Here is a 140,273-nt window from a genome sequence, read left to right as displayed (position 1 = left end):
TTCACCTTGCTGTAGCTTAAGCCATCTCCTCATCCTTTGGAAAAAGATTATTCCCTTTCCTTTTGCAGCAATCTTTACAAGCCCTGCCATTTAAGCAGGAGCACAGAGAGGCAAAAACAGAGAGGGAATATTTGAGACCCTGGCTCTGTTTCTGCCCACTTTGGCATTTTTCCTCACTGAGATTAATTAAGTGTAAAGAGGCACTTCCCCCCGGTGCAACAGGCATGTTGCTGACATGTAAGTAGGCTTTGTGCCATTGGAACAGATGCATATGCATGTAGGCAAGCAAAGACTTTGTTTGAGCATCAGGCGTGAAAATGGACTTGAAACTGAGTCAGAACCAGTCAGGCTATTTCTAAAAAACCTTTACTAGAGAGAAACAGAAATTAAGTGTGGGTACAACACCTTTCCAAGCCATTATAGCTCTGTTTTTACTTTCCCCTCTTCTCCCTTCATCCCTCTCAAGCTAAATGGCTGTAAGCCATTGCCAGCCCTCAGAAACCAGAGCCAGAGCTGTGGGACGGGGGTGGCACAGGCATTCCTGCCCCAGCAGAAGGGCTGCAGCAAAACTCCCTAACGCCTGAATCACCAGGTGACAGGAACTTTATCCACAGCATCAAAGCACAAATGCCCAAAGCTCTTTACTCCATTCGCTAAGATCACAAAGCACAGCCAGCCCATAACCCACACAGGTGCAACATTGAGCTCTCCCATCAGTGCCAGCATGCCTCTGGCTGCTGTCCTGAGGAATATGGCAATGCTTTCACACTGCAGCCAGGTCTCTCTGTCCTCTCTTTTACCCAGGAAGGGTTGTCAAGTCTAATGCCAAGAGCAGCACAGGGCTAACAAGAACCAAAGAGGCAGCAGGTGGTTCCAGCTGAGCCCATCACATCTTCACCCACAATAACGTGCTGGCCAGCTGCAAGGAGAGGAATCTCATCTGGCTGTGAATCAGCGTAAGCAGGGGAGATGGGATGCAGAGTCAGGCAGAGAGGCTGTCAAGGATTATTTATGGTTCTTAGTGGATGGACAACTTTCATCACTGAATAACCCTGTAGTCAGTGCTTCTTTTGGTACTTCAAGACCAACAAAGCACATCTGGTATAGCTTCTCAGACTGGCAAGTATTGGATTGCTAGAGAGATGGTGTCCTTGATGCTAAGAGGACTTTCTGTCTTATTTTGCAGTATACACCGGTATAATCAAGAGGCAACATGGGAAGGGGAGGGAAGAATCATGAGTAATTTGTCCCTGCCAAAGACCCCTTTATTAAAAGCTTTGAGGATGCTCATCTCCACAAGGACTTTGCAAAAAGGAAATTGCAGGACTCCTACGCAGAGAGCTGCAGGTTTGGGTCAGTTCAGGACTGCAGAGGGTAGAGAGTGACTCTGAAGGAAAAGATTTTACACAGTGTCATGCACAGCATTTCTCTGCATCATCCCAGCTTTTTGAGATGGTCGCCCAGCCCTGGGGCTTTCCTCATCACTGACTCACAGGGTGGATCTTTAGCCTGAGTTACTCCTGAGAATAATTATTATTCCTGAACTGCAGGAGGAGATAAAGGAGTTTACAAGTTAAAATAAATACATAAATAACACTCCCAAGGGTCACAGCTGAAGTATTAAGGCCTCCCAGCATATGCTTGCATGGAGCACCCAGCAATTACCTCCAGTGCTGAATAAGCTGTTCATATCACGTATCATTTCCGTGCATTAAGCTGATCTATGTTGACAGAAGTGGTATATTGGGGAGAACACACTAGGACTCCTGATACCTTGAACAATGAAGATGTGGGTAATTGAAAAAGATGTTCCTTTCCACAAAGCACTGCGGGCCACCTCATCATCCTTCTCTTTCTGTTCCTCTTTTATGGGTAAATTGAAAGTGAGCGTACTGCCTGCCTCCCGCTGCTCTTCCCACTGTCTCCCTTTCATGCTCCTGGCAGCAGAGCTGAATGTTGATGGATAATCAAATGGGAGATGTGCATTGTGCTCCTGCTATCAGGCAGTGTCACAGCGGCTGGGAGGCAGGCAGGCAGATGGACCCTCAGATGGAACCCAGGCACTGGGACAAGATGCGAATCACTGTGTTCTAACGACAGCAGTCAGATCCAGCTTCAGAATCAAACCATTCTCAGCCACTTGAGGAAGCAATCCCCAAAAGCTCAGATTAGGAGTCAGAAATGCACGTTGAGAAGATGCTGCTTCCTCCCTGACCTCGGCAGGATCACCACCATGCAGTATTTTCTCCAGACCGCCCCTGAAGCGCTTAATAGACTCACATACATTTTATACTGAAAACACATGGGATTGGATGGACAAAAACCCTCCCAACAGTGCCTACTGGGAGAGGGCAGGTGGGAAAATGGTTGTTTTAAGGTTTATGGTCTACTTTAGCCCTGTGCAGAATCAGCTTGCACCCAGGGGAGCTGCACCCTTCCTCCAGGATGGCTTTGTGCCATGTGCTTTAACTGGGAGCTATGATTAAGCCTGAATGTGAAAATGTATGGAGAGGCTGAGGAACAAACTCAGGGGAGATGAATGCGATGAGACATTATTTAAAATACCCTGCTTGATTTATGCACCTCCAGTAGCATTTATGCAACCTTTCACTAATGCTCATGTATTTACGGACTTAAGTTTTCAGCTGACAGCAAGATGACTTGGCTTTGCAGAGGAGATGAAGAGTCTCCTCTGTGCTGAACTGAAGCTCGTAACCCACCATAAACTCAACACTGTGAGCTCCTGGCCTTTCCCTACGCTATAAGAACTAAGAGGGACCCAGTGAAGTGTTCAGATCACAGGTTTAAAGGATAACAAAATATATATAATAAACATTTGAGAGAGAGAGAGAGAGTGTGAGAGAAGACAAAACAACACCAAGAAATAAACCACCACACACCTACACGCAGGAGGAAATAACTTTCCTCCAGGCATAATCAAGCTGAGCAACTCTCTCCCACAGGGTTGTGGAGACTGGAGGGATAAGTACGTTCACAGATGGATCGGGCAAACTTATGGAAGACAATGCAGGGGTGAATGGGATGACTGAAGTGCAGCCTCTGCTTAGGAAGTCACCCAATTCTGATTGCTATGAACAAGGACAAGGGGCTGGATGCTAAAGGACAAAGTATGCATTACGATCCTGCTCATATTCTTGCTAGAAGATCTGCTGCATGCTGCTGTCGAAGGAAGGACTGGGGACAGAAGAATGACTGGCCTGACTCAGAAGAGCCGCACTTAAAAATCCTGCCCTAACCTGGTCATCTCCTCCCCATCACAATACAAGCCTGGCTCAGCCAGAATGGGTGACTGAACTGCAGGGAAATCACCCAGCATCGATCCCAGAGCGTTTCACTGGCAGAAAGAGGTGGTTCAGCAGCACTGAGCAACAACACGGGGAGGAAAATTAATTATAGAACTTGTTTTGGGGGGGGGGTATAAAACTGGTTTGTTCGGCAGATAAAAACATTATAGAATAAAACGTAAGAGAAGTCATTAAAAAAATGGAAACATGGCAGGAGAAGAAAGGAAGTAAGGGCAAAGGAACAGAGAGGTACAGAATCTGGAAGGACAGATAAGCAGCTGGAAGATGAAAGAGGAAAATAAAATTAGAAAACAGATCTGGCGTGGAAGGAGAGGCACAGAAATGCACATTTGAGGGGCAAGTCCTTTCGGGGGACTAAAGTCAGTAGATGTGACACTGCCTGCAGATTTTCAGCATAAACTTTGACAGAAGTAAACTTCCAAATGATTACAATGGCATCTAACCTACCAGAAATATCACCGAGGGCATATATACGGATATGTACGCTGTAATCGACGTGTGTATGCAATTTTACTTAAAGACCAGACAATTTTACTTCAAGGCCAGGCTGGATGTGGCTCTGGGCAGCCTGGTCTGGTGGTTGGCAACCCTGCACATAGCAGGGGGTTGAAACAGGATGATCATTGTGGTCCTTTTCAACCCAGGCCATTCTATGATTCTATGTCAAAATAAAAACACCCACCAACAGTACAACAGACCTGAAAATTCACTGCTCAAAACTGTCCTACATTAAGTGTACGTTTGAGTTCTCTCCTTGGTTCAGACCCTTCTCTGAGAGTTAAATATAGCTCAGTGAACACAAACGTGCCCCTCCTTCCTAATCCACTCCAAAGTGGAGCTGATTAAATCCGGCCATTTATCACAGTCCCACCGCATTGGGCTGAGCTGCGCGGAGCGGCTGCAGCACCGTGCAGCAAGGAAATCCCAACAAGGACGTGGCACACTTCTGTAGGACCAAATCCAATTAAAACATTTCCATTTTCGTCTCCTCACCACCCATAGTAAAGCAGAGTGTATCCGGCTCCAGAGCACTTCAAAGCACTGTTTAATTGTGTGAATATTCTGAACATAGCAAGAGAGATGGATCCTCTGCTGCTCTCTCAGCAAGTGCAGCTTCACAGAGTCACACCAGTGAGGAATCTGCCCACAAAATGAGGTAAAAAAGCAGACAGAAAAAAAGAGTGAAAAGAAAGAGAAAGAGAAAGAAAAGAAAAAAAGCAACATCAAATGATGCATCATAAATTTATGAGCAAAAGTCCAATTCTGGCTATTATCCCTGGCTCAGCAGAGCTTGCCTTGCAGCACTGATAGCTCCCACTGCTGAACATCCATCCAAGTCACTGCCTTATGGGAACTGGAGTTTCATAGAAGTAAATATTTCCCAAAGCAATGTAGGAATAACTGTTTCTTACAAATAAGAATAGCTATTTCTTAATTCTTCCAGCTTCAGTGGGAAAGATAATTTTCATAGTACTCTGAGCATGTTATTAGGCAGTGAGTGCTGGGATGTGGCACTGTTATGCAGCACTGATGCACTATGTCTGGTGTGGTGGCTCTTGGAGTTATCTCAGATAAGGAAATAAAGCAGAAGCTGAACTAAGCCTCCCACAGCAGAGTTCTGTACCTGGAGAACCTGGATCTGAAAAGCCTTTCAGATTTTTCAGGAAAAGGGTAGATATGGCACTGAGGGATGTGGTCAGATGATATGGTGGGGATGTGTTCAAGTTTGGACTAGATGATGTTACGGTGATGATGATGTTTGGGTTTGTTACTCAAACCTCAACAAAGAATTCTCCTCCCTGCCTCCAATGCTGCTGGGAAAGGTGACTTTCCTCTGCAAAGCAGTGACATAAAAAATGGCCCTCTCTCACTTGATATCTTCCTGGCAGGCACTCAGTCATGTTCTCCTTGTCTTCCTTCTCCTTTTTTCCTAACACTGGTGCCAGAGCTGAGTGAAGGAGGGCTGGGATGCAGCACAAAATGTGGGCTGTGCTATGAGTAGGTCCTACACGCACCTTTGTCCCAGCTCCACAGGGAACACAAGGATGGGACATAAAACAGAAGCACCCTAATCACAACATCATTTAATGTCAAATTAAGCTTCTGTGAAATTTCAGGATAAAGTTGACTTAAATAAATCCAGTGTCCAACTTTTTCCCCCAGTCTCTGCTATTAGGATCTAATTGTTTCCCTGCCCACTGAGTCCTAATTAGGGGGCAAGGTCCAGGACTTACTACTCAACAGAGAGATTTGTGCACCTATTTGCTGGAGAAACATTGTCTCTGAGTTTGAAAACAAGTGATTTACTCCCTAAATACTTGTGTAAAGTTTTGCCAGTGTGGAAATATTCTTCAGGCATCACTTTCATAATGCCGTTTCTGAGAGTTCAGCTTTTCTCTACAGTTATCCATCAAACCTGCCACTTTTTACTGTCTAGACTTCTACAGCACAAACGTCTCTCTAAGGAGGCAATTATATATGCTTTTTTAATATTCTTAAATGTTATCAGATGCCTGCAAAACAATTGTCAGGCTTCTAACAAAGATCTAAGAGGCTGCTGTTTTACTTGGAGAGCCTTTGCTCACGATAAATCACATTAACAAGATCAACTTAGTGCAGTTTAACTCTTCCCACAGCAACTTCACTCTTACCCGCATTACGTGCGTTGCACTTTACAAGCTGCGCCAGCTCTTTTTCCCTGATAGCCAAAATTAAGGGAGAAATTCACCAAACCATTCTTCATTTCCTGGTGTATCTAACAGTCCTTGACCACTATGTGGATTGATTCATTTGAAACACTGATTATAAATAAATAATTCAGTGTACATCTAGCTATTCTCACCTATGAAAATGAGAAGCAACCTCACAGCATTAAGGCCCTGGGATGGAAAAGCAGGAAAATAGATCTCAGACAAAGCACTGCAAAAGCATTACCATCATACTGGCCTGAAAAAAAGGAGTGTGAAAATAAAGCAGAAAATAAGTAGAAAAGGAGTGTTAACAGAGATGTTCTTTGACTTGTAAGATGTGGGAGTTTTACCCTGCTCGTTGCAGAGCATGGAGCTCAGAGGAGCAAGCTACCTGCAAAGTCTCCTCCCCAAGGAAGTATTGCCTTTCACATCCGTGGAAGCGTGCACCCAGTGGAGAGGGAGGTGTACAAAACTCAGAGCTGCTGCTTCCAAACAAGCCACTCTCATTACAATTTCAGATGGATTTGTGTTCCCAGGTATTCTCTCAAGAAGCATGTCACTGTCAGTGGGGGAGTGACTGGGAGGGGAGCACACAATCTGTATCCTAAATCACAGGGATCTCAGAAAATGAGCTGGCCAAAGGACAGTGGAAGAGAAATGGGGCATGCAATAAAAACACATAAATCTGCCCCCCTGCAACCTTGGATGCTACAATTTTCAGACACCCTCTCAGAGAGCTGGACCTCTGATTACCAGTTCTTTTGCTTGGGTAATTCAAACTCAAAACAGGATTTGGAAACTTCAGCCTGGCTCATACCACCACATACAGTCTCAAACACTCATTGGGCTTTTCATTACAAACAGCAGTGCCAAATGGTGCACTCCAAGGCAGCTCAGCCTCCTCTGTCTGCCATGGCTCAACTCTAGCTATTCAGGAGAAGCTGCTATGCAGAAAACCTCATTCAGTCCATGAACCGTTTTGCCTTTGCAGCCTGACCGGTGACACGTGAAACAGTAATTTCAAGATGGGGCCACCCTAACGGCAGGCAGTGCTATGGCAAACACAGCCAGCAAGCAGATCTCACCTTGACCATCCCAAGGTCACAGCCTGCAACATCTCCTGTGCTCACATGGGAGATGCTGCAGGCTCCTGGGTCACTGCTCTCATGGCTCTGAGCATGAAAAAGTGAGAACACAGCCAGAGCAGGACCAACCCATGTGTAGTTGGGTTGGGTTTTGGCTTGCTTGTTTTCTCTTTTTGTTTGTTAGTTTGTTTAAAAATAATACATATGCAATTGCAAATCTTATCTTCTCCACACATACAGCTCCTGCACGGAAAATGTTCTTTCCACTCAGAGAACATCCAGGAGCACAGCATTAGCTGCAAGCAAGCAATGCATATACAGAAATGCTTTATCACCATAACAGAGTCCAAGTGTGAAAGCAATATTTGACCCAGAGATATTTTTCAATTCTTTTTTTTTTTTTTTCCCCTAAAAAAATGAGGGAAAAAAAATAAAAAAAAGAGATGACTAAAAGCTTCTGTAGGAACATCTGAATAACAAACAGTGCAACATAAATAGCAGCTGCTTCCTGACAGACTGCAGGCAGGGCGGTGTGATTCTCAAAAACTCAATTACAAGTTTGAACGATTTACTGTATTTTCCTTGACCAGAGCTCCTCAGATGACCCACAGCTGTAAGGAAGCCATGCAGAAATTAAACTCAGGGCAGACCTGAGGCAAGTTTGCTTGAGACCACAGGAAGGATGCTATAGAAAACTGAAGGCTTTTTGGGGTACACATCCTGCTGTTCTTCTTACACTCGTTAAGCAGAACAATAAACAAGGAGAGGTAATTCAAGTATATGAATACAAGGTGTATTGGTTGTTAATATACAGATGGTAGCAAATGTACAGAAGGAATAAGCAAAGGAAAACTCACCAGTGGTGGTGCCTTGGCTGAAGAAGCTGGGGCAGTCCTCACTGGTGAGCGATCTCCAAGAGATGCTGCCTCAGTGGGGGGTCAGCCCTTAAATGAGGTCTCAGAGGAGATGGAGTCGAGCTCCACCCCTCCCGGGAGCACAGCTACATCACTCTCACCTGTGCTCCCACAGCTGACCCCACACTTGCCTCAGCTGATTAATCAGAGGTTCAGGCTGTGATTACCAATCTCCCATACACAAGGATACTCACATAGCTTTTCATGAGGAAAGCAAATTGCTGCTCTGCTTGAGGAAAGTGAACCAAACCCTCTGCACCCAGCTGATCCCATTTTGAGCAGGAGGTTGGGCTGGGGCTTCCTGAGGTCCTTTCCCAGCTGAGTCCTATAACTCAGTAACTCGCTTTTCCTGCAAATACATGCTTTTCCTGAGAGGCTCCTATCCAAGTCTGAGTTCTAGACAGAGGAACAAGGATGCAAGAGCTGCACTACATCAGAAGTAGTAGAAGAGATCTAAGAGATTCCTCCAGGCAGCTGTGCAAGGTGCCAATTCAACACTCCTCCTGAGAATGCTTTATTGCATTCAAGGCTGCAGTGTGAATTCCCAGTAGATGCTCCACATTAAGTTTCTGAGCTCATATCTGTGAAGATTTGATTGAACCCAGAAACTTGGCCAAAACTGCTAAGCTTTATCCAATTACAAGGTAAACTACTGTAAAATCCAAACAGCGGCTGGGCAGCTGAGTCAAAGGTTAGATTTTATATGAGGCAGAGAGCAAACCCAGGGGAGTTCCCTGCAGTTTCAGGTTTCCCAGTTTCTCTGACACTGCAGAGATAAATCTCAATCTATTCTTATGAAAGCACAACTGTAAAAAGTCTGTAAAATCCCCAGGAGCTTCGTCATCTCCTGGGCAGTTTGTGTCACCCATCAGGTTTTGCAGGAGGTTCTGAGTGCAGTTTAGTACATCATGGCCAGGCATAGGGTGGGGGCTGCTGGCTTAGTGGCTGATACAAGCTCTGCTGTCGCCATTGTCTGCTGTTTCAGACCCAGCTGGAACATTGGACTTCCACTGCGTGCAGTTATTGAGAATTAACCATGCACTGATCGTGCCATTCCAATGCCCCAAATGAATCAAAGTGCAGTGAGTTATCCATTCCCAGGATGTACTTTTCTGTATGCTTACACTTGTTTTTCTGAAAGACCAAGGGGAAACCAACAAGGTTTTAGACCAACAAGGTCTAAAAGCCTCACAAGTGATTTTCCTAGGCAAAATGAGTTAACGTGCTGTTAACATGGGTTTTAACAATCCCAGGTATAGGCTGAGCTTTTACTTTGTTTTTTTTCTTTCTGAAATCCATGGACAGCCTACCAGTGCATTTGACTTTGATAGGCAGCAAGCCTGGATTACCTTCCCCACACATCTTCACATCTACCCCTTCTCCAGGATGTACCACCACTATTCATCATCTGAGGAACGAAACTGCTTTGGTTATTTCTGTAGTTGCCTGGTGGAACAACCAGAAGAGTGACCAAGAATACAGTTCAGTGAGAACTCTGACCAGTTTCCTTAGGGAAAAATTGATATTCTGTTGAACATCTTGATGATGCCCTATGGATTTCAGTGAGCTTCCAACTGAAACAGTGACAGGCAAGACCACCATGTTATTCCCAGATGGGAGAGTAGAGCCCCAAGGGGGCTGTGTTGGGGATGATGGATCCTGTTTGTATCCCTCCAGGAGATGAGGTTCTTATGAACAAGCACATGGGAATGAAACGCTGGAGTGGGAGAAGGACAAGAGAGTGTGGACAAACAGATGCAGCATGGTGAAGAGGGCCGCAAACTCCCCATAGTGCCCTGCAGCCCAGCGTGGCAATGGGGCAGCTCAAGGTGCTGACACAGGGCAGTCCCACTGCCCATAACTGCACAGTTATCACCCCTGTCTGCCTGGGGTGGAATCAGCAGCCATGGACAACAATGAAGGTGTAAATCCATTTCCAGCCAGTAAGAGCACGGAGTGCTCATTAGAATTCTGCAGGCAGAAAGGGTCTGCTTACTCTTTGATGGAGGTGGCCATAAGCAGCAAGCAAAGCAAAGATAAAAATTATCATTGGAGGGAATTATTGGAAGTTTTCCCTTCTGGCGTGACAAAACCAAGCACCTTCTGTGTTTAAAAAAGACATTTCCTGATTGTAATCACAAGTCAGAAGTTCATAAGCTTTTATTAACAGCTCAGACAAGAAAATTGAAGTGTGTGATTAGCAAACGTTACAAAAGCAAATAAGAAACGTCGTATCTTTCCAACACTGTGTGAGCACATAAAGCTAAACCAACCGTTTTGTGATTTGGGGAATACAATGGGCCGAAACATATTTCAAAGGAATTAACATGGCCAAACTAATGCATCTTAATGTGTTGGGCTGAGTTGTGTGGTGTGAAAGCAAGGAGGGAGGGCTTAGCTCAAAGGCAACCGAGGCCTCACTTTTTCCTGCTGTGCTCCACAAATCCTCTTATTTAAACACAGGGGTACTTAGATTAGCATTTCCATTCTCTGTTCCTAGCTGTTTGCATTGGGGCATTTTTCCCTTAGAAGCGTGGTACGTGCATCGCGTTGCATACTAAAACAAGGCTGTAATGAGCAAAAAGTAGTTATTCAGCAAATTAGTCGTGACCACTCGGAAAAAGGTCAGTTTTCTTCTCCCTCCTCCTTTCTAGTTTCTGGCTATGGCAGAAGGAAGGCTTACTGGGAAGATGCAGAGACTCTTTGTGCTGTGTAACTCTTTGGAATAGATCTTACACTCCTTTACATATGTTTGCAGTATAAAATGTAATCTGCGCTTACTCTAAATGAAGTATTTACCAAAACGATTATGAACATTTTTCATTTGTGTTAAGTCAATTCATTAAATTCTTTACCGCCGTTTCAAGGGCTGGTGCATTTTTTTTTTTTTTTTTTTTTTTTTTTTTTTTTTTGCAACAAAAACAATGTTTTGGCCATGCTAATTTTTCACGTTGTTCAAAAATTGGCAGACCAATTAGTATCAGACAAATATTCAGAACGGTTCTGGCAGTTCCTCATTATCGATAAATGTGAGAGTCTCACATTTGCAGACCTTTGCCAATTATTAAGAAGCTCCACTGTTCAGCTCTGCATTGTTCAAGCTCAGCTCACTTCCCATTGCAGTGAAAATAAAACCCTGAGAAAAATGCATTGTTTTCAAGACGTAAGAAATGAGGGAAGGGGAGAGGAGGACAAACACACTTCAAAACTGGGATGGCAACAACAAAGCCAAGATTTCAGCTGGTGCTGTTTGCCACACATCTCTGGAATCCAGTGGAGTACCATCATGTCACAGCAGCCACAAGTCTGCCTTCACTGCTGTGCTTATAGGCACAGATTCCCCTCTCTACGCAAAGTATTTCTAAATGATTCTATGATTTTAAGAAAGTGATTGGAAAGAGCACGAAGATCACACAGTCCAACCATCAGCCCACCCCCACCACTGACACTGACCGCATCCCTCAGTGCCACATCCCCACAGTTCTTGAGCACCTCCAGGGATGGTGACAACATCACTTCCCTGCGCAGCTGTGCCACTGTAGCACCACTCTTTCTTACAAGAAAGGGTTCCTGATACCCAGTGCCTACTCCACTTCCTGTGGTCTCACTGAATCCAAATTTTCTGACATGTTGCCAGAAAGGAACTTTTCTGTTCTGTTCAAAAGAACTGTCATCTTCCATCCCATCCCTGATCTACTGAGGATTAGGATGCCACAGAGGTACCCTTCAAGGTATCCCGTGGTAAAGAATTTTGCCAGTCTTTGTCTGAAAAAGCCTTCCCAATGCTCCTATCCACCTTTGGGCAGCAGCTATTAGCCCCAACACTTCCAGTCTGTGTTTGGTTCAAAATGTGCCATCCCAGGGGAATTACCTATTTAAACCACCCAAGCATTGTCTCTTGCCATAGGAATTCACAGTGGTAATAGCATAATAAATCTTATTGGTTTTTGGTGTTTTTCTTTTTTCAGCACTGTTCACCACACATTCTTGTCAGGATTCCTACCTCAGCCTTATGAAGAGGACTTGCACAGTATAACAGCAGTGTGGCAGTACTGGGGAAGCTGGAATTATCTTCCTAATTGATCTTGGAAGGGGTGAGCAGTGATTCCTTTTGACTGACTTTCATTAACTGAGCTCTTTGTTATTGCTTGGGTGTGGGTTATGAATAAAACAGTTTTCACCACGAGTGTACTTTCAGTTCAAACACAGTTCAAACACAATATAATCCGCTTCAGTAAGGAGATGGAAGAATGCAGTTTTCAGGAGCATTTTTATAAAGTCCTGGAGATCCCCCCTGCATATTAATGCTTGATAAAAGAACTGACCCAGATGCAAAACACTTTGGTAGATTAAGGCATAGGACAACTGAAGCCAAATATGTATACACAGCAACCACCGTCCTTGCAAACAGATCACAAGCTCAGGGATGGAGGAAGAGGATTCTGTACTTCTCAATATACTACATTTTCACCGATGCCTTTGAAATTACGTCTATTTCACCTTACAGCTGCTAATTTAATAATGAGTTTTTAAAAAACACAACAACAGTGGATTAAATATTTGCAAATGAACTGCATAGCTTGTACTGCTAAGTAGTTTCTGTGGGAACGCATTGATAATGGACCATTTATTTCATATTAACTTACAACATCAGACAAGGGAATGGAGGTTTAGATGGTCTTATAGCCCATATACAGTAAAAACCACAAGCACCAGTTGGCAGTTGCCAGTTTGTTTCTGTTTGACATACAGTTTTCTTTATTCTCTTTCACTTATATGAGCAACCTCTATGAAAATGAGCTTAGGAAACCGCATGATTAAGTCACCAAATAGCTGTAGATCCATCCTTCAGTATAAGCACCATTATCAACTATTTGGTCTCACACCACAATTCGGCAATTGCTTTAAGCCACTGAAAGCAGTTTCTTCCAGCAAAAGACTTTAAACCAACCTGGTAACACTCGCAAACTATGTCTTACAGTGATGGTGGCCCTAAGGCATAAAAAAAGGCATTATTCCCTCTTGGGATAAAATATTTCAGGGTCTTCCAAATTTACTGTAGGTCAGCATTTTCCATGAAAGAGTTCTACTTAGTCACTAAACAGTATTCCTTCTGAGAATCCACTTTTAGTTCCCAGCTGACTAAGTTATTCCACTATTACGTGCTCAGTGGTAGATTAACATGAGATCCTCCCTACAACCATTTTCTCCCCCATTTGCTCTTTCTCTCTCCACATATGACCAATTGTGCTCCAATTTTGCTGGCCATGCTGTTGAGGGCTACTGTATGCAACACTGTGTGGACAGGTAGAATAAACAATGTCAGCAAAAACTCACTGAGATTTTATTGAGGGTGTTAGCCCTTACATACTCTAGTCTGCACAAGTCTGGTGTCAAAGGCAGCCACAGAAACCCACCAGAACTGCTGAGAAATGGTGGTTGGTAGAGCAGAACTAACTCAAGTCAGCTCCTCAGTTGAGGGCAATGCTGACCCATGCTCTGGTACAATCCAGGCTAATTTCCCTGCATAAGGTGCCCATAAGAAAGCCACTCCAGTTCAGCATCCATCCCAACACGACTACAACACCCTCTGCCCACAGTGGGGTGGTATAAGGGGAGAGCAGTGTCCCTTTGGGGGTAGTGAATCATATAGAATCACCTCAGTTGAAAAGGACCATAACAATCATCTAGGTTCAAGCCCCTTGCTGTGTGCAAGGCTGCCAACTACTAGACCAGGCTGCCCACAGCCACATCCAGCCTTTCCTTGAATGCCTCCAGGGATGGGGTGTCTGCAGCCTCCTTGGCCAAATAAGTGAATGGTTGAGCATATCATGTTTCTCGCTTCTGTGTCAGGTTTTCACCATGCTGCTTAACCAGTGCTGCTGCAAGCAGAGAATGTGGGTTGTGCTAATGTTTCTGCTGCATTTCTATTGCAGGGATATTGCACTTGTTAAACACAAAAAAACCTCTCTTCCCCACAATGACAGCAACAAACAGGGATTTAAATGCTTGGCTGTGTTTTCACAATGCCACTGAGAGATTGTGCAAGAGGAAAAGCAGCTCAGTTCAATTTGTGTTAGTTATTAAGTACTTGAAACCCTGCTGCAGGACCATGCGACATAATTAGGCATGAGGTCAGAGGAACTCCCAGCACAATAAACAACTTGGTTTGGAAAATATCTTTTCCTGTTCATTAGGAAAGCAAGTGTTAAGCAAGTAATCTGTCTCTCCAGTGAAATTTCAGTACAATATATGTCATGGCATGTCTTATGAAATGAATTACAGGGCTTTCTGATAAGGGTTCACTTTACTAATAGTAAAGTGGCTTCATACACCCAACAGGGCTTTGTTAAGATGGAAGCATATTGTAGCACTAATGAAGCATGAGTTCAGCCTAATTAATGGGATGGCAAGAGCAATCATACAGCCTTTTCATTCACTTTTATACATTCTGTCAGAGTAACAAAGTTGTGTTCGATACTGCCGGAACCCTCTGGCTTTGCTCTCTATTTGCACGCCTGCTAATCCTGCTTCTTTGTTCAAATGGGCCGGGATCCAGCCAAATGCTAAGTCCGTATAATCACAGTTAATAAGGCAGGGGCCCTGGGCAATCGTGTTCATCCACCCACCTGCCATCTCCCACCCCTCATGTTTAACCGCAAGCAGGAGAGCTGATCCCCTGAAATCAGCAGAGCCACTACAAATTTCCAGTTAAGCACCCACTAAAGTGCTTTTCTGGATTAAGGCCACAGTTTCTATTGTAAGAGGGAAAGTCACAGGTAGAAATTATCTGCCTCAACAACGTATTTTGGGTGTGTTGGAAAACAAGCACATTCACAGCCTGCTTCATAACTCACCTGAATGAATGGGAAAGGCTCCTTGCCCTCACTGGATGAGCCTTGGAAGAGCAGCATGTTTCAAGCCATGTTGACCAGCTGCCTGTGATGAAGGAAATGTCCGGATAGAAACAAACTTTGTTTCACTCAGTTTGACGCATCCCGTGCAGTCTCTCATTTGAAGTGCTGAATGTAAGGGTGCTTCAATAAACACCATGGATAATCAAAGAGTTATTAAGGCTGGAAAAGATCACTAAGATCACCCAGCCCAACGCACCATGCCCACTGACCACATCCCTCAGTGCCACATCCCCACTTCTTGAGCACCTCCAGGGACGGTGACCCCACCACCTCCCTGGGCAGCTGTGCCACTGCAGCACCACTCTTTCTGAGAAGTATTTTGCCCTAATGTCCAAAATAAACCTCTCCTGACACGATTTAAGGCTGCCACATCTCATCCTTTCACTGTGTCACCTGGGAAAAGATGCTGACCTCCAACTTGCTACAACCTCCTTTCAGGGCATCGCATGGAGAAACCTGTACCACTTCAGGATACGGCTTCATATGGAACTTCCAGGATGCCTCAAAAAGTAGGAGAGCATGTAGGGCTGGTGGGAGGGTTAATGCAGAGATGCATGGGATGGCAAGCAGTTTTGAGGGAAGTTCATCTCCAAGGCTGAAATAATGAAATCTGACAGCAGGTCACCTTTCCACCTCATTATGGTGGTGTTCTCTGGTGTGCCCCTGCTGTCAGTCACTTGGCATATCCCCTGCGTTAAATCTGCACAGAGATTATCCACAATCTGTGTTCAACTCGAGCCCAAAGATCAACCGTCTCCCACCTTCAGAACAAATTTACCTTTTCCTTCTTAAAGTAAATCAGTCACGACATTTTTGCATAGAGTAACTTTGTCAGCAACAGGAAGCAAGGGGAAGGAAGCTGTGATCAAGGTGCCCACTTAGGACTGCGGTCACTGAGGGCATGTAACGAGTTGCCAGATTTTACTCGTGTTTTAAAATGCTCCTCCAAAGTGGCATTACCTTTTGATCACATATTGAAGTAAAACAGAGCATTGCTGTAAAACTTACTCCTGATGGATTTTATTCTGTTCTGATCAGTTATTACCTATGGCAACCTGCTAAGAGAAGAGCAGATAATTCAATATTATTAGGGGAAATTGTCCTTTACCTGCCCTGAATGAAGCTCTTCACTTCCCAGGAGGTTTTTTCCCTTCCATGATTACAACTCACCTAAAAAAAGACACAGCTCATTTGCACATGATGAAAAAGAATCCTCGTGTACGACTATATTCATGAAATAAGATGAAAATCGAGTTCTCTTGTTATTTTTCCATTACATTTATGGTACAGTAGCTTGTAGTAGAAGTAAGATGAACAACTCTTACCATGCCGAGTCATCTAAAAAGTCAAACACCATGTGCAAAACAATGCTTTCCCCAAGTTCAGGTGCATGCTGAGATTCCAGGAAAGCAGTGCAATACACTCTTGCCAAATACAGTGTAAAAACAGAGCCCAGGAACACGAGGAGCATTTTCTGTAGCAGCGGCAGAAAATATAGCAACATACATCTCAATTTGCAGGTATTTTCCTCTCTGTCTGGCTGATAAAGAACTAGGGGAGGTTTGGGGAAGGGGATGAAGCGATGTGGGAACAGGACGTTCTAACACTTCAAACAGAAGCCTTTAGCAAAAAGGACGTCAAACCGTTTTTGTTGATCTAAGAAAAAAAATATTCAGGATTGAAAGCCTCATTAGAAATGAAAAACTGAGAGGCAGCGTGTGCAAGCTCAGGACACAGACAAATAGTTACAAAATGGCTTTATTATCTGAAAGAACATTGCACCACCGGCAACAAAGATGCTGTTTGTCTGTATTTATATTCCAAACAGTGTTGTTACCTATACATCATCAGTTCTACGTTTGCCTGGGTTCTCTTTGCCTCTTTTTCCTGTAATAAATCATATCTATTAACGCATAATGGCATCGGACGTGTTCCCATGCATGGGCTAAAGTGTTCCTTTCAAATCCATCAAGATATCCCACTCCCTGAACATTTTGACTTGCACTGCTGTGACATCGGTATTCACTTCGATGTAAAATGTGCCAACAAATGTTGTCTCTGCAGACAGAGCCAACAGGTCTGTGGTGAAGGGAAGAAGAGGAGCATGGGTGACCCTGGGCACTGTGAGAGCTTACAGCATCAGTACTGGAGCTGTAAGGAAATCAATAACGACCTGACAGAGCTTTTAAGGAATACATTTGATTACAAACAAACTTAAGACTAGAATCATTAAGACTGGAAAAGACCATCACTCAGTCCAACCATCAGTACACCCCCACCATGCCCACTGACCACATCCCTCAGTGCCACATTCTCACTGTTCTTGCACACCTCCAAGGATGGTGACTCCATCGCCTCCCTGGGCAGCTGTGCCACTGCAGCACCACTCTGAGATTAGATTTTTGCTAATATTTAACCTGAAGCTCCCCTGTCACAACTTAAAGGAGTTAATTCTCATCCTCACTAGCTACATAGGAGACATTTTCTCACTGTGAGCTCTGTGCCATGTGTCTGAGGGGAGAACTTGACCAGAAAGGTCCCCAAGATCAAATCTACATGGTCTGGTCCTATCGGAGCCCAGGGTTTGTGATGCCTTAAAGGCAGCTGGAACTGAGGACTATCTCTTCCTACTGAATGCTGGTCCCCATAGCACAGAGTGCAAGCACCCTGCAGGGTGTCTGGAGTGACATCCTGATTCTGCAGCAGTGCTGGGAACTTGGACTTCAATACCATGAGAATTTCACCCTTGTCCAGGAAAGTTTAGAAGGCATTGATTTTCCTGTTTTGCCTATTTCTTCCAGAAAGTAGAGCAATTGCTCTCATTTTCTCTCTACTTCTTTGAAAATATACAGAAAAATAATAATAAAAAAATAAAAAAAAAGGAAAAAAGAAAATCAATAACACTAAAAATACTCTTAGAAAAACATCAGTGGAAGAACAAGGGAAAGTTAATCAATTAATGTTTTTGGGGGGGAGGAAGCTCTTGCCCTAGGCATTTATGTACAGCTCAGCACATGTTAAATACTGAAATTCACCAATCCTTCCTCTGCCCAAAGCAAAAGCCAGCCTGGCCAGGTGGTTTCCCCCCCACTCACAATGCTATCCCCCATCCTCCCAGCAAGCCAGTCCTCTCCTGACGCACCAGACCACCAAGAGCTGAGGACAGACAGCCTCACTCACAGCTGGTTGTTATCTCAGCCCTTCTGCTCTGCAGATGGATTTCCAGCAGGAAGCAGACAGGGCAGGCAGAAATGGGGGATAGAGATGGCAAGGACGTACACTGATGCAGTGCTGGGGTGGAGTAATCTGACCCATCCATTTCTCATCAGCTGCATGAACATGGGCTCCTGCAAGGAAAATAACAGGGGAAAAGGCATTTCAAGCTCTTATTTTAAAAGATGCTCCTATTTTTAGGGATTTGCAGCCCCCTCTTGTTACTTTTTACTCTATTTCAGACAGCTGTTTGAGGGGTTTCTCTCTCACCCGTAACAGGAATATTCTTGTTGGCAGCAAATGGCTTGAAGGTTCAACCAGTAGGGAACACACATGGCCAAGGGTATTACACTGACCAGTATCCACAGAGTGGCACATTCACAACTGTAAATGAGGAATAAGCAATAAAGCCATTGTGCTCCTCATACAGCCTCCTTACTGAAACAGCCCCCAACGGGCAAGCACAATAGGAATCACCCAACTGGAGCAAAAAGCACTGAAGCTCACCATGAACCAGCTGGAACACCTCCATGCCACCCTAACATCACTAATGTTTGAGCTCACGTTGCTCTTTTGCTTGCCTGCAGATGAAGAAAGGCCATGCCAACAGAACAACATTCTCTCCTACGATACCATTCCTTTGTTACCTTTTTCTTAATCATCTTCACCCTCCTGATCAGCAGAAGTGAACGGCAGGAGGTAGGTTTAGTCCACCTGTGAATTTGTGCCTCAAGGTCAGCAGGGCTTCCTGAGCAATGAAGAGTTTGATCAGCTCATGTAACAGCAATCAGTAATTACAGAAATGTTTGTTTTGTAGAATACCAGACATACATCCCTGCTTTCAGAGGGATTCTGCTCCAGCCCGTCACACAGTATTTCCCACAATATACGGCCATCTCTGCTCTGGCTCCTCAGTTCACCTTGATTCATAAATAACCATCACTCCCTCCCTACTGTAAATACAATTCTAAACATATGGGAGAGAATTTATAGTGAATTAGGGCTGTACATTATCTCCATGATTAGCTGCATTTGTTACCCGGCAGATGTCTGGGTAGTAAAAATCCCCCACGAGTACAGTATCCCGGAGTTTCCCAGCTCCTTGATAACCAGTCCAAGGATTTCTTGCTCCCACTGTGCTCTGATCTGGTTGGTCCTGAGCAGATGCTTGCTGCCTGCCTGGCTCCTGCAGTGAAGTCCCAAGTGGTCATGGTTGTATCTGTAACAGACAGCAAGGATACTGCTCATTCCACAACCCCTGTGCCCATTGGTCCACAACAGTGAGCACAGTTCTAATGTTGGCTGTCAAACAAAGCCTTGAAGATGACAGCAAGTGGTGTTGGATCCCCTTTAAATTCTTATCCCGTCAGTCTGAGATTGTTCTACAACCCACTCTGTTAATCCAGTACACAAGCAATGCCTCAACATTGGCTGTTGCTTTTTATTGTAACTGTTTTCAAGCTGAAATAAGAGATTAGCACATCTTTCTCAATCAGTAGGGATACAAATACCAGTCCACCCTCCTCGCAAGAAAATATTTTTTCTACTTAGTAAGAAAACATAAGGATAAACATAAGAAATTTCAAGCAATCTGAGCTTTTATTGACCTATTTTATTGACCCTGAGTTGCTTTCAAACAGCGCAGGGTTTAGCCATGGTTATGAGGCATGTTTTTAACCCACTGCATCCTGAGATGTCTGCTTATGAATCTTTCAACAAACCCCATCCAAAGGAGCTCAAACCCAGCTGAACAAGCTCACAAGATTTTCAATGCTTCAATCACATTAACTAAATGTAGAAAAATACATATTTAGAATCACAGAATCATCAAGGTTGGAAAAGAGCACTAAGGTCTTCTAATCCAACCATTAACTCATGCCCATTGACCTCATTCCTCAGTGCCACATCTACATGTTTCTTGAACACCTCCAGGGACGGTGACTCCACCACCTCCCTGGGCAGCTGTGCCACTGCAGCACCACTATGTCTGAGACATTTCTCCTAGTAACCAATATATAAGTAATTGTGAATATACCCTTTGTTGACAGTTACCTGGGAAACTCCCCAAGGAAATGCTGTTTGAAGGAATTAAGTGCCATAAGGTGAGAAAGCCCAGAGTTCTGCTTTGCTGAATAGCAATTAGCTATACTAGAAATCACACCATAACATTAATTTTACAGCTACGAGACGCTGGCCTTGAAGAGAATTAATACACTTGCGCACATTCACTGCATCGTCATAAATTTTTGTAATGCAATTCTATGAGCCTCTTAAAAGGTAACCATTGCAAAATACATATATACATATATATAGGTAACAGGAAAGGCAGGGTAAAGTTCAGCAGCAATATTTCATTAGCAAGACAAGGTAAGAATACAAATGACTCGGCCTCCTTGGCCCTCCCCTTTCCTCTCACCTTTATGTGGGGAAAAACACTCAGTATGACAAAGATTTGTTTCATTGCAGGTAGCGCATCAGCCCGGCAGGATCAGGAATTTTCAGTGCAGATTCGTCTGTCACTAAAGCAGAACTCACAGCAAAGCGTTTCAGCAGTGAGCAGACAGCCCATCCTTTCCAGGGCTGGGCAGAATAATTCACATTTCTCTTGTCCTTTTCCCAGGGAGGGCTTTTCCAGGACAGGTAATTCCCTTCCTCTGGCACAGGGGGACACCTGCATGTGGCCAAGGTGAGCATGGGTTGGAGCCCCAGGTTGTGGTGGGAACAATGTGTAGATAGCACAGCTTGTACTGGAGAACAGAGCAGAGGATGTTCACTCCGTGAATAGCAGAGATGGGCATTTTTTTTTTAAGCACCAGAAATCAGAACTACACACTCTTACCTAACCTGTTCCACCCGCTTATTTTTGTTTTCAATCTTCTGTTTGTAGAGTCTGGTGTAGAAATGCAACCTCCACGAAGCCCAGTGTTATAGTTAATAGGGAACATCTTCATAACTCCGTGATTTCCGGGCTCCCATGACATTTTGAGGGTCAGCGAGAGGAGGATCCAGATCCCAATTCTGCATGTGCTTTTGGCTGCCAGCCCTGTCAATGGGACAAGGAGAGCTCCTAAAATCCACAGACCCAGGAGGGCAGGGAAAGCAGGATTAGAGATGGATAATTGGAAAGAAGCTGCCACAGAACATTTCATATCTAAAAAGCTTCCATTCTCAGCAGCAGCTGCATCTCCAGACATGTACTCTCCATCATTTCCTTGACCTTACGCATTAAGTTTCATGGACAACCCCTCTGGTCCAGCAAAGAACCATGCAAGCCTCCTCACCACATCCACTGCTGGCCCACCAAGACCTGCAGTACCAAATGATACTATGCATGGGCTAAGCACTGCTGCTTTCTTGAGCTGGACTCGTCCAGGACTATTCACGAGGCTTCCTTGAAAACCTCCATCTATCAGCCTTGGGAAGGATGAGTGCACTGTTGCTTTCAGAAGGACTTTGTGACTCTCTCAGTTTGACCGTATTGAAGGAAACAAACAAAATCAAAAGGAACTTACTCAAAGGAGGAGCTTGGCTGCTGACAGCTTGCTTCTTCCTTATGTTTTTTTGAGGAGTTGCTCCAGTTTCTAAGCAGTCTGTGAGGATTTGTGTAACAATAAGAGACTGAACAGCCCATGATCTCCACAGTCATCAGAAGTGAAGTTTCCTGGAGGGATTACTGGCAGAACTGCACTTTTTAAGACATAATGCTGTTTCCTGAAAACATAATAAAGAAAATATCAGATTAAAGGAAGTACCTCATCTTTATAATTACTCCCACAGACACCTGCCTTTTCCCAAGGTGCACACCAACACAACTGACCTTTCCTTTAAATAGGACCACATTGCAGACAATCTGGGCTGCGGGCTACTTTCTCTTCTTCGGTCTGTGGATTCAGTGTGATGGAGTCACAGGAGCACTGTGACTCAATACGGCCCAGAGATCCAACATTTCATTTATGACTCTTTTATCTGTCAGGCAGAACCATTCACCAAAGCTCTCTTTGAAATAAAGAATTTATTCAACCAGGACAATTGAATGCTGTGAGCAATACACTCACAGAAGCAGAGATTGCATGGGGCTGTGCCCTTGTGAAAGATACAGCATCGTACGTGAGAGCTTCCTTCTACCCCGAGACTCAGAGACTCTTTCCAGCAATGGCTGCAGAAACTTGGCAGCCTCCTGGCCTTCCAGCACAACGATGACACAGATAAGATCTATATATCCTATACATTCAGTTTCTTGGCTGAGGAACTAGAGCCAGAGACCTTTTTTGGCATGAGGCTGGCCACATTTAGCATCTTTATGACAGTTCCTATTCCTGGATTTGCACTATAAAATTTCAGAGAGCACCTACACCAGTAATCATCTGGACTTGATGGGTACAAGAGAGAAGTGTGAGTCCATGCTACAACCCCCCAAAATAAGGATAGCCCCTCTCAAAGGAACTTGTGCTGGTTTGCAACCCAACTCATGGCCAAGGAGAACCCCACACAGGGAACTCAACAGCCCCATCCTCAACAGGACTGCTAAAGCAACGCGTAAAAGGGGTTTATGCAGCAGAGATGAGGAAATCAGAATCTTATCCTACTGTGTTTCCTGTCAATGTTCACCATTTACATACATTGTCTATTCTGCAGCTCCTCTTTGCAGCCTTTGATGCTGGATTACTTGTAGTTGCAACACCTGGAATTTTAAACAATGTCGTTTTGCAATTAACAAGTGAAAAACAACAAATTAAATTCAGATGGGGATCCCAAGCAAACGAATCTCCCGCTGATAGGTAAGGACCTATTCATAGTTATCTATTGTACTGACTTAAAAGGAACAGCAGTTGCACAAACACGTAAAGGAAATAGATCCCGAAATATCAGTCATGACCTTGTTAGAACAGTTGATACGGCATAACTCAGTCATGAAATAACATATAAAATGAGATATCATGATTAGTGCCAAAAGTTAATCTCCCAAAAGCTCAGACAACGTAATGCAAAGGAGATTTTAAAAGAAGCCCAACAAACTCATTTTTCATTATCTTCTGCCATCTTATTATTTCACAAATGAGAAATTCATTAGCAATTCCACCAAGAACTAGATGGGGTGCTTAGTTATCTAACACTGCGATGCTCACATCCCATGGCTACCTTGATGTCCCTGGAAAAGAGAAAGAGGAAAAGCAATGGGGTAATAAATTACCATAACTGTTTCATTAAAACTTGGGACGCTGTAATTTTCAAGTTTATTTGGTATTATATTTAAATGAACCAAAAGGCAACGTTGTACAGTTACTTTATAAAATAAAGTTATTACGTAGTACATTAACCAAAGCCCCATTAAAAATAATAATAATAATAATAATCATCCTAAAAAGTCATTTGGGGACAGATTCTGTTCTTGCTCTTCTACACACACGATTTATGGAGCTGAATTCTGCAGCTCTCCTGCTTTTGGAAAGGTAGACAGGATTCTTCCCCAGAATACCATTCATTTCTTTATTTTTATAACTCTTGCAGTTGCATTTTATCATGTGTAATATATCAAGTGTATAAGGCATAAATACGAAAAACAGTCCAATATGCTCATCATCATTTTAATTAAATAATACAATCTAGGACACTTTTTTTTTTTTTTTTCAGTCACACCAAGGATTACAATGTACCTACAGCTTTAATTTATTTTTCTTTTTAAATACAAAAGTCTATCATGTAGTATACAGCATATACGAGTCGATAACTGGTTCACAAGGTCAACCACAATATTCTCACGGGTTTCTATTGTAGGACCTGTCTGATACATTCTGTGCAGGGCTGAAGGGTCCCTCCTTCCTGGGCTGCTCTCCTCAGGCAGCAGCAGCCACCACTGCACCACCCCCTCACCTATTATAAGCAAAGATGTGGAACTCAATGGGAAGACTTGGAATGCCCATTTTCCACAGGGGAACCCTAAGGATGACCATTTTCTATAAGGGAAGGCAAGGTGGTGGCTCCCGGAGGTATTTGTGGAGCATGGAGGTGGAGCCAGGCTCTGCCTTCCCACTGCCCATGGGCTCCCAGCACTGCTGAGATGCTCCCAGACACTGCAGGAGCCAAATGGAGCTCCAATTGGGTATTTGTTCCAAACCACATGCTGGCATGCAGGGAAACCACTACCTCAATGGGACGGGTTGCCTTTGTGCAATGGGAGGATGGGCAAAAGCGCCTCAGTAAATTAGGGGTACTTGAGATGCTGAGCTCTCAGGTTCATGACTCCATTTCCTCCCAAATCCTCAGGATATCTGATGTCCCTAATGCAAAAATTCCTTGATGCCAACAAATGACATTAGGGCTTCCTGTTGCTACCTGGAACCAGTGAGATTTCTACATCTACAATCAACATAAATTGTGCATAAGGTAAAATGCAGAGCAATGGCCCTGCGGAGAGTATTCACATGTCTAAAATTAGACATCTTGCTGGCAGTTCTGAAACATCCCTGGGGGTTACTCTACCTGTCTATATTTACTACATTTGGAAGCTGAGCTCCTAAACATAGGTGCTCTGAATCACATGGTGATAGAAGGCCTAAGGGGAGCCCAAAATAGACAGTGCGAATTATTCCCTGCCTACTGTGACTCCATCCTGCAGCACCTGGAAGGAAAGAGAGATCTTAATATAGGAATGGGAAAAAAAAACCCACAGGATTTGGGTCAGGATTGCACCAGGAGGTGGAGGTTTTGGTGTAGGCTGTGTATCCCATCAAACCAGAGAGGGATGGGCAGGGGAAGCTCTCACAGCTACTACCAAGCTGTGAAGGAGCCAAATTACCTTCCTTAAAGAACATTCACCAAAAGGATCTTGTTCCCCTTAGAGGACCAGCAAGATCACATTAATTCTTGGAAATACTTTTTTTTTTTTTAGATATATTTTCCCATCTATTTGTAACAGAAGAGAAATACTGTCCGGGTATTTACTAACACCATGGCAGGGAGTTTCTATCATAGCTTGAGAATTCCTTTTAACCTGCTATGTGCATTTGGGATAAAGCATTAAATGGATGTTTCTCGTGGGGTTACAGACTTCTTGCTGCCCAGTAGAGTCAACCATCATTCTTACATACATTAGCACTAGGGAAGCAGAAGGGCTCCCTGCGCTGAATGCATTGCATTAACAGCAAGTTTCCACCAGTGCTGAAAAACTGTGCCCTTAATATAAGTGCTCAGTAACCACCAGCCCTGCAATTTGAAGAGCAATCTGAACTGTATAGAAGGCTTGCGGGAAAAGAAGCTCCATTAGTACCCATTATGCTGTGATTTATGTTATGGGCTTAAAATAGCAAAATTAAACCATTCTATTTAATCTACAGTCTAAAAAAAGGCACAAAGACTTAGTGACAAAATTATAACTGTTCAGATTACATTTGCAAGAACTTTAGCAGAGTGTTGCTTAGATTTGCCAGCTTTGTTTGCTGGCAGGAGTGAAACTGAGACAATTCCACTGTCTGCGGAGGTAAAGAATACCCTTTTGGCAAGGCATGTTTGCCAGCTCTATGCAAATGTTATTCAACAGAAGCAACTGAAACCTCTTTTGATTGCTTTAGAACATAATCTTTTTGGTCTGCAGCACATTGCACTTATCTAAGTACTCAGTGATGATAGCGGGTCTTAGGGCAAGACCAAATACAAAGAGCCCTTTTTAATCTGAACATAGGAATGAACTCTGTTCATGGCTACACAGTCTGCTTTCAATCCAATGATCATGAAATACATAAATACTATAAAATAAATACAATACATTCAGAGTTTTCTACACTGTAGAGAGCTTTAAGACCTTTGTAGCTCCCCATTGTAATGCATATAGAACATTCCCTTCTATACAGTGCTACCTGCAGGTACTCACACCTCCACTGAATGCAACATAGTTCAGACAACCTTGCCCTTTTGCTGGATTCTCATCTGTCTCTGATCCTGGAAAACATTATATTGTCTCTGTAGGAAAAAAACCATATTGCACTTTTAAAAATGCATAAAAATCAAATCGAGTTTCCATCAGCTCTGCCACGCACACAGACCATTACTTAAAGTAATACTGCTCAGGAAACGTTTTCTCTCATCGCTTTACGTTCTGTCTGCATTGACAGCATTCTCCACCAGGACATCCTCAGAACATTCCTCCTTACCAAATTCCTTTACAGTTTTGCCACCAGGTGTTTGAAACACAGAACGAGCTATCTGAGATGCACACAGCTGCAGTCACGGCTCTGTCCGTGGGTTCAGGATTTCATTGTACAAATGGGAACTACAATGACCAGGATCACCGTACAGGCGGCCGCTGCTATCAGGGCAGCTATCTTGCACACCTTTGCTCTTCTGAACTCGGCTTCTTTGCGCTTTAATAAGGAATCGTAGCCAGGAGTATAAATGTCTTCCATCCAATATTCTAAGTTGTTCGGGTTTAAAGATTCTTGAGTCTAAAAATTAAAAGGAAACAGTTGTTAACTGCCTGGGATTTGTCATCAATAAAGTAAGCAAAGCAATTGTGCCTAAAGACCCCCCAGCTGCTGTCAGGATAAAGTGAGCTGTGGCTGCTCCGCACATCCCTCCGACTCCACTTCTCCCAATCCCACTTCCATAAGACTGATGGAAGTGGCAACAAAATAGTGCAAGAAATAAACTCCATCAACGGTGTAATTCTGCTGCAGGATCCCCCAACACACCTGATTTGCCAGAAACGTCGTCATCTTGGGTGGCATTTAAACAAGATCTCTTTAATCTCCTTGGCAGCAAAGAAGTCAGCAACTGGGCTGTTACTGCTTTCTAAATTATTAAAGCCCAGCTGGTAGGAAGGGTTCCTCACACACACTCCTTACAACTGACACTTTACAAAGCTAACCCTAACTTTGAACCTCAGAACCATGCGATATCCCAAGTTCTATGGGACCCATAAAGATCATCGAGTCCAACTTCTGGCTCCACACATGCCCCCTCAAGACATTGGGTCTTTTGAGAGTTTTGTTTCTTATGGTTTTTTCTTCCATTTTTTGTTTTAATTATGATTTTTGAGCTTTGCATTTCTACCTTGCTTGTTTGTTTTTATCTCTCATGCTTTCTCCAAGGGAAAACCGGGGGGGGAGGGAAGTGGAAAACCCAACCAGCCGGCGTTGTGTTGCATTCAGCAGAAGGAAAGAAAGCAAAAATGTTAAAAAGGAGAGGGGGGAAAAAAAAAAAACAAAACATTTGAAAAATGACTTTTCCTTCAAGCTGCCTCCTGAGTCTGAGATCCAAAAGGCCATTTCTTTAAAAAAAGAAAAAGAAAAAGATTCCCCATAGAAATCTCCCCATGAGAATACTCTAACATACACGTTGCTGTGCCATAACGGGCCCAATGCAAAGCTCGCTGGACCCAGTACAAAGAAACTCCAGCAGACTTGAGAGGGATTTGGGTAAGCCTTTAATTGGCTCATTGAGATTTGTGGCCATGAGCTACTGGCTGAAACCTCCCTCTGCCTGAAAGCACAATTTGCTTTATGTAAAGAAGCATTCCAAGGCGGGATTGTATAGCCACCTCAGAAATAAACAATTAAGCAGCAGTTTCATGATCGTTTAATAGAGATCTCAATGACAGCTGAAGCAGAGACCATCAGCTGAGCCTCCACGCTGCACCGCTCGTCCTGACAGTGCCTCGTTACACACAGGACAAAGCATTGGGGATCTCACCCAGACCCCACACCTTTGGTCCAAATGCCATTTTGCAATTTCTGCTTTGAAGAAAGATCAGGAGAAGTTTTAAATGAGCAAACAACAGTATAAACAAAAGCAAGGACAGCCATGCTGTGCTTCGAGGAAATTATACTTTCGGACCCCTCTACACTGATATCGACCTTTTAACTACTTCAGAAGGAAGATGCATTATTAAAAAGGCCCATTACTGTTAATCAGCTTCCTTTCCCATTTCATTGCCAGATGTAGGAATGTTCATTAAGGCATAATGTATTTACTTTCAGTTCTAATAAACTTAATCACTGGGAAAAACCCACTCATCAGTCTGTGTCTGTTCTTTAAGTTTGTCAGTAAGCTCTATTATGAAGTCTAGACATGAGGTTTGTGGAGTAGATGCAATTCCTACAGTCCTTTTAGGGGGGAGAGAATCAAACCCATAAAGTTTTATCACCTTTATCCTAAAGATAAACGATGGCACTAAGCTGCTTTCTCTGGTTTGCTCACAGTCATGCAGAGCTGCTTACATGGAGGAAAGCAGTCCTACAAGGACCAGATGGAGAATACTTCTCCCAGGGGAGTTGTGCTTCCAAATATCACCTCCCCGGTTGCCTCTGCTCAGCAGATAAGGGCTGCTTTGCTGCAGAGGAACTGCTTTCAGCCTATTCCTACTATAGTACATGGGCTGCAATGACAAAGAAGGTATTTGGTAAACCCCTTGATGCTTTTAAATCCCAGAAAGCAGCAGGCAGCTGAGGTCCCTGTGCTGCTCGCTTTCTCTCTGAGTGCATTTCAGCCACTGCAAGGAGCAGAGCTTGGTGAGGATAAGGGTATTTGCTGAGCCAGGAGGTAAACATTCTGTGCCCAAATTCCTGCACAAGCATTCATGCAAGATGCACTACAGCACAGGGGGGGCGATGGCATGGACTGCTGATCAGCCCTGGGCTATAGGTCAGTGTGCTCCAGACGCTGCCCTCCCAGCAGCTAGCCAAGGCAGCTTGCTCACCTCTGGGACACACATGCCTGCAAGCAGCCCAAAATGCCTGAGGTCAGCACCAGTCCCCTGCTGGCTCCACGTGCTGCTATATAGAATCAGAATTGTGTGAGCTGGAGGGGACCTTTAAAGGTCATCTGGTCCAACTCCCCTGCAATGAACAGGGACACCTACAGCTGATCAGGCGCTCAGAGCTCCATTCAACCTGACCCTTCTTACTGCAGTTTTAACTATACTGTGATTTGGGAAAATTTAAACTGTGAGTTTAATTAAATTTAAATTTTAAATGTGAGTTTGTCTTCCACTAACCAATTCTGCTGCTTTCTGTCCTTCTTTTTAGTCTATATAGCTATGCCTGCATGAACAAGCTGTACAACCTGGTAGAAGCGGATCAGCAGAAAAGCAATAAATCTCTCCTTTTGACTCTGAAGGGAGAGAAGTGGTTTGGGACTATATCTGGTTTGGCCCATCACATCATTTGCTCAGGGGACACAATACACGATATAGTTTAAAATGAACAAACCCAGTTGGCACTCTGCAGCATGAACCAAAATCAGGCAAGCGGGGACTATTGGGTGAACTACCACAAAGGTGCACACACTTGCAAGCTGAACTAAAATGTGAACAAGACATGTCATTAACCGGTCTGTTCTTCACATGACTGTAGTTCCAACAGCCACTTCAATGCCGTAACAGCGATGTGTTTCGAAAGGAGATACAGTATTGAACGTCTCCTACAAATATTTTGTTTCATGCTTCCAAAATGGAAAAAGCATTAACACAAATTCTCTGTGAACAATTCAGACAGAACGAGGATAAAAGAAAAAGCAAAAATGCCAGATTCTGCCCACTGCCCTGCTATGAGCAGGGAGCAATTCATCTCTGCACCTCGTTATCTCTGTCTTCTTCATTACAGCTACCAATGTTGTGATGGCTTAGCAGACATCTCTCCACTACAGAATAAGAGGGATCACCAACCCGGCAAGGATCATCATTCAGCAATCAAACATCCACATTTTTCTTTGTCCTTAGCAAGGATGGATAGGGATCAACCAGACTAGTGGCTCAACACAAAATAGCTCCCTTTCTGAGCTATCCAAATCCCTTCTTAAATGCACATTCTGGCAACATCTGCTCACAAACAAGCCAATCACATCAGACAAATGGGACTCACTTGTAGATCCAATGCTGCAATCTTGCCTTTATCCCCTGAATTCCTTGTGTATTCTTCTATGGTCCACGACGGCTGGGCGCGTTTCACTTCAGCCAGTTCTGTCAACCTCATGTCTGTGTAGAGCGGGTTGCTTTTCATGTGTGACTTGAGTGATGCAGGATAAGGATGAGGACTAAAGACTTGTTCAATCAAGAAAGCATCTTTTGGCTGTTTGGGGAGTCTATGTGGCTGTGGGATTTCGTATTGCCTGTCTGCCTGCAATAGGGTTCAAAAGAATTTGAGAAAAGAAACAGGACTATGAGGGAGTTAAACACAGAGGACAGAGATATCCCGTTCAAACTCACCATAAGATTTTGCTTAGGTCACAGTAAGAAAAGTACCAGCTAGAACAAAGGCTTTGGTTGGCCTTAATCTGTTTGCCCACCCTCTTCTCACAACCAGATCAAAGAGGTATTTTACAGACTCGGCTCTCCACAGCATAAACACAAAGATGCAAAGAGGAAATTTAGGTTTTGTACTGTTTGCAGGTTATAAAACTATTCTGAAAATAGCCCTGACATGCAGAAAATCCTAGCTGACCCGGTAAAGCTAAGAGCCCCATGCAAGCTTCCAGACTTGTGTTTCCAGATCAAATCTTGTCAGGAAGATGTCTTGGAGTTCTCCCCCCTTGACACCACACCACTTCTGTGGTAGTGTATGGATCATAAAAGGACTTTCAAAGTCAGCATTTCATTCTGAGCAGATGAATGTGCAGAAATGCCACGAATTGGGCTTACTAGGGTAACTCTTTTCCTCTTCTGCAGTCTGCTGACAACCCATGGTTTATAGCTTCTTGCTCACCCCTTTGGACTTGTCCCCATTAAACATCACCCTCTCCTTCCTCAATCATTCTTTGCCCTTAGTCCCAACCTTAAGGAGTCACAGCAAGGCCACCTTATGTTCTTAGTAGGCAATGGAGCTGTAGGACCCCCAGCACCCTCGACCAGGCTCCTCTTCCTTGAAACTAAAACAACTGCTCATGGAGTGCGCAGTTGCAGCTAAGCAGCAACCACAACCACGAGAGGTACATGATCTGCAAATACAGCAGTGGGTTGTGGTTGGGACAGATGGCCAGAGATCTTCTGACTGACCAAAGCAAGATAGCGGGGGGTTTCAGACACTTGTAAACAACTGAGAGTCAGATACGTAACTACAGTTTGTATCTCACAGTGCACATACAAGGACTCTTTTCCTCAGTGATTTGAAACCATGAATATATTTTGTTGCCTTTTAAATATGCTTCTCTGATAATAGCCACCACAATGCAATTTCAAACCATCCTTTTAAACCAACCTCTGGAGAATTTCAGACTGTAAGAATTTTCCTCATGCTCTTTTCAACAAGTTAATTACCTGGCCTCCTTACATGATGATGATGAAGAACATCATCTTCTCTGGAAGACTTCACCCAAATTACTCCTCTCTCTTTTCAAAAGAGTGAAGTGATTTTAGGGAACAACTTGACCACATTGCAGCTGCTCAGCACAAAATATGTAGGTACAAAATCACTCAATTACGATAACAATGAAGACAGGAATAACGTGGCAGGACAAAGTATTGTAATACCCTGCGGCTCCTGATGACTGTGGAAAGCATTCATAACTAGATTATTTTTAAGTGCTTATTATGGGAGTTAAGGTTTAAATTACCTCTTTAGATTTCCTGTGCCAGTCCTTGTTTTCTCCTCCATCTCTATCTTTTATCTCCTCCTCTGTGATGCCAACTTTGTTGGTATAAGTAATGGCTCTCCAGTCTCGAGGAGAGTTTGAAATGCTTGCTATTTTGGATTCAGTTGCACTATTTTCCTCTGTTAACGATCTTGATGACCTCCTAGTAAACAGACTTTTTTTTAAGGCTTTTACTCGAAGACTCTCACTGTTACTTCCACTGGCGTCTGAACAGCACCATTCAGGATTGTTCTCTAGCTTGCCTCCATGAGGAGTGCTGTGGCACTGAAATATCTGTGGGGAGTTGCTTTCATCTGACGCGGCATCACTTGTCAGGGAGTTGAGATCTATTTGTACACTGACCTTCTCTGGCTGCTGAATTTTTTGATCCAACTTGCTTAATTTCCCCAGGACTTGGGAGATTTCTTCTCGGACGCCTGAGAGAGATTCAAGTTTCTTCTCTATTTCGCCAATCCTCAAAACTAATTTGCAGACACTCGTTTTCAGTTCATCATCCACGTTACTGATATCTGCCCGGACTACTTTATCTAATTTGTTGCAGGTGCTCCCGTTGGAGATTTTAGTCAAATTGTGCTCAGGTGAGCTGTCACAGTCTGATTTATGCACCTGAGACAAAGAACCTGTGCTATTGTAGCACGAAGACTGCATCACTCCTGTGGACCCACTGATACTCATGTCATCCAAAAACCGGAAAATGTCACTGATATCATCACTCACAATTTCAGAGTCGTCGTCTGAGTGCTTAAGTGAGTGCCGCTCTGCATACTTGGCTTGGCCAGGTGCACATAAATCCTTGCATTTCTTATGGTCCAGGACTAGCTGCTCTGTTTGTGTTCCAACGCTCGTGGTTCTGTCGATGCTTAAGATTTGAACAGAAGTACAATTAATGCTTTTGTCCTTAAACTTTTTGACTGGCTCGTGCTTTTCCACATCTAGAATGGAAGGAATTTCCTTGGGTTTGTGTCCATTTTGTTTCACAGCATAGTTCGCCTGCATAATGGGTTGCTGATCCTTTGGATTTAGGTAGGACTTATGTCTGTCAGCTGAAGGGAAGTTTGGGGATGGGTTGTTTGAGCTCTGGTACCGCGGCTTCTCTTCTGATTGCTTTCTATTAAAAAATGATCGTTCAAAGTCAGGTACCTCCTCAGTGTTTAAACTCCAGCTTTTAGCTGGCCAGGCAGTTTGTTTGGTTGGTTTTCCAGTCCACTTTTTGGTGTCCTGGGGCCCAAGAATAGTCGTTGGGCCAAAATATGTTGAAGCTTGAAGATCATCTAAGCTTTCGTGCTTCACTCGTCTTTTATCTGGAATTGGAGAATAAACTGGATTCAAATACTGGCTGCTGTATGGCATTTCAAAGCTGTGGTTGAAAAAAGTCTGCTTAGAGCTTTCTTTTCTGTTCTGAGGCTCTCTGTGTCCATCTTCTGGCTTTTTGCTGGATGGTATTAAGTGGGGAGATATTGTAATCAGATTATGAAAATCTTCTTTGAATATATTTCTTTTCTGGACACACGACTGCATCACGAATGGCTCGTCATTTGAAATGAAAGTTTCTTTCAGGCCTGTGCTTATAGGCAAAGAATCCTGGTCTGAAATAGATTCATTTTCAATGTTCATGGGGAAATACGTGCTCTGCATCTCACACGGAGGAGACGTGGCGATGGAGTAGGAAGCCAGAGCCTGAAGCCTGTCCAGAGAGGCAGCCCGGCCCTTCATCTCCTTGTTAACTCCAAGCAAGAAGTTGGGCTCTGACGAGGGAACAAACTGCTGGCAGTCTTTGCAGTCCATCTTCCTGCATTTTGAAGACCTCCTGACTGCAAAGCCCTGGCTGAAGTCCTGCTCACTCAGCTCACAGTTGGGCACACACTCTGCCATGTTGCAGATCTCCGTGTCAGACCTACATGACTCAAAGGACTCCTTCTTCTTCACTTTCTGCCTTGCGACTGGAAGTTTCTCCTTGGCCACTCCTCCGTTCATTTGTATGAGATTGAATATCGTTACTATATCTGCTGCCACCATGATTTTCTTTGATTGCTGATTGTTTACAGTGCATCGCATTTTGTCTTTGAATAAAGTCGCTGGGAAATTAGGATCCAGGCAAGCGGTGTAAAACAACACGCTACGGAGTTTGGCCAGCTGGGACAGATCAAACCTTGCACAGAGTGACTTGCAGAGATCCTGGTAAGAAACAGTATTCTGCTTTGTGTCCAGCTCCTCCAAGATCTTCACCAGGAAGAGTGAGGTTTCCTGGTTGGACTCCATAGCTTAAGCGTATTTTGTCGTTTAGCTGGAAACTGTGTTCGACTTCTACAGCAACACACAACAGCAAACAGAAAAGATTGTAAGTCACCCATAGATAATATGTACAGGACCTTGTAATTCAGCCACAGATGGGATCTGACTCCCTAGTCATGCAATCAAGGGCTCGGCTGTATAACCCAGCCCCAAATATCCAACCTCCAAGGCTGTAATCCTAGCATCAATTAAGTCAACAGTGCTTAAATGGAAGCAGGATTTCATCCAAGGAGGCTCATTTGTGTCAGTATCTGCCAAAATGAGCGAGTGAATAAACAGTAGGAGCTTTGCAGGGGCTGAACTCGTGGCAGATGTACCGTGACAACCTGCTTGCTATTGGGCTTTCACAAACTGAGAACAGAAAGAGTTAAGAAAAAAAAAAAATCTCACAATCTTGAAAGCAATCCAACAGATGCCAGAGGGCTGCCTGCCAATCAAGGAGCATCTGAAGGCTGAGAAATATCAAGGACAGAGCACGTCCTCTTCAGTGATGTGCTCCCAGAGAAAGCTGGGCACTGCAGCTCCATTCACCAGCCTGAAGAGACAGGGCAGAGGTGGGAGCAAAGGCTGCATGTTACTATGAATAACAGGAATAACTCAAGCAAGGACAGCTAATGTGAGCAATGTATTGGGGAGGTTGTAAAACCGTGCTTTCAGAGCAGGAACCAACCTCTGGCTGTTATGGCTCTGGAAAGGATGCTAGCACTTCACAGGACTATGCAGGTCACAGTATGCTGCAAAATTCCTATGCTCGGTATCTCATTCATTCCCACCCTGAGAATGATTATATCCATCTGAATGGCACAGCACAGGTTAGACTTGCAAGATTCTTTACTAATCTTTTAAAAAGCCATCCCCCTCCCATCCAAAAACATCAGAATTCCTGAGCAGAAACACTGAACTCCTCCCTCTCCTGTGGCCTTTCATCTTGACCTGATGTTACACTGCTGATCCCTATCAGTGTCAGAAGCCAGCATACACCAGCTTTCACAGCCAACACCACAGCAGCACCTTCCACAGGGATAAAAATAAAAAGCCTGTAAGGAAACCTCCATGCAGATTTCCCTTTTTATTTCAGAAGCATCTTCCTGCTGCCTGCGATCAGGAGTTGAGTAGCAACAGCATGAATGTGTCCCTCTGATAGTAAACACCACCCTCAGAAACCAACGGCTACAGGGATTTTCAGGCACCCTCTGCTGCAAGCATGTTTGCTTTTAAAGCTCCCGTATTATGCACAGCAGCACAGCTCTTCTGCTAACTGACAGAAGAGCAAAAATGTTCTATTGCTCAGTGCTCAGCTGCAGAAAGTAATGCTGAAAGCTGCAGGAGGATGGCTGTGCCCCTTTCCTCTTTATCAACTGAGTGTGCTTGTGCACAGCCTCTTTATTACCCTGCCTTTGCATCTGTCTGACATGTCACCATTAGGAAATGAAGCATCCTAGCCAGGTCCAAGCTGCTCTAATCTGCCACCAAAGCCACCAAGCGCTCCCAGAATTAACTTGACATGTGGGGCCAGCAACCAAGGGACCGGCGCAGCAACTCAATTTTCAGTATGCTATAAATCTGCCATTTGAGGAAACGGTGGCAATTTGCTGTTTTACCACCTCAGAGCTGAATACAAGCAAAAGGAAACATCTCCTCCCTTCTGGAGCTTCACAGCTTCTCACCGAATCCACACCTGGACAGGCATTTTCACAGCCTGATCTACACTTTGCTCTGCCTGCACCAGTCTGCCAGAGCCCTGCTTTCTCCCCACTCACCCTCCTGCTAAAATACACAACTAGTCATTGTGCGACAAAATACTTCTTAAAGTCATTAACCCGTTTTTCCCCTATATTTCCCAGTGCACTGTCTTTACTCTCTCGTCCCAATAAAGAGAACCCAGGTATTGTTTCTCAAAGTGTTCTATTCTGCACAAAGCCATTCTTACATTTACCCTCCCCATCAGAGGCTTCAGCTTCCAGCCAGGTAACTGAACTTCATGAATCCAGTACTTAGAATCATTAAGGTAGGACAATACCATTAAGATCACCCAGTACAACCATCAGTCCACCCCTACCATGCCTACATCCCTCAGTGCCACATCCCCACAGTTCTTGAACACCTCCAGAGATGGTGACTCCACCACCTCCCTGGGCAGCTGTGCCACTGCAGCACCTCTCCTTCTGAGAAGAAATTTCTCCTAACACCCAACATGAACTTCCCCTGGTGCTGGTAAGTCAGCTAATAGGGAAGCATGGGAACAAGAAGGTGACAAAAGCTTTGAAACAGGGGTCATTTAGAGAACTGACCCTGTATAGGTGGGAATTTGGCCAGTTTGCACAACTGAGGCTGAGCTTTGGGAGCTGGGAATAGAAAAGGCAGGTTGGAAAATTAGATGCAGGCCTTGAGGAGAAACAAGCTAGCTGGGAGCTGGAATCATTCCCTCTTCACTCCTTGGCTGTTCACAAACACCTCTCCAGTGTGAACATGCTCAGGTTCAGACTGGGCATGGAAGCGGGAGCACTCCTGTGTCAGAGCATCAGAAACCCTGCCAGTGTTACACACAGCAGATTCACGCCGCGAGAATAAAATAAGGTGTAATACCCCAGAAGGACTATATGTGACAGCCCCCAAATCTTGTTTCCAGGCAAAGCTGGTGCCCAGGCTTTCAGTGGCAAGTTACAGTCTCCTGTCTCTTGTTATACCTGTGACAGAGGCAGCAGCCTCCTGGCAAGTCACTGTAGGAGCTGCCACATCCCCGGCATTGGGGCCACGTTCATTCGTCACGTCTCAAAGCAGGACCAGAATAGACCTGGACGTGGCACGCAAACACAAAGCTCCAAAATAAGAACAGGAAAAACTTTCAGAGAGGGCACAGAGTCATGAACCAGTCAAAGGCAGCAAAGAGAATGAAAGCACCCACAGCAAGCACATCAGCACGGAAGGGGGGAATGCTCACATGGCCTCAATTCCACCCGAGTCCTCCTGCCTTATCTTCATACTCAGCCCTCCCCAGGCCAACTGTATCCTCCAGAGACATGGAGCATACTGGGCACAGGGACAGTATCCAGCTTATTTATCCTCAGCAAGACAGCTTCTGATCAAACAAGCCACTTAACACTTCATCCTTAATGATTTTCTTCTATTAACTCCAGGAGAGTAACTTGGACTTAGCTTCCTCAGCCTCGACATCTGCAGCCCTAATAGCACAATTATATCACAGCGTGGACTGTGCAGCATCATATTGCACGGGCAGTCAATGGGCTCTGGCTCTGACTCTGTGCAGATGAGCTCCGGGCTCACCGCAAATCAATGCCTTTTGCCCTGCACCAAGAGCAGCGAGTGGAGCTCTCGTCTTACCACAAAGCTGCTCGCAGCCTCTGGGGGCACAGACCAAGAGTATGGCAGCCTCCATCACAAGGAGAATGTGCTGTTGTCTTTTCTGGTGGCTCAGCTCAGAGCTGGGGCATGACAGCTACAGCCCAAACCCTGCTTTGGGGCATGTCAATCCCAACATGGGACTCCAAGTCCCACCTCTGGCAATGGAAAGGTACCTTGCACAAGCCCAGATAGGAGCTGCTGGCAGTCAGCTCATGTTATCCCTCTCTGTGATGCCCTTCCTCGTTTCCTTCCCTGCTCTCAGTGTCTCTGATATTTGATCTCCCCATTTCCCAGCACTCACACATGGATGTGGTTACCAGAGTCATCACTTCCCTCTTCCTCCAGTTTGCTGTTGTTCTATCACTGCTGTTGACTACCGGGCCACCCTACAACACTATCACCTCAACCACAGATAGATGTGAGGATTGCATCAATTCCCCCAGGAACAGAGAGCTACTTGAGTGCAGGAGAACATTAATACAGAGGCTGTAATATGCTGTTTTACTATTAGCTTCAGCTCATAAATCTTGCAGCCTGTCTTCCCCGCGCCAGATACAATAAAACAAGGCAGGCAGGGTACACTGCATGAAACATGGAATGCATGGAGACGGGGCTCTGTTTTTGTTTTCTCTCATACTCACAAACACATCTCGCTGCCCACACGTTAACAAATGCTGATGGACGAGCACCCCAAGCTCTGTTTGCTTTCCACCCGGTGGAAGCAGAGTCCCTTCCCACATGCCTTATTCCTCTCTCTGCCTTCTGCTCATTAAAAAGAAAACTCTGAAGTGCACTTCAGAGCCCTGTCCATGCAATGGGAATGGAAAAGCCCACTCAAGCAGCTCTGCCTCATACAGCAGCATTGGAGAGACCATAACCTCAGGGTGGAGGGAGCTGTGCTGGCTCTGCGCCGTTCTGCCCTGCCGGGGTTTTAATTCACTCCCTTGGAGCCAGAGGGGAAGAATGGCTGCAGCCAGGCAGCCCGGAGGGGCTCATTCACTGGCACTGTTCTGCACAGGAACAATGCACGCTTAGCATCTTTACAGGCATCGCCACTGCCGACCCCATCCAGATTCACCTGGGGTGGGCTGACAATAGAGAAGTTGCTGTTTTCTGGCACTGTGTTTGAACAAGCCCTGTGAAGGCACACTGTGCTAACCCAGCTCCCAGCAGAGACCATACTGTAAAGAGACTCTGCACTTCAGCTCCCCAATAAAATCCAGCAGCCTCCAAAGCCTTCCAGAGCATCGGTTGATGGGGAACTTGTGGGTAAAGGCAGCGTGTCCCCACAGCAGTGTCAAATAGGGTTTGCCATTGGTTTTCTTCACACAATAACATCAGGCTTATTATTTGTATTGTTCAGTTATGTAACACAGGTTAAGGTTCCTGTATGGTCTGGCAAAGTGCAAACAATCAGTCTAAAACCATGCAATAAATTACTTGAATTATTACTGCATCATATGCTCCTAGTTGTTCTTTGCCAACTACTGGCCAACAAGCACACACAAACACTGTCCTGCCAATGCATTATATCAAAGCACACCCAAATTAAATGTTTTTCCCCCAAAATTTCTGCACAGTGAAACAAAAACCACTGCAAACACTGCCAGACAAATACAGATCAAGTCAAACACGAGCAATTCATTCCATCTATGCTCTGCCTGCGTTTCTGCATGGCAAACCTACAAACACACTAGACCTGACTTCACTCAGATGGGCTTCTTCAATCCAGGGGTTGCAGAATCTCCAGCAGGGATTTAGGGGGCAAGGTTGGGGCTCACAGTGTTGGTCACCTCCAAAGACAAAACAATCTGTGTAGGACTATGCCTCATACCAAAGTCATGGAGTTTTGAGATTATTAAGTCTCCCCTTTCTGGGGAAGCCCAACAAAGAGGTGACACCCCCAGGTGTCAGCAAAGCACTGGGGGCTTCCATCCTGCACCCCATATCTCCAACCTCGGGGGGTACCGATGCTGAGGTCACCTCCCCTCCTCCAATCCCTGCATCCACCTAGCAGATGGGGACCACTTGTCCCCTGCACCCCATCCCGCATGTTTCCCCCGATGCTCACCTCGGGCTCCGCCTGCCTCTTGCAAGGGGAGCGCGGCCGTCAGGGCTGCCCCTTCCTCTGCAGCAGTCGCTTCCCAACCGGGAGGAGGAGGAAGAGGAGGAGGAGGAAGAGCTCGAAACCCCAGCAGGATGCCATAGCGCCGGGCTGCGCTGACAAAGGCGGTAGCAGGTTGGCACGGGAGAAGGAGGAGGAGGGACAGGAGGAGGGAGGGGGCTGCACAAGCCGAGCCTCCCCGCGCCGCCTCCCGAGCCCGCAGCTGCAGGAGGGGGTTCGGCCCGGCACGGCGGGAGCCAGCGCTGCGGCACTGGGGCTCGGCGCCCGACCAGGGATGCTGCATCTTCCGAGCTGTATTAAATTCTTATCATACGGTGGATTTCGCAGCAGCCCAGCGTCCAGCTTTCAGACCTATTATTTCCTTCCCGCACCCCAAATCCACACATTGGGTGTCTTGGGGGTGCAAGTGTAGTGAGGCAATCTTCCTACTTGTGGTTCGATGCGGGGGTACCTCGCTCCCCCCAGCATCCACCCCACCGGGCTGAGGATATCATGGCTTCATGGTGCTGTCCGTGATACCAAACCACCTCACACAGGGGGATGGCAGCCCTCGTACCCAACCTCTTCTCATAGAGGGTCGGCGTCCCTGGTTGGGATGGGGTCACTGGTACTGAGAACGGCTGCACAGGGCAATCAGCACCTTGGCTGTTGCATGATACATGTGCAGCACCGAGGCACACTCACTTGCCAGAGCTTATCCAGCATCAGAGCATCTTTCCATTCCTGATGGACAACTTGCTGTTCCACCCAGGAAATACTGCAGAGAGTTTTTAATAGAGGTGTTGCTAGGTTGAAAAAGCAGGAAGGTATCAAAGCCTCGTATTTCATCTCTCAGTAATCTTCAGGAGGTGAAACATCGTGTTTTCTCTCCATAATGACTCCATCCAAAGGACTGCATGCCATGGACATCTCCATCTAACTTACTGTGACAAACTTGGGTACAGATAACTCTGCTTTTCTGGAAAAGACAGAGAAGGTTTTTGTCTGAATCCCACTGATACACAAAGTCCTTCCATTGACTTTGGAAGAAATTTGCACATGATTCAGTGTACACATATACACACACATATACATGCATTGAATATAATAGACTGAAGGAAAGGGTAGATGTCACAACACTGAGTGACATGGTTCAGCGGTACAGTGGTGATGGGATGATGACCTTCTTGGGTCTTTCCAGTATTATGAGTCTCTCTCTACATACATACATATTATATATATATATATATATATATATATATATATATATATATATAATATAAAGACACATGCATGCATCAACTAATAAAAGAAGAAAAGGTAAACATGGATATTTGCAAATGGAGTTTGTACTGAATTTATTCTTACCCACCACTTCACAGAAATAATGAACGAGGCAGTGTCCTTGAGCCCCCTTTTCCATTCTTCTCTCACAGAGTTTTGTACTTTAAGCAGCCACTTAGTTGTAAATTGCATGCTTGGATGACTTCAGCTCTATACCACATCTTATAGAGCATGTCTTCAGGTCACCAGGATTCACCACAAAGCTCTCCGTGTCCTTCAGAGCTGCAAATACTAAGAAGGCAGAAGTTAACTCAGGCTGCAGTCAGAGCATAGTTTGAGCTCTTCCTGTTGTTCCCTCACTTCCCCTTCAGAACAGGAGTTACGTATAATTGATGGCAAGGCTTTCACTAGCTGTTTATGAGCAGTTAGCATATAGTAGGAACTACCTGCAAAAACTGGTTTGAAATCATGAAATGCTGCAGCTGGTTTCACACGGACACAGTGGTGTGTCCTGAGCTGAAGGCAAATCTGAAGAGGGTCAAAACAGTGCTCACATGAAGCAAAGACAGCTCCAAACAGGGAACTCTTCCAAACAGCCCAGGATGCTGCAGGGAACCACGTCCCCCACTTTACCATCTGGACACCAAAGGCCATGGTCCTCACCCCTGTAACCCCAGCCTTGTTGGGCAGCAGCTGCAGTGGGAATCTCATCCCAGAGGTGAGTATCATAGCAGCTCTCCCTGTCCCCATTCCAATTTTAGAACCATCATCATTTCCCCTCCCCACCTTTCCTTGACGTCTACACTTTGTTTTCCACACTCCTTTTCCCTTTCATCTCTTTCCTTCAGTTGCTGGCACATTTTTCTTGTCTAAGTCTTTCATACCCTATACATTCCCCCTCCCCCCCCCCCCCACCAGCCTCTCCTCCCATGTTTAGGGATGGTGACGTCCCCTCAAGCCAAGGCTGCACACATCTGCCCTCCTCATGTTTCAGGTGATCTCAGGAACCCCCAGATCATTTCCTGATGAATCTCTTTTTCCGAGCATTGAAAGATAATAAATTTCATTTTGCCTTAGCCCTGACTGCTTTCCTCCCCGTCACAGTCTGGGCAAAACATTTGTTTCTCTCAGAGGTTAAGACAAACTCCCAAACTTCCTGCTTCGTTAAATAGCACTTAGCAATATGCAGCCTGCAGCTTGCTATTTTTATCGAGCACTCCACGTTTGTGCTCCCTCAGATATCTCAGTAGGGTACCAATATTGCTTAAGTGGGCTTCTGCGGCCAGTGCGCAGTGCATGATTGATAATGGGCAACTTCTTGTTCAGCTAAACAGGTTTCGGCACAGGATCCCCTGAAATACAGCAACCATAAAAAACAGTCTGTTGAGCAGCATCCACTCATACCAGATGTACCGACTGGAGGTTATGCCAAATGTTGAAAGCAGAACACTTGACACCAATCCTAGACAGAAGTGAGTTTTTCCCCTAAAATACATACAAAGAGAATGGGAAATCTGGAGCACGACGGATAATATAAAACAATTCTGTGAGCGCTGATTTAAACTTTAAAAATGAGTTCCAGGTTAGACCACGTACAAAAACATAGATGACTGAAGTGGTCGCATGCTGATACACCTGAGTGCAGAAACTTCACATTTAAGCTTGTGTGACCAAGTGAAGCATACCCACAACTCAAGTCTTTGTATTCATGACTGCTATGTTATAAATGAGCCTTCACCTGAACTCTTTAGTTCAGCTTCTTCTGAATGCATCATTAACCACAAGAAACAGATTCAGGCACTTCTTAGGAGCAGCACATTCAGACTCCCTCCCTTGAGTGAACACGCACAAAAGCACAGGTACAACTTGGTTTAGAGAGAAAAAGGAAGAGATAATTAAGGGCTACGTTTCAAACAGATCCCCTAGGAGGAAGGGAGCATCTTGCAGTGCTGGAAGACTGTGCAGATGGAGTCAGCGTGGCTCACACCCATCTGTGCTCAGGTTTCACTCTGTTTCAGCCCTGCTCCCTCTCAATGTGACAGGTGACCACCTGTCTGCTCTGCAAGATGGCCATGGCCACAGCTTAGCAGCAGGATGTGTAGTAGGGCCACGGGTTGGAGCTGAGGGCATGTTTGTACCACACAAGCTCTGGTGAAGCTGTTTCTTTCCATACCACACACTGAAGAGGTGAAGGTATTTCCAAGCCGTGCAAAGTACGTGCTGATTTCTTGCAAGTTCAGGTAAATCCTCTATACAATCTGTCTCTCCGTTGGTTACTGGCTTATCCTCAAGTCTTACTGGTCACGGTTTTATAGAGGAAAAATAAAAATTACCCTCCCATGAGTGCTAAATGCTGAAGGAATATCTTTCAGCTCTAGCAATGCTCAGGGATGGAGGAAGTCCTGCCTTGAGCCCTGGCACTGCTTTTCTAACTCATTAGCACAGTCTGCCCAGGGAGGTGATGGGTTCACTGCCCCCAGAGGAGTTCAAGAAATGGGGAGATGCAGCACTGAGGGACATGGCTAGCAAGCATGGGCTGACGATTGAACTAGAATCTTAGAATCAGTAAGGATGGAAAAGAGCACTAAGCACCCAATGAAACCAGAAAGTCTTCTATGTGTATCATCAGGGGTCAGCTTGCCCCCACTGGCAGCAAGGTAACGTGCAACAGTCCTTAAACTCCTTGGTGTCCATGAGAAATTCACAAGTGCTTTGCTTTTACCAACCACCCTGAGTAATTCCTTATGAGGATGGCCTTCTTATGGAGGCCTCTTAAAACGTCCATCCTGATTTTAGGGCCGACAGAGTATTATCAGCCTGCAGAACAACAATCCATAGCATCTCACCCAATAGCCACAATGTCGAGCAGTTAGTATTTGATTAAAAACACCTTCCATGAAGGCCTCAGTCTCCACCAAAGACATCAGGGTATGAAGAAGCTATCACTGACCTCGGGGGTTTGTCTGGTTCTTGATTCCTCTTGGGTTTAAAAGTGAAACTTCTATCACAGATTTCCCCTTGGATTTGAGCACCTTCAGAAGCTCAGCTCAGGGAGCATCAACATCCAAAGCCTCATCTGCCCTCAGCGTCCTCTCAGGTTCATGCCCACAGTAACCCCAGGTGCCTCACAGGAATGTTGGGTGCTGTCCTACTTGTCCCTTGCCCCTAATTTCAGCCTTGAGGTTTGGAAAATGAAGAAAGAGCCTTTGTTTCTCATTGGTGAGTAAAGGACAGAAACTTCTATTTTCAAGGCAGAACCAAGGGCTCAGGGAAGCACCAGTCACTGTAACGGAGAGGATTAATTCTGACTCCTTCCAGCAGATCAGATGTAGCATGTGTTTGCCTTTAGCTCTCAGAACTGTCTCCCTGCTGTTTTAAGCTCTGGTTTCCCATCTCCCCTGTGAGTTTTGCTCCAGGAAGCAATTATCTTGGAAGCAGCCCTAGAACCAGCGCGTTCACATCTGACAGTGGGCAGGATGCATTTCCATGTAACCTCAGGATTCTTCAGCTCTGCTTTTATTTCCATCTCCTTCCTCCATCTTTGCTGTGGGAATAAGGATCACATACCAACCAGATGCTCCAAGGCTCTCGCAAATTAAGCAATACATTCTGACTGAGCCTATGGAAAGGGAAGAGCCAAAAGGAAAGGCAGAAGGCAAACGCTGTACAGGGTCCAAGGTCAGGTTCCTTAGGATGATACCTTTCATGGAAGAACCAGAAGAGCCATCCAACAGGTTCTGGCCCAAATCTCTGTACCTTTCACTGCTCATAGTATCCATTTCCTTTGAGCTACATCTCCAGGACTTCTCATCCTTTCACATTCTTTTTCCTCCTAACAGCCCTGCAGTGGGTCACTGCATCATTCATATCAAATAACATATGGCATAAATAAGATGCATCACAACAACTCGCTTCTATTAGCCAGGAAATCACACTTCCCCATGCTGGGAAAAATGGCAGATGAAAGATAGATGACCCACATGGATCACAATAACTTAAATTACATTATGGAGACAGTAAACTGCTGGTGACACATCCTGTATGAGCCTCTTTAACCACAATAAATAGACTGAAACCTTTCTAGCATTTAATCTTTTCTCCCATTGACTATGAGCAGGTCAGAGAGAAAAATAATCTCTTCCTCCTACATCTCTACTGAATTTAATTAGTTATTCCAAGTCCATACACATACATTCTCTTGCAGTATCCAAGAGATTACACACATGTTCAAGCCTAGTTCTTCCATAACTGCTTTATCAGAGTGGACCATGTAGAACCACATCTGATATGTCAGTTTTTACAGGATTTATTTAGAATATGGGGAATTTTTAATACTTAAAGAGAGAAATGGAAATGATGAGAACAGTTTAATTTCTTCCCATAGCTGATTGTCCTGGTTTTGCTTTTTTGTGGCTTACATCAGCCTCACTTTTGGCACACTACAATGCTTTAGATTAGTTGGGTTTTTTTTTCCTCACTTAGATAAAAACTGTGCCCTAGGAATGCATTTCTACAGTGTTCCCTAAGATGTCTGCTGCTGCCCCTCCACAGTGACCAGACCTTGCATCAGTGGGATCCATCTGATCTGATCTGTCGCAGAGGTGCCCTTGTTTCTGCACTCCAGCAGGGCTTGCCAGACTTTGCATCAGAGGATAAGAAGGTAATTGATCCCACAGAGGAAAAGGGAGAGCCTGAGGCCAGAGACAGAGACACAAACTGGAGAAAGGCAACGTTTATGCTTTTACCTAAATCAATAGTACCCAGAAGAAGTGGCTTTTGCTGTGCAGCTATTTGCTCGACATCAGGCAAGGCTCAGATCTGGAAAGGAGTTTGGCAACTCCTGTGGGTAAGAAAGCACCTGCAAACTGCGCTTGGAAAGTGCAGAAAACTCAGAGAAGACGCCTTGAATTGACAGCAACTGCAGATAGGCACGAGGGGCAGAGGCAATCTTCCTGCTCCAAGCAGAAGCCCTTGGGATGGTGGGTATTTGTGTACGTTATTTTGGCTCCAGCTGCAGGTAGCACTACATGAATTTATCATGGCCAAATAGTCACTCATAAAACATCCCAGGTTAGAGCGATACTGATTTCCCTGTCAAAACCAAACTAAAATACAGATAAATAGCAAAGTTCCTTTCCTGCCCTGAAGTCGGGAGGACCCAGAGTGCAACAACATCAGCACAAACAATTTGCAAACAGCTTTCTCTCCTCTAATGGCACTTCCCCTCTAACTTCCCTTTCAGTACGACTTGTGGAGGTAACAGCTATCGATCATCAACTACTTTAACCAGGAATGGTGCTGCAGAAACAGCAGAAATCTCATCAGGTTGCTGTTAGCTAATCTGACCACGCAGCACGGGCACAAACAATTAACACCCAGCACTGACTGCTGGGCTCATCATTACCCAGAAGTATAAGGTCCTCTGAGGACTCGACTTCACATTTGGGTACAGTTCAGAATATAAAAGCTGTACCTGAGTAACGTGCCTGCAGAGATGCTTACAGAGTACAGAGTTATAAGCACAGGACCTGCAAACATGTTTTCCATTGACTGGAGTGTACAACATCTTATTTATCACAAGTCAATTGATGACCAAACTCACCCAGCAAACTCATAAAAGCATTAGTTCGTATTTGTTGTTCACATGCAGAGACATTATATATCAAAAAGGTCAATGCTTCCCAACTAATTCAATTATAACGCAGCCATCTATCACACCAGCACAGCTAAGACCACATTAGCTTGCAGTTTTTGGAGAATGATAGAAGTTGGAGAGTACATTCAGGATATTCCACCTTCATGACAAACCTTACTGCAGCCACTCTTTGCTAAACACCTTCTCTCATACCTGAGCTGCTTGTTCCTGCAGGAGCCACAGAGGTTAAATATATTGAGACAGGGCTGCAACCTGAAGTTAAGCTAACTGCACACAGCCTGAAAAATGGAGGTGCCCAAGAATGTTTTATTTGTCCGCATTTGTTATTGCAGGTGTGACAACTGAGATTCATTTGTTGGTCTTTTTCAACAGATTTCATCACAAAATGAACCTCATTAATGTTTTCATTAATTACGTCTAGACAGATCAGGAAGACACTAATTGAGGCGGTGGCATTAGGCACCACAGAAGAGCGTGGATGCCTGTGTAGGGCACTGAACAGGGCGAGCATCGCTGGGAAGGTGCAGGAATAGGGGAGGAACTGCCCCGCTGTGCTCAGCAATATGCAGCTCAGAGCCAGAAGAAAAGTCACTGAGCACGCAAGCCCTGTGACACCCCTGAACCCACAGAGCTCTCTGAGCCTCCATTCAACTCACAACACCCACAGAGCCTCCAAGAGATTTCTGTTTTCATCTTTACCAGGCCAGGACTTGCAACAAGGCTGTGGTTTCCCAGTCTAGCAGCCAGGAGGGACCACAGAGCATCCTGCAGCCCATCCTCACCTGCACTCTACATATCACCCAGCAAACAAACACCAAGGCCATTTCTAGCTCCAGAGATAGCCCTGCCCATGGAAAAGCACAGCAGCCCAGGATACCACTTTGTTGTGCTGAATCTCAGCACAGCACATTCACTCTCTGTTTGCACACTCCCTCCCCATCAGATAATATATTCCAGCATATTCTCTAAGCTGTTTTTTTCTCAGGGCAAATACATCATTTTCTCGAGTATTTTTACATCACAGCAGCAGAGCTGATTTGATGGCACACAGCTAATGCAAGGCTTTGCTTTCGCATTTTGCTGCAATCTGCAAGGAAATTAGATAGTGGGCTCCTGAGATGTATGCATTCTAAGTCCCTGTGTATCACACTGGAAAGCATTAAATGATCTAGCAATAAACAAGTGGAATCCAGCAGCAGATACTTAAGTGTATACTGTTATTTCAATGAGCGGGGCAATAGCAACATCATTCTCATTGCTCTTGCTTGATGTCATGCATGAGAACTCTCCTGCCTACCCAAATGAGCTCACATACCCCTTCCGTGCAAATAGGAAAAGCATTCCTCTACTCTGGACATCATCTCTTAGCTCGCGTTGCTTCTTATTCTGTGGACTGATAACACCACTATGGCCATCAATTTTATCTGTATTTATACAAGCTGGTGTTATTCCCCATAACAGAGACCATCGCTGTTCTTTATAAATCTCATCAGGAGGATAAATCAAGAGTAACATACATTTTTGTAGGCCTATGAATCCTCAACCAGCTTTCACTCCCTGGTTCATGCAGATGAAGATGGTCCTCAATACACTTCTACACACGCCAGAAGAAAAGTTACACGCTGTTCTATGAAGCCCAATGAATTGTAAATTGAAACCCTGTAGATTGTCTGTGTGTGAAGGCAGATTTTATTTCCATGCCGAACAAACTCCTGGAAGAGAAACACATTCATTTTAATACCTACTGCTGGAACTTGAAGTGTTTTTCCCTGGATTAAGGGAACTTGTAAGGAAAAACTGCTGTTGAGGAGAAGCAAGGCTGAGTAGCCTTCCCCATTCCCCTCACATGGCGTTAAATCTCTACTGAAGGGGGAATATCAATTCTTTACAGGAAGAAAAATAAAGCAGTGACGTCCTTTGAAAGTGAATACACGTCAGTCCAAGCTGATGGTTTAAATTAAATATTAAAGATTAAATAAATAAATAAAGCCTCCCAAACAGAGTTTGATTGATGTAGAGCTGCGCCTTCAGAGAGGATTTGCGGAAGCAGAAACTCACGCTATTGTTCTTTGTAGAAAGAAGAACAAAATCAATTTTTACAAAGCAAGATTATTTTGGGAGTCAGCTTATCAGGAACGCTGTATCTGGGACATCTGTTTTTCCTCTCCCCCATCCTTCCCTTTCATTTCTGGTGACTCCAGAGAAGACTGAACAGCAGCCCAGAGCCTGCCCAGAACTAGGTTACCTATTACCACTTTTATCAATGTGAGTACATTGAGTTTTACTGTAGGCTCACCCATTTCAAAAGAGTTATTTCTCACCAGGACTCCCATACAAATAAGATGAGACAACATCAGTTAAGAGTCTGGGGCCCCAGTTCCAAACACAACACTGGCACTGGATGGTTCTTACTGGGTTCCAGGTTCCTATAGCACCCCCTGCTCCTCTGGAAAGGCTATTAGGAAAAAATGCTTATCAGAAGAGTGGTGATGCAGTGGCAGAGGCTGCCCAGGGGGGTGGCAGAGTCCCCATTCCTGGAGGTGTTCAAGGAAAAGGCAGATATGGCACTGAGCACAGGTGGGTTGATGGTTGGACTGGGTGACCTTAATGGCCTTTTCCAAGTTCATTAATTCTGTGCCATGGAACATCTTGTTCTGCCACACAACTCATGCACAACTTGCCCTGGTCATGGCAGCAGAGTTACACCAGGGCCTTTCATGGGAAAGAATTCTACAAACACAATAAAACAGCTGCAAAAGATGGTGAAAGTTCAAGATGAAAGTGGCAGGGAGAAATCCACTGGGCTTGCAAGAAGTCACTGGAGAAATTCTGTTCTTAAACATGTCTGAAATCCCTCCAGAATGAAACATGTTATTTTGGAGAGGGATGTTTCTATAGCCAACATTACAAGGATCAGTTGCCAATGAAAGAGCACAGCAAAAGAAAATACTGAAAAACAATTGGAGATTGTCTGAGCGCTTGTCACACAGATCAGCACACAACATTAGCCTCATTAACACAGCTGTGCTCCAACTTAAACACACTGAGAACACAAATGGACTAACAAAATACACACAAGCATAATGAAATGTGTTCTTTAGTCCATCCCCAGTCCACTCAGAGGGGTTTTCTCTCCTCCTGCCCTGCATGTGAAGCCATCTGTAAAAGCAACATGGGAGTTTGCATCAGGACAGCAAACATCTGCAAACCCAGAAAACTCTCAGGTCAAACTGGATTTGGCTCCCTGACTGCAAGCAATGAACGCAAACCCTGTTCTGTGTTGCACACCCACAGCAGGATGAGAGCAGAGGATTGCAGGGGCCAGGACCTTCAGTGAAGCCACCAGCACATGTGGCCTGGATTTATATCACATACACGTGCTTTCTCCAAGCTCAAAAGAAAGACTGCCCTTGCTCAGCAGTGTTTTTCCCCTGGAAAGAAAAAAAAGAAATGCAAAACACTTATTCTCAGTGATCAAACATGAAGGTAAAAGATTCAGGCTTCTCCATCCTCTCCCAAACGGTGTCCATTGCCACATACACCTCAATCGTGTCTTTTGGAAGAAGCTGTGTTTTCTTCTTCTCCCTTTACCCAGACCTTCCTGCTCACACCACAATTACAGAAACTGCTCTGTTTTAATGCCAGCTACCCCAGCAGACTGGAATGATTATACAGCTGAAGTTTCTTGTTGCCCAATATCATCCAAAAACTGAAGATCTGAACAATCTTCTTGAAGCTGTGTGAAGATTTGTTAAGATACAAAGGGATTTTATCAGGGCAGAGATGCACCTCTTGCCACGCATTCCTGTATAACCTCCTGAATGCTCACAGGTGCAGACAATGACAGATGAAAAGACAAATTCAACCTTCCTATGCAAACCAACTGAAAAGCTTCACTTGGCCCTACATCAAGTGAGGAACCTACAACCCTCATTTTATACAGAAAATACCTCAACTCCCAGACTGAGACAGAGCCCACCGGCTTTAAAGGTTAATTTCTAGGCGCATATGTATGCTTATGGCTCAGTCAGCCTCATTATTAGTTTAGTAGGCTACAAAACTCTTAGCACATCTCGCCATGCTCTGCACTAGGACATTAAGCTGTAGGAATTTTCCTCTTGACACCAACATTTCATTATCTGCTTCTGTTGATTATTCAAATTGCATTAGATGTCGAAGCTTGCTAGATTCAAAGACCTCAGTGAGACGAAAGCAGTTATCTCCAGCACAGACAAAACCAAGGAAGCGAGCACAAAACCACACCATCCCTCAGGATAATAAGCAGGGGATACGATATGAAGTATACCAGTGCCTGCTCCCCAATCCCTCCTGAAGATGCTCCATAGCAGAGATGTTTGATTTCATAACCTTGGTCAGATAAAAACAATGGAAAAGAACCTTCACAATCAGAAAAAATAGTAAATAAAATTGGAGATTGCCTAATTATTCTCTCAACTAACAGCATTAACCTCATTTTCTCCTGCTAAGTGAATATCTTATGTGATTTCTGTGCTAAATGCAGCTGAATGTCAAAGACATTGATCTTGGCTCCAACCTTTGCTTTTATAGGGTTTGCATCTACCCTGTTTTGGCACTGTGCTATTGGTTTCTATTAGTGTCGAAGTGCCACTTTCTGTTCTGTTTGTGCTTATTCACAGAGCTCAACCCCTCAGAGGGTAAATGCCAACCTGGGTAGATGGGGAAGCTGAGCTATCAGGGGAAAAGATTCCCCTCCTGCCCTACAGCATCCCTCTCCTTTTTCCAGTGTTTCCACGGGGCACGGAGCTACCACCTAGAGGAGGAAATGATTTCCACATGGATTCACCACCTCACTTCTGTTCTGAAATCACTATGGACACTGCTATGATGTTCTGCCCACCAACTAAGTGTGACCACCCAATGCTGGCAGTGATGGGGAAGCAGCAGGAGCTGCAGCTGCACCCTCCTGGCTTGGAACCACAGGGTCACTGTGAAGACAGCTCTCCCTAGCTTTGCCCTGCACAAACCATAGGCTCATTAGATTTAAAGCTTATCTGTGACTTCATATAATAAACTACTTCTACATCCAGAGCATCGTCATCCTTTCATTTCTGTTACCCTCTCCCAGAATGCTGGATGCTGCCTCCAGCTCCCTGCACACTCTCCAGAACATGAGTGCAAAGCATTTGCTGTCCCCTCATGATGATACACTGCGTAAAGGCACATTAATCACAGAGCTCACATTCATTTATTCACAGCATTATAAACACGAAGAAGTTCTTTTGTTCTGAAGGTTTGTTTCCTTAACAAATGAAGGTAGAGGTGCCAAAAGAGAAAAAGAAAGGAGAAGGAAATAAAAGAACAACATCAAAATATTAAATGTGGGAGAATATCAAGCCAATGCACTCACAGATTTCTTGCCAAAATACTTGAAAGACTCCTATATCTGAAAACAGGACAGAATAATAGGAGCAGAAGTGTTAAATCAATGTGCTTAACAATTAAAAAGATGAAAAGAAACTCTGACTGAAGAGATTTACCTGCAGTCCCAAGGAGCTCCTGCCAACCAGGAGAGCCCTTGTCAGGAGAAACTTCTTCTCCAAGAGAGCAGTGCTGCAGTGGCACAGCTGCTCAGGGAATGGTGGGGTCACCCATCCCTGGAGGTGCTCAAGAACCGTGGGGATGTGGCACTGAGGGACGTGATCAGTGAGCATGGTGGAGTGGGTTGAAGTTGGACTGGGTGACCTTGGAGTCATTCAGGTTGGAAAGGACCACTATGACAGTTATGCCTCGAGCCCACAGTGCTCATCTGAAGCTCAGCAGATGGAAAGAGGATTTCTGGTGCTTGCCTTCATCAAGCCACAAACCTTAACACGGGGATTGACATCACAGCTGCTTAACTTCAGGGGAAGGGATGAGAGTGGTGCTGGCAGGGCCACTTTGTGAGCACCTCCCCCAATTATAAGGCATGATATTGGCAAAAACGCCATTCGCAGGAAGAGTGACCACTCTCAAAACCTAATTAAGCCTTGCCTACAACAAAATGTCAGAGCAAAGTAAAGGCGTCTGCTCCAATTTTGTCAAGAGCCTTCCAGCATTTCCATTACAGACAGTTTGATTTTTGACAGAACCGTGATGCGTGAAGTCAAGGCTCGCCTGCAAACTGCAGATGATGAAGACATGATTAAGGGAATAAAAATCACCGCTGGAGATGGTGGTCTTAATTAGCTCCCACCCCTTGAATGTTTGCCTGTATTAATCCTGCTCTACAGCCATCACAAGTGGGCACAACCCTGAGCTGCCTGCAGTTTCCTGTAACACCCAGCAAACACAGTAACCTATAAAGCAGGAGGTGGATGCAAGTTATTAAGTCTTCCAAACTCCTTACTCAAATTCCAAGCCGGCCATTATTTTGTAGTTAATCTTCTGTCCGTTTGTGGTGATGAGGGGGACAGATGTTTAATTAGTTTTAACAACAACCAAAAAAATCCCATTAAAAATTGCCTTGCTTCTACTGAACTAGATTTATAACCTGCGCAGACAGCACTGAAAAAGCCAGAGAAAAATATTCCGTGGGGAACCCAAGAAAATGTGCATCTCGGAACATTTTCTCCTGCACTCGGGGACCTCCGAGGTCTGCGGAATGGGAGAGAGAAAAACACGTGCATTTTTCAGCTGTCACCATCACTTATTCACTTAACAAAGGAAAAAGAAAAGCCTAATTACTCATGGGTCCCCTTTTAATCTGCGGGGTTAGCCATGTTTAACAAAAAAAAGAAGAAATAAAAGCAAAACACGCTGATGAATTACCCCCCGTGCTTACAGCAGTAGAAAGAGAGCAGTGTTTCCAGACACATCCAGAGCAGAGTGCTGGAGGATTGCAGCCCACCCAGCTGCTCCAGCCCTGTGCTCCCAGCAGCCTTTGTTTACAAGTTTTTAAGCACTGTTTTGCTCAGGGATCAGTTTCAATCCTGCTGTGTCCAAACAATCTCATCAAGGCCATCGGTTTGTTCAACCTCCTTGTGCACCACTTCCCTGGCATTCCAAATTCAGCAAGCAAAGGTTTTAATCCACATTTCTTTTTTCTTTATGCTGAACTAAAAAAGCACCTTGTTCCTTATCCCTCCATCCCCATCTTTATCCTTTCTTTCATATTTTCTTCCTACTAAGTAGGCTCCTTCCATCACAACCCACTGATTGGAACAGGAAAACCTTCCCCATTCAGGCAAGCAGTCATTAACAAATAGCTACAATCAATTTCAAGCTCACGCTTTTCATCAGACCATTTACTACCATTCTTTGGAGTGCAGAGATACCTCCGGTCCTGCTTATTTCTGCCTTCTGGATCCCCCCAGTGCCCCCACACCATGCTTGGGACAGCAGACCCATCCCCAGCAGGCTGCTAGTATGCATTTCCCTTTGTAGTTTGCTTCCCTCTTCTAATTAACACTACAACAAGACTTGATGCTCTCCCTTAACCTATAAAGCTCTAGCACACAGTCACATCAAACCCTTCAATTAAATATTTGCAAATATCAATAAAGACAAATCTGGGGTCCTCGCATAGCCGCATCAATGCAAATTGGGTGCAGGTATAGAACTGATAGAGAGCTGAAAGAACTTTTTGATCACAGGAAAAGCCTGTGAGCACAATGAGATTTGCCGGCTGCATTCTCCTATTTTCTCATATGAAAATAGAAAAAGAAACCGCAAGCATTTCTTTCAGGGCTGATTTCGGCCTTATACTAAATTGAATCTTTTTTCCTTCTTTAAACAACACTGTGCTGTGGGAGAAAGAGAGCAGCAAACTGCATTGGGGGGCACATTTGCATCTCTTGCCCTGAGCACCTGAGCAGCTGTAGGTATCCCTATTCACTGCAAGGGAGTTGGACCAGGTAGCCTTTAGGGGTCCCTTCCAACTCCAAGGATCCTATGGTTCTACACAAAGCAATCAGCAATCTCAGAGCAGCCCTGAGAACTTCCTGCATCGTAGTCATTGCCTTTCAAGGGGCAGGTGGGTTGTGCTGTACCTCCCCCCACACAAAGTAGATCTCTGGGTTTCCTGGGTATAGAGAGGGGAAATAAAGACAGATCTCAACAGGGAAGAGTCACTGCATGCTTTGATCCCCTTGTGCTCTACCTACACAGCTCCCGTCTCACCCCAAAGTCTCTTCAGTGCAGCATCCACCCCAGGGGCCTCCTGCACAACAGGATGAAGTCAAGAATAAATATCATAGAATGGCTTCTGTTGGAAAGGGCCTTAAAGATCATCGAGCTCCATTCCCCTTGCCATGGACAAGGCTGCCAACCACCAGATCAGACTGCCCAGGGGGCCCATCCAACCCTGCCTTGAATAGCTCCAGGGATGGTGCACCTACAACTCCTATGGACAAAAAAAATCACATGGTGTGGACCCAAAACCAACTGAACACTTGAAGCTTCAGTATGTACTCGGAGAGGTAGATTTTGAGCTCCAGGATGACTAATACAAACGAGTCCATAGAAATGGAAATCACCCCCATCTGAAGTGGAAGTAAAACTCGGGGGCTTAGAACAATCAAGTCTGGGGAACTGGGTAATTCCTGAGGATGGTGATAATTAAAAGAAGTTAATCTATCAAGGCATAGATGGCAGCGGGTGCGAGGGAACAGCAAACGTAGAACAATGTTTAGGAAAAGCCCATTAATTCAATTGCAAGCGTGTGCAAGATTTCCTGAAGAAGTTATGAAGGGAACAGTAATTAAAAGATACAGTGGTTAATGGAAAGCGGTATAAAAAGTAGCATGGATTTACAAAGGGAAGCTGACAAATCCAATATCTTTCTTTGAAAAAGATAACTGGTTTTCAACAGGGGAAATATGGTAGATCTAATCTGTTTGGATATCTGTGAAGAACCTGGTAATAAACTGCCTTCAGAACACCAGTATTTCCCACCAAACTACATCCTTCAGTTCAACATCTAAACATTTCTTGAGCAGCTCCAGTGCTGTTGGCCCCACCATCTCCCTGGGCAGCCCCTTCCAGCATCTGACCACTCTCTCAGAGTAGAATCATTTCCAAACATCCCACCTGAATCTCCCCCTGGGGCAACTTGAGGCCATAAGGAGATCCATTCAGGATCTTCTTTCCACACGCAGTTATGAAATCACCATCTTGGGAACAGTAATGCTGTTCTTATATAAAAATGACAACTCTGTTTTTTATATGGCTGCAAACAGATCCTTACTGGTGACATAGAGTCCCTGCCCAGCATCCCCCAGCTGATAGTCACATCCCACTTAGCACTAACCAGCTGCCAGCACAATGTTTTCTCCATGTTTTATTCTTGCCCTCCCATCTCTTATCTTTGATAACCCTTAGAGGATTAAGGTCGCTGCTGTTGTTGTCAGTTTGTTGTTTTGTTTTATATATATAGTTGATTCAATTCAATTTTCACATCTCTGGTGCTTTATAAACCAACACGCAGAATGAGCCTGTTTCAAGGAGTGCAACAATTTCCTGTCCTTAGAAGCAGAATGTGACAGTGCTGTAAATCTCCTTTGTTTTTAAAATATTTTGTAGGAATTTCACATCATAAAACATCATGTTTTTAATCTCCCCAGTCATGCAGTTCTTCCCACAGTACAGCAAAGTGCAGTTTGGGAAAGGATATCTACCAGCAAGGAAAAGATATTGGACCATCCTTCAGGATTCAAATGGAAGAGCTTACCATATCTTTTTAATGGCTATTTAACCAGTACTATGCTGCAAACACAACACCAATCACTGCAGAAATGCCCAGTGCACAAGTTTCCTCAGCCACAGGAAGATGTTGTACCCTACAGGAACGACATTAGCCCAGACAGCAGCCAACCATGTAGTGCTCAGATCTCTCAAAGCCATCCTCCTCTTGGCCTGCAGAAACACAGACCCACCTGAGCTCTCCTTGCTGCCCCAGCTATTCACTTCATTAGCTGGTGCCTACAAAGCATGATTTTCCTATTACTAGCAGTGGCAGTTCACCAGCATGAATGCATCTGTATGGCAATTAAAGGAATAAAATCAGGGAAGGCTGCTCACACCAAGTGGTGTGAAACTGCTATAACATTCAAATCAGGCTGCATGACATTGTACAGCTCTCCACCCCAACCACAGCAAGCCAAAGTATTAAAAGGAAGTTATTTGAATACTGTAGAGAAAAAAAAAACGATATAGAAAGCTGGCACATAATCTTCCTGTCTCCAGGCCATAACATGGCAGTGCTGCAAAGGTGCCTATTTTGGAAGTATCACGCAGGCACTTTCTGTCTCCATCCCAGCATGCTCTAATCAAAAGCATCCTGATCTCAGGTTCAGGAGCTATTTGCAAGAACGGCCAACAGCACACAAGCTATCAGGGAGACTGCTGAAGAGTAGAGTTCTGCACCAAGCAGGCTTGCTAGGATATCACCCACTCAAGGATGTGAATGATAATTTGGATTATTTCTATTTTCTGTGGTGTCCTGAAGCAGCATCTTTCCACTACTTGCAGGAAGCTTATAAGAGCAGAAAGGGGACTGGCTGACTTTTCACACAGTCCGATAGCAATAGGACAAGGGAGAACAACTTTAAATCAGAAGAGGAGAGATTTAGGTTTGATGTTAGAAGAAATTAATTACTCAGAGGGTGGCATGGCACCAGAACAGGTTGCCAAAGTTGTCCCATTCCTGGCCAGGGGCTCAAGGCTGGGTTGGATGGGGTGCTGGGCAGCCTGAGCTGGTGAGAGGCAACAAGGTCACAGCAGGGCCTGGAACTGGATGGGTTTTAAGGTCCTTCCAACCCAGGCCCTTCTTGGATCATGGTGTGGTAAAGAACGTGGAGAGGAGGCTGGGGATGGGATGGGAAGGTGCTCAACCCATTGGGAAAGCACCTATAAGGAGCAGCCTCAAGAACAGCTGGACACTGGCTTGCCAACAGGCAACAGAAGCAGGACCTATCGTGATGTAATTTGTAATCATTTAGCTGCTTTAAGGCAGCTCAGGCACACACCAATTCACAGCTCTGCTTTCCCTGAGACTACAGGTTCAGCCACTGTGGAACAGAAATCAATGACAACAAGCCAGATCTCACTTCTTATTGCAGGAATAATGAATAAACAGCCATTCCTTACAAAGGGCAACACCTACAATTGGAATTCTAGCAAGCTTAAAATATATGAATATCGCAAGCATTTGATCTTTTATGAGAAGGGGAAGAATATGAATTTAATATTGGAGAACATTTTGTTTTTTCACATCCCCTGATGAATATTTCAGTCAGAGAAAAAAAAAAAATCAAATCAGCTCCAGTTACCACACGGATATCAGCTCATACCAATACACCATTCTGAATGTAACCAAATCAAGTTTTTAATCTTGGATAACACTCAATAAGTAAAAGCATTTGCTCACTACTAAACAAATATCGCTCCGGCTTAACAGGTGGCAGAGGCAATGACAGCTTTTGAAGAGACTGCAATATTAAGCCGGACACTGTGACAGAGCTGACAGTATCTCTACAATGGTCTTCAGAGAAGAAAATTGGATTGCAAAGTTCCAGTTTCACAGCATCAGGAGCTCACTGGGAACCATCTATGTATGGAGGCTTAGAAACGTATAGAAGATGATTAAGTGTTACTTGCAGGAAGTTATGTATTTCAAGAGACAAGAAAACCGACACCAATCTTTTACTATTTCACTCTAAGCCATAATCAGCCACTGCTGGAGCAGCACCACAACCAATTGCCTGGGGGTGTTCATCCCTCAGCATCTTTTGGGGGCACTTGAGATCACCCAGGCCGAGGCCACTCCAGGACTTCTTTGGACATCCCAGTTCCTGGCTTCAGAGCCCCTTCCTCACTGCCAAACACTCCAACATCCCTCTCCTATGACCAAGCACCAGGCTGGGTCCTGCTCATCTGGGCACTCAATAGATACAAAGCCTGACTATGTCCCAGGAAATCCCTGCAGTCGGAATTACAATTGGTTGAGAATACTTAACAATCCAATTAGTTTCAAGTGACCTGCTCTTAAGATGCAAGGCAAAAAAAAATATATTAAGTCAGGAGGAGTTCTCTTCTTTAATTAACTTCAGTGGAAAATAACTTTGTCAGATCAGGTATGGATATGTTTGCTTTGGTTCACTAGATTTCCTAATAAACACATTAGCCATAACTTATTATTCCAAGCTTAATTGCGCAGCTATAACAGAACTCAATAAAGAGCACAGTTAACACTTGCAAAGCTGCAGTTGCTCTGATTATTGCTCCCAGATGGCTGTGGTTGCACTGGAGTGCAAGTAGGGCAGGGACCTCACCAACCCACAGGAGAGGCAGAAATGGGGATAGGAATACATACTTAAAGAAACACATTGCAGGGTTTTATTAATTCTTACTTCTATGAGCACAGCTTCCCAAGGAGAATAAAGAGTGTGGGCAAGAAAAAGCAACAGAGACATGAAGAACTCTGGTTTTGTGTGACAAAGTCACATTTCTATTTCTCCTGATAAGCTGAGCGGCAGCAATTGCTCCCTATATATAAATATAGAACACTGATTTGTGAGATGGACGTGTTCCTTCTCTACACATATCCTTCAACCACCAGAGAAATTAACCTCAGTCAATCCATCATTCTGCTATCAGCATCTATCACCGAGTATTAACTCTGGTGACAGGACAAAGTTCAGATATAGGCCTCCAAACCCTGCCTGGTGCAAATGAGTTTACACAGCCCCAGCTTCTGCCATCTCATGAGAAGAAATAATACCGACTACCTCCAGTTTAACGATGAGTACAGACAGCATATTGCACATTTATAGGTACCCTGGAGAAAGGTGGGGAGAAACGCACTGCTGATGAGTTATATAGATGAGCTCCCGGCACCTATTAGACCCTCTAATATGATGTAGTCTATTAAGGGGAACACAGACAGAATGAATTACTGTGCTCCATTCATTTTACGAGCACCAGGCAAGAGGGCAGTGGACAGTAAGAAGTCCTCTGACCCAAATTCAACCAGACAGCAGGTAGAATGCAGGTTTTTCAGTGCTGTCCCACCCATCATCACTTGAGAGGAGAAAAGTGATCCTTGCCCAGCTGTGCTGATGGAGAATTATTACTGCCATGCTGCGCTGAGGGTATTTTCTTCACAAAATAAGCTCTGATCTCTGGCTGAGCTCTTCCACTTCAGCATCTTCCCCAAAGCCAACCATTCCCCAAGCCACCCACTGCACATACTTTCAAAGTGGTATAATTTGTTCCACTCCTTGGTAAACTCCATTTTGGTCTAAAACAGTGGCAACCCCACAAAGCAAAATACATTTGACTTCTTCTGGTCAATGGAGCATATTGGTCATGGACAAGAGCTCCAGTTTTCTCTCTCCTCTTGGAATCACATCCTGTATGGGGTCTCACATTGTTCAAAGCAGCTGTGTTTGGGAATGGTGGTTGTAGATGTGCCCAGCAGACAAAATTGCCCCAGAGAGGCAGTAAGACCAAGGCATCCACAAGTCTGCTTTCAAATTTCCCTGCTCTTTTATGGATGCTCTGCAAAAAAATGGTTACAAATAGCAGAAAAACAGCCTCTACTGTAATGCAGCAAAAGGTCCAGTGAGCATCAATTCAGGTCAAGGGAAAGATTTAGAAGGACCAAGAGCCCAGGAGCAGTCAGCAGCAAAATATTGCCAATTAATGTAAAAAGCGCACAAGATGTTCATTCTATTTAAGCGAGTTAAATACAGAGATTAAATGTTATGAACTATTAAATAAAATTAAAGCCAAAATTAACTGCCATGCGTGTTACGCTTAGCCTTATAATAGCTTATAAGCAATGCTCATCAAGAAGCATCACCCCAACGCCAACCCCATGCTCTCCCATGCCCTGTCCCAGCACACGGGGCTGTGCTCAGCCTAGGAACAAACTCCCTGGGAGAGTCCAACCCCATCCATCTAAGCCAGGAACAGCTGGCAACGGATCATAGCCAGCAACCATTGCCCAAACGATCAAGTGATAGAGCTCTTCACAGAGCAGCTCTCAAGTCCCCCTCTGCTTCCACATGTTCACTTAGCCAGTCACTAAAAATATATCGCTTGCCCCAGAGACCAAGAGGATTAAGTCACAGATTTTTAAAGAAGATACGGCTTTTTATAGGAAGGGAATTTGGTAAACATATGGAAATCAACAAGCTCTCCAAAAAGGTTTGCTAATTTTAAATGAAGACAGCTCCGCATCACCAGCTGTTTATATGCACAGACTGAAGGCTTAATTGACAAGGGATAATTGCTTATTCTTCCCAATATATGGTGAATTACATTTCTTCCACTCAGCACATAGCGCTGATGAGAAGCCCGGCAATGACAGGCAGAGCAACTGATAGAGTCATCTTGGAGTGCAGGAGGCTGCACAAACTCCTGCACAGAAGCTTGGGAACAATGGATTGATGGTTGGACTTGATGACCTTAGAGGTCTCTTCCAACCCAAATGATTGTGGGATTTCAAAGGCTTTGGATGAGGCTATCACACTGCACAAGTATTCCCAACTCTTATCAGGTGAGAAGTTTCTCTGAAACCTAAAGGATATCACAGTGCTCTTCATTTTCTAAACATTCATTCTGTTTCAACAGAAAAAGATTTAACCTTTCCACATTTTCTGCTCTGGACACAGTCAATATTTGGCCTAGACTGGCTGATAAACAGTTAAATGACTCCAGCTCCTTTTTCAGTTAAGGCTCTCTTGAAAACAACCTATATCATATTTAATCAACTTGAAGCAATTAGTGCTTACTCAGTAAGTTTCACTGGACTTAATTGTTGTTTTGTATGCAAACAGCACTTTTGATAGGTTCAAGTACAGTGTTTCTTAAAATTAAAAACTGCTGGTGGAAGATGTAATCTAGCATTTGCTTCAAACTAATGCCAAAGTTAATGAAAGCAATCTTGAAGAACACTACCGTTCCAAAGAGCTCTTAAAATAAGAGATTGACAATAAGGCATATTTAGTAATAAGGCATTTTTACTGAGGTCCAGGGGTCACGGGGTACTCAAAGAGGTCACCTTCCTTGTCCCCAAGCATACTGGGTCTCCAGACACAGCAATATTGTCCTGGAAATGGCTGCAGAAGAGACCCAGCAAAAGGCAGAGAAGAGCTAACAAGACTCGAATGAATAGTTGCTTATCTGTCCTTTCCTCTTGCCTAAGGGAAAGAAGAGTCTGCAACAGCAGAAGTGGTCCCAAGCAGCAGCAGAAGCCTTAAAAAGCCTTCTAAATCCCCACATCTATGATTTGCCTATGTCTCAGCAGTAGGTTTGCTGGGTGAGGATAGGGAGTATTCCTGCTTCATCCCCTGAAGACAGGTCCTCTTCCAGTGCCAATGACTTGACAAGCACTGCTAAAGGCTTTGCAGTTTGAGAAAACATCCCCCGTTAAACACTGCACCATCACAGGGTTCTGCTGTTTAAGTCAGGGTGATGAGACAGGAACAGAGGAAAGCTGTGAGGCTGAATTGCATCTTTGAGGTATTTCTAGGGCTCCAGCAGTGATGCCCAATTAACACAAACAACCAGTGCCAAGAGCTCTCCCCAAAGCACTCTGCACAGATTACTTTGCAAAACACAGACATCAGCTTACCATTTTCACATACTGTGCTCTCCAGAGGTTCTACGGCATATCACCAAGGAGAGCTTTTCCTTAATCTATGACTATAGGCTACAGGCCTAGAAGAAATACAATGGAAAGGAGATAACCTCAAAAAAATCTGTCCCTGCTCTCAAGAAAACTGACAGCCCATCCATCAGCCAAGAATCAACCAGCAATGGTTGTTCAGTTTGGTGGCTGTTGCTGTACCACCCCAATAAACGTGGCAATTTAGCCAGGTTTCATTCATTCTACGTGCACTCTGAGGCAGACAGGTTTGGCATTGTTGTAGAAAGCCTCTAATAGGGACAAAAAGCAAAGGATGGAAGAAAGGCAGCCAATCCAATACCCAGAACAGCAGGCACCAAGAGAAACAGTGCTGGAGGACAGTCAGGAACACAGAGCAAAGAACTGGAGAAAACCAGTAAGTGTTTTTCAGGGCATGTAATTACAGCTGGAGATATCTAGCTGGCTTAAATACAGAGGGAATCAAATTTGAGTTCATTAGGGTCTTAGAGTTTAACAGGAAAACCAATGACCTCAACAAAAATCAACAACAAGAAAAACAAAACAGCACTGCTTCCTTCCTCCAGGACAACAGCATTTGAATATTCTCATTTTAACAATTTTTAGTCACAAAAAACTTTCAAGAGCAGATGTGGCTCTTACTGGAGGCTTCTTTGTCCTGCTGAATGGGAGACAACTGCTTTCTGCCATGGAATCATGAGGACTGGAAAAGACCACTGAGCTCATCCAGTTCAGCTGTCAGCCCCTCCTCACCGTGCCCACTAACCACACCCTTCAACCATGGCACGCTGCCTTGAGCACCAGCTCCACATTCAGACAGAAAACTGCTATTTCAGCCTTAAGCTCAGAGCTGTTGCCTTGGTGTCACCCAGCTCCTAAACGCCGTGTTGATGGCGACAGCACAGACAGCTTTGAGATGGGCACTTCTCACCCTGCCCTGGTGGCAGCTCCTGGTCTGTGGCACAGGGGGTGCATTTGGTGCTTCAGAAGAGAACAAACCGCTGCAGGCAAACCAGAACATTTGAATTCCTGCCCAGCAAATCATCCCCGAACAGGAACTTTCGGATCAGCGTTTATTAATTCTGAAGTGTGATTTTGTTTCCAAGAAACTTTGTCTGCTGCAACAATAAAAAAAAATTTAAAAACTGCTGCTCTGGCAAAGTTTCTGATTGAGGAGAATTCAAATGACAGCACAAGTGTTTTGCTGATAACAAAATCATACACGTTTGTTTTATAGCCGTTGCTATTTGCCACAGAATATTTATGGCATGTGCAGAAAAATTCTATGCATTCAGCACAGTTTAGAATCCTTTCCCCTGGACGGTACATTTTCTGGCCAGAAGCTTTGTCTGGATTGCATAAACCAACACATCCACTGCAGAACTGTCCTGCTCCCATGTGCAAGGCACATAAAGCTCGCTCGCAGCTGCTTCCCTCCTATATTACCATTTAAACCCAAGTAATGTTAGTCTAAGCAGATAGTTCCCTATAACCCATTTCCAGGCAGCCTACATGTTGTTTTATCCAACTTAAGATTGTTTTTAAAACACCTCTTGCAGTTAAGACTGGGAGCATAAGGCAAATTCCAGCTCTGGCTCCTGCTTCACTCAGTTTGTCTAATAGATCTTTGGGCAATGCTGCAGATTACTTGATGGCTGCTGGATCTCATGTTGTCACCTCTGAAAAAGTGCATTGATGGACACTGATGACTGCAGGTCAGAGCAAACAGCTGGCAAATGACTACTAGCTTTGCTGTGGAGGAAGCTAGACTATCAAGCCTGGAGCATTTATCAGGCTGCAGGAAAGCTGACTTGCCTGCTAAACAGGGTGGTTGACTTCCACTTCCCCCCCCTCCCCCCCCCCCCATTCATATGAGGAGGGAGTAGGGATTCATATGGCTGTTTGCTGGAAAGGAACAGCTTTCCAGCCCAGCGATGAAGCCTGCCTGAATTACCACTGCCCTGACAGCTAGGATATATTGCTTTACTCCTCCTTTCAGAGCAGAACTCATGGATTTGCAGCTGCAGCCCTTAATCATTAATCATTTAGGCCCAGAGATTTGACTTTCATGCAACTCCAACAAAGCCCTTTGATTTTCAACAGACAGCTTAACCCCCAAGTGATGGCTCCAACACAGAGGTTCAAAAACACAAGCCAAGACCACGTGTTTCAACTACACTGAAGTGGGAGGTGCTAGAAAAGGTCAGGACACCATCACTGGGACCTGCCTTCCTGAAGGACAAGCCTTCACTGGAGATAAGAAGGTCTTTAGCCTACCTGCACCGAGTCAGGATATCCAGTTAAACAGTCCAGGCTCACATCTGCCAACTGAAGATACCCCAGGTGCATTCAAGGCCAGAGACTGCCCAGAATTTGTCACTTATCTTCCATCGTTACCAAGCACAGCTGGTGTCCTACATTCCTCATTTGAGCTCAATCAACAAAGAGGCTATTACTGCTATCGATGTGCCTCAGACTCCCCCCCAAGAGCTTTGAAGTTATGAATTCTAAGTCATACTGTGAATTAAGCCCTAAGAGTCATCATTTTAAAAGTTCCATCCATAGAATCATTAAGATTGGAAAGCTAGAAAAAGATTGCTAAGCTCACTGTCTACTCACCCTGACCATGCCCACCACCTACATTCCTCAGCGCCACATCCTCACAAGTTCTTGAACACCTCCAAAGACACTGGCTCCAACACCTCCCTGGGCAGCCTGTTTCAATTCATTACCAGCCTTTCAGAGAATACTTTCTTTTCTAACAACCAACCTGAACCTCCCCAGCACAACTTGAGGCCATTCCCAGTCATTCTACCAGTAGTTACCTGGGAGAAGAGGCCAACCCCCACCTCACTCCAGATGCTGCAGGCAGCAGCTGCCAACCACTCAATAGCATGCAAGTGCTCAGAACTGGCCCCTGCAAGGGAAAATTCTTTTAAGAATAGCCTTAATTTTTGTGTGCGGTAGGAATTAAGGAAAAAATCCAGCTTGTTTGTTAAGCTGGGTTGCTCTTCAGTTTGTTTTCTGCTTTATAAAATAATCCTATTGGAAACATCTCTGTGCATACATTCGGTAACTCTGTTTCAACACAAGAGGAAGCCCTGCCCAATATTATAGATAGCTTTAACAAATATTGGAAGGATTGCTCTGCAAATACTAGAGTCCCACACAGTGCTGGAATCAAGAACAGAGCTGGCAGGTGGATGTATTATGTCTGTGCACAAAACACACCATTCTCCTTCAGCGAGGAGGGCACATAACCTCATGGTGATACTCCCTATAGTTTGGGTCTCAACTCAGTTGTCAGCAGCAGATTCACAGCAAAACACCCACTACAAAAAGATCACAGGGAACTTGCATGCTCAAAGTCTCTGTAAAGTAAAGGCTCTGCTAAGGAACAGGATCAACCACTGAATTATGACAGTAGACTTCATTTGTAAGCGAGACCCAATGGGAGTAGGATCATATGGGTTAGAAGGGACTTCTGGAGATCCGGACACCCTGATGCCTTGCTTTGTTCCCTGGGCAGTTCCATCTCACATGGGTTGACTTTTGGGAAGTTGTGTCACATGAACAAAGAGGATAAGGCAATTTATATGGCCCCATTGCATATCAGATTGACAAGGAAGAATCATCAAGGTAGGAAAAGACTTTTAAGATCGACCCTAATCATAAATGCTGGTAGGAGGAAAAAAAATACATGATAAACTATAAGACCCCAAATAAACCTGGAAAGTTAGAGCCATCTGCAGATTCAAAATACACTCATCTCAGCTGAACCAATTAGTATTTCCTGTTATTGGTTGTAAGTTGTTCTTTCTGGAGAGCACTGAACGCTCTAAAGCAGCTGTATATCTCCTACAGGCACTAATAATTCCTCTGATAAATTATTTTTAAGCCACCTACTATACTCTACCATTCAGGTCTCAGCACTCATCTGTTGCTTCACGGAGGCCCTTTGTTAAGGCCTGACTGTATGCTGGCTGGGAGGGGCCAACTCTCACCAAACGCAGCTTTAACAAATTCCATGTAGTCAAGTGGAAAATTAAGAGCTGCCTTTTTCCCTGGGATTTATTAAGGTTGAAGTGGTTTTCATAAGAGTCTTCTCAATGTGCTGTTGCTGTCTTCACTTGAAGATAAATTAAGGGTTTGATCAGATTTTCTTTCCCAGGAATTGACCTGCTGGTCAGCGATGATGCCTCATGCATTATTTCAACCAGTGCAGGACAAACTCAACCATAGCTTTCTGCAAGAGGCCAGTTTGGAGCACTCAAGAATCTGACCATTAGAAATCACTACATAACACTGTTAACCAACAGCGACTGTGCTACATATTTGCCTTTCATTTGACTTCACAGCAGAACAAATAGCGATTCAACAGCTTTAAACTATGCTTGAAATGCACAGGGGCAAAATGGATTGCAAAAGCAAGCAGCTCTGTGCAGATGCCTACAATCACATCTGTGCCACAGCCATGAGAGACAAATAACTCTCTTACTGTGCAGGGCAGACATGATCAACCCTACTACAGCTGCTTTGACTTGGTGTTGATTCAACAGAACTGCTGGGCAATACCAACAAAGTAGCCTGATAGCCTTCACTCCCTCAGAGATGTGAGGCTGCTGGCTTTGAATTCCCATGAGTGGACAGAGATCCTGAAATTGCCATACATCCATTGCAGGAAAATTCCTGCATCACAAACAGTAAGAGTTAGAAAGTAATTTTTCCTGTGAATTCTATTTGTTGAGTACAACACACAGCGACCAGGAAGACAAAAACCTTTGTGTATGTGTTGGTAGAACAAGCCAATGATACAACTGGGCCACAGGAGAGGCTAATGAGGTCCTGTAATTATTTCAGAAGCTCTGCTCAGGAGAAGCTGGAGATCAGTGTCATTGCTCGGCAGCAGTAGAATATGAAAACCAGTGCAGGACCAGGCATCCCAGTTCAACACAGACTCAACTCAGACCAGAAAAGATAGAAAAAAAGAATAAAAAATAAAAATCACATATCTGAAAAAAGGTGATTGCAATAACTCATTTTGGCTTGAAAATTAAAGGGCAGGGGTTCAATTACAGCCTACGACTGTATCAGGGACATTACCAACATCAGGCCCTGTCTGTTTATGCACCAAGTCCCAGGATCTGAAGAGATCTTGGTCTCCACTGGCAACATAAGACAAAAAGTCATTGAGGCAGAAGAGGAATTTTGCTTTTGATTTCCAGAGTGAACCCATTGGTCATTTACCTGATTAAGCCTTGGACGAAGGCAAGTCTGCAAGAGCTTCCCTATGGTAAGAAAAGGAGTCGTTTCCTATATCAGCCTTTCTAGAGGTTCTCTTCACTGGATATTTCCAGGAAGCAGATAAAGTTTTTCTTAAAAGAAATGAGAGACGAGCCTAATATTGGAAAAATGAATAATTTAGGGGCAGAATCAAACTAGTTGTAACTTATGTTCAATTATACAACTGCAGGAACGTCAGCACAATTTTATCATTCATACTTAGTCCAATAAAACTCTCAGGCCTTGGCGTGGAGCAGAGGTCAGGCTCACTGCAGAGCAGCAGCTGCTGTAAATACAGTGTCTGCCTGTGGCCCCTTCCCCTGTGGGATGGCAGCAGGATGCTCTTTTCTAATGGGAAAAAACAAACAGACAAGCACAACATCTGAGAGCTCGTTTGCTTTCATGCTCTGAGGAACTGCATCTTCAGGACATCCCCAGATTCCTCATCCCAGTCTCAAAGTGCCTGGAAAATGGCAGGGCTGGGCACCAGGTGGGGATCCAGCACCTGTTGGAAGACTCATGAGCTCCAGCTGCCCAAGGCCTGGGTGGGTTGGGATTTTATTCTGACCAGGTGTCATTAATTACCCCCCAAACAGAGCAGGGGATCAATTCCACAGTGTTTTAGCAAAAAAATCAGCTATGGAATGCCAACAGCTGACTGCTACACTGTGGCTGAACTGCCTTGTGGAATGGTTTTGAGGAATTATTTCATTTTCCTTATTGATATAAGCTATGCATTCATAAGCAGCTCAGTGCCTCACCAGCCTCCTGCCAGGCTGAATATTTTAGCTGCAAGATGAGAAACAGCAAAAGTTCAAGGTTGCCACAACAGCAATCAGGCTTTAGGTCTGGAAATACTGTAGACAGGTAAGCAAAATCTCTCTCAGCCTCAGGACATCTGAAATTCAATTTCATTTAATGAAACTGGCCGCAGTGCACTGAGACACAGCAGCACGCAGCAATGCTTTGCTGGAGAGAGCAGCCACTCAGCAGGAAGGCTAGATGGTGACCAACCCAGAAGAACAAGAGTCACCTTAAAAATGGGTGGCTGTGGGTATGTTTTCCTCAGCTCAAACAGAAGCAGCTGTAGAGGAGGTCAAAGGATTTCACCTGCAGGTGACCACAGACAGAAAGCCACCCTGTTTTCCTTAATGGTAAGCCAAGATGAGCTTCACCCCCTGCAGCTTCTGCAAAGCAATCAAGATGGTAGGAATTGACACAGGCTGCTCAGAGAGGTGGTGGGTGCCCCATCCCTGCAGACACTGCAGATCAGGCTGGATGGGGCTCTGAGCACCTGATCAGCTGTAGGTGTCCCTGTTCAGTGCAGGGCAGTTGGACCAGATGGCCTTGAAGGGTCCCTTCCAACTCAAACAACTCTATGACAGGATGAGCCAATGGAGTTTCTCCCCCAGGCAGGCTGTGTGACCACAGCCCCCCACTGCCTGCAAGGGACACTGTGGACAGAAACCTGTAAACTGCACTAAGTGGGCACATATGGTCAGGGACTGCTTTCAGAACACAGTGATTTTAATTACATTTGTTCCTGTGCCAGATGCAGTTTACCTTTGGATTAAAGACCCACAGCTTCCATTCCCACACCATGTTCTCTTTCTACCCAAGCCTTCCTTCGTATTTTAAGCTGTGCCAGAACTGGATTTTTTCAAAGAAAAAAAGTTAGTAGCCAAACAAATACGCCCATGACATTGGATGAATGATTGCACATCTGAAGCAGTGATGTCTTCAGGATTAATCTTACCCAAATATTTCATTTCTCCATGCTGAATTATGAACTCTTTTTTTACATAAATACTGGTGGAGATTATAGATCACTCCTGAAAGCAAGATGTGATTAAAAACCTTGCAAACCATTCGGGGAGGAAGGCTTCAGTATATAGCAAGAAAAAACCCAACACTTAGTTGTGACTGAAGGACCCTGTGCAGGATGACAAATGGGTCACTTATTTACGGCAGCGTTCTGATTTTAACTAAGCTGGCTATCATAAACCTTTCGCTACCTTTGCCATCACTGGATTGTCATTATGAAACATTAGAGAGCAAAAGCGCTGGGCAGTGTCAGTGGTTTATCCCATCCCCACCTCTCTGCAGGGATTCAGTGCTGCGCTCCCCATGCGTTGGGCTGTCAATGCACTTGAGGAAATTAGAAAGCATAAGGAACGCTGTGGCAGGCAAGACAAGATGAGCTGCAATCAGGATAAATTACTGTCTGCAAAGGATAAATCCAATACACAAGAAGGGAAAATGTTTATGACTATCAGACATATCCAGGTGCAACACCCGCCGGAGGAAGTCACAAGGTTGCTATTTACAGCTCGCGGCAGAAGGCTCTCAGTGAGACCTGCTCTGCAACTGGAGCTGAGCAAAAAAGCCCAAACGCTGTGAGCAGCAATTTGCACTTATGAAGGTGGGTGAACAATGTTGCCACTAGGCAGAGCCAGATCTGCTGTGCATACCAAAGCCAGGTGCTCAACCCATGGATGGGCACCACCTCAGAGGGGTCACAGGGTCAACTAGAAAGAACTTGGATCTTCTATAGGACCAGACCTGAATGGGTTTTCTAGTTGCTGTGCACATCCAATGAGGTCTCTCTCTCCCATTGGTTGCTCTGTAGATAGGACAGATATCCAGTTTGGCAATGTGAAGTGGATAGTTTAGGATACTTCACAGATGAGCAAAGTAGATGGGATTCAAGGACAAATCAAGCCCAGCATCACAAGACATCTGAGTGTAACAACATAAGCTGCGTAAACCACAAATTCCATCTAAAGCTCTGCATGCTTTCTGTGCCTGCCCAATCTCAGTAGCAAATCGCATCCCACAACTCTTTCCTAACTAGGAGATAATCCTATTAATTACCAACAGGCCAGAGGATATCTACGTTCCCTACTGCCCCAGTTTTTCAGGCACCTGGATAAATACCGAGCTTCTTCCTGCAGGGAAAGGATTTTATCTGCACAGCGTTAATAGTCTAAAGCCACTTCCAAAATAGCTTCCACCAGCTGATAACTTTATCCTACATCTCAGCACTTCAAAAACAGCAGCTCCAAATATCCTCCCTGACCAATTTAATCAAGATTTATATCAAATATGGGATCTCTACCCCAGCTTGACTCACCCAATTTTTCAGCATTCTATAATCAAACCCTAAGAGGCTCATATTCCTGCATGCCACATTTTGTTTTCAAGATGCTCCCACAGTATGAAATAAAAGCAACAGGGCCGGGCGATAAGCGGGAAGAGTCTCTTCCATAAACACTAAAGAAATAAATAGAACTCAGCAAATGATCTCAGCACACTCACGTGCTTTCGTTGGAAGGAGGACGTCATCCCCTGCTTTTTAATCTTGGGATCTACTGATATACTGTGAGTTTTGTGCTTCTCAGTGCCGTGCGCTTCCATCTATTCTGTTCCCTCCAGCGGGGCAGGCATTCCAGTGGGTTGTCGCCATTTAGTAATTACAAATAGAAATGTCAATGCTGTCAGACAGCATAACGCACCTCACGCATCAGGACACAAGCTGCTTAAAATCAAACTATTATAGTAAAGCCGCCTCCGTGCGAACAGGCATTGATTAAATTCCTAGACATTAATCATTTTTAATAAAAACTGAATTTTGTCAAGGCAGCAATGAACTTTCCAGAAGACATTGGGATGAAATATCTCCAGAAGGCACTGTTCCTCCCAGTGTTGCCTCGGCGCTGGGAAACTGCTCGAGTACATTACATATGGCTGCAGAAAGCATTCTGTAGCAACAACTTCCATGCAGCACTTCAACCAAGTGCAGGAAACCCAAAAGCTGCAGCTCCCACAGCACTGACGTTTTCCATGTAAGAGCAGTGGCTGTAAGCTGAGGCCCAAAGGAGTTGGTTTCCCTTTGCCATCAATCTCACACCAGAAAGAGATTTCTATGCCCAGAGCCAAAGCATTTTCCATTTCCCAACTCTGTAACTCTCAAATCCTATCAGATTTCAGGCTCTGGAAGATGGATCATCTCAACAGTCCTATGATGGATACACTACTAGGAATGCTCACTTACTCAAAGAGAAAAGGGTAAATTTGTTCTCCTCATGTTTTCCTATCAGTGTCAGATCCATGTACTGCCCAGTGTCATCTTTGACATATCCCAGAAGCGTGCCACAAAACCTCCAATATTCACACATGTAATTAATGTTTTGACTGAGGGACTTGTGTTCTTTATCTTTCTAGAGAAGCAACACCCCGGGAAAACAAGCTGTGCCTATTCTCCCTATACATTAAATGAGTAACTCAGCACTGGGGTCAAATTGCAGATACAGAGCAGAGCAGCCACTTGGCACAGTGAGAGGTGGCTGTATCAGTCACACCTGTGAGCCTTATTTACAGAAGCATCACAAAAATATTTGAGCTGGCAGCACTCTGTTCTGACAGCAAATACAGCTAAAAGTGTTTTCCATCCTATAGAATTTACAGCTTGAAACTGTGGAAAACATTTTTCCCATTGCATTCCTTCCACTTCTGACTGGCTGGTATAAGGAAAAAAGCCTTAAGAACATGAAGCATTTGCTAAAATACAGGCAAGGATGTCACTGCCGTTGCTCAGCCTCCTTATAGGAGTCCAGCTCTGAGACCAGGAGCAAAGGAAAGGAGGGAAATCTTGTTTGGAGCCCAGCCTCAGCTTGCTGCAAACTCACCTGCCTTGGGGCTGTATTCCTCTCTGGGTGGACCACCACAGCATCAACTGCACTGCCAGGTGGGGCTGAGCCTGGTTCAGCTTGGTCTGAGCCAAATTGCTGGTGCCGGGCACAGCAGACACACAGCCACTACTACTTCCCAATCCCGCAGGCAGATCCTTTATCTTTTGTTTCCACTTTGACCCTTCTGGGAAGCTCAGAGCCCCACTCCAGGGGTGAATTGGGCACAGCCACCAGGACACCCTCCTGATCTGCCCCAGTTCCTCAGCCCCACCATGACAGCTGCACAGTAAAGCAGATTGATGAGCAGAGTTAAAAATAGTGGCAACTTCTCTTAAGCATATCTTAAATTTAGCTTAAGACCAGCAAAACCATCACTGAACAAGGCTGGTCTGCATTGTAAGATGCCTCCTGGCCATGCAGGCTGTACTCCTCCAAGCAAACACACAGGGGGAACACAGGTTTTCTCCACGCTACTGCTATGCAAACCAGCACCACACACAACAGAGCCTATGGCACGAAGGACAAATATCCACCAGACCACATTGCTTCCTACTGAATTAACAGTACATCTTGTATCCTTAAGTGCCTCTTGCAGTGTTGTTACAAATTCAGGCCAATGGGGAGTATCTCTCCAGCACCAGGTAGAGCAATCCTTCAGAGTCCTAAAGCAAAGCTGCTGCTTCAAGTGACACAAAAACAGAGCACTCACCACATCAAACTCCAGCCAGGCCCCCAAGCAGCTCCTCTTCCTACCACCAGCTCCTCCTCCAGAGAGAGTCCTCATCTTACAGGCACCAACCCAAAAACCTAACCCACCGTCATGCACCTGAGCCTTTATAAACTCATGGCCCTTAATGATTTTCAGGTGGATTCAGTGCACCAAAAGAGCTCATTTTCCTCACCTGGAGGTTCAGTTACCCTCCCAGCTTCCTGTTAGGTTTTCCCCAAAGTGGCCTTGATCTCTGTGCTTTGCAGGCTGGATCTGCCTGCTGGGAAGGATGGTATGGTAATAACTGGTGTGTGCAACAAGATGCTGAAATATCCAATGAGTTGAAGATCTTTACTCCAGGCTCCTAGAGCTGGAAAAGAACGGTGTGTTGAAGTAACGATGCCGGGCCTCGTGCAAGCCAGCTCCTCCCAGGCAATAGAAGGAGATCTGGGTCCCACCAAACAATTTTCTCTAAAGAAAACTTGTGTTTCTGACAGAGCAAGGTGAGTGGTTTTGTAAAACACCTGGTTTTTTACATACACTTTTCTTCTTTTGCAGCAGAAAAATAAAAAGGCTTGAAACCTCAATTTCTTCGCTATGTAAAAGCTGTCACTGAGCTCCGTAGGGGTTTCAAGTGTGTTTTCATCCACACTGCTTTCTGCCCTGCAAAACAACAATGGGTTCCATCCCTTGATGGATTTCACCTCCTGTATGCGTTTCTCAGGGAAGAAATGTGTGACTTGCACAGCAAAGCAGTGTTGCTTCATGGGAGAGAGAAGGGCAGAAGACATCAGGGCCAGCAAAGGACACACGTTCCTCTTCAAATAGGATGTGTCTGTAGACATGGATAACGCAGCCGTGGAGCTGAGATCGGATCTCTATAAAGCTTTCATTCCGATCTGAATCTAAAAATCTTTTCCCAACCCTTTCACACACCTCAATTATTTTAACCACTTAGCCGTCACGTTCCGATATTGATTTGAACACATACCGATGATTTAAGTCAATTGCCTATTAAAATTCATTTCCAACAAAAGGTCAGAAATGCAAATTGAAACCAGATGCAGTACATTGCGCCTATCAGCGCTGTGATCTGCACACACGTTCATTATTAGGTTTCTGCAGAAGTAATTCCTCTCGTCACGTTTTGCTGTTATGCCACAGCGGCTATTACAGGCTCTATTAATTAAGAGGGTAGTTTTATTATTATTATTATTATTAACAGAAACTTAAATACTGTGATCTCCCATAGAGGTATAGAAAGGCATTGAGGGCTGCCCACCTACAGGTTCTGCAGGTGGATGTGTGCCTTCTCTCCTTACAGATCTGAGGAGCTATAAGGCTGTAAGTGGGGAATAACATGCAGAAGTGGTACTGATCCTGGAAGCAGCCAGGACAGCACCACTTGAGCATCGCAAAGAGTTGTGTGCCAATCCACTTAAAGCCAGTCGAGGGTAGGCAGCAGCCTCTGGGCGTCACCTTGGATGTTTTTCCCTATGAAGGTAGAAGGAAGGGGTATTTGGTATTTCTGGGGGGGGGTTATTTGATTCTCTGGGGGGGAAATTTCATCTTTGGCCATCTCTGAGCAGTTGAAACATCTGCAGCACTGCCCTCATTCTCGTTTCATGATGCTGCAGCTCAGGGAAGGTGAAAGAGGGGAAATGGGTGGCACAAGATGAAGAGATGGAGATGAGTTCTTCCTGGGCTTCCAAAAACTCATGGCCAAACGTTTACCTGTTCCCTTGCATCTGTCCCTCAGGTCAAGCCCAAGACGAATGTTACTTAAATTAGAGGAAAATATTTGTGTATGACAGTTTTTAACTCATGCTGGGAGTATATGGTGTAGCCAGCCTCCAGCTGACTTCTCTTTCCAGTCAGACACATGCAGAAAGATCTTTGGGGCAGATAACTGTGGGACTGTGACTTCAGGGCAGGTTGGTTCCCATTGGGGAACTGCACCATTTGGCCAAAAAAAAGCCATAGGAAGTACCTTAGAGCCATGTAACCCAGTGGTTAAATCCCAAATCCTACATCTTCTCTTACTTGCTTTATTAAAACAAGAAAGAGAAGAGCAAGAAGCCATTCCTGAGTAGGATGTGAAGGTCTGTGGCAGGCAACTACAGCCTCTGTGAATGCCATTCGCTGTAGAAAGGCAACTCAGAAATGACCAGCACTGAGGAATTACAGCAATTTGGCTGAGATCATCCCAGCGCCAACATGACGGTCCCCAGGCAGGGCACACAGCTGATGCGAAACTGATGCTACACTTGATCTTAGCTGAAAGGCCATTAAGAAGGAATCAGAAGAGACTGGCTAAAAGCAATTTATGGGGTTACAAAATGATGTATTACGTGCACCATGGCTCCAGGTTTGCAGTAATTTAGGCTGGTATTGATTGAGGAGAGACTGGGGCATATTCCACCACCTTTTTAATTTCAGTTTGATTTGGCCGCTGTTTGCAGGTCAGCAAGCAATGTGATGAGACAAAAACAAACCAAGAATCAGAGCAGCCAAAAAATCACCCCTCTCAGAAGTACCTTGTAAATAACTTTTAAGGCCGAGGAAGGAGAACAGAATGAAAGCAGTGGCTATTAAGGAAAACAAGACTGAAGATCCAGACTGAGAAAAAATGGTTTCAAGGCACCATTAAGAGGAAATATCACGCATACATCCCATCATCTCCTGCCTGTATTTTCTCAAACAAATAAGATGGGCTTATTCGTGTATTATGGTGCTAATTCTGATTCACTATGAACTGGTTGGGTACCAAAATAAAGCCAAAATACACAGGGCTGCTTACAAAGGCCTCTAACCTTATCATTACGGCCAAGGCATGGATGGCTTGGTAGTGCTCCAGGATATGCTGCAAATCTGAGTCTAAATCTCCTGTTAGGGTAAATCTGGGGTTCTTTGCTCCTGCAGGTAGCAATTACAGCCACAAGTGCATGGGCAGTGATGGTGAACAGAAGAAACCCATCACTACCTGAGGTGGGGAAATGGCCCATTGGCTGACATCAGTGCAGGATATTCACAGCATACTTTTGCCAGGCGAGATTCATAGAATCACAGAATCATTTGACTTGGAAAGGGCTTTTAAAGATCATCTGGTCCAACACCCCTGCACTGAACGGGGACACATACAACTGATAAGGTACTCAGAGCCATGTCCAGACTGACCTTGGGTGACCCATGGCTGGGGCACCCGCCACCCCCATCCAACACCTCACTGTCCTAATGACTTGGGAGCCTGGCTGGAATCTGGCTACAGCACTGGGCTGCCAGCAAGGCCAGCTCCTCCCTTCTGATAATGAGTTGTGCCATTAGGTGTAACCACCTGAGCACTTTGTTCCTCTGCTTCCACTCCAGGAGGCAAAGACCTCCAAAGTTATGGGCAGATTTAATTAAAACTAGCTTTGAAATGCAAAGCGACCTATAATGGTGACGGCTCATTCTGCATAATACTGTAATAGCCCTCTCATATTAAACACAGCAGCAATATTGTTCACCAGAGATGAGGACATTAGCACAAATGATCAGCCTGATGGCAATGAGGGGGCACTGAAACCAAGAAGAGGGCTGAAATGAGTGCTTCCTTCAGGTCCTTATTCTTCACCCTGCGCCTTTAATTAGATAAGGAAGGCAAGCAAAAACACTGGATTTGTACTCAAAAGTTGACAGCATCTCCACAAGGTTCTTTCAAACTTCTTGGGGAAACGCAACTTTCTGACAGGTTACACTCACCTTCCTTATATAACCATAAGCTCCTTTGCTGACTTGAAATCCCTCCCATTGAAATGCACTTCAGTGGCCATTCTGTTCGGGATCAGTTCATCCTTGGGAAAATATTACTGCTAGAATGTTACGTGAGTCCACAGCTTCCACATGGACGCTGCATTTAAATTCTCTAAAGAGGCTTTAGGAATTCATAACAGAGCCTGATCCACTTTGTGGGGGGAGGGAACGTCTCTTTGGAGCTGCCGAAGCTGAAGGCATTGCTTGGCTGCTTTTTTCACCAGCAATTCGTTATATTTGATTGTGTGTCTGTTCTGTTAGCTCAGTGCCTTCCTAGTACCTCCTAACTGCAGGATGTGATAAGAGAAAGAGTTGTTGAGGCCGACTTAAATGGAAATCCACATGCAGAGCAGGTGGCCAAAGTGGGCTCCGTGTCTTCTTGCCAGATCTGGAAGGTTCGGTGTGTGGTCAGAGAGGGAAGCAACGTGAAGTCCAGATCTGGATTTCAACCATTCCCATAAGAGGTGGAGAATTTACAGAGGAAAGCATTAGGTTCGATTCATTTTGTAAAGGAACTGTGTAAGTCTCTGTCTATGCGCTCTGGTTCACACAAGTAAATAACCTCAGTCCCTCTGATCCCCGAGGAACAATGATTTACAACAGTGGTAACGTGCGCTGAAGAAAAATACAACTTGCTCCTGAAAACCACTGATTAAAGTGATTACAGCAAAGCAAATTGACTCTGGGCTTCCTCCTTTTCTCCCCTACACCTGCTTTACACCTTGGAAGCTGGAATGTCACCTACTCAGGTTAGAATGGGGCGCAGCTTTGGGCAATAGAGGTAGATCAGCAACTGGGACAGCTTATCACAGGCTGCAATGGAGTCCACGACAGACAGTCTAAAACTGGGGTACCAGATGTTTTAAGTGATCGCTGTGTTTCAAACTGGAATTAACTCGGAAGCATCCTTTATGTTGTGTTTACTCTGCATGACAGAACCATATTACACTATAATTGGTGGTTAGGTGAGGATTGCAGACTGGCAGGTTCATCCTCTTCACCTAATTAATGTTTTTTCCTCATAGCTCAGCACAGGACTTGTTTTTCTCCCCCTGCAGAGCTCCATTTCCTCCCCACACCCCCTCACATTGCTCACTTATTCCCTCTCCCTTGGCCCTGGAACAACAACCTGAGCCTGCACACACAGGAACTGCTGTTTGCTCAGCTGGGCTGACCCTCAGCCCCTAACCCTACTGGAGAGCTGGGAGAAAGAGAAGCATCTCACCCTTTGCAGCCCAGGCCAATTTGCCTTGCAGATGCTTCATGGTGATGTGAGTCATTGGCCTTCCCCTCCTCTTAGAGCATGGACTTCCCTGGGGCTGAGCCAGCACATGTCAGCACAGAGATGTGTGTCACAGGAGGGCCAGGCTCTGGTGATGACAAATCCTCTGCTACTGCTGTGTGCACAGCACAGCCCTGCACTTGGCACAACTCTGACTGTCCCCACCCCATAAGGTGCCTGGAAACCTGCAGGGCTATAGCCAGAAAGCTGCATCACCCAGTAATCATGCACATCTCCTCTCTGACACTCTTAGCCAACTTCCTCCTCATTTTGGCCTCAGAAACACAGCTGACTTCCCATCCTAGCCAGTATCAAGCATAAAGGGCAGTGAAGCCAGACTCTCTGTGCCCCAGGAGAGACTGACAGTATGTGAAATACTGTACTGGGTCCCAGACAGAGCAGTACAAGAACCACCATGCAACCACAAACTGGGACAACTGGAAGGGGTTTGCAGGAAACCAGAATTAAACTAGACTGAAAAGCCTGGCACAAAGCACTAGGGAAAATTCAAGAGTTAATCTGTGTAGTTTGGCCCAACAGCACAGCTCCAGCTATAGCCTAGTCTCGAAGAACAGAAGTGACAAGGATGCAGTACCTGGCTCCCCTATATCTAGGAGCTAGAGCTGCCCCTACATCCAGAAGGAGCAGAACAAGCATTGCTGGCTCTGCTCTGCTCCAGTCCCAGCAGTGACACAGCTCACCCCAGTCAGGACACAAAGCCCTTTGCACATTCCTCCTCAGGATGGCTTCAAGTTGCATGTTAGCAAGGTGTTGGGTGAGATACGGACTGCCAACATAGGTGCAAGGAACACACGTACCCAGGACCACACTCCTTCCAACCCTACCAACAGGGCTCACCTCAACAGCCTGAACCTTTGCTGGCCCTCAGGAGTGGCAGAATCTTATCAGATCAGCCTAATTTCCTTTGCTTCCACAACACATGCGAAGAAGTAAGCTGACATTTGGCTCTTGCAGAGAACAGCAGATCATTTAGAGAGATTAAGAGCAGCTCCTCTCCCCCAGACACCATCTCCACCCAGCTGGGCAGCAGGCAGGCTGTGCTGAGCAGCGCTGCTCCAGCGCCTCTCTGTGGATCCCAGCCCTCTTCCTCGTGCACACCGTACACCAGCTGCGATTGTTTTTCCTTTCTTAAACACAGAGCCTGACTGTAGTACCTCTCATCTTGCCACTTGGCCCGGGGAAAACGATGTTTCATCCTTTGATGGTCATCTTTACGATACCTCTGGAAGCTTTTCTATAGTTTCCAGCAGCGAAACAGCCCAAATTGCCTCAGATCTACAGTTGTGTGAGGCTCACAGAGCAAAGGGAATGACAAAAGAACTGACAGAGGCATCCTTGTTGGAAGAGGCCAGCAGGTGCCCCTGATCCTCTGCAGAACGTGCCACGAGCTCAGCAAACAGCTCCATCACCAACACACACCAGTGCCCCAATCATACCAATTGTATCCCTCCAAAGAAGCAGGAAACAAACGGTCCCCCGCTGAAGTCATGAGGAAAAACAAAGGCTCTTCATCAGCCTCCCGCAGCTGCTTGTTGTTTTCCTTTCTCTGTGCAGCCTGCCAGCTCCTGGTTATCTTGGCCAAGCACGATTAGGGTTTTAGAGCAACGTCCAACTGCAAACAAACTGGTGGATGCACGGCACTTCTTGCTGCTTAATGGATCCTGCCCTGCCTCTCCTACAGATGCTGGGAAAGCCCTGTCCTGATTCCGGGCAGGCAGCAGATGGGGTGTGATTAGAGGGCTCAGGTCCCCGAGCCCTTCACACCTGTGCAAACAGTAAGAATGAGCTGTTGGAGCAGCCCATTGTGCTCTTTGTCTGTAAAATGGAAAAGCCTGCCCAGAGCAATCCCCCATGCCCAGATATGGCAGAAGGTCCATTGTTTCTTAAACTGCCACAGAAACAAAATAATTCAGCTGTTATTGCCACCACAGCAAGAGCAGAGAAAAAGATGGACTGCTCCTTGTTCACTTCAGTGCTAAACCAGGTGGCTCAGCTTAGACACTGGTGGTGGTTGGAACTTACCAGCCTGGCGTTGCACTGTAGCAGATGGCAAGTGCTCACCCAGCCCAGTATCGATATCCATAACAATCGGATGAGCTGTAAGCTGTGGCAGACGGAAAATGGCAGCACAAAGGGCCTTAATGGGGCTCTGAAAACCCTTCAGCAAGGCAGCAGATAGGAAGGCTTACATTCAAACAACTTGTATAGGAAACTACATAACAACTGGAATGCTTCTGTTTCCTACCTCTGCACCGGACTGGTTGACTTTACATCCAGAAGAGATGAGATCTGTCACTAAAACTCAGTGCAAAATAAGACTATTTGCTATGAGAATCCAAAATGGGACCTTGGGAGGTGACTCCTTCGGGGGAGTCACCAGCAGGAGACATGGAAAAAATACAGCTCAGCCATGCACATAGAAATGGTTGCTGGCAGCTTCGGTACATTCTTTGTGGATTAGACAGTCACCCTGGAAGCATGATCAGCTGTAAAGAGACCGAAGCTTTCTCGTGGTATTGATATAAATCTTTCTTACATACACTAACACAGCCCCTCCTGAGGTGGTGGCTGTAATGTCACAGCTCTGCAGTGCCAGGAGCCAGGCAAATATGTTTTGTAGATGCTTGAAATGCCTGTTTTCAGTCTCCTCTCCTAAATCCCCTCAAGTTCCCTTTGGCTGCCATAAGAAACAAAGATTCCCAGTGGCAAAAATGCAGTTCTGCTGTCAGCCCCCAGCTGAGCAGCCATCAAGGTGCTGCCACACAGTTACAGACCCGAAAATACAGAGGGATGGTTCACCTGGTTCACCTTTCTATGGCCTCTGACCCATGGGTTTGGCCAAACTGAGGCCTGAGTCACTCCGCAGTGTCACTGCCCTGCTGTGCTCTGGAGATGCACATCTTTATGGCTGATCCGCTGCCTGGATTGAAAAGACTAAGTCTTAGCACAAGGATGCTGCCTGCCCACCTACCTGGTAAAGCAGTAGACAAGCCATAGAGATGAGCCCCAGCATCAAGGACAGAAAACTGGAGTCTGGTAAAAAGAGTGTTAGCACAGCCCCTGCCATTCTCCCCGTTCTGCTGGCATAATGCAGACAGAGCTTCCTTTCCAGCTTCTTAAGATTGAAGAACAGAGCTGGTGGCATGGGATGAAAGTTCTGTGCCCCTAACTGACCAGATAACACCACAGGATTCACTCTGGATACAAGGATCTAGGGAAGCCTTCCAGGTAGTAAGTGCTGTGAGGTCATACCTGTGCCTGTCTGTTCCACTTCAGTCTGGAAAATTAAAGCTTAGTGATAAGAATGAACAGGATGTTATTGATGTGGATCTGGCTCCGGGTAAAGAATTCAAGGAAGAAGTGACCCAATAAGAGATATCACACTGCCATCTAGTGACAGCATGAACTCAGTGCACCCGCTGAGCTCAGCGCCCGGCACGAGGGTGCCCCTCGAACCAAAAACCCACAACTCAAACCTACTGAAGTATCGAATTGACCCAGGAATGGTGGAGAGCAGCGTGGTACAAAGAGATCCCAGCTCTGCCTGGCTGTGGGGACCAAACGAAGAGGCAGGCAGTTAAGCAAGTGTTGTTATCTGACAGTCTTGCACTATAACTTATGTTGCACGAATTCAACTAGAACCAGTATGCTCTTTTTACCTGGAATGAGGGGCCTGCCCCAGGAAACCAGACTTACAGCTGTGAGTTATCTTAGGCAGGACAGAAAGGAGAGGAGGAAGGGACACATGTTCTGGGTCACTGGCAGGCGTGCACTTAGTTGAACATCAACCTTATGCAGACAGATGCCTGTGTCACAGAGCACAGAAGAGCCCAGAAGCTCCAAGGTGAGAACTTGCATGGACATGGCACCACAGCTTGCAATAATGCACTTACCTTACTTATCTCTGCACATACAAATCACTTAAGAAAACGTTACATCTCTCAATGGCAGGTTCTCTAAGGACTTGAAAGGCAATCAGGCTCTGGGAAAGCCTCCTTTAGTGGGAAGGAGTTGAAGTGAGAAAGATGGTGCCGAGACTGGCTCTGCTCTGTGCCAATGCATCTGCCTGCTGCTGCTGCTCATCTCTTGGTCAGAGACAACAACAGTGGAGGACTGTTAACAGAGATTTACCAATACATAACAGCCAGTCAGGCCTGAGCAACTCCTGTAGATTAACCCATGAGGTCATGCTGTGAGAATCCGTGCTCCCCCCTCTCAGACATTCACCTGACTCAGGATATGCCGCTGCTTGACATGTCTTGTGTCCCAGCAGGTTGCAATAATGACAGTGGCAATATGTGGCAAAGGGGCTGGTGTGAGGTTCCAGCCAATCCCCTTCCCTGTGGAAACAAAACCTGCTTCCATCTGGGTAAGAGCCCCCAAAATCTGTCTGGGAATGATGCTGGAGATGTAAGTCCCTGTCTGCCATGCAAGCAGGGAACCGCAGTCCCCAGAGCAATAGAGCTGATAGAAAGATGGCAGGAATTGCTTAGTCTGTCTTCCAGGTAGAAATTACTCAGTCAAGGACAGACAGGATGAGAAAGAAGTGCCCTTGGGTACCTGACAGAGCCCATCCGGCTGAACATCAGCCCTGGAGCAGGAATACCTGCAGTTCTGGCATAACCTCTGGATTTCGGGGCTGGGATCAAAACTCTGCAGAAAATGGATGCAACGGATGAGATGTTGCTCTAGAATGGCAGTCACAAACAGCAGCTCACCTGGGGAGGCATTAAAAAGACTCTTCAGATTTGCTCTCCTCCTTGTTCCTCATTTCTGGTCTGCCTGAGTGACAGTGACTGTCCACTGAACACTCCCACTCTGTGCTCTGTGAGGGAAAGCAAGAAGTTCTTACCCACTTTCTCCCTGAAGGATCGATTAAGTAAATAGAAGCAGAGGTTGTGCTTCCCATCCCAAGTGCACACTGGTGCCAGCTGGAACATCTGGTATGCAGAAGGGGACAATAAATGTGGGAAGGAGATCAGGGAATGAAGAAAGGAACAGTTCAGGACACCAGAACCCCATCAGAAAACTTTTGTTAGAGCTCTCATAGTTTTGCTGGCAGGATTTATAGGAACTGCTCCCACAAACAAGAACACAACAAACCCTCCCTCGCCTATCTGCTCTCTCATTAATTTTAAACCAAGGAGCAAAGTTTCTTTGACTCCATGCTGGCATAGGGTTGATAGTTTAAGCCAGACTTTTTGTTTTGAAAGATGGAATTTACAGAGTCAACTTAACCCAGAATCATTGATTTCTAACTGGAGCCCAGTGTTACACAGTGACATACTTCACATGTCAACAACTTTTAGCCCATTTGGATCCCATCTACAGGATCCAGCTGGGCAGGAGAAAATGAACAGAAGCACGTCTGAGTAAGGAAGGAAGAAATACATGTAAAAGAAAGGCCTTGATAAGTAGGTAGCACTGCAACGGGATCTGGCATGATGTTAATCCTCTGTCCTGAAACGTTCAGATGAAAGCAGCAGAACCAAGTCAGAAGCTTCCATCCGCACTTCACACATCCCACATGAAGTTTCGTGGAACTGAATGATGACTGGGACTCCCTCTCACCTGGGGATTTCATCCTTGTCCTCATTCTCACCCTTGACCTCTGGATACCCCTGATAAGTGCTGTGGAAAATTGCCTCCTGCTTTTTCCTCTGGGAGTCCTCAATCAGGTGACTGTGCCCAAACCCAGCATGCTGCCATCATCCACTTTCTTCAAGGCATCCGAAGAGCTTTGGAAGTTTGTTCCTAGATCAGAAACACAAAGAGAAGAGTCACAACACTAAGAGAAACAGACACTATGGAGACTGGGAAGAACCCAGATGCACATTTACTATCCCATCTTCAGGGAGGCATTGTCCTGAAAAGGACCACAGTGCATTTTCCTGATAGAAGTAGTCCAACATTAAGAACATACACCAGGGACTTTCCATATTGCTAGCCCATTTTCCAGTATTTGAAGGGAGAAATTAGGAGAAGTCATCTGAGGACCCAGCTCACCTTGTCTTTCTGAGGCATTTTGACATCATCTCAGTACAAGATCAGCTCCCTCCCCATCCTCTCTGTAAAAGACAACATTCTTATGAATCCAGGATCAAAGAGATAAGATAAGGGTGCTGTCAGGTTGCAAAAATCTAGGAAGCAGTTTCCTCTCTTTCTGGTGGCAATGAAGCCAAAGACACGTGACATCTGATTCCAGACACAGTGAAGTATTTTGTGCTAATGAAAGTGACACATGAGATGGTTGGGCAACAAGCAGCTCCCACTACAGGATTACAAGTAATCACAAAGACAGGACAGGGAGGGATAAGGGAGGACATTACAGAAACTGTTCTGTAGACTTAAGGGCCGTGATTTTTTTGCCACCCATGTGTTCCAAGTACAGAAAAAGCTTCTGACCTGTAATAGGTTTGGATGGCTTCACTTTCAGCAGCAGCACTGGGAGATTCAGCTTTACATCAGCTTTGTCTGCAGACGTGGGAGACTCCTGCAACAGAATAATGAAGACTCAACAAAAAATAAAGCAGAAGCAGGACTAAAGGTTGCAGGGTGAGTGCAAGAAAAGGTTTGACTTCAGAGAGCCCAGGACTTCAGCTCATAGGCATGCTTTGCTGGGAATGGGAGACTGGGGACCCTAAAGGGACCTCCACTGCTGTATCCCCACCACCACCACCCACACACTAACACGCAACAAGGACTCAGCTAAACAGAAAAGGTCTGGCTAAATAATCTACCATGTCTGAGAAGGAGGAGGTGGGAACTCAGATACATGGGTAGAGGAGGTGAAACCCAACAGGGTGAAAGTGACACAGGGGGAGGCTCAGCACTGACTCAGCATTTAAAATTCCCCAGATTGGCCCAGCATGTTCACCAAGGCCAGTAACCACCTCTGCAGAACCATCTCTGTGCTGCTCCAGACTTCTCTGCCCAAGGACAGAAGTGGCAGTGATCAGTTCCAACAAGCTCCCTGGGCCAGGGTAGATTCAGCCATGAACCCACCGGGCTCCTTTCAGAGGCAATCTAAAACATGAACCCAAGTCACTGTCCCTGCCAGGATGAGACTCTTCAGTGGAGGTACCAGGTCTGATTCCCTGCTTGCTCCTTCACTTACCCTGAGTGACACAAGGGAGAAGCTCTGAAAATACCCTTGCACAGGGCCTCCTCGGATGGAGCAATGCTGCTGGGAAAGGAGCTGGCAGTTTCAAGGAGGGGCAGCAGGAATGCTGGCCCTGGGACCAAAGGAATCCTGTTGGAAAGCATGTCCTGGGAGAGTACGCATGTCCCAATAGCAAAAAGGCCTTGTGCAATGTGGACTGGGTGGCTGGAGCAGCTGCAGAGGCACATCCCCCTGGGCTGCCAGACTCGTTCAGCCTGTATCTTGCTGTCAATTCCTGCAAGAGCAAGGCTTGGGGAAAGACCTGTAGGCAAGAGGGTGTAAGAAGAAATAGCACAGAGAGTGAGGAACCATTTTGTACTGCAGATATCCAGCTTGCCCTCCTCTCCCTGAAAGCCAGCCTTGCTGTGGCCCCTGAACTCTTTCCTGTCTCCTTCAGCCAGGAATCCTTAGGCAATTTGCAGACCTCCAGCCAAACTTTTGAGCTGCTTGTATTGGGAAACCTTGTTGAGCAACTGGAAGCAAGGTCTCTCAAGCAAGCAGCCTCCAGCTCAACATCCAGATGTCCCCATGAGAACCACGGGAAGGAAAGCTGCTTCACAGAGCCTTCTGGCACTAGGAACTGCACTGACCAGTAGTCAGCCAACTTTTGGGATCAGTGCTGATCCACACCAGGCCTGTTGGAGAGGACAAGGAATGGCTGAAGCAATTCTTTAAGCTGGAAGAAGAATGGGGAAGACTAGAAACAGAGCTCCTGGGAACCTGGACTGCTTGGAATATTTGAAAAGCAGTGGAAGTCACTTCCCTGAGACTATTCTAAAGACAGGCTCATTCCTTTGGCCCTGTATGGAAGGTATCAAGGACCTCCAGCAGCTGCTTTTGCTGCAATACATCGCTGGGATGCTGGCATTCAGAAATGAGTTTGGTACTCAGAGAGCTTATGTCACATCACAAAACTACCTGCGTGTTCCTGGCTCAGCGAATAGACTCTCTGCTGAGCTCGGGAAATTCTGTCATGGGCAGTTTGTGCTCTTCATGACATTATTTTCCTGCCCTTGACCAGTGTCTAATGGTTGGCAACTCTGCCTGAAGCACAGGGGTTGAAACCGGGTGCTTTTGAGGTCCCTTCCAACCCAAGCCATGCTATGATGATGGTAACAGACTTGGTACTTACCACCGTGTTTAGGATTGTAATGAGCAGGAAGCTTTCCTTGTGAGGGCATAAGAGCCAAACAAGCCCTGCAATGGAAATACAGAAGTAGCAGAAGTGAACAGGTGGCAGCCATGCTCTCAAGAGAGGGCTGTTATAATGTGCTGGGGTGTGAACAGGGCTATATTTCTTTCCTGGGCACGTGGAAGTATATCCCACTGCTTCCAGCAATAAACTTTCATTGGCTTCCTTATGTCAACACCAGAAAGCACTCGATTGTACACAATGATGGATAATAGAGTCTGAAAGCTACCTCTGCCAGAAATGACAGAATCAAGAAACAAACCAATTTGCCACAGGACCGTGCAATTACAGACACTGAAACACAGCAGAGGCAAGAGGTCACACTTAGCAATGCTTTTTTCTGTCTGGTCCAATGTATTCCTAAACTATATTGCACTTTCATCCTCAGCTCCACATCTACCATTGCTGTTCCATACAGGACACCTAACCCACACCCTTTTCTAATCCCAAGGCCCTAGGGCCACTCTATCACCCTACAACTTGTTATCTAACACCTTTCTCTGCAGGGCTTTCTAGGAAACCTGTCAGCCATGCTCACACTCCTAGTTTAGCACTCTTCCATAAAGTAGCTGCCAACTCTTCAGCTCCAGAGCACAGCTACCCACCAGTCATGGTGGGGAAACCCATGTCCTGCTCACCCATTTCATCCACAGCCTGTGCAGTGTGGCACTCATTCCCTACATCTGAGGAGCTGATGGCACAAACCAACGTCTTGACTGCATCCCAAGCACTGACCTGCTTACAGTCAAACATCCCGAAGGCAGCCAGACCCATGCACAGACCAACAAAGATGTATTTTCCAGACACTGGCAGGCAATTGGCTGTCCCAGTTACCTACCAAGAAAGGGAAAAGATAAGTACAGCCAACTAGCAGCAGACACAGCTTCCTAGGTTGGAAAACACCTGCAAACCCAACCATCAGCCCACCCCTACCATGCCATTGACCACGTCCCTCAGTGCCACATCCCCATGGCTCTTGAATACCACCAGGGACCATGACCCCAATACCTCTCTGGGCAGGGAACAGATGAGACAGGCAGAACTTCTGCTCCAAACAGCCCTGTGGCTCCAGGAGCAGCCCTTTTCTCTTATAATAATAACAGGGTTATTCACCATAACACAACACTGTGCTCACTCATTTGTATGCTACTAATTACGTTCTCCTGAGCAAGCAAGGGCGGAGCCAGGCAGAAAAGCAGAAGGTGAATTCAGTGCTGTTTAGCATCTGCTTGTCTCTTTTCAGAGAGGTGTGATAGATGAGTGAGAAGCAGAACCTGTCAGGCAACCTGAGAAACTGCAGCGAATGAGTGGGGTGGTGGTGGCGTGTTCCGAGGAAGGTGATGGATGGAGGGATGTAAACTCAATTCAGCAGATACTCTCTAAAAACACTGCTCAGCTGATTAGTGCCCTCCTCGCTCTGAGCTGCTCTGAGCCTGGGACTCAGCGTTTGGTGGGACAGACCTTCCATTTTTTGTGCTCCTTGGAGTGCCTCCCTTCTCTCAACGACCATCGGAGACCAACAGCACCACTCTGCTGCCCGGCTGCAGCATCACGCAACCGGTTGGGATCCCGCAGGAGGAAATCCTCCCCTTCCTCTTCCAGACCCGCTCAGATGGCAGAAGAGTCATCGGGAGATGCTGCCCGACGTGCACAGCCAGCCCCCTGCCTACCCAGAAGCAAAGCACAGCACGGATGTGGGCACCAGAGGAGATGCAGGAGGAGGAGCCGCACGCTATCAGCATTCTTGAGGTAATGGGGGAAAAGAGGAAGGTGATCCATCAGCTCCGAGTGGGAACGGGGTTCCTTGCAGGGTAGGCAGACCTATTAGATACAGCTCGTTTCTGCTCGTTGGGTGCATTAGCCATCATGGGGGACATCAACCACACGGATATTGGGGGCTACACATCAAAAAGAAAGAAAGGAGATGAAAGGAGAGAGGAAATAAATAGAAAGAGAGCAAAGAGGAAAGGAAGGAAAAGGGACCTTCGCAGTGAATAAACCCAACCGAAAGGCAAAAGGCCACAAATGAACGCAACCGCCTGCCCCAAAAGCCGATATCCCCACGCGGTGTTTCCGGGCGGGCGGACCCTTTTAGCGGTGACACATCCCGCCCCCGCCCTGCTGTGTACCGCTCGCCATGGCAACGGCGCGGCGCCGCCCGGCCGGAAACACGCTCCGGAGCGGAGGGTTCCGCCGTGAGACGGGGGCGGGGCGGAGCAGAGCGGAGCAGCCGAGCACCTCCCGGGGTGCCCAGCTGCCTCCGCCATGCAGGGCTTCGTGGAGTTCACTAACCGCAGCCAGGGCAGGGAGAGGATCTTCCGGTGAGTGCGGCTCCCTCGGGGCTCTCAGTCGCTTTCTGCCCCCGCAGCTCCCAGCCCTCCCCTCCCCGTTCCCATCTTCCCCCCCCCCCCCGGCTCCCACCGCCGCTCTGCTCCTCTTCTGCCCCCCCTGCGGATTGTCCTCCTTTCACCCGTGTGCCGTTTTCCTCGTTTCTCATTCCAGAGCCGCTCAGTACACATGCATGTTGCTTAGCTATGTCATAGAGCGTAAGGCTGATAACGAGAAGCTGGTGCTGAAACTCAAGCGGCTGGAATCCAGCATGAGCTCTGGCCGTAAAAGTAAGTACCGCTGTGCAGAGGGGTCCTTCCCCATGTGCTCCATCCATCCAAATAGCTCCTGACCTCGGGGGCTTCCTTTGGGCCGCATAACCCCCTTTAGTGTATTAACCAGCCGGAATCAATAGGGCCAGAATGACATTTATAGCTTCTGAGAGCTCAGTCATGCACTTTCCTCACGCTCTAACTTGAATGCAGCCCTCCATCCCGTGTCCCATTTGCTCCCCTTACGCTCGTGCTGTAGTTTGCTTTCAGGCTGACCTTACACCTACTTGTCAATTGCTCAACTCCGGAACAACTTCCAGAGGGAAATACACAAACTTAATACGTTGCCATAGGTTAGTTTTATTGTTGCAATTACGTCTGGAGGATCGTAATTTCTAGGAGAGAGTATCAGCGTAGCTGTAATTCTCTTGCTTAATCGGTTCTCTTGCAAAACAAATCTCTAATAGACAGTCAGGCCTAAATTCAGAGCCTTGCAGTTCCACTAACCCTTGGGTGCTGCCCACATCTGCCAGCGCTGTAGTGCGGCAGGTTATAACAAGTATTTTGCATACTATTGTATTAACATTCATGGGGTGAAACCCAACGTGCACGAGGGATGAAACCCAGCTTGCCCCGTGGTATGGCTTGAAATGGAACATACTGCTCCTGTTTGCAGGGAACTATGTGACAAACTCATGGCTCAGGAAGCACAATTTCACAATGTTCCTTAAGGCAGGAGTTGTTTAAACATACAAGTGCCCAAAGCCTGTTATGTTCCTGAGATGTGCACGTGGGGCAGTGCCATTCTGAGCTGTGCGCGGAGCTGTGTCCCTGCAGTGGCCATTCTGACCTTTGTGGCATTTCTTGCAGTGTTCCGGCTGGGCAATGTGGTGCATGCCTTGGTAGCAGCCAAGAAAACTACAGAGCTTCCCGAAGTGCTTCCTCGTATCTGCCTGACAGGCTCCAACCTGAGCCGTGCTCTGTACTTCTTCTGCGACACGGTGCTGTGGTTGAAGAGTGTTGGACTCCAGTCTGATTTCAATAAGGCAAAGTGGCAGAACTGGGCTACCAAGTGCTACTACTTCTCACTGCTGATGAGCCTGGCCAGGGATTGGTATGAGGTCTTGTGGAGGCTGGAACAAGCCACACAGGAAGAAAAGATGAAGGAGAACTGTTTCTGGGATGAACAGCATCAGCGTCTAAGCTCTTCCAAGTGTAACGGCTTGCATGGTTTTCTCTTCCTGCTGTTTCAGATACTCAGAAGTCATCCTCCTCTGCTGCTAGACATTGTGAAGAACCTCTGTGATCTCACAGGTCCTCTGGACACACTGGGGATCTACAAAACCAATCCAGGCGTGGTTGGTTTCTGTGGGCTCCTCTCCTCTCTGGTGGGGATCCTCACTCTAGCGAGCCCACATCTGAAGCTGAAAGAGTGATGTAAGAGGAACTGCTCATTGCACAGCGAGACAGCTTTCATCCTCTGACAGGTCTTTATTCTCCACGTGGCACTTTAAAAATGAAGATGTCTTACTTTAACCTCAAGATGAGTTTTTTTTCCCCCCAAATCAGCGACTTCTGCCCTTTGTCCTTCCCCGTGTCTTTGCAGATGAGTTTGGTGCTCAACAGAGCAAAGATGGAAGAAGGGAGAGTAACATTGCACAGACAGAAAGAGGACTTGGAACATGGCTGCTAGATAAGGAAATACTAATGATCCTATATTTTAATACAGCTCTATGAAATAGCTGCCTAGAGTACTGTAGTATGTGTATGACTCATAACTAATCATGTTTACACAGGAAAGCAAGAATTCAGCAATCAAAGATTCCTATAGCCAAATTCTCTGTAGTACGTTCAGGAAAGCTAGGAACTGTGGTTAGGTGGCCTAAAGTAAAGCCTGAGTGTTCTGACAGGACTGGATTGCTGGATCCTGATTTCTGTAGGCAGTGGTTTGATAACTGAAAACTGGTATCATCTGCCCTCTCAGTGATCCCTATGTAACATGAACACGCACTGCTGACTCTGGAGCGACAGTTTGGTGAGTGCCAACTTCTGTCTCAAGAAATAAATAACTTCTTTTCCTTTGATAATATAAGCCATGATGGTTTGGCCACCAACTAACTGTTCCAACAGGCTATGGCTGAAGGTTTTGGTGAAGAAATGCAAGTGGGAAATGCTGGTCTCATTGCTGCTAAGGGATCTGAGTGCAGTGAAGCTGTGAATCTGGAACCTGTCCTAAGCACTACATTTCCCATTGCATCCACACCTTAATTCCTGTGATTCTACATGGAACATTTTTACATTAATGACAATGTGATAAGCAGCTTATTCTGCTGTTTTAATTTTACTTGAAAAAGTCCAGTGTAATGAGGAGCTTTGGAAGCTGCATACAGGGACAAAAAGGCCACTTTGGAGCTTATCAAGTAAGAAAAGCTGTAAGGGTGTTTTCCAGTTGGGTAAGCTCCCAGAGGGAAGGGAACGGAGTCTGACTTGATCATATATCAGAATGACTTTGAGAAGAGAAGCTTACTACCTGGATTTGGGCATTCACGCTTCAGATTTTCCTTCCTGATCCTCTCTGTCCTTCCATTATGACAGCAGGGCTGGTCGTGTGTTCCCTCACTGGTTCTACCATTTGAAAATGCCTTATGTTTGCCCTTGCGACTGTATAACTGCTCTTCAGTCTTCTGACTGGGAATGATTGCCTGGCAGTGTGAGCTCAGTTAGAGGAGAACTGCTGTGCCCAGCAGTCTAACAGCTTACATGATGTGCTGTCTTGGTTGCTCCTGACTTTGCAGAGTATCAGTTCTAACACCATCTGAGAGCAATTAGCACATGGCATAGGACACAAAATGATTGCTTTTCTTCACCAGAGCCAGGCCTGTGTGTTCTGTTGCTTTCTGACTGCAGGGGCTGCTTGTTTAATCCATCAGGAGATGAGAATAGAGATTATCCTAACCCGGACCAACATATTCTCTTATTATTTCTAATACTCTATAAACAGAAAGTAAAAGGTGCTTGTCTCCTTTATTAAAGGAAGAGGCTGTGGAACTGAGCAGGCATGGTTATGCAGTGCCCCAGTTTACCTAAAGACATTGTGGTCGTGCTTGGAATTACTTCCACTCTGAATCTGAAGTGTTAGGCTGCCAATGAAGTGTTTGAAAATAGAGGTTGCTGAGCAGGGTAATTAAGTGTGTCTGAAGAACAAACTTGGCCTGTAGCAGCTCTTCTTTTTAATATTGAAATGAATACCACTCAAAGTAGAGCGCTCTGCAGGTCAGGCCTTAATGGATGTGTTGTCTTCAAGGGTTTTTTCTTGCTATTTGTTTAAGAGTTGGGTTTTATGTTGTTGTTTCTTTACTCCACGTGCCTTTGAGCTGCTGGCGCTGTGTGGCCCATCGCTGTGTGGTCCATCCCCCTCTTGGTCAGATTTGGCCATTATCGCAGTGTCAGCAACCCAGTAAGGAAAGGAGAGGAGTGTTGGTGATCTGTCAGCAGAGCCCTGGACACTCTTTGCCTACAAAACGTATCTTCTTGCAAGAAGCTGCATTATGAATTCCTCTCAGGGGACCTCTTGGGTACAAAACAGATCTTAGGTTGGTTTGAAGGCTGATTCCTCTTTTTCCCATGCAGTTCATGGGTAAGGGAACCTGTTGCATTTGGCATAACACGGGTCAAAGCATACGGGAGTAACTTTACTTGATGTTAAGCACTAGTACTGCCTTTCTGCTCCCCCGCTGAGGGCTAGCAGTTTAACGTACCTTAATGCAATGTAACTGAAACCATGGAATTACAATCGAATGGAGAAAATCCTTTCAGTGCCTTTTATGTGTATGTTTCTAATTCGACAGTTGGAATAAGGTGAGCTGTTTGAACACAAGCAATAAACGTTGCTGCGTATGACACTGCATCTGTGTGTGACTTCGAGGGTGGGGAAAAGAAGAGATTGTGAAGGAGTCCTCTGTCGGATCACTGAGATTTCTGGAGTTGTTACAGATGTTTAATGATGAATTAAGGGCAGAGAGCGGAGGATGGCATCTCCAGCTGAGGTGGGGAGGGATGGAGAAGGGATAACCAGTGCCACTGAGCTCTTGCTGGTAGCTTACTGCTTACTCCTATCCCCTGCAGCAAGAGCTTTACAAAGGTGAAGGCTCCAAAATGTATATTGTCCCCTGAACGATATACAAAGCATTGCATACAGCAATGATTTAGCAAGATTTTCCTTCTGAATGACTGCTCTTACACACGCATTTCATAACAGCAGCAATTAACAGCAGAATGGTAAGTGAGATAAGTAACCTACTCAGAGAGGAGGCTTTCCTAATGTTACCACTGCCTGGTGTGGTATTTCAGGCAGGGTGAGCCACTCAGCATTCCCAGGTGAGCATCAGGAGCGACCAAAGGTCTAAAAACCAACATCTCCAGGGAGGGATCAAATGAGCCGTTTTGTAGAGGAAAGGTGACTGAGGGAGGGTGCACGTGTGGAAGGTTTGCTGTCAAGTGGAAGGCAATAAATTAGCCTCTAATCCACCTAAGGGGTAATACACATGTGTTGTGACAAAAGGGAATTAAATCGTGACTGAAGAGATTGCCTGGGAAGACAGTGCCCCACAGGAAGGGGAGGGGATGGGCACAAATAGGGCAGAGGTCTGCTGATCCCTGATCTCACTGGGCAGAGGGAAGGCTGGCACTGCTTCTGGCATCATACCCCTTCACCATGGCCAAGACAGCAGACCCATGAGCAGGCTGCTGCCCTTTGTCCCACTGTCTGGAGAACCCTGAATCACTGCAGCACCGTGCCAAAACCTGACAGACACCCACGTGCCTCTGCCTGGGTGTGAGCCCGTTAATGCAGGGCTGTGGGTAAGCCCAGGCTCTTCCAGGAGTCATGGAGCACTAAGATCACCCAGTCCAACCACCAGCACACCCCTACTGTGCCCACTGAGCACAACCCTCAGTGCCTCATCCGCACAGTTCTTGAACACCTCCAGGGATGGTGACTCCACCACCTCCATAGGCAGCCTGTTCTTCCTGCAGAACACTGCCCATATGCCTGTCCTTCTGGTCCAGGTGAGTAAGGATCCAGCCAGGTCTGCTTTCCCTGTGCTGACAATCCCTTTCTTTGTTGGCAGTAAGGGAAAGTGCTCCTGCTCATCCCCACTCAGTCTTTTACCCTCCTGTCCTGCTGCTTGGCTACACCACAGCCACTTTTCCATCCCTTCCTCAATTCCCTTCTCTGTACTGCACCAAACCCAAGCTGCACACCCACACTTTCTATTCCCCTTGGCCTTGGTGCACTGCCACAGCGCTGCACAAACAAAGACAGGTCTTAATCTCTTTTGCATTCATCATCTCCTCATTTGACACACGGGGATGATTTTGCAGCCATCCATCCCACAAGATGAAAACCTTTGGGGAGCTGTTTGCCCAGTTTCCCCAGCAACGCACGTCCCCCCAGCCCAGCCCAGAGGTGGAGCCTGGGGGTAGTAGTGCCCCAACACCACACACCCCAGGCACAGGACCCGAGTGAGGGCGGATTGCTGAGGAGCTCTAGCAGAAAAGCGTGGGGAGCATTTGCTCTAGAGTTTAACTGGTAAAAAGTCGAAGCTTGGGCAATGCCATAAGCACAGCACCCAAGGGAGCTGTGTGGCCCAGCCCAACCCCTGCACATCATGCTTTGAGCCGCAGCCCAGCTCAGACCTCACCGCACAGTCTGCAGCTCTGCACTTTGCTTTGCAGGAGGACGTGGCACAATGACGGCAAAGAAGAATCAGCCTTTGCAGAATGGAAGGGCCAAGGTGAGTGTGGGGAGAGGGAAAGGGCAGAGGAGGGGAATAGCTCATACCTTGCTGTATTGTGTGTTATCTTTGCTTGTAATAATACAGAGCAGCCATCAAAGTACGACCATTGACATACCTGCAATTAAATAACTGAGAATCAACAAAGATAACCTTGATCTGATAGGAGCCTTCAGCACTGTATCAGCAGTACCTATCTTTCATCTTTGTCCCCATGGTGGACCAGCAATGTACAGCTGGGAGCACAGCTACAGCCACTAGGGTCACTTATCCATGTGCTTTCTGGGTCAGCTGGCTCCATGTCAAGATGAAATTAGCAGGAGGTGTATTTTCCTCATTGAACATGCAGATTCACAGACCAGTCGGGCCACGAAGCCAGACTCAGCTTTTCTTGAGCAGTGGCTGCTGGCTGGCCCCTAACTGGTCCCCATCTGATGCACAGGAGAACGTGCTGCAGCGGGTCCTGCAGCTGCCGGTGGTGAGCTCAACCTGCGAAAGCTTGCAGCGGACCTACACCAGCACCAAAGAGGTCCACCCAATTGTGGCCTCGGTGTGTGAGGTCTATGAGCAGGGTGTGAAGGGTGCCAGCGCTTTGGCCATGTGGAGCGTGGAGCCTGTGGTGCGCAGGCTGGAGCCCCAGTGTGAGTCCATCAGGAGGGATGTGGCGGGGTACCCACCAGTGGCACAGCCCCCAGCCTTAATCTCCACCTTGTTCTCATGCTTTTGCCCACGGCAGTCTCAATGGCCAACAATTTGGCATGTCGGGGCTTGGACCACCTGGAGGAGAAGATCCCAGCCCTTCAGTATCCTGTTGACAAGGTAAGTCATGGGTGGGAAAGCCTCTGGGACCCTCTAGACCCTCCTGGAGAGCCCACAGTACTTCTCCTCTGGGCCAGATCCTAGTTTTGCTTCCCACCTGGTCACCAGTGATGGCAAAGGGCTTCCATAGAGCACCTCAAAGCAAGGACTTGGCCACAGGTGTAGTTGGATTGCTCCTCAATATAGGCCAGCAATGTCCTGTATGGCTGGCTACCTCCAGCCCAGTCTATAGGAAATTGTTCTGCTGCTCTAGGGGATGTCTTCTTGTGCAGCCCACAGTCTCTCCAGCTGCCCCGTGCCATCCAGAGCACATCAGAAGGGCTCTTTTCTCCGTCTCTCTGCCTACAGCTTGCCTCCAAAGTGAAAGACACTATCTCCACCCCCATCCAATGTGCCAAGAGCACCATTGGCAACTCTATGGACAAGATCCTGGGGCTGGCAGTGGAGGGCTATGAGACCACCAAGAGCACCGTGGAGACCACAGCAAGGTACACGAGGAGCAACTCAGTGAGCCAGATGGCAGCTGCCGGGATGGACACAGCTCTGGATGGGCTGGAGAAGCTGATGGAATACCTGTTGCCGGAAGAGGAGGAGGAAGCAGGTAGTACTGGTGCCAAGATCACCTCGGGGTGTCCTGGTAAGGCAGGGGTCTGCTGGGGTGGAGGAATCACCCAAGGCTGGTCCCATGGAGGTGGGGTCTTGTTGATGGGGTGCAGGTAGAAAGAGGAGGATCTTGGTGCAGGGCCATCCCATCATGCTGTAACGTCCCACATTCCTCCTGTGCTGTTCTGCCTTTAGATCTGAAGCCCAAGCAGACCCGTAGGCCAGCAGCAAAGGTCTCACAGCAGCAGTCCAGGACTTACAGGGCTCACAGTGCCCCCAGTGCCCCCAGCAGTGCACCCAGCACCCTGGGCCGGATCGGAGCCCTGGTCAGCACTGCCTCCCACCGCGCTTACTATCACACCGCCCAGAACCTCCAGCGCGCCAAAGCCAAAGGGCAGGAACTGGTCGTCTGGATCCCCATCCTGGTGAGTCCCAGCCTGTCCCAAAGCCCTCAGACCTGGGACTCACCCCAAGCACTGGTTTCTGTCCCCCCTGCAGGGCAGTCTGGTCAAGCCGAGCCAGCCTGTGGTGCCACAGAGCCATGGTGAGAGGCAGAGCACCGCAGGCAGCTGGAGGCAGAGCAGGGTGCCGGAGCAGAAGCAGGAGAAAGCAGAGAAGAAGGAGGACAAGAAGAGCAGCCATGCTGGTGAGGTAGGGGAAAATGAAGGTGAGATGGAGTCATCTTGGTCCCACCATGTTCTCATTCTCTTCTCCAACAAGCCAAATCAAGGCACTTCCCTTCTGGCATTCTCCCAGGGGCTGAATGCAAACCAAAGGACCCAGCAACCAGCAACTCTTGCTCAGTCCTCCTTAGGAGAAAAAGCCCTGAATTCCCAAACAGGGCTGCAGCAGCCCCTGGGCCAGGCAGTACTCCAATTTCCAAATCAGCACCTAGCTCACAGTTGTTGATCTGGGGTCTCAACACAAAACATACTCCCACTGTGGTCCCAGCAGTGAACAGGAGGACCCTGGGTGGGGATATGGAGGCCTGGGGGGGCCCTGCTGACAGCACACAGGCTGGAGGACTTACCTTGGAGGTAGCAGCTCTTCTGGGACACAGGGACAGAAAGCTGCAGGTTGGGGTCAATGCCCTTCACCTTCACTTACAGCAGAAACGTGAGGTCCCAGAGGGCTGGGCGGGGGGCTGCCTTAAATGATGGCATTTTCTGCCTGCAGGCAGGGGATGGCTTCGGGCTGGTGGGCAGCATGGCTCACAACCTGCAGAGTGCCTGTGCCTCTGGCATCTCCACTGTGAAGAAGGTCCCCGCTGTGGCCTGGGATGCGGCGGAGGGATTGATCCTGTTCACACCCCGCAGGCTGTCCAGGGCCATGGAGACAGTGGATGCTCTGGGAGGGACGCTCATAAGTGCCCCTAAGCACCTGCTGGGCAGCCTGTACAGCTATGTGCCGGTGAGTGCATCCCAGCACCTTGGGGACATGCGGGGTTCGGGTCCCACCTACCTCCAGCAAAACCCCTTTGGTCCACTCCCTGCATAAGGGGGAGGAAAAGGTTCATGCTGGGACCACACACCCTCTCTCCCTCCCTCCCTCCTCCCTCCTGCTCTCCCCCGGGGCTGTTCTGCAGCCTCCCATTCCCTGCTCTGAAGTCCCCCATGGGCACAAACCACCAGTCCCCAAAGTCTCCCCAGGGGGAGCCCAGTGCTCAGCCCAGCCCTCAGCTCCGCAGGCAGTCCAAGGATGAGGCGGCAGCGCGGGGCAGCAAGCCAGGCCCTGAGGCCGAGCAGAAGGAAGAGGAGAGCAAGTCGGAGGGCAGCAGCGCCGAGGAGAAGGCCCAGCTGAGGGGTGACTGGCGGATGTACCGCGGCCACCACCCGCTGTCCTTCCTGGGCCTGGAGGACCCGCTGTTCATACGCAGCAATCTGTACCGCAGCTCAGCCCTGGAGCCTGAAGCTGTGCCACGGAAATCGGCCTTCGCGCCCTACAGCCGGCGTGTGAGCGAGGGCTCCTACCGCTTCAGCCCCGAGGCCATGTACAGCCGGGCCTACTATGCCAACCTCTACAGCCCGCCCTTCAAGAAGGACTGACCCTGAGCAGAACCTCAGCCCCACAGTGCCCCCCAGCACGCTTCACCTTCATGTACCCACATCCCACATCGCCTGCTTACCCACATCCCCAGCCTGGCGCATATGGTTGTCCCTCTGGGGTTGTCCATCGGTGGTTGAGGGTCCCTGCTCTGCTCCAGGTCTGGTGACAGCTGTGCTAGGGGATGTCCCCTCCTCAGGGCCGAGAGGAGAATAAAGGCAGCCTGAGGCACTGCTGTTGGAGAGGTAGGTAGAGAAGAGGGGATGAGTGAAGGAGATGCAGTGAAGGAGAAATAGGGACCAGCCAGCTCTGATACCGGGCCACCTGCTGCTCGTTGAAGAAGTGGTGTCAGCTGGGTGAGATACAGAGCACTGAGATGGACCAGAGGGCAACGCAACCATCAAACATCACCATAGAATCATCACAGAATGGCTTGAGTTGGAAGTGACTTAAAGCCCATCCAGTCCCAACCCTCTGCCATGGGCTGGTTGCCCCCACCAACTCAGGCTGCCCAGGGCCCTCTCCAACATGGCCTTGAGAACCTCCAGGGATGGGGCACCCACATCTCAAGGCATCCTGGATTCCGATCCCTCTTCCCATGGTTTTGGGGTCAGGGACAAGACCAGGCAGAGCACTGGGACCCCAGACTCCTGCATGAAGGCCCCATTTCCCACAACTTGTATCTGCTGCAGTAATAAACCTTCCCCCCCATCACCCCTTGCACAGTCTGCTTTACAAGAGCTGCCCAATGGCTGGTGAGCCATAAAGGGCTGGGAACACCGAGGGTGCCAAGGGCTTTTTGCGGTGCATGAGCATTGCCCAGCACTGTACATGCCCCTTCCTATGCCTGGAATACTAACTCAGAGCCACCAGGGGCTTCTTGCCAAAGATTTATTCAGTTTGCAGGAGAACAGCACAGAGCAATCGCTGTCTGCACTGCACACACACAACCTCCTTCCTACACACTGCATTCCCAGGGACAGCAGGGAAGGGGAAAGGCCTCCCTGCCCTCCTCCCCCCATCCCTTCCTCCCTGGGGACAAGCGGGCTCAGAGGTCTGCGTTTATGAGACACACAGTGCAGTCCCACATCCTGGGAAAAAGCCCAGTGCCTGACTTTCCCATGCTGAGCCTGGGCTGTCACCAAAAGGCTGCAAGAGGGAGGTCAGCAGCACAGCACTGCTTGGAGTCACATAGGATGAGATGGGGTGGGAGAAGATGAGATGCGATGGGATGGAGGGGTGAAAGACTCTGCCTGCTGTCCTCCAGGCTCATTACTGGCACAAGCCAGGCTGCCAGGGTGACAGCAAGGACACAGAGCAGGATATAGCTGCATGTCCTCCCTGCTAGCCCGCAGAAGGAGCTGGGAATGGTGCAGCCAACAACAGAGCTGAGGGCTGAGCAGAGGAAGGCCCTTGCCTTGCTGGCCATATACAGCCAGAGACCCAGATCCTGGGGTTTGAAGAACGTGCCGTGCTCCTGGAATGCACCCAAACTGCACAGAACACAGGAGGCCTCATCCAGCTGCACAACACAGAAGCAAAGGCACTGCTCAGACCGAGTCCGTCCGCTTACGGGCAAACACCGCTGACACGGTCTTGACGATGCCCCGAATGCCAGCACCTCTTTTCAGTGCCAACCTGGTGTCGGGGATGCGCTCAGCCAGTCCATGGAACACCATGAGAGCCCCGTGGTAGGCCTCAGCTGCAGAGACCTCATAGAAACCACAGTCCAGAGACAGGGCCAGGAGCCGTCCCTCCTCGCTGGAGACAGCCCGCTGGTGCTGCAGGTCCCGCTTGTTGCCCACGATGACGATGGGCACCTGGCCCTGCCCCTCCTTGGCTGCCCTTATGAACTGCACTTTGAGGGGCAAGAGGTCGAAGCTGGCACGGTCGCAGATGCTGTAGACCAGGACAAAGCTGTCAGCCCACTGGATTCGTTTCTCCTCCGAGGAGCCATCGTCAGCCTGGTCCTGAGGAATGGGAAAGGGAATGGACTGGGCTTCCTCCCTGGGAGGATGGCACACAATGAGAACGGAGCCCCCTCACCTGTGAGTTGGGAACATCCCAGATGTGGAAGAGAACCTCTCTGCCATCCACGGTCAGTGTGTGGCTGTAGATGAATTCTGCCAAAGAAATGAGACTGAGGCCATTTGTCTCTGCAGACAGTTCCCACACAGCTGAGTTCCTTCAGAATCTTTAAGGAAACGTGGACACTAAGCCTCTGGGGAGCTCTAGAGAAATATGGGAGAGGACAGGAAGGAACCAAACCCTACGGGAAGATAAGGCAAACCCTGCAACCTCTCTGTCCCTAACGGGAATGGAACGGGGCTGGCACAGCTGGTACTCACCCATGTCTCCATACTCCCCAATAAAGCGCCTAGTGAGGAAACGCACAGTCAGGGCTGCAAAGGGGGAGAACAAGGATCACAAAACAATTCCAAACCTCTGAGATTTTTCATCTTAAACCCAGCCTACATGCAGCTTAGAGCTGACCACGCTCAGGATGCATCCCCCCACAAACTCCCACTGCTGGGACTAACCTCTGATTTTCCCCTTTCCAGACATCAGCAGAGGGGCAGAACTGCTCCTTGCAGCTCATTCCCCAAACCCCACTGCAACTTACAGCCTATTTTTCAAGTAGAAACGGGTTTCCGTGCCTGTAAGCTCTCAGCTCGTGCTCATTCCTCACCTGATTTCCCCACGCTGTCCGCTCCCATCACCAACACGTTGGCTTCTGTTCTCAGGGCAGTGGGGCAGGGCAGTTCCAGGAGGGCCGGGTGCTCAGGTGTGAAGCTGGCACTCCTGCGCAGCCGGAGCCGCATGGCAGCACACCCAGCTCCTCCATGTGCACCCGGGGGACCTGCCAGGGCTACAGCACTGCCCGCAGCTGCAGGCAGCAGGATTCAAAGTGCTGCTATGGGCTGGATCATCCCCATGGTACGTCAGCGCTGGGGCTGGCCCTGTCACCTCCCAGCATGCAGGGCTGGCTGCAGAGCATCCCAGGAGGCTGCTGTTCCTCTGCAGGGTCATGCAGTCCTCTGTCTCTTCCCATGGAGGGTCACACACAGAGCATCTCGTCATAGAAGATGTGTCTTACAATAGATGAAGCATCTCAGAAGTGATGGAGTGTATCGCTGCTGATGGACCATGCCACGGATAGATGATAGAGCATGTCGTGACCAATCACAGAATGGCTTAGGTTGGTAGGTACCTTAAAGATCACCCAGCTCCACCCTGCTGCGGTGTGCTGGATGTCCCCCACCAGCTCAGGCTGCCCAGAGCACCTCGAGGGATGGGGCATGTCACGATGGAGCACGGCACGAGTGATGGAGTACTTCCAAAGTGACGGAGGACTTGTAGGTACGAGCAGACGAGGAGCTCTTCATGGGACGGCGAGGCACAGCCTGCCCAAAACAGCTCCAATCAGGTTGGACGGGATTTTAAGCAAACCTGACCCCGCGGGCGGCAACCAGCTCACGGCAGGGGATGGAACCGGACCGTCCCTAAGATCCCTCCCGACCGCAGCCATCCCACGGCCGTTCCGCACTGCGAACATCTCAGCCGGGACGGAACACCCCCCGCACGCCCCCCGCCCCTCCCCTCAGCCCCGACGGCCGCCGCAGCGCCGCGCCGGGCGGAGCCGCCTGACGCCATCGCGCCGCGCCGAGCAGCTCCGCCCGGCGATGGGCCCGGAGGGGGCGGCGGTGCGGGTGGCGGTGCGGGTGCGGCCGCTGCTGCCCAAGGAGGTGCTGCGCGGACACCGCTCCTGCCTGCGCGGGGATGCGGCCACCGGGGAGGTGGCGCTGGGTCACCGCCGTCGCTTCCGCTTCGCCGCCGTGCTGCCCGAGGCGGCGGGGCAGGAGGACGTGTACGGCGCCTGCGTCCGGCCGCTGCTGCGGGCCTTCTTCCAGGGCTTCAACGCCACCGTCTTCGCCTACGGGCAGACGGGCTCCGGCAAGACCTACACCATCGGGGAGGCCAGCGTCGGTGAGTGGCGGCGACCCAGCGCACCGCATCCCGCTCCGCCTCATCTCCATCACATCCCGTCATCCCATAGCCCCCATCCCCCTATATCCCATCCCATCCATCTCTCTTTTAAAAGCCGTTTCAGTTGTATGGTTGGATCTGTAGTTACCTTAGTGTGTGTGGACCAGAGGTGCTTTGGTCAGCCTTGCTTAACTGCGCCACTTAGGAATGCTGAGTTATGTCCGTACTTTAAGATCCATCTCTGCTCCGTTCTCAGATCAGGCTGTAGCTCCAGGTGCGGGGCTGCATTTCTGCATGGCTGCTGGAGATAAAAGCAGAACAGCTTAATATCACAATGGCAGAGCGGACAGATAATGAGCTGGGGGAGCTGGTGGGGAAACTCTCGCTTCAGAGGGCAGCACTCTGGCTTTATGCTCGATGTTTGTTACCAGCAGGAACATTAACATCCCATCACCGCTGTGCAGGGAAGCAGAGAGGTGAGGTTTCAAGTCCTAAAACCCCTTGCAGGGACAGTTTGAATTTAGGCAGTGCAGGGCTGTAGGAAGGCCAAGGGACTGCTCCGCTCTGGATGAAACCCATGCTGCAGCCCTGGCTCCAGCCCATCCCCAGCCAGCATGGTTCCAGGCACACACCATATCCATATCCATGACCACGACCACATCTCTTTGCCAGCTTCCATCAATGAGGATGAGCAGGGCATCATCCCACGGGCCATGGCAGAGACCTTCCAGCTTATCGATGAGAACGACCTCATCGACTACACAGTGCGCGTGTCCTACCTGGAGGTGTACAAGGAGGAGTTCCGGGACCTTCTGCAGGTGGATACAGCCAGCAAAGACATCCAGATCCGAGAGGATGATAAGGGCAACATCGGTACGTGCAGCTGCCCGTGGGCTCCTTTTTCTCCCCATTCTCAAGGTTGCTGTTAGGCTTTGTCACTTTGTTGGGTCCCTTATTTGTTTGCCGTTGCAGTGCTCTGCGGTGTGAAGGAGTCTGAGGTGGAAGGACTGGACGAGGTGCTGAGCCTGCTGGAGATGGGCAACACGGCCAAGCACACGGGTGCCACGCACATCAACGCGCAGTCGAGCCGCTCACACACCATCTTCACGGTGACGATGGAGCAGCGGCGCGGAGCTGGCCGTGTCACCCGCCTTGCGCTGTCCAACCAGCCCACCGTCCCCGCTTCAGGACAGGTCCTGGTCTCCAAGTTCCATTTTGTGGACCTGGCGGGCTCAGAACGGATCATCAAGACGGGAAACACCGGGGAGAGGCTGAAGGAGAGCATCCAGATCAACAGTGGGCTGCTGGCCTTGGGCAACGTCATCAGCGCCTTGGGGGACCCTCGGAGGAAAGGCAGCCACATTCCTTATAGGGATTCCAAAATCACCAGGTAAAGATGGGGAAGTGGGACCCCAAACATCCCATGGGCTGGCGGCCCAGCAGCAGGGATGTGATGCTTCTTGGTGATCCTTCTCATGCCCAGCCTGATTTGCTGACAGAGACCCCAGACTGAACAGGGGAAGCTCACAGGGCAAGTCATCCCTTCTGTTCTCATGCCAGTGAGCACAGAATCGGGTAGAACATGGCTCCAGGAGTTATTCAGGCAGAAACTTGTTGTGGTGCAAGTTGTTACTCCTCTATCCTCTGCCATTCAGAGATCTATACAGGCTCAAGCACCTGATCAGCTGTTGGTGTTCCTGTTCAGTATGGAGGAGTCTGACCAGATTACCTTTAGGGTTCCCTTGCAACTGAAACAATTCAGTGATTCTGTGTTTAGTCATTCTACTCTTTTCAATAGTGCAGAGCATGTGTATCATTCTCCTTGGGTTTAACCTTTGAGAAGGACTGGAAGCCTTCTGGTTCCTGCGTTACCATGCATTCCAGCCATCTCAGTCACCGATGTCTCTGCTTTCTGCAGGATCCTGAAGGACTCCCTGGGGGGCAATGCCCAGACTGTGATGATAGCATGTGTCAGCCCTTCCTCCTCTGACTTCGACGAGAGCCTCAACACTCTGAACTACGCCAGCCGAGCTCAGAACATCCAGAACAAAGCGGTGGTGAACTGCCGCAAGGAGACAGAGCAGGTGGAGGAGCTCCACCTGCAGATAAAGAACCTGCAGAAGGCACTGGAGCAGCGGCACCGCTCCGAGACACGCATCATCAACCGCTCGGACACGGCCAAGCGCTGCCCCCAGGAGCCCACTGCTCGGCTGCTGGCTGAGTGCGCGCACTACCGGACCTGCACGGATGCTGCTTACCGGCTGCTGATGGAGCTGCAGGAGGACAGCAACCTGACGGTGGAGCAGGTCCTGCGGGTGAAGGAGTGGCTGTGCTCGGTAGAGAGTGAGAGGAGTGAGCTGACCTCAGCAGGGCTGGATAGTGGCATCGAGAGCACTTCTGCAGAAGATCAGAGCCTCGAGGCGCAGGGCTGCAAGCTGCCCAAAGCCCAGGTAGCAAACGGCTGGGGGCTTCAGCTCAGAGGTACTGTCCACCTGTCCTGTATCTGCAGGCTAACATCTCTTTTGTATTACAGGGGCAGGCTGGCACCGAGAAGGGCTGTGAGCCCATCAAGGACAATCATGTGGCCAACCTGCAGAGACAAGTGGAGCGCCTGGAGGAGGAGAACCGGGATTTCTTGGCTGCCCTGGAGGATGCCATGGAGCAATATAAGCTGCAGGTATTGCTGGGATGTACTTTTTCAAACAGGATCTTCCCTGCTCCAGGGTACAATCCAGCCTTGGAGTTCCTCTGTGGCACCTCTGGGATCTGCGTTACTTCTTGACATTTTTCTCACTGCCTGCCTAGAGTGACAAACTGCAGGAGCAGCAGGACAAGATCTCAGAGCTGCACGTGCGCCTGGAGATGGCGATGCCAAACCCATGTGTGCCAGAGCTGCTGGAGAACCTGCACCTGGTGACTGCCACCCAGAGACCACACACAGCCCCACTGATCGCCACGCAGCCCCACAGCCTCAGCAGGGTCCCCACCGAGCAGAGCGGAAGGGGCCTTTATCAGAAGGTGAGTTGGAGCTCTGCCTTTTTTCCATGCCTAGCAGCAACGCCCAGCTGAGTGTCAGCTGCCTTCCTTAACTCTGGCTCTCCTGCAGCATATTTCATCTCCTCTCAATTCTCTGCCTCATCAGCTCAACAGCAGTCCCTCATTAAAGGAAGACACAGCCAGCTGTCAACCAAACCTACCCAGCAGTGCAGAGCTCAGGGACATGGCCCTGAGGAGGGAACACAGCCAGGGCTTGGAGAAGGCAGCCGAGCTGTCCTCAGAAGAAGATGAAGAGTGGGAGCAGAAGCGGTCCCTGTATCAGCGCCGGTGAGCTGAGGCTGTCGCAGCACCACACATTGCCATGGCAGTTGTGCTGCAGAAGGGGGTGCTCAGACCCAAGTGATCATTTGCTTCTTGTTCTAGAAACGGGATTCCCAGCTGGAATAGGAGAGAGGTGAGCAGCAAGTTGAGTGAGGAGCCGAGCGGAGGCCATTCCTTCTTGATTCAGGAGGAGCAGCTGGAGCTGCCCAAAGGTAAGTGACAGCCATAGGCTGAGGGACAGCTCTCCTGGTGCTGCACCAGTCCTAAGCTGCAGCTCTTATGTGTGATAGACTTGCTGTTCCCTGGGCATCCTTACCCAGCAGTTTGTGTTACAGAGGCATGCAGGAGGCAGGAGCGCCCTGCAAGGAAGGACTCAGAATGGAGGTTAGTGCAAGCGCAGCAGAAGATCCGGGAGCTGGCCATCAACATCCGCATGAAGGAGGAGCTGATCACAGAGCTCATCAAGACAGGTGCAGAGCTACTGGTGGGCAGAATGCACACCAGGAAGCTGGGGAGCTGCTAGGTGGGATACTCAGGGACCTGCCTTCCTGCAGGGCTGGGACAGCTGGGACCCAGAGGTGAGCACAAGGGGTTGTGTTACAGGCCGGGATGCGCAGGCTCTGAACAAGCAGTACTGCCAGAAGATCGGCGAGCTGGAGCAGGAAGCGGAGCAGGTGCGGGCTGAGCTGAGTGACAGCCAGAAGCAGCTCCAGGAGCTGGAGGGCAAAGAGCCCTGGGACCCCGGGGAGAAGCGCAAGCTGCAGGAGTACCGCACACGTGTGGCAGCTGCCCAGAGCAAGGCACAGGTGAGTATGGATGGAGAGCACATAGATCTGCCCTGATGGGAGCTGGCAGCACTGCCCAGAGCTCAAGGGCAGCCTTTGGCCCTCCGGCAGGTTCTGAGCAAAAAGAAGCAGGCAACCGAGAGGCTGGTGTCACTTTCAGCCCAGAGCGAGAAGCGGGTGCAGGAGTTGGAGAGGAACATCCAGCTGATGCGGCGGCAGCAGGGCCAGCTGCAGAGGCGGCTGCGGGAGGAGAGCGAGCAGAAGAGGCGGCTGGAAGCGGAGATGAACAAGCGGCAGCACCGTGTCAAGGTAGGAACCAGCAGGAGCAGGAGTAGCTCTGTTGGTGACGGTAGTCAGCACAGCATCAGGCTTGGGGGTACTGTGCTTTTTAAGAGTAGCCAAAGAGGTGCTTGTTGTGAGAACATAAAAGCTGCCCATCAGCCCACAGCCCTCGGTTCTGGAGTAACAGCTGACATCCCTTCCAGATGGCTGTAGGTTGCTCCTTTCCCCATAGGAACTGGAACTGAAGCATGAGCAGCACCAGAAAATCCTGCGCATCAAAACAGAAGAAATTGCAGCTTTCCAGAGGAAGCGGCGGAGTGGAAGCAATGGCTCCGTCATCAGCCTGGAGCAGCAGCAGGTACAGGCTCCATCCTGGCCTGAAGGGGCTCCTGCAGCAATCCATCTTCCCTTTAAGAACAGCCCACGATGTCACTTCAATCTGATAGCAAAAGACTCAAATTGCATCTAAGCTGTAGAAATGTTTGTTTACAGAAGGGCAGTGGGAGATTCAGAAGGATAGAAGCAGTGATGTCAGGGCTGTATGGGTTAGCAGAAATTGAATCAACTCTGCTGCCCTTCAGTCTAGCAGTCCCTGGAATTGCTGCTGTCTATATGCACGTATATGACTTACGCTTCTTCCCTTCAGAAAATTGAGGAACAGAAGAAGTGGCTGGACATGGAGATGGATAAAGTGCTGGAGCAGCGCCGGGCCTTAGATGAGCTGGAGGATGAGCTGAGGAAGCGAGAAGCTATCGTGGCCAAAAAGGAGGCTCTGCTGCAGGAGAAGAACGGCCTGGAAAGCAAGAGGCTGCGCTCCAGCCAGGTAGGACAAGAGGGTGACACCTGTGTCCCTGGTTCATTGCCAGCAGAGGTAGGAGGCTGAAAGACAGTGGTGACACCTGGGACTGGCAGAAGCCTGCAGGTCAGGATAAGGTGATGGTTTTGGGAAGGGGGAAGGAAATCTGCTTGTGCTGCACCTTACTGAGTTATTCTGAGAGTGCTTAGCTTATGTGATGCAGTAGAAAGGGGCGGGGGACTTGACTTCCCAATAGAGCAGTCAAGCATAGAATCATTGAGGTTGGAAAAGACCACTAAGATCACCAAGCCCAACAATCAACACACCCCACCATGCCTGCTCACCACATCCCTCAGTGCCACATCCCCACAGTTCTTGAACACCTGCAGGGACCCCACCACCTGCTGCACCCCACCACCTCCCTGGGCAGCCTGCGCCAGCGCCTCACCGCTCTCTGAAAATATTTATTTCTTAATATCCAACCTGAAACAACTGTTGCAGGCCCTGACAGATGACATAGTCCGTGTGTCAAGCCGCCTGGAGCATCTGGAGAAGGAGCTGACGGAGAAGAACGGGCAGCTGCGCCATGGCAGCGCCCACGACCAGCAGCAGATCCGTCAAGAGATCAGCAACCTGCGCCAGGAGAAGGACCAGCTGCTGAAGCAGAGGCTAGAACTTGACAACAAGCTGCGTCAGGGCACGTTACTGTCCCCAGAGGTACCTGCTCTTTGGCTGGGCAGATGCTCTTCCTGCCAGCATTGTCTTGGTTGTGAGGTGATAAAGGAGGTAGGGATGGGGGTCACACAGCAAATCCTTTGCTCTCTGCTAACTGCTGCTCTGCACATGCAGGAGGAGCGGATCCTGTTCCAGCTGGATGAGGCAATCGAAGCTCTGGATGCAGCAATTGAATACAAGAATGAGTCCATCACATGCCGGCAGCGCGTGCTGCGGGCCTCAGCCAGCCTGCTGTCCCAGTGTGAGATGAACCTCATGGCCAAGCTCAGCTACCTGTCTTCCTCTGAGACAAGAGCTCTGCTCTGCAAGTACTTTGACAAGGTGGGAGAGACTGCTTTCTATGCTGGAGGGAGCTGCAGTGTGTGACCAATCTCTTGTTTTCCTCTGCTGCCTCTTTTCTCACCCTGCGGAGCAATGTGACCCCGTAGGTCCCTGCTTCCCCCAGCATCTCCTAGGAGTGGGGTTTAAATACCAGGGATAGGATGCACGCACCCCTGCAGGGCTCTGCCACACCAGTGTAGCCACACATTGCTCTTCCTTCATGTGATGCATCAAAAAAATCTAACTTGGTGAAGCAGAGCAGGGTGAGTAAGGCTGCCCAGGCTCTGAAGGAGCTTACTTTTGTGCCCTGGCCAGGTGGTGACGCTGCGAGAAGATCAGCACCGGCAGCACATTGCCTTCTCAGAGCTGGAGATGCAGCTGGAGGAGCAGCAGCAGCTGGTGCACTGGCTGGAGGCAGCTGTGGAGCGGCAGCGCCTGGAGATGGACCGGCAGCTCACCCTGCAGCAGAAGGAGCATGAGCAGAACATGCAGCTGCTGCTTCAGCAGAGCCATGGTAGAGGCCCAGCTCCCAGAACAACATTGCTGTTACCTTTCCTAGGGCTTGCAGCTTGCAATAACCTGGTTTTCCCCTGCAGAGCACATGGAGGAGGGGCTGGCCAGCAGCAAGCTGCAGTATGAGGGGAGGATTCAGGTGCTGGAAAAGGAGCTGAGCCGTTACATGCGGGCAAACCAGGAGCTGAGCCAAAGGCTTAATAGCATCAATCTCCATCCAGGAGCAGCCAAAGGTGAGAGCAGGCACAGGCTGTGCTTTTCCTACCAACTTCAAGACAGGAATTTCTTTTCCCCATTGGGAAGAGCTTGGTGCACAGCTGAGCCCCCAAGGAATAGTGCTGGCACAGAGCGAGCAGTTTCTGGGAAGCAATTCTGACATAGCAATCGAGATCCTAAAACTCATCTCATTCTTTCCCAGCAGGGATGGAGAGAAATGTGCACACGGGGACTTGTGAGGAATTCAGCAATGGGGAGCTGCCCCTGCCTCCTGCCGAAGAGAACCATCGGGGTAGAGATGAGAGCAGGGACCTGGTGCACGCTCCTCTGCCTGCAACATGGAGACGTTCCTCCCTGCCCACTGATAGCACTGGAGACCCAAGGCATGAGGTGCACTTGCCTCGCAGCCTGGGGCCTGCCAAGCCACGCCGGGAGCCCCGCAGAGCCAGCCTGAATGTCACCCCCTTGCCTTACCACCCAGAGATGATCGATGTTAGGAAAAATCCCCTTTAGGCACAGGCTTAATGCTTAGCTAGCAAGGGGCAGGAAGGATTAGATATTGCTGGCTTGAGATTAGAAGCCTTTCTGCCCCCCCTAAGCCAGCCTGATGAGTCCCAAAGGAAGAAAGAAATGCAACTTTTCACTTGCAACAAGTGTGCAAGGTGCGGAACAAACAGTTTACACTGTGTTGCTGCCACTCTAGGCAGCACTGATCCAACACTGTTCCCCGTGCACCCTCAGTAGCTTGAATGCTGGGAAGTGGGAGACACCACCTACCCTGTCCTCTAACACTAAGAACATTCTTACAGCTTGGAAACCTCTGCTGGATGGTCTTCTCAGCTCAAAGTTTGAGAGGGAGATGCTCAGCAGTTCTGGAGAATTTGTACATATAGTTTTTTTTGTAGTAACTTCTTTAAAAATAACAATACATTTCTACTGTAACTTTTCTAATAAAGCAGATGAGTTCTGTGAAGCAGTGAAGCTGTCATTCGTCAGAGACTGGTAGACATGGCATGTAGGAAAGATGCTCTGTTTAAAGCTCACTGCATGGGAACTCAGCCATGCAGTGCCACAGTTGTGCCTTAATATTTTGAGTACCTGGATTTGTAAATGCTCAGAATAACCTGGACAAATACCTCCTCATGAAAAGGCTTCTCATTTACTAGTTGAGCATTTCTTCTACTCACATAGCAGACGTGGTAGGCTTCCTACACTAAGCAGGAAAAGCATCTCCAGACAGCAAGACAGATGCCTGAAACATCCAGGATAAAGCAGCCCTGGTTCAGCACCATTTTCTGCTCCAGCAGGGCAAGAAATAGAAGCCCAGGTAACTGATTTGAGGAGGGCAAGAGGGAGGGAAGCAGGTGCTCATCCCTCTGCCTGACTCTAAAATCAAGCCCCTCTGCTTCAGCTGAAATGACGAGCACCACAACTCCTCTTCTAGGCATAACACACCAAGAGTCAGCATCTGAAGCACAAAAATCACCTTACTACATACTAAATCTTGGCTGCAGGGCTGGTTTTGATACTTGAAACAGGTGGTTAACATTATTGAGGACTCTCGGTTTGGCTAAGCTGCACATTTAAGTTCAGAGCCTTTATTTTCTACAGAAATATTCAGCAGAAAAAGGGTAAACTCATCTTACTTTCTTAGAAATAATTAGTAGTCTTAGAGCTCCATACTTGTATGAATTCACATCCCCAAAGCTTGTAAGAGAGGTGCACCTATCACTCGAACACACCATTCCTCTGCTTGGGAAAGGAAGCAGTCAGCTTTCCTGCCCTCAACAAATAAGGTTTCCATGAAGCAAATACCTTTGCATGAAAAGCAAGTTCCATTTGATACCATTAGCCCCTCGAAGCTTCAAAACCAATCAACAAGCTTCTGAATTGCCATGCCTGGATTCAGGATGAGACAAGCCAGATTTCTGATGAAGTGACACAATGAGAATCAGTTTATTTTATAAGTAAACTAGAAGAGCGACAATTCCCCTTTTCTTCCTAGCAGGACTGAACCCTTCACTGCAGAACTCAGCTACTAACTATACACAGGAGAAATGTCAGAAAGGATGGAGAGATGTTGCAATTCAAGTTAAAACATTTAGAGTAGTTCCTTATTTCCGCTGCCATCCCATCTCACATCACTGTAGATAACTCCAGGCCACAACCAAGTAAAGGAGTCCCTTGTAAAAATCCATACAGTACAGCTCACATAACACAGTACTTCCCATCGTGTTCCTGCTCCACACTTCAGCTGAGCAGCCTTTTCCGTGAGTAAGTCCTGCTGAGGGAACGCTTCCTGGAAGCCATGCTGTGGAATGGAGACAGCTCCTGATTGGTAACAACTTCAAGGTCATCGCATTCCTCATCTACAAGGAAGAAAATTAAAGCCACGCTTTACTAAAACTCACTTCCCAGAGGCTCCAAGAAAACCAATACCTACAGAATCAGCATGCTGCACTTCCTGTTAAGCTACTCTTATTCATTACTAATGCCTCACCCTCCTTCCCAGCTCACGCAAAAGTTTATTGGAAGCATGCAAGACAGACATCACACACACAAATGGCAAACATGAGCACACACCTCCTGCATGAAGAACAATCCAAAGAACAATCCTTAGCACAGCCTGCTTTTGTTCCCATGTAGCTGCAGGCACGCAGAGCACACACCCAGCCCTTCCCTACAGCACAAGAGGTTACCTTGAACACACTTCCTCCGAGATGGCGGTGTCTGTCCCTTACAGAGCAGCGGAGACTGTGTCAGTGCCAGAAGGCTGCTGGCAGACAGAGAGCTCTTCATTGGAGGGGTGGCACCTGGAGAAGCACAGTGACAGACTGCAGCCAACTGACAGCTCAAGAGTGCTTTCAGCTAAGTCTCAAACACAGCCCTTATTCTGCCTTGAAGCTTCCATCAGCACAATGCTTGGTATTTATCCCTAGGCACAGTCTAGGCTGGCACAGCGCATTTCTGCCACCAGAAGATGTCTGCAATAGCTCTTTCAGGATTTAGCTTTCTTAGTAGGAAAGCGCTCTACTCTCACTAAACTTATTACTGCTCACAGCTCGAGTGCCCTGAAGGGAAATCACCATTACAACCACAGTCTAGGTTTGTAGGTACAGATGGTCCTCTTACAGAACCAACTCAAGGTTAATTACTGCTGTTATTTCACATCCTGAATATGGACCAACATTGCCTGTAAATTCACTCACTTTTTCTTGGTAATACCTGTCCTAACACCACAGACACCACCTCTGTGAATAAAACTTTTCTTCTAAGAGATAAGACACTGAAATCTGGCACTTCAAGGCATGCAGTGATTATAAAACACCATCTGCCTCAGTCCTCGGTAAAGCTTAAGGTTGTTGTAGAAAATAAATACTGCCTTAGGAGTATTTAAAATTGGCAGGGCCTTGCTCAGAGACGGCCTTATCAAGGTCAGACACCAAGTAAGGGCAGAGATATTGCCTAAACTTAAATGCCCGATACAATCACTGCAACAGAGTAAAGGTTTCTGATACATGCTTTCAACAGATACACTGCCACAGGCCCAGCGGAGAACTGGAGCACCAATAGGCATCAGTATCTGCCACATCGACTCCCAAGGTGCTGATCTACACTGAAGAAGCCAAGGCTTCAGACTTGACACAGTTACATTCAGTGCTGGATAGAAACAGGGCAGAATCAGCCAAGAATACCCACATAAAATCTGCTGCCCAGCTTAATTTGAAAAACACACTGCAGCGTGGTGCTGCCTGTCCCTCAAGTCATGCTTTGCATTCCATGCTGAGCACTGCAGTTACCTTACAGCATCCTTTTCCCCCCTACTTGAGTTTTCACTATTTGCTCCTACAGATAGCATTTGGTTGTAATTAAGATCCTCCCTTAAACAAAACCAAGTTCTTAATATTTCAATTCTTCCAGCCTCCTGCTCTTCCCCATTTGTACTCTCTTAATTATTGCTGCACTGATTAAATGCTCGCACTTGATGACAACAGAACTCCTCACACCTGAACTGCCTCTCCACATAATTAGCTTACATTCCATTTGCAACCCACTCTCCCCTTCCATCTCAGTCTCCCTCAGATAGTCTGACAAAACAATTGTATTTTTCTCCCACTCTGCATTTCTAGCTCTCTCTGAATTTCAGTAGTGTCACTTGTTCCACTTAATTACCTGACAAAGGGAAGACATCATCATCCCCTATACAAATAGGCTGCACAGGAGTTGGAAGCAAACAGGCTCTGGGCTTCTCAGGAAGTACCGAGTCTGTCCTTGCTTTGTTTCTGTTGCCCTCTTCTGGGGAAAAGGCACTGAGAACCATGCTGCACTTCTCAGTGCAAGCTCTTTTGGCCTCATGATTCTCCTCCTTCTCTGGTGATAGATACAAAAAGACACGCTTACGAGATGCCACGACAGAAGCCCCCATGGAAGATCTCTCTTCATCTCTGGGTTCGGTGTCATTAGGAGACGCTTGATCCTGGAGCCTGTAAATCCCCTCCAGTTCAAACTCTCCAAAGGCACATGTTACTTTGCCACTGCAGTTCTCTAAGTCCTTCAGTGTTCCTTCCCTGCTTGTGGATATTGCTTCGTCTGCACTTTTTTCACTTGGACCACAGCTACTATTAGCAGTGCTGCTTGCTGCTCTCTTTCTCCGAGGCCAGTCCTTAATAGCATCAGGAGTTGTCTTCCCCTTCAGCTTCGGAGGAGTCAAGGGAACTTCTGCTTCCAAGGGGGATGGGGAGGTGGTGTTAGAAGCACAGCTTGTTGGGGTGTATGACTGACAAATGAAGGTCTGTCCTCCACCCTTCCCAGGTGTACCGTGGAAAGAACGAAAGCAGGAGGGTGAAACACAGGCAGCTGCTAGTTTTCCTGGGTGTTTGCTACACCAGGTCATAGCAAGATCACCAAAAGGGCTTTCTCCTCCCTTGGGTTTGCTAACATTTGCTTCAGATTGAACATCTAATGCCGAGCAAGACCCGATTTTCTTAAAGCGAAGTTTGGGCAGGCCTGAAGCTTGCATTTCAAGCTCAACTTCGTAAGTTGTTGAGCTCTCAGAAGGTTGTTGGCAGTGAATTTTAGGAGTTGAGAACTTGGCTGGAAGCTCTGGTTTTCCCATCCGTGCTGCAGCCTCCCGTTGCCTCCTGTCTGCTGTACACCGTAAAGAATAGGCAGGAGCTGACTTAGGCAGAGGAGGTGAGGAAGTCCGGGCAGATCTGGAGTGTCTCTTAAGACTCCGTGCCTTTGGCCCACTACATTCCTCTCTCTGCAGAGTTTTTTGTTCCAACTCATCAATGCTTGTTTGAGAACTGCTTAGGAAGGATTCACAGGTGCTTATACTGGAGTTGCCCTCCTTATTTGATTGCTCACATTCCATCTCAGCATTCAGCATATGTTCTCCAGCAGACAGCTTTGGGGAGGAATGCTTTTTCAAGTCTTCTGAGTCCCTCCTTGGAGAAGAATGTTGTGCCATTGCATCCATTTGTTTATTCTCCAGTATGTGGGTATTTTCAGGAATTTGGGATTTAGAGAACTGGAGGCTTTCTACACAAGAACTGTCACCATTATCACGATGACCATCCTTACTTCTGGAAGCTGTTTCAGATGCATGTGTTCGGTTCTCTCCTGAGGAATCTGGTTCACCTATGGCCTGTTTGGAAGTGTTAAGTGGGGACTCCAGCAAAGTGTCACCGACACCTGGAGATTTTAGAAGATGTTTTTCAGGCACATTAAATTCCCTGTCAGACTCTTTAGCCTCTGTGTGGGAAGGAGAGCTGATTGCTACAGCGTTTGTAGCTTTTTCAGAGAGAGGAGAACTGAAGGGAGATTCCAGTTTCGTGGTGAGCTGAGACATTTCTACATCACTCAGTGGGCTGGCTGAGAGTTTCAAACCTGAATCTTCAGCTTTCCTGGGAGTAGATTCCATTGCCTGAGATGCTGGTTCTGGCTGCATCTCCATTTCACTTGGAAGGATTTGCCTCCGAGCACCAACTGGAGATGCCAACTTTGAGAGAGATCTCAAGGAACGTCTTGGAGTTTGCAGTTCTGCAAAAATGCTTTTCTGGGTGGCAGGCAGGGAAGCAGCAGCTGGAATTGTGTCTTGCAGAGGTAATAAAGGATCCAGAGTGCTCAGCATGTCATCGTGTTCTTGCATCTGTAAACCATTTTCTTTGCAGGGAGAGAAAAGGTTTTTTGCTGGAGAACAGTCCTTAGTCACTTGCAGTAAGGAAGCCCTTTTGCCTTCTGTTAACGCAGATGGTGACCTGACCCTCTGTACAGGATGAGAGAAGTACTTTCCCAAACATTTAGCTACAGTCTGCTTAGCAGCTGGACTTCTGTTGGGAGTCTTCTCCACCTTCTGTGGTGTCCTGTGGAGGATGCGAGGTGATCTCCTCAGCGGTTTACTGGCAGAATTCACTAGTTTCTGTGCAGACTTACGAGGTGTTTTCCTAGGAGTCTACAGAGAGAAGGAAAAAGAAGAAAGAAAGAATTAGGCTTGTTCTGCTCCAGAACCGTTCTTTATCCCTCTACATCTCGAGAAGTAAATAAAAAGTAAACTGTTTCGTTAGACTTTCAGAAACACTAAATTTAAGACACGTAAGTCTCACTAAACACTAATAGAATAAAGGGATTGAAGAAAGAAAGAGTAGCAAGTGTTTGCTTCTACCTGACAGGTAGTCAGCTCCTCTAAGTCCAAGCAATCTTTTCCTGTTCTCCTCCTTCCAGGTGAATGCTTCACCACAGGACTACACGCATCAGTGACTGCGCCAAAAAAAAACCTCTTGGGAGTTGGACACCCAGAGCCCCCAGAAGGCAGCCCAACACCTAGAAAGTAGAACAGTACAATTCAACTAACATGCTATAAATGATTGTTTCATTCACTTCAAAATGTATGGACAGGTAGTGTATGCATCTCACAGCCCTAGAAGTTCTTTTTTAGCTTGATGTTAAAGATTCAATAGAATTATTATTAGTTTTATAGTTTGGGAAATAATTATCCATAGAAAGAGTGCTCTAGAGAAAAAGAAAAACCTAAATAGCTCAGCTTTTTATACTGTTTATTGCTCATAGCATCAGAAAAATTTTGCTCATGACTAAGGATCCCAGTAGGTATAATATAAAGAACTAAATGTCACCATTTATAGCTGATAATCCTACAAAGAAAGCCTGCAAAGATGCCATCAGTCATTGCTTTATGCTGACAGAAGAGACTGAAAGTAGCTTTAGGATTTCTGTCCCATATTTTACAGGGATTTCTTCACTGCATTTAAGGAACACAGACTGACAATCAGCAATATTCTGTTACAGAGGCCTGACTAGTTTCTTAAGTTGGCAGCATATTATTCATTGTAGAAATAGCTGCCATTCCATCCTCCAAATTCAGATTCTCAATTCAAAAATTACTGGCGATTAATCCTGCCTACAGAAGACATTACATAATAGCTCTTAACTCCTCACAGTCTCTTGTAGAACCAAATCAAATTTAGAGGTATCCAGGTCAGCTTTTCAGAGCAGCAATATAAACCTACTCAAATTCCATTTGGTACCTGCTCCATCCCACTGAGTACAGATCTCTTCTTGTCCCCAGCGGACTTGCTGTGAATTCTGTGAGCTGGGCTGCACAGTAGAACAGAAAACACCGGAGTGGGTCCTATTCAAAGTCAGCTGTCTGATGCGTGGACTTCTTCTTAAATTTGCTTCTGAAATGTAATTATATCACAGACTGAGCCTTCTTTCTCCTTCAGCGATGGGGACATCTTTAGGAACAGATCCAGTGGAAGAAGCCACACTCTAAGAAGCAGCTTTCATACGCTTAACACCTGCACTGAGGTATTCATATGAAAAAAGCTTCTGCTATCCTGGAGCTTTGGAATGCTAATGCACACAAGCCTCCTTCCAATTTCCTCCCCCTCCAGTAATTAAGTGAGAAGGAATACTAGAAAAAACCATATTCAATTCAAGTAGCATCCAGGCTTCAAGATTAGTTCTCTTGTCTCTTTTTCTTAGAGATTTACTTCTCTATTTACCCAACCATACTCTTTTTCCTCTTCCTTCTTGGACGTGAACAGCAGCATCCAACTTTTTTGCATAACACTTTCTTGTTACAACAGAAAACAGAGCATTAATAGGGCCCAGCTTGGTCCCATCCACTTGATACCCATCCTTTGGATATCTGGAGAGGTTGTGCTCCACCAATAGCATAATAATGTTGTATTGACTATGTGTGGGATGAACGTGCTTTGAGTGCTTCAACACAGCAAAACCACCTTTAATAAACAACAACAACAACAAAAATAGTGCTTACCACTTATGGCTTTCTCTGGAGACTCTTCTACAACACCAGTCTCACAGCCTGGATCAGAAGACCTTGAACAAACAGCACAACATTGGACTTATCATACTATTCACAGAACTTACCATGAAAACTGAAAAGCAGTACCATATTCTACAACAATATACTGCTCTATGGGGGTATTCTGAGCAATTAGCATGAAACTTTACCTTCTATTAAGACACTGTCTTTCTAGCTGTACTATCAGTAACAAAGGAAAGCTAATTCTTGTGCTCATAGCCATTAATTAAACATCCAGCACTTACTGAAGAAATTGAGAGCTCACTCACCGGCCTTTAATCTGCTTATGCAGTAGTCTCCTAGAGACCTGTTTGTGTAGAGGTGTTTCTGCAACTCTCTTGGTCAGTAACTTGTGATGATCTTGAAAACAGAAGTAAATAAATTCAAGCAATGGATATAACAGCACACAATTATAAAGCAGTTAGAACAAGTAGTTTCACATGGGCTTCAGCTTAATAACAACTGCCAGTACAGAATCACCGTATATCAGCTTCCCAGCACTCACAAGCTATAATCATATATTTCAGAGTCCAGTGTCTATATCTATTTCCTACTCCTTCAGTATTATTTATTAATAGTACTGACTTTGATGTGACAGACGTAATAAGTCTCCTGAGGCAACTTTTATTCCTCATCCTTCATTCACACATCATTTCTGTAACTATTTTTAACATCTGATTTCTTTGAGAGGTGTGTATCAACTTTAGTTAAAAGTAGGTTTCTATTTCAAAACCATCCTGTTCACTACACAGTAACGGCTACAATCCAAAATGTTTTCTCCTTTACTGAAAACAATGCACAATTAGTTACCAGCACAGCACTTACAGCTGTTCTACACATGCAAGCCACATCCTACCTTTAGCCCCTTCATCAGTGCATTTGTATCTTAAGCCTTCCACAGCAGATACTGACTGACTCCTGGGCATCTTCTTTGCAGTCCTTTTTGATGGTGAACGTATCCCTTCATTGAAGAGGTTCCTCCTTACCTTTGTAACCTCTGTGAGAGGAGGCAAAGCAAGAAATTAAAAGGGGGAAAAAAAGACATATTTCAATCAGGCCACTGGAAATATAATCATATATCAGTGTAGGAAAAAAAACAAACCAAAGATTAGGCTTTTTTTTAATGGGGGGGAGGGGAAGTTGTTTTGTGGAGTTTCTTTTTTTAAGTGTCAAGGTGGAACAGTTGTTACCAGAATATCCTTCCCTAAATCTATCCTAGACTTCTTACAACTTTATTATACTATTCATTCTTTACAGGAATACGCTATTAGTGGGTGCCCCAGCAGAAAGTCTGCTATCCAGCTGAAGCACACGTGGGCTCAGAGAACACATACAGGATTTAATTCTTAGACATTTCACAGAGAGATGTGTTTCCAGATGTAAATGCTTCCTCCTGTCCTCAATTTCAATATACATATATTCTTCCAATAGATAGAAATAACCACAAGAATCAAGGAAGACCTGAGACATTTTCCTTTCAGGACATGATACAAGTTTCCTGTGTGTAAGCAGACAGTAACTATTTCTTTCCCACTCTCAATTTTTCTTGCAAAATTCAGCAAAACTTCCTTCAGAATTCCAGCATGCTTCAGCATGATTGCACCACAGCTCACTGAAACTTTCAGGGATGATGTGCTGAAGACGCACCTTTCCATGGAAAAGCTAGAAGTCAATATACCTTGCACTGCTTCTTTCTGCAAAGGCATTTGTTGGGATTTCTCAGTAGCAAGGTAAGAACGTGAGCTCTCCTAGAAATCAAAGATAAATTAGACTCATCAGTAGTTCTTATATCAGTAGTGCTTATAATGCCTACTGAGTTACAGAGTAACTCATGTTGCTTCACAGCACTGTTACACCCCTGCATGAGCATCCCACCCGCAATGCTTCTGGGAGAGTTTTACCTTCCTGATGGGATTCTTGTCTATCTTGGGAATCTCAATCTGACGCAAGTTCTGTGATGCTTCTGTCATGCTCCTGTGTCTGGCTAATACATTATTCCTTTAGAAGTTACAAAGACTCAGTTAAAATAAGATCAAAAAATAGGGTTATCAAGCTAATTGACAATTAAACATTGGTTTGACTCTAGGGATAGAAAACCTTCACCTAAACTCAGACTGCAAATTCTTTGTGGTGGCACCTCACTTACATCACAACAGATGTGATGTGCAACATAAATAGCTGTAGCTATCTTTAAGGTTGGTATTAAAACTCATTTCACAGTTCTCAAAAAATGAACACAGAATCCCCACCAGAGGTCCACAGTAAATCTCAGTTTTAACTTCAGTGATACAAGGTCACCTCATACATACCAGAGCATCCTCTTTCTCTTACAGAAAAGACTCACAAACTCTATTCATGAACAGAACAGACATATAGAATCCACCAAATTCACACACAGCAGTAACAGCAGGCAATTAACATGAAAAATAGGAACCCTTCATATTTCCCTCAGGCTCACAGAGTTCTCAGCAAGACTGAGCTTGCCCCAGATAGCAATTCAGCAACAGAAATCAGAATGATTGAGCTACAGTTTAGATAGCTCCACCAACACAGGTTAGATCACAACCAGCTGGCTCCCTTATTTAGGATTATTACCTTCTCTTTTGGGCAGATCGAGTGCGCAGTTCCTCCAGCTGATCACTCTCACTGCGCAGGCAAACAGCAGTGGGAGTTAGGATAGATGATAAAGATGGTGGAAGGCCTGGAGATTTGCTGTCCACAGTCATTGAATCATCACTGAAGAAGTCTGAAGGCAGGACAGAAGCCAGCTTTGGGGGTATTTGTGTACCCAGACTGTAGTAAAGATCTCCAAGGGTCTTTGGTATAGAATGCATATACCTAGAACATCAGAGAACTCACATCAAATGCAATCACCAACAAAACAGTCGATGTTACAGTCCCAAGGCTTCAACCAAACCTTTGTTTTAACTAATGCTTAAAAACATAAAACATTATTAGTTTACTTGCTTATTACCTAATTTCATTTAGCAGCAAACAATAGTCTAAACTTCTCGATGTTACAACAACGCAGTAAATCAAAGCTGTACGCTGCTGTTCTCTATAAAAGGTAAGTGACAAATCCCACAGTCCCCCCCGTAATACTCCAGTCACCCCAAAGAACTTACAATTCTAGTATTTCCTCTAAAAACTTCGTGAGGTACCCCGGGTCTTCAGTCAGACACAAAATGCGCAGCATATCTGTCATCTGGAAGAGAACATCGGGTGGGAAAATGGATTAAGGTATGACAGTTGTCAACACTAGATTTTTAACAAGGAACATCGAATGTCACAATAAATTCAGGGGAAAATTACAAGTTCTGGGTCTACTTTCTTGTTCTCTACGGTATACTTGCCTCTTCTAACAGTTGCTCCATTTCATCAGCGTTGCTTTGTAGTGAAGGACACTGAAGACACAACTCAAGCCGCAAAAGAACCTGAAGTCGGCACCTAAGGAAAGAAGTAGTCATTTACTGCCCCATTTCCTGGTGGAAACAGGTTATTTACTTCAAAACAATTGCTTACAAAGCAGTAAGGACTGGACAGCATAACTTGGTTAGCACTTCCTTTTGGTAGCAGGAGAGATGCCACATTTTAGATTTAGGCTGCAATGCTTATCATATAACATATGTTATATTTGCATTTAATGTTTCTGTTTTACCAGTGTCTGTATTTTCACTTGAACAAAAAGAGCTACCACTGCAAAGTGCTAACCAACTCCACTGCATCTCAGGAGTTAAATAAGTAGGGTGTCTCATACTCTCTGACTTTGGTCTCCTTCTCTGAGCCATGCTGTTGTCTGAGCAACTTGCTCGTCTTCAGGAGATGGTTTCTGACTTTCTCCACACAGGCCACCTGCAGATACACATAATCAGAGCAAAAACTTCAAGTGTGTTCCTTGTATGCAAGACAGGTTCTTCACACCCCTCCCTTATTACCATCTTCTTAGAGCAGCTCAGTTTTGTTTTCCTCCTTCAAGGAAGGAATTCTCTCTTGCTTTCAGTAGTAAAATCACAACGCAAGATGTAGAAAAACATACAGTCTAACAACAAAAGGCACAGGACTGCTAGCAGCTTCAGGCCTTCAGTACCTATAGATCTGACACAGTACTTGCTTTGACTACTGACAGTCTTACCAGTTTTAGCTTAACTGAGATACAATCCATAGAACTACTCAAAACTCAAATACTTTTGACTGTTTCTCTTCCTTGGAGAATTAATCTGCCTAGATTAACCACGAAAAGCAAAAACAGGCGCTATATTTTAAAAGCTGTCTCCTAAGAACCTTCTTTTCTGAAAATATTGTCTTTAAATGAAATAATAATTCAGATGGAGGTCAATGTAAAGGACATCTGTTGCAATGCGTTACCCAGAGGCATAAACTAATAACTGAAATGGATTTTCTTATGTTCTTTATATCAATTCATAACTTTTACTACTGATCCAGCACAAGTAGAACAACTTGGTGAAAGCCACTAACAAGTGTGTAAATAAATAACTTAAGTTGAAAGAAAAGTAGTTTTAAGATCTTGCTGTTTCATACTCAAACAAGTAACAGCTCTGCTCACATGTTCTTACCTACCTCTTTCTCTTTGGTATCCTGTATTTTCAAGAACCTTTTAATGGCCATGATCATATTCTGTGCACACACAGACGAAAGAACTTCCTCAGCAACTACCTTCTGATAGCTTGTAATTAAATGAGACTGCAGCTCCTCTTCAGTTTTCAAGTCTGAAAGGGAAATGGTGTGAGTCAACCAAATACCAGCTTACCACACATTACTGGTAGAAGAAAAAAAAATAAACCAACTCTTTCCAGCTGAAGAAAGGAATACAAGTTATCATGCAAATATGCATGCAAGACCACAGAACACTAGCAGAAGCAGCCTTAGGTAAATAGAAACTTCAGATCTAAGCACTTTACCAAGCTTTTAGGCTACTGTAAAGACTCACTGCTCATCACACCAGCCCCATGCAGCTGCAAGGAAAAGCCTTATTCTGATGTAGGGTAAAGTCATTACACACCTATTGATGTTTTAAGAGCCTTTTCCTTTCCTTCCAACTTCTCATCCAATCTTTTTGCTGATAGCTTCTGTGGAACCTTCTCACTCACCGCTGGCATACCATCAGGTTGAAACTTCTGTGCTTTTACATTCAGCCTCGCCACATTGAGCATCTGTAAGGATCTGGACATGGTCTTCATCTTCTGCCTCACTGGAGTTCGAGGAACCCCACCTGTAACGCCACAAGAAGGGAGTTTCAGAGACATTGCGTGGGGTAAGAACACCAAGTTAGAGCACAACACTGAATTCTGCATTGCAGTCAAGCAAGATGAGTAACTGTTAATCAAGACCACACTCTAGAAGGCTTATATTTCTCCATTAAATAAAGGTACAAGCAGCACAGGAGGTAGCAAGCTCTTAAAGTCAAAAGCAGATAAAGGTTTTTGCTCTGCTTATGAAGTAGAATCAGAAGCTGCATATATAGGAAAGAAATCTTGAGCCACAAATAGCTGACTTAAGTATACATCAGACGAGTACATATGCACCTTTGGTTTGTACACCAAAAAGCAATGAAACCCTTTCATTTGAAATTTCTCCAGTTTCAAACAAAGCAGAGGTATTACAATATTTAGCAGCGGTTGCAGTGGTCCCTGTTCCAAGAACCAGTGAAACTGCAGAGTTCTGCACACTGCTCTCTTAACAGTTTTGTCAGTCACTGAGTACCCTGCATTTAGGAGTCATTTGGATTGTTCTACACAATAATACTGATATATAAGTTATGCTGACTTCAAAATGGAGAAGAAAACCTAAAGTATGTCACTACTTCTGTGTAAGGACCTTTAGGGTTTATGCAATAAGAAGGCTTCTCTATCATCTTTTATTGATAAAATACAAGCAATCCCACACTATACATACGTCTTCTCTTGTTATTTCCTGCTCCAGCAGATATTTCACTTGATTTTCTTTGGTACAACTCAGATAAACTTTCTGAAAGTTCCACTTCAGATTGGTCTGCATCATCCTTCACATTAGTACACGGAACCTGCAGGAGTCTATGGACAAGAACAAGTCAATACAGATATCAAAAGCAATGAAGACAACACACTTCTTGTTCTTACTCCACAGGACCTGTTTTTCCTACATGTCAGCTGCTGAGAAATACAACCCTATACCACAAGTAACACATGCTAATATTCTTCCAAAGCCCGTTCCATAAAAGCCTTACTTAAGAAATGCTGAGGGGAAAAAAAAGGCTATCTTAAAAGAACTGCACCAAAGTGAAAAGAAGCACAGCACTGTTTCAGAAGAGTACCTGAATGAATCCATCAGATCTGAGCTTGCTCCACAAGCATTTGAAGAAGAATACCACGCTTCAAGCACTGAAGGATGCCAGCCCCCGGTACTGGACAGCTCTCGTTGAACCCACTCTGGCATAGGAGTTTCTTCTGAATGGAGAAATAAAAACATTAGAGCAAAGCTATAAGTGAAATGGCAGAACGCCTGGCCTCCACAAAGGCTCTAAAGGCAGAAGTTGCTAAAGTTCTGCTTATGGAGGGGCAGTTCAATCTTGAAAACACAAAGATTTGACTGGCCAGGGATGATCCATGTGACAATTTTTAGGAACACTCATTGTAAAAACCTGCTCCCAAGCACATGCAGCTGTGCTTTACCTATAAGCCAATAACTAGTATACTTTACAGTCTTACTGACAGCAGAAGAGCAGATTTCTGCATATCAAAGCCTGAGCCACAAAATGAACAAGTCCCAAGAAATGAGACTCCTCGCTGAGGAACTCATAAGCACCAGAGCCTTCCATCCCAAATCAGATCTAGAGATGAACAACAGACTTGCTTTCCATTTCCTAATGCCTACCTGTATTTGGCAGAGAGTCTTCCACTGCCATATCAATTTCACTCAGCACACTATGTACAACATCTGGCAGACGCAGAGCATCATCTCGGGAAGAGGCCTCCACTACAGTTCCCTCAAGGTTGCATCGCTGAGCCTCAGCTGTCTTTTCAGTACAGAACAGAGTGAGGACAGCAGCACTCTCAGAAAGTGGTGATAAAACAGCAGTGCAGGGGCACGAAGATTTAGTTTGAGACACTTCAGCAATCTACATTAAAAAAGAAAAAGTATTTACATTTTCAGAAATATAGAGATTTAATAAGATGGATGTTCTGAATTTAGCTCCAAATGACCAATGTGCTGTATAACAAATACTGCTACTACTGTCTTCATGATATGACGTGCAAGACCACCACCTTTCTTGCCACAGTTCATATAAAAACAGCTACTGACTTATGGCAAAGAGAAAGATTTACCATGTGCAGTTCCTTCATCACTAGATTCCTTAACAGCTGATGTAACCAGTTCTGCTCTGTGCATTCAGTCTCAGGGCTTCTCACTATCCAGCTCTCTGTGAGAAAGCTGACAGCCTGCATCCAGTTCCAGCTCGTCACACTGCCTTTCAGGATGATGTTGAGCGGACAATGCTGTTGTCTTTGGCACACAGCTAGAGGTTCCAGAATCACAGCACAGCTTTCCTTCTTTCCTTCTGTGTAAGGGTAAAATAAAGTAAAAGTCTTAAGCATTATAAAACGTACTTCTCATCTACGTGAAAAGAACTTTAACACAAGAAAAACAAATTGCAACACTGAACAGCTCTACAGTGAGTTCCCTCCAGCTTCTCTCATGAAAGAGTGCAGAAAGGCCCTGCTAAAGAGCAGATGCACACAACATGTTTCTTTAAAGCTAATCTGTTTCTTCTGACAGGCCTTTCATAATTAGTTCCCGTAGTTCAACCATATTGAAGAAACTGAGCTAAGCATGTAGAAAAGTGCACACACCACTACAGTGTGGGTCCAGCAAAGAGCTCATCAGACTCCTAAGTTTTCACAATGTTAAGGTACATAAAGAGATCAGGCCAGGAATGCAGACCAACAGCTCTCATATCAAAGCAATCAGAGCACCTGGATAACTTCGTTAATCAAAAACAGGTCTTTAAATATCTGAAGTTTCTCCGATACATATTCTTCATCAGGGAAACTCATCAAGAACTCTACATCACAGACCAATTATTATTATGTCTTTAAAAACAGAATAAGGATTACCAGACATGCTGAGAAATAACGTCCCTTCTTGTTGGGGAAACGCTGCATGAAGTACAGACTGCTTTGAAAACAAACTGTTCAAGGCTGAGTCCGATGGCAGAAGGGTCGTCCATGGCACAGAGTGAGGCACTGGGGAACCTGAGTCTCTGAGAAAGACGTCAGCAAGGTCTGCCCTGTGGGGTCTCGGACATTGCACTAAGGTTTCAGATGGCAAAATGGTGCCTCCTATTTGCTGGAGCAGTTGAAGCATTATCCAGTATCCACCGTGATCTGGGGATTTAATCAGCTGAAATGAAGACACAGAAAGGCCTCAAATTAATGCTGCCCAAAGAGGCAATGGATGTTCCAGCCCTGGAAACATTCAAAGTCAGGCCAGACTGGTGTTAAGCACCTGACTAAGCTGTAGATATTCCTGTCTATGGCAGGAGAATCAGACTAGACTTTAAACAACCCTTCTGATCTTGCAATTCTAGTGCCAGCAGTAAGATAACATCCATCCAAACAAACAAGGACTGCACTGCATCCCTCTAGAAGGACTGGCATATAAGATGCATACCGAGTATCACAGTGCAGCATCTTCCAAGTGTTTTCAATAGCTTTCAAGGGAATACAACAAAGACAACACTGCCAGTGAAATAAGGCGTAGCCAATATTTTCAAATGTGGGCTTTTTAACTTAAGATTAAGCTACTTGAACTGTTGGGCTGCCGTTCCAGATACCTAAAACTTCCACCCAACTCCAAGCATGAGGATGCCCATCCATAAACTCCTGATACAGCTCAGTCTCCACAGGGATCAGCACTACTCCTTTCCAGCCCCACACGGAATAGGACCATACAGCAGTAAGCAAAGATCCTTTATACTTCCCCCACTCAGAGATTACAGCCGAGAGCAGAGGGATGGCATCCAAACACCCATCACTGCAACACAGAACCGCGCTCCCCTCACTCCTCACCCGCGAGCTCTCGGCGGTGTCCACCCAGTACAGCGTGATCCTCTGCTCGGCCAGCAGCTCGCGGACGCTGCGGGGCAGCAGCTTCTCGGCCACCTCCTGCAGCGCGGGGGGCTCCGAGGGGACCGCGCCGCCCCCGGACACGAACTGCCGCAGCTCCCGGTGGGAGCGGGGACACGGCGAGAAGAGGAACACGGCGTTCACGAAGCCGTCGGAGGGAGCGCCGCCCGCGGGAAGCTCTCCGCCAGCCCCGCGGCTCCTGCGGGGCGCTTTGGCAGGGGACGCGATCTCGGGGCGGTCCCATGGGAAGTCGAGGAGCGTTTCCTTCAGGCCGCTGTGTGTGAGGGCGAGGCGGGTGGCCGGGCCGGGCAGCACGGCGGAGGAGCCCCGCGCTCCCAGACGCTCCGCGAGCTCCTCCTCGAAGCGCGCCCAGGCCCGGGGAGCCGGAGGACGGAACCCGCCGCCCCGCGAAGCTCCGCCGCGACCCCCGAGGGAGTCGAAGAAGCGGTAGGCCCAGCGCAGGCGGGACAGGCCGAAGCGGCAGCACAGGTGGTTGAGGAGGCGCAGGGCGCACAGCTGCAGCCGCTCCCGCCGCCCCGGGCTGGCGGTGTCCAAGAGGAACACGGCGCTCGGTGAGCACGCCATTACGGCCCGGCCCGGCCCGGCCCGGCCCGCAGCCCCTCACGGCGCGGCCATCGCTACGCGCCCACCGCCTCCATCACCCTCTCCAACCGCTCGCGCGCTCTCACCGTGCGCCCTCATTGGCTGCCGCCACGAGCCCGCCCCCTCCTCTCCTCGTTTCCCATTGGACCGCTGACGCAGCGTGGGAGGGGCGCGCTTGCGCGGTGCGGCCCCCTCGCTACGCGCCACCAGGTGAGAGCGGAGCGGAAGAGCGGAGGGAGGGCGGCCATTGGAGAGGAGCTCTCCGCCCATTGGCCGGCGGCCGTTCGCAGCGGGGTTGAGCGTGGCATTTCATTGGCCAGCGTCCGTGACGCACTGAAGGAGGGGTGGGGCCAGTGGTACGAACGAGCTGATTGGTCGGTGCTGCAAATTTAAAATTTAAAGGCGGGAGTGACGTCACTTGTTGTCACCTCCTCTCGGGCAGATTTGGGTAGGGACCCCTATGGGGTGCAATGGGAGTCTGCCAAGGGCAAGGGAGTACAGACCACTGATCGCAGATATGAGTGAAAGAATAGCAACTTGGGCACAAGTGTGCCACACACGGGATCGTGTACCCTGTAAGTGGCCTAGGAAGTGTCCTGTAAGTGACCTCTAGCCTAGTTCAGGGCTGATCACACACTAAAAGCACACCTGTGGGTATGGTGGTAACGAGACAGCAGCTGTCCCTTTCAAATCTGGACTCTCCTACCCTGTAACACACATGCCCGGCAAAGTGGAATCAATTAGAAACTGCAAAGACTGACTTGTGGACAGCCACACGTGAATAATACGCTTCTGTTTGGGGCTGCTGCTTTGTGACCGATCCTCAGCACTCAATCCTGCAGAGCTAAAACAGGCCTTCCTGTGGGTTCCACATCTGTGAGCTGTGTTCATGAGCTGGAACGGGGCTGGGGCTGTTCCACTGAGAGCAAGGAAGGACCCTGGCTAAGGGGGCAGCCTGTGGTTCCTGCCTCTGGCCCCACCGCTCCCTTGCTGGCATCAGTGCTATTTTTTGGCCTGTCCTGTGGGCCAGCAGCTGCAGACAGGCCCTGGGAGCTGTTGGGGCTGCTCTCAGCCCCATACATCATTAGTACGTTCCAGTCCAGACAGAGAGCCTTTGAGCCCTCACTGCCACCACTGTCAGCTAGCATCTGTCCCAGCAGCCTGATCAAGACACTCATCAGAGTGTGACTGAAACCACCTTACCATGGGCTGCCTGGGACCAGAAACACAGTCAGGGCATGGGGACAGCATGGCAGTTCCCACTGTGGCACCCTACAGCCCTGCTCCGGTGACAGCCACCTCCCCTTTCCCCATGCTGCTCCCTCCCTTCCCACTCCAGGTGTTTGCTCCTGCAGCTGATCCAGCTCTCAGCAAAGCCACAGGAGATAGCTGAGCCGCGGGGAACCTGCTTGTCAGGCAGCTGGAGCTGCTCACACCACTCCTTGTCACACTGTCCTGCTGCTCGCTGGATCGTTTGCCCTCTCCGCCTGCTCTCCAAGGACACCACTGACTTCTCCTTCCAGCAGAGCCACTGGGCTCTCTGGGCAATCATTTACCCGCTGATAAATGCAGTTTCATGGGAAGAGGGGAAGGATGCCAGAAGAATCATTTGTAGATTGGGCTCCCTTTTGGTTGGCACTTTGACTTGAAAAGTTACGGTTTGGGGGTTTTTGTTTTGTTGGTTGGTTGCTTTTGTCTTGTTTTTACTTGGAAAATCCTTGATCCGTTTTGACCTTTTTCCAATGTTTCTGAGTGATATTTATGGGCAAGCCTCTCTGCGTACAAAACCCCACACCTAAGGAAAGGTCTGATCTCCTGCTGTACCAACGCTCTCTTCAGCCCCAGAGGAAAGTCTGTTTTCTGTTCTGACGAGCCAGACAGGAAGTTTTGTTTTGGATTGCCTCCAATGCTTTGCTTACAGGACACTTCTCAAGGACCTGCATGAGAAAGAAGTCACCTGAGATGCTGCACAATGCCTGGGGACTGCCCTCTTCTGCATTAAAGCTTTGGACCTTCCCCACACCCCCTCACCCCCCCCATGCTGCATGCCCAGCACTGCTGGTAGTGGCCTCTGCTCTTTTGCTCCTAATAATGGAGGAGCAAATTGAGAGGAATGGATGCGCTTGTTGGACATTAAAGACTGCAGAGATGGCTTCGGTGTTGTGATAGCCTGCAATTGAGGCAAATTCCTTGTTTCGCTGTGTTAATGGATGAGATCCGTCGCCATCTGCTTGCCAGCATGAGCTCCAATATGAATCCAGGCAGGAGCTGGATGTGTCCCACCACTCTCCCTCCAGATGAGGGTGATCTCTGGCACGTATCTTCTGAGGTCACCTTTGGGACCAGTGCCTGTGTCCCAGCACTGGTGGTGATAAGATCTGCTGGGACAGTTCGCAGTGAACCAAGGAGCAGCCATGCCCTCCTCTCCAGGGCAAAGCTGCCCAGAGTGCTCCAGGCAAGAGGGAGGGATTTCTGCACACTTCAGATTCGGTGTTTATGTCTCTCAAGTATTTTTAGTGCTCATAAAATTGAGAAACTGGGAGAGACCCAGCTGGGACCAGTATGGTACAACCCTCACCCAGAGCCTTCCCAAGGCAACCGGGACCTACCCGGTCCCATGTCCCAGAGCAGAAGGACAAATAGAGCTGTTCCAAGTCCTCTGCACAACCCAGTTGGTTTCTTTAGGAAATCTTGTGGGAGTGGGGGGAGGTTGCCTCTCAGATTCATTTAGTCACATATATACTCATGAGGAAGTGGTGACTGAACTTCCAGAGTGCTAATTGCTGTGAGGGAGGGGAAGGGCAGCTTGCAATGGATCTGGTTTTATGGGTGCTGGATGTGATAGGACAACCCTGATGTGAGTTCCAGAATTGCCCATTAGAGTAGCCTGAGAGCAGCTGCTACTGAAAGAGGTTCCCAGATCATAGGTGGGTATGAGCAGGTGAGGGGTGAGTCTTGAGTATGAGCAGCCAGCGGAGCATGCCAGCTCCAGCAGGCCAGTAGAAGCAAGGTGATGATCTGCAGATTGATAAGAAGGGGCCACGCAAGGCAGTGCAGCAAGGTGAGACTATCAGGCCAGTGGGAAAGTTATTATCTTTTGTGCTCTGCCTGCAGAGGCTGGGGAAAGAGGCAGGGACAGAGCTATGGCCACGGGATGGCCCATGCAGGTGCTTTTGGGCTCTGCAGAAACAGGGCTTAGCACATTGCTTTGTGGGAGACATCACCAATTCAGTGAGAACCCAGACTGGAAAGCTTTGCAGTGTGGTTCCTTCTGCTGAAATGTAACCGTACAGTGTAATTGCTAGTGACTGTGCTATCAGGGTATAGCAAGCTCCCTTATGTTGTAAAATGCTCCTTCGTACCTCCGTGTCTCCTTTCTCAAGATTTCTAAGAGCTGCTTCAGGGTGGGGTAGTCTGGTCCTGCCACGAGGCTGTCAGGAGAACACACAACCATCAACAACGCTTTGGGCAATCAGCTCCAGTATTGCTTAAGGTTCAGCTTCTTTCTGGCTGTGTTTACAGCTGCAACTGTCCTGCAGAAATCACGGGTAATGGGATGCCCAGTCAGTGTCACATAGATAGCTCAGATGGGCAGCATCACAGCTTACTTGCTGCTCTACTCCCAGATAACCCTACATGGTACGCCTGTTCTGCCATAGAGAAGTGTTTCTTGCACCTGATCTGCATTTCCAAGGCTTTTTCCAAAGCCCTGTATAGGGCCCAAATGAGATCTGACAGTGATTTTGTGTAGCCATCAGTCTCTTCAGGATCATCCCCAGCATTTTTCTGCCATTTGTCAGTTTGAGAAGAAAGGAAACAAGAAATAATAATCAACTCAAATTATTGCCTAATCAACACAGAAATCAGTGCTGCTTGCTCAGCCTGCAGGCCACAATTAGATGCCATCAGCAAATTCGGGCAGCTTGCCTGGGCTGCAGTCTTTCATCTCTGGAAGACTGACAAGCCTCTCTCGGATCTGCAGGCAGAGGAAGGAGCTGGGATCTGTTTGAAGGACTTGGCTCGTGGGGAAGGAACACATGGTTCAAAGCCACAGAAAAAGGAAAGTTATGTTTAATATAACACTAATGGAAGCCCTGTGCTGGAGGAGGGGATATTAAGCCTGCAGCTGAGGGCTGTAGTGCCAAGCTCTCCAGCCCCCGCTCTGTCACCATCTCAGGACACTGCCCTGGTCCATGCAGCACCAGCTTAGCTTGTCTTGTCAAGAGGACAAGGTGGTTAAACCACCAGGAAATGGTGAGACGTGTCAGTTCTATATCCCTGTAGATATATGGCAGCTTTGGCAAGGTCACTGCATGCCTGTGCATGATCTTGACTTTTGGTTGGAAGCATCCATCTTCCTCTTCCTCTTAGGACTGTCCCACAGACTTTCTTCTCATCAACAAAGAGCAGGACCTGCACCCAGTGACTCAGGCTGACTTGGTGTCCTCAGTAGAGGTGCTGGGAAAGGGCATTTGCAGAGCAGGACCAGCGGTGATGGGAAAAGGACGTGATGCAGGCAGGGAAGTGGCTAGGGTGGCAAGGTCAGGATGCCTGGCCCAGGTCCAGGAAGGGGACAGGAAGGGGTGTGGGGCAGGACTGAGCAGGGGGCTGGACACCCAGGCTCCATAGCTAGGAGTCCTGGGGAGGCAGGGCTCATTACTGCTGCAAGCCGCTGGGAGAAGAGGTGCTGGAGCCCCGTCCTCCCTCCCAGAGAGGAAGGAGGGTGAGAGCAGAGAGCAAGCCTGGAGCCTCCCGTATCTGAAATGTGATCCTGCTGGAGGCACCTCCCTGGGCCCCACCTTGCACTCCCCAACATATATATGTCACCCGCCAAGGGCACAGGGGACACGGGCTGACACACTGTGCCAGGGCCCCAGGCATCCCTGCGGATGGAGCGGCCGAGGCACCAGGGGATGGCAAAGAACACCTACATGCGCTGGCGGCTCCCACTCATCTGCCTCCTCTGGGAAGTGGCAATGATCATCCTCTTCGGTGTCTTTGTGCGCTTCGGCCCTGAAGCAGATGCACACTGGGAGGAAGAGAAGCATGAGATGAACCTCACCAGTGACATTGAGAATGATTTCTACTTCCGATACCCCTGTGAGTATTCAGGAAGCTCAGTCCCAGTGCCGGCTGGCCACTGCCCTATCCCATCCCATCCCGTCCCGTCCCACCCTGTCCTATCTGTTGTTGACCCAAGGGTTTTGGGAAAAGGTGATAAGCAGGTTTCAGGATAGTAGTCCTGAGTTCTTAAGTGCTTTATTTGTCTTTCCCACTTAACTCTGGTTTGGGACAGAATCTGTCAGAGGTGAAGTGACTGCTGGGGAGTTAGGCTTTGCCTTGACACTGCTTTGGGGTGCCCCAAAGAATGAGAGAAGAACCTCGTGGCCATCCAGTGCTCTGGGGATCTGTCGACAGGGGGCCACCAGTACGTGATGTCTTTTCTCCAGGAATAGGGCTGACGCATTCTCAGCACCCTGCAAGTTTCAGCTTGCTACCCCCTCTCTTGGCTTCCTTGTACATACAGAGGAACGGCTGTTGAGATCCTGTGACATCTTCCCCCTTTTCCTACACCCTCCCCCTCACTAGCAAATTACTCTTTAGCTGCTGCCATTTTGATGAGTCCTCCCAACCTGCCAGCCTCCCATTGTCCTTCGGTCACTGTGCCTTATTGCCATGGGGATCGCTCAGGTAGTCAAAGCTTTTCTGGCCAGGTGGTACACTTGGCTGGCTTTGATCTCTGGGGCTGGTCATCTTCTTTGTGAGCTGACGGGAACAGGCTGCTTCTGTAGGCAATTGTTTCCAAGGAAGCAACAGGCTTGAGTCATGCATCTATTTAGAATATTTCCATTAAAAAACACCTGCTAAATCAAAGGAGCTATAGAAACCTGTAGCTGCTGAGGATTAACTGGTTCAGAGAAGGATTTGCCTGCAGAAACTTGCTGCTCAGCTAGCCTGGTTAGTGTGAGCCATGCCTGCCCTGGGCTCTCCTTCCAGACTGTCTGTGCATGTATCCACACAGGTTGGTGTGAAGCAGCAGCAGTGCCCCAGTGCTGCTGTAATCTCTGGCAGGACAGGAGAGCAGCAGAGAGGTCAAGAACCAGCCTGTAGGAGCTCAGGACGCTGCACCTTTACTGTCCTCATCTCCCATCCTCACTTTGAAAGCACTTAAATGGCTGAGTGGATTTACACAGCTAAATCAGCCTGAGAGCGGCTGCTTAGCTCAGTTTAGCTGAGTTTGATCTGTTTCAAACCTGAGGAAGGGCTCACATGTACAAAGATCAGCTTTTTTTCCGCTCCATTATCTAATCAGAAACATCTCTCTGCAAAAATAGATGACAATGGTAAGATAGTAGAAGCCGAGCGTTCTGATCCATGTCCATCCAGCTCTGTTTAGAAGAGAATGCAGTGGCTAAACACCCAATGATCGTTTGTGTTATCAAATATGACTGCTACAGCCTGTAAGACCCGTCCAAAGATGTTGCAGTGGGTGAGCAGTGACAGCCTGAGATGACTAGTTACTGTGGGATGTTTGTGCCATCGTGCCATTGGTGCCCATTGCCAGGGCTGCCAGTTCAACTCTAGGCAACACGACGCGTTCTTCTAATTTATAATCACACATTGATACTCCATAGTGAGTGAATCATCCGCTCTCCAGGGAAAAGAAATGAGATCCTTCAGCACAGTTAGTATTCTCAAAGCCCAAACACCTCCTCTGGATAGTGACTGCAATTGCCTTCCCACAAAAGCAAGGTCACAATACCTCTTGAGCATGGCAGCACCTGGGCTGCCTGTAACACAAGTATTATTCTTCCAAAGGAAAAACAAAGGGAAGACTTAGAAAAATGCTTTAGGCTGGGTACAGTTTGAAGAAAAGCCTGCTTTTTCTCCCGGGCATCTACAGGGTGTAAGTCACAGTGGAAATTCTCAGTATATTCAGGGGGTACACAGTCTGCAACCCTAACTCCTGCCTATATAATGCAAATGGCTGCAGAGAATTCTAGCTGTGTATTGTGCCACTTAGGCTTGAGAAGAAAGGTGATGAGAAAAAAAATACAGCTGCAGAGAGAAAGTGTGTGTGACTGCATGGTTAAAACTAGAGTTAAGAAGACCATTTCTTAGGATGTGCAGAGAAGACCACATGAAGAGACTTGAGCTGAGCAGGGTCACCTGCAGGTCTAGTCTCCTTCATCTCTCATGAGTAATTTCATAGGTGTGGGGACGTTTTTGAAAGCAAACAAATGAACCTGTCTCCACAACCTGGCACTACATCACTGGAGCCTGTCCAGACGCTTGTCCTTACACAAGCTGCAAGGTCTTGTAAAGCACCAGAGGGCAGAAGCTGAGACACACACCCAAATCCTCACCCAGCGCATAGCGGAGGTAGCAGGTACAGCCCCACCATCCCTGCAGGAGGGGGTCCAGGGTTGCTGGATGGCCAGCACGCCTTAGGGCCAGCACAGGGTCAGGGGCACAGCAGATCCTTAATCACTGCATTTCCTCTGCCCTGAGCTTATTACATCTCCTGCTCTTTTTACTGGAGTGGCCTCCAGTGTGAGGGTCTGCATGGTTCAGATTGTAATTATGCAGCATTTCAGCTCGCTTAATTGCAAAGTGATGCTTATCTGAAATAAACGTTTAGCATTAAGAAGTACAGCAGGTTTATCGCTCCAAGAATTTCCCTCAAGAGGCTCATGCAGGTACAGTTTCCCCCAGGGAAGGGCATCTGAGGGGCTCCAGTTAGCAGGTATGAGCACTTGTTGGAAGAACCGTATCTCTCTGCTTTAAGCACTCAAAATCCCACAAGGTGGGATCCTCATAGCAAAGGTATCTTGCCACTGATTTCTATGGCAAATAAAAACATGTTTGTAAACATCCCTTGTTCTTGTCTTTTCCCTAAGTGCTCGCACCGAGCCCTCACCAGGACCCTATATTGCATAGGCTTACCCAAAATGAACATTCACGTGGTTTAAAGAAAAACTGGTACTGGTCATTGTATGTGACATTTTTTGGTGGGTTTGTTTGTTTGTTTGTTTGTTTAATGGGAAAAAAAAGACAATCTGAATAGAAAAGTCTTCCTTTGTATACTTCATTAGTCTCCAGATTTCTCTTGCACGCAGTTTGCAACAAAGATATTTAGGTTTCAAAACTAAATGTTTTCACCAAAAAAGCCAACTTCCAAAAGCTGAGCCATTTTCAGACTTAGAAATGGGAGGACATGAGCCAAATGCATGCATTTTTCCTTGATTTTTTTTCCTTACTGTCACTGTGTTGTTTGTTTTCACTGCTAAATTCAAAAGACACCCAGCTCTGCCTTCTCCTCAATGCTGATGATTCCCTCCCTGTGCACAGCTTTCCAGGACGTTCATGTGATGATCTTTGTGGGTTTTGGCTTCCTCATGACATTCCTCAAGCGTTATGGATTCGGAGCTGTGGGATTCAATTTCCTCCTTGCAGCCTTTGGGATCCAGTGGGCTCTCCTGATGCAAGGCTGGTTCCACTCTTTCCAGAATGGGAAGATCCTTATTGGAGTGGAAAAGTAAGGAGGGATATGGGACCTGGGATGCCACCTCTTGACTGTGCAATAGAAGAGCTGGGATAAGAGCCAGTGCCTACCCCTGTGTTATGTGCAAACTACAGCCTCCAAAATGTTATCTTCCTTCTGCATAACCCCACTTGCTTTCCACCTTTTAGTCCACAGGTACCTGTATGATGGTGGTACTGTTACATGAGAAATGTGAGATGAGTGCCATCTCTTAATACCCAAGCAGAGCACCACAGACCCCAAGTTTAAGAACACATAAGATCCTTCATTCTCGTTATTTAAACAAATTGGATGACAGCTCCATAGCTGGGCAGGTCAAGTTGGGAGAAAAGTCAATGGAAAACCCAGGGCTGGCTCTTAACCAACTATATGCCTTACAGTGGGATCTTTTAGAGTTCGGTGTGGGTGAGGGTGAGTAATTATGGAAGAGCATTTTCTTATAGAATATTCCTTCCTCTCTTCCAGCCTGATCAATGCTGATTTCTGCGTGGGTTCTGTGTGCGTTGCCTTTGGAGCCATCCTGGGCAAAACCAGCCCCGTACAGCTCCTCATCATGACTTTGTTTCAAGTCACACTCTTTGCAGTGAATGAGTACATCCTCCTCAACCTGCTTCACGTAAGCTTTAGACAGACCCCTTCTCCCCAAGATTGAGTGCAGATTGAAAAGACAGATGGGTAGACAAGCTGGGCAGGAGGCAGACCACACCTCATCTCCAGAAAAAGCAGTGAATCCAGAAATGAATCTCTGCTTTCCCATGGCTGCAGGTTAAGGACGCAGGTGGCTCCATGACCATTCACACCTTTGGAGCCTACTTTGGCCTTACTGTGACCCGTTTCCTATACAGACCCAACCTGGAGCAGAGTAAAGACAAGGAAGGCTCTGTGTACCATTCTGACCTCTTTGCTATGATTGGTGAGTCAGCCATAACCTCTGTGGCATTGGTATATGTGTACCAGTCAGTTGCAGAGAGCTGTTCCCTCCCATGTCTCTGGGGAAACCAGACCAAAACCCAGGGCTGGGACAAGAAGCTCTGCATCCTAGTTTTCAACACCTTGGAACTACTCGTGTCCCGTCATTAATGGTTGGGCTGACATGGTGCCTGGGAAGACAAGGCAGCATTTTTGTTCCTCTTCACTGCAAGCCCCTTCTGGTGCTGGTCCCATCATGGAGGGCACAGCACTGGGGCATCATGACTAGGGAATTTAACTTCGCTCTGCAGAAACCTCCTTTAGAGGTTTTTTTCCAACCTCTATATTCTTTCCTTTCACTTCTTTTTTGCTTCTTCTTCCCCATCCCAACAGGTACCCTATATCTGTGGATGTACTGGCCCAGTTTCAACTCAGCCATTTCTGAACACGGGGATGCCCAGCATCGGGCTGCCATTAACACATACTGCTCCCTGGCTGCTTGTGTCCTCACCACAGTGGCCTTCTCCAGCATGCTGCAGAAGAAGGGCAAGCTTGACATGGTAAGCTGGGATCAGAGATCCCTACACCACCCAGGGAAGTCACAATGAATTTGGCCAAGGGCCCAGGAATTGAGTGACACTTGTCCTTTGCTGCACTGGGTTTCACAGTGTGTTGGTGCAACCGGCATCCAGCCAAAAACTCAGGCTGCACTGAAAAAGCAGGTGGGAAGTGAATCCTGATGTTTTCACAATGCGAGCTGGTGCTGTCCCTGCACGTGATGGGCTGAGGGCACAACAAGGGCTGCATTTACTCTCCCAGGAGAGCTACTGATGGGCATAATGCAGAGCCATGTTTGGCAGCACCCTCCAGCAAGCTGAGCAGGGCCTTGTGCAGCAGCTTGTGAGCAATCGGGGGGCTGACTTGTATGTGTTATGTGTGTGGGTGCACCGTGTGTGACAGCAGAGCTGGAGTGACACATGGGTGAGACAATTTCCATCTCATCACCATTCCCCACCCAGATTGGTGGATGCAAAGAATGTGTGTGGTATGGAGAGTGGGAGTCTATGTGTGCCTGTGCTACAGACAGAGGCTGCCTGTTCTTCTCCTCTTGCTTTTCACCAGCAAGCAGGAAAGTGGGCCCCGACATTTCCTCTGGAAGTATTTTCAGAGCTGATTCTCCTGCTTTACCATTTGCACACAGTTCAAACAACCATGATTTCTCTGAGATGCCAAGACAGAGTGGTTACTCCTGCAGGTCCACATCCAGAACGCAACGCTGGCTGGCGGAGTGGCTGTGGGCACCAGTGCAGAGATGATGTTGACCCCATATGGCTCCCTCATTGTTGGGTTCATCTGTGGCATTGTGTCTACAGTGGGGTATGTCTACCTCACGGTGAGTGCTGCTCTGGGGGTCCGCAGCCCTGGTTCTGTTGAGGAGACCAGGAATGGATTCACCTCCCTTTGAGGGTTCCTGCTCTCCACTGTCCCTTATGGAGATGCACTTGTGACTCCATTTTCTGCCTCAAAATGCCAAGTAAGGCTCAGTCTCCTAACTGGAACATGGAGGAGAGCTCTTATTTAGTTCTGAGCTCATTTCAAATATTTCTCTATCAGTCCTTACCTCTAGAATGAGACACATAATACCATTCTTCTTGCTCTACTTATCCCATTCCTCCATGGAAGGAACTAATTATTTCCAGGGCTACGCTCATTCCTCTGATTTCTCTCTACCTCCCTCTCCTTCAGCCTGTTTTGGAGTCCAAGTTACACATCCAGGACACATGTGGCATCCACAACCTCCATGGCATGCCAGGCCTTATAGGGGGCATTGTGGGAGCCATCACTGCAGCTGCAGCCACAGAGGATGTATATGGAAAGGAAGGGTAAGACAGCTTGAAACTTTCACAAGTGTTCTTCTGGGAGTTCTGGGGCTCTTCGGGGTGGAAGAGAGAAGCAATTAATAGCTTTTGCTCTGTGCTTACAGCACTCTCCTGGTCCATTGCAGAGGGTGGATGGGGGTTATGGAGGAGTCTTCAAGGGTTCAGGGCAACAGAGCAACCTTTTTCTGACTGGTGAAGATCTCCTGCCAGAAGCAGTCCTCACAATTTCTACCCTATGTAGGTTTATCAAGGCATTTGACTTCACTGGCAGCTATAAGACACGGACACCCAGCATTCAAGGAGGGTTCCAGGCAGCCGGCATTGTCGTTTCTCTGCTGATGGCTTTCGCTGGGGGAACCCTTGTGGGTAAGCAGGGAGGAAGTGTGGGAGAGGTGAGAGCCTGCAGCTGAAATGGAGACATCCACATGCTTTTCTGCCTTGGCTGGATGGGTCCTTGCCGCTTGTGTTGCAAGGGACAAGCCATAGCGTGGGTCAGACCACAGCCTCCACTTCTGCTCGCAGGGATATGGGGTGGGAGTTTGTGGGAGACAAGCCCCCAAACCCAGCCCCAATCGGCCCTGCTCTAGGAGCCATCCTGAAGCTGCCCATCTGGGGCGACGCTGCGGACGAGAACTGCTTCGAGGATGACATCTACTGGGAGGTGAGGCCCGGGGGTGGCGGGCGGCACAAGATGGCGCTGCCGCCCTCTGCATGAAGGCCGGCGGCGGAGCTGAGCGGGCCGTTCCGTGCTGCAGGTGCCCGAGGACGAGGAGAGCGACGTGTACCACATGCACAACCCCGACAAGGCCGCCTCGCCCTGAGCCGCCATGCTGCCGGGCTGCCGCCGCCTCAGCGGGATGGCGGGGCTGCTCCCGGGGGCGGGGAGATGGCGGCCGCCATGTCAGCCGCACGGCCCTGCCCGTGACCACACAGCCTCGTGGGGAAAGTGCGGTGGGTGAAAACACGCACTTCCCTACTGGCTCAGTTTTGTCATTAGTTCCTGTGAACAAAATAAAAGCATGGCTCTTTTTCATAGCATAGGCCTCCGATGAAAGTCAGCCCCTGCGCTGCGATGTGGTGCAGGGTATGGGAGCTGTGCCTGCACTCAAGGCCTGCCCGTAGGATCAAAGGAGGTCCCGAGATGGAAGGGACCCATATGGATCATCACAGCACGTTAAAGGCTGATAGTATCCTGGGCTGCATCAACAGAGAGGATGGCCTGAGGGAGGGGATTGTCCCCCTCTGCTCTGCCCTTGTGAGGCTTCATCTGGAGTGCTGCATCCAAGTTTGGGGCCCCCATACAAAGCAGCTGTTGGAGCAGGTCCAGAGGGCACAAGGATGCTCAGAGGGCAGGAGCGCCTCTCATATGAAGAAAGGCGGAGGGAGTTGGGTTTGTTCAGCTTGGAGAAGACTGGGAAGACCTCACTGTGGCCTCCCAGTACTTGAAGGATGCTTATAAGCTGGAAGGGGACTGGCTTTTTACATGGTCTTGTAGTGACGGGACAAGGGGAAATGGCTTTAAACTAAAAGAGAGGAATTTTAGGTTAGATTATTAGGAAAAAAATCTGTACTCAGGTGGCGGTGAGGCCCTGGCACAGCTGCCCAGAGAAGCTGTGGGTTCTCCATCCCTGCAGATGCTCAAAGCCAGGTTGGATGGGGCTCTGGGCAGGCTGGTCTGGTGGGGGACAACAGCCATAGCAGGGGGTTGGAGCTGGGTGATCTTTAAGGCCCCTTCCAACCCATGATCCTGTGATCAGACCAGTCTTTCCACTTTGTAGTGCTATTCTGGTGGGAAGGGCCCAACAACAGATCACTGCCTCCATCTGTTAACTGGACCATCTTCCATCCAGGAAAAACATCAGGTTT

At 47.1% G+C, this 140,273-nt stretch overlaps 8 protein-coding genes across 11 annotated transcripts; 4 read left to right on the top strand and 4 right to left on the bottom strand.

The window, feature by feature from the left end:
* Positions 1-23,441: 23,441 nt before the first annotated feature.
* MINAR1 (membrane integral NOTCH2 associated receptor 1) lies at positions 23,442-72,817 on the bottom strand. 2 transcript variants are annotated; one of them, XM_072345976.1, is made up of 6 exons: positions 72,737-72,817; positions 40,855-41,057; positions 39,450-40,461; positions 31,685-34,027; positions 29,998-30,252; positions 23,442-26,583 (listed from the first exon to the last, which is right to left on the bottom strand). In XM_072345976.1, exons 4-6 carry the CDS (start codon positions 33,980-33,982, stop codon positions 26,386-26,388), a joined length of 2,751 nt encoding a protein of 916 aa, XP_072202077.1. In that variant the 5' UTR covers positions 33,983-34,027; positions 39,450-40,461; positions 40,855-41,057; positions 72,737-72,817; the 3' UTR covers positions 23,442-26,385. The 2 variants fall into 2 exon arrangements, with proteins under 2 accessions (XP_072202077.1, XP_072202078.1); XM_072345977.1 differs by lacking the exon at positions 72,737-72,817 and adding an exon at positions 72,025-72,115.
* Positions 72,818-81,729: 8,912 nt separating this feature from the next.
* WDR93 (WD repeat domain 93) lies at positions 81,730-88,324 on the bottom strand. Its single transcript, XM_072345718.1, is given in 18 exon segments — positions 81,730-81,776; positions 81,779-81,808; positions 81,811-81,849; positions 81,852-81,916; positions 82,438-82,569; positions 82,641-82,744; positions 82,746-82,905; positions 83,161-83,199; positions 83,403-83,517; positions 83,520-83,585; positions 84,237-84,324; positions 84,722-84,760; positions 85,313-85,436; positions 85,624-85,628; positions 86,126-86,190; positions 86,824-87,019; positions 87,647-87,792; positions 88,315-88,324. Coding segments are annotated over 18 exon segments (1,470 nt in total).
* A 50-nt stretch (positions 88,325-88,374) lies between these two features.
* PEX11A (peroxisomal biogenesis factor 11 alpha) lies at positions 88,375-92,686 on the top strand. The gene is made up of 3 exons (XM_072345542.1): positions 88,375-88,506; positions 88,688-88,803; positions 89,656-92,686. Exons 1-3 carry the CDS (start codon positions 88,451-88,453, stop codon positions 90,219-90,221), a joined length of 738 nt encoding a protein of 245 aa, XP_072201643.1. The 5' UTR covers positions 88,375-88,450; the 3' UTR covers positions 90,222-92,686.
* A 1,849-nt stretch (positions 92,687-94,535) lies between these two features.
* Positions 94,536-98,141, top strand: PLIN1 (perilipin 1). The gene is made up of 8 exons (XM_072345389.1): positions 94,536-94,580; positions 95,023-95,221; positions 95,317-95,399; positions 95,748-96,000; positions 96,198-96,427; positions 96,501-96,653; positions 97,179-97,412; positions 97,682-98,141. Exons 1-8 carry the CDS (start codon positions 94,536-94,538, stop codon positions 98,045-98,047), a joined length of 1,563 nt encoding a protein of 520 aa, XP_072201490.1. The 3' UTR covers positions 98,048-98,141.
* A 791-nt stretch (positions 98,142-98,932) lies between these two features.
* Positions 98,933-101,625, bottom strand: LOC140256669 (ras-related and estrogen-regulated growth inhibitor-like protein). Of its 2 annotated transcripts, XM_072345386.1 has the most exons (5): positions 100,735-101,625; positions 100,394-100,447; positions 100,092-100,168; positions 99,684-100,015; positions 98,933-99,567 (listed from the first exon to the last, which is right to left on the bottom strand). In XM_072345386.1, the coding sequence occupies exons 1-5, from the start codon at positions 100,865-100,867 to the stop codon at positions 99,390-99,392; spliced, it is 774 nt and encodes a 257-aa protein (XP_072201487.1). In that variant the 5' UTR covers positions 100,868-101,625; the 3' UTR covers positions 98,933-99,389. The 2 variants fall into 2 exon arrangements, with proteins under 2 accessions (XP_072201487.1, XP_072201488.1); XM_072345387.1 differs by having other exon boundaries at positions 99,435-100,015.
* Positions 101,626-101,706: 81 nt separating this feature from the next.
* Positions 101,707-109,974, top strand: KIF7 (kinesin family member 7). Of its 2 annotated transcripts, none has more exons than XM_072345385.1 (18): positions 101,707-102,032; positions 102,705-102,905; positions 103,005-103,422; positions 103,951-104,482; positions 104,566-104,709; positions 104,838-105,050; positions 105,175-105,356; positions 105,453-105,562; positions 105,686-105,820; positions 105,954-106,156; positions 106,247-106,444; positions 106,650-106,775; positions 107,064-107,240; positions 107,715-107,930; positions 108,063-108,269; positions 108,585-108,783; positions 108,866-109,015; positions 109,201-109,974. In XM_072345385.1, the coding sequence occupies exons 1-18, from the start codon at positions 101,729-101,731 to the stop codon at positions 109,509-109,511; spliced, it is 4,026 nt and encodes a 1,341-aa protein (XP_072201486.1). In that variant the 5' UTR covers positions 101,707-101,728; the 3' UTR covers positions 109,512-109,974. The 2 variants fall into 2 exon arrangements, with proteins under 2 accessions (XP_072201486.1, XP_072201485.1); XM_072345384.1 differs by having other exon boundaries at positions 101,723-102,032; positions 109,204-109,974.
* A 729-nt stretch (positions 109,975-110,703) lies between these two features.
* TICRR (TOPBP1 interacting checkpoint and replication regulator) lies at positions 110,704-127,128 on the bottom strand. The gene is made up of 22 exons (XM_072345980.1): positions 126,414-127,128; positions 125,460-125,745; positions 124,671-124,903; positions 124,219-124,462; positions 123,659-123,791; positions 123,262-123,398; positions 122,369-122,578; positions 121,927-122,075; positions 121,106-121,200; positions 120,702-120,795; positions 120,474-120,553; positions 119,944-120,186; positions 119,250-119,346; positions 119,027-119,096; positions 118,205-118,345; positions 117,618-117,708; positions 117,301-117,362; positions 116,543-116,695; positions 115,663-115,820; positions 113,172-115,452; positions 111,698-111,811; positions 110,704-111,367 (listed from the first exon to the last, which is right to left on the bottom strand). Exons 1-22 carry the CDS (start codon positions 127,053-127,055, stop codon positions 111,249-111,251), a joined length of 5,832 nt encoding a protein of 1,943 aa, XP_072202081.1. The 5' UTR covers positions 127,056-127,128; the 3' UTR covers positions 110,704-111,248.
* Positions 127,129-131,962: 4,834 nt separating this feature from the next.
* RHCG (Rh family C glycoprotein) lies at positions 131,963-139,299 on the top strand. The gene is made up of 10 exons (XM_072345769.1): positions 131,963-132,173; positions 135,426-135,612; positions 136,084-136,234; positions 136,384-136,531; positions 136,921-137,087; positions 137,783-137,920; positions 138,274-138,410; positions 138,649-138,773; positions 138,995-139,068; positions 139,163-139,299. Exons 1-10 carry the CDS (start codon positions 131,963-131,965, stop codon positions 139,226-139,228), a joined length of 1,404 nt encoding a protein of 467 aa, XP_072201870.1. The 3' UTR covers positions 139,229-139,299.
* Positions 139,300-140,273: the final 974 nt, after the last annotated feature.

Source organism: Excalfactoria chinensis, chromosome 10, assembly GCF_039878825.1.
Source record: "Excalfactoria chinensis isolate bCotChi1 chromosome 10, bCotChi1.hap2, whole genome shotgun sequence".
Taxonomy (NCBI): domain Eukaryota; kingdom Metazoa; phylum Chordata; class Aves; order Galliformes; family Phasianidae; genus Excalfactoria; species Excalfactoria chinensis.
Note: the sequence above shows the minus strand (reverse complement) of the source record. Positions and strands in the feature narration are given on the sequence as shown.

What these genes read in the sequence shown, in the direction of transcription:
- MINAR1 (XM_072345976.1), bottom strand. Translation starts at nt 33,982, where the DNA reads ATGGAGTCCAACCAGGAAACCTCACTCTTCCTGGTGAAGATCTTGGAG. An exon ending in GGCACAGGAAATCTAAAGAG is followed by an intron (nt 30,253 to 31,684) that starts GTAATTTAAACC and finishes ACCCTATTGCAG; the next exon opens with GCAGACAGGCAATACGAAAT. An exon ending in TTGCAGCATTGGATCTACAA is followed by an intron (nt 26,584 to 29,997) that starts GTGAGTCCCATT and finishes TTTAATTTTTAG; the next exon opens with ACTCAAGAATCTTTAAACCC.
- PEX11A (XM_072345542.1), top strand. Translation starts at nt 88,451, where the DNA reads ATGCAGGGCTTCGTGGAGTTCACTAACCGCAGCCAGGGCAGGGAGAGG. An exon ending in GGCAGGGAGAGGATCTTCCG is followed by an intron (nt 88,507 to 88,687) that starts GTGAGTGCGGCT and finishes TTCTCATTCCAG; the next exon opens with AGCCGCTCAGTACACATGCA. An exon ending in CATGAGCTCTGGCCGTAAAA is followed by an intron (nt 88,804 to 89,655) that starts GTAAGTACCGCT and finishes CATTTCTTGCAG; the next exon opens with TGTTCCGGCTGGGCAATGTG.
- PLIN1 (XM_072345389.1), top strand. Translation starts at nt 94,536, where the DNA reads ATGACGGCAAAGAAGAATCAGCCTTTGCAGAATGGAAGGGCCAAG. An exon ending in GCGCAGGCTGGAGCCCCAGT is followed by an intron (nt 95,222 to 95,316) that starts GTGAGTCCATCA and finishes TGCCCACGGCAG; the next exon opens with TCTCAATGGCCAACAATTTG. An exon ending in AGAGCAGCCATGCTGGTGAG is followed by an intron (nt 96,654 to 97,178) that starts GTAGGGGAAAAT and finishes TTCTGCCTGCAG; the next exon opens with GCAGGGGATGGCTTCGGGCT.
- LOC140256669 (XM_072345386.1), bottom strand. Translation starts at nt 100,867, where the DNA reads ATGCGGCTCCGGCTGCGCAGGAGTGCCAGCTTCACACCTGAGCACCCG. An exon ending in GGACAGCGTGGGGAAATCAG is followed by an intron (nt 100,448 to 100,734) that starts GTGAGGAATGAG and finishes CCCCCTTTGCAG; the next exon opens with CCCTGACTGTGCGTTTCCTC. An exon ending in GGGATGTTCCCAACTCACAG is followed by an intron (nt 100,016 to 100,091) that starts GTGAGGGGGCTC and finishes CCCATTCCTCAG; the next exon opens with GACCAGGCTGACGATGGCTC.
- KIF7 (XM_072345385.1), top strand. Translation starts at nt 101,729, where the DNA reads ATGGGCCCGGAGGGGGCGGCGGTGCGGGTGGCGGTGCGGGTGCGGCCG. An exon ending in GAAGGGGCCTTTATCAGAAG is followed by an intron (nt 105,051 to 105,174) that starts GTGAGTTGGAGC and finishes CTGCCTCATCAG; the next exon opens with CTCAACAGCAGTCCCTCATT. An exon ending in TCAGCCTGGAGCAGCAGCAG is followed by an intron (nt 106,776 to 107,063) that starts GTACAGGCTCCA and finishes TCTTCCCTTCAG; the next exon opens with AAAATTGAGGAACAGAAGAA.
- TICRR (XM_072345980.1), bottom strand. Translation starts at nt 127,055, where the DNA reads ATGGCGTGCTCACCGAGCGCCGTGTTCCTCTTGGACACCGCCAGCCCG. An exon ending in ACACCGCCGAGAGCTCGCGG is followed by an intron (nt 125,746 to 126,413) that starts GTGAGGAGTGAG and finishes TCTTCATTTCAG; the next exon opens with CTGATTAAATCCCCAGATCA. An exon ending in AGACTCTCTGCCAAATACAG is followed by an intron (nt 123,792 to 124,218) that starts GTAGGCATTAGG and finishes TTCTCCATTCAG; the next exon opens with AAGAAACTCCTATGCCAGAG.
- RHCG (XM_072345769.1), top strand. Translation starts at nt 131,963, where the DNA reads ATGGAGCGGCCGAGGCACCAGGGGATGGCAAAGAACACCTACATGCGC. An exon ending in ATCCTTATTGGAGTGGAAAA is followed by an intron (nt 135,613 to 136,083) that starts GTAAGGAGGGAT and finishes CCTCTCTTCCAG; the next exon opens with CCTGATCAATGCTGATTTCT. An exon ending in TCCTCCTCAACCTGCTTCAC is followed by an intron (nt 136,235 to 136,383) that starts GTAAGCTTTAGA and finishes CCATGGCTGCAG; the next exon opens with GTTAAGGACGCAGGTGGCTC.